This window comes from Lepisma saccharinum, chromosome 18 (assembly GCF_977018435.1).
Source record: "Lepisma saccharinum chromosome 18, izLepSacc3.1, whole genome shotgun sequence".
Classification (NCBI taxonomy): Eukaryota; Metazoa; Arthropoda; class Insecta; order Zygentoma; family Lepismatidae; genus Lepisma; species Lepisma saccharinum.
The window spans coordinates 12084352-12228530 of NC_139246.1; the positions used below are offsets into that span (position 1 = coordinate 12084352).

General features: G+C 38.2%; 4 protein-coding genes across 6 annotated transcripts in view; 1 reads left to right on the forward strand and 3 right to left on the reverse strand.

Moving 5' to 3' along the window:
* Window positions 1-4147: 4147 nt before the first annotated feature.
* LOC146002398 (uncharacterized) lies at window positions 4148-28593 on the reverse strand. Its single transcript, XM_083140155.1, has 7 exons — window positions 28347-28593; window positions 27886-27937; window positions 19600-19697; window positions 15737-15772; window positions 11713-11839; window positions 7795-7862; window positions 4148-4375 (listed from the first exon to the last, which is right to left on the reverse strand). Exons 1-7 carry the CDS (start codon window positions 28422-28424, stop codon window positions 4310-4312), a joined length of 525 nt encoding a protein of 174 aa, XP_082996281.1. The 5' UTR covers window positions 28425-28593; the 3' UTR covers window positions 4148-4309.
* Window positions 25763-78245, forward strand: LOC146002396 (uncharacterized). 2 transcript variants are annotated; one of them, XM_083140152.1, is made up of 3 exons: window positions 25763-25837; window positions 26881-26953; window positions 73338-78245. In XM_083140152.1, exons 2-3 carry the CDS (start codon window positions 26884-26886, stop codon window positions 74237-74239), a joined length of 972 nt encoding a protein of 323 aa, XP_082996278.1. In that variant the 5' UTR covers window positions 25763-25837; window positions 26881-26883; the 3' UTR covers window positions 74240-78245. The 2 variants fall into 2 exon arrangements, with proteins under 2 accessions (XP_082996278.1, XP_082996277.1); XM_083140151.1 differs by lacking the exons at window positions 25763-25837; window positions 26881-26953 and adding exons at window positions 29255-29605; window positions 59129-59563.
* On the reverse strand, window positions 32449-89995 carry LOC146002399 (uncharacterized). The gene is made up of 8 exons (XM_083140156.1): window positions 89842-89995; window positions 78326-78407; window positions 44189-44247; window positions 43230-43265; window positions 38199-38334; window positions 35412-35476; window positions 33222-33280; window positions 32449-32626 (listed from the first exon to the last, which is right to left on the reverse strand). Exons 1-7 carry the CDS (start codon window positions 89932-89934, stop codon window positions 33236-33238), a joined length of 516 nt encoding a protein of 171 aa, XP_082996282.1. The 5' UTR covers window positions 89935-89995; the 3' UTR covers window positions 32449-32626; window positions 33222-33235.
* A 7715-nt stretch (window positions 89996-97710) lies between these two features.
* The window catches only part of LOC146002397 (phospholipase A2-like), a 49609-nt gene continuing 3140 nt past the window's right edge, over window positions 97711-144179 (reverse strand). The window contains exons 2-6 of one of the 2 annotated variants that reach the window (XM_083140154.1): window positions 143282-143439; window positions 141883-142031; window positions 133920-134079; window positions 123658-123810; window positions 97711-99513 (exon numbers count right to left, since the gene is read on the reverse strand). In XM_083140154.1, the coding sequence (XP_082996280.1) occupies window positions 99417-99513; window positions 123658-123810; window positions 133920-134079; window positions 141883-142031; window positions 143282-143439 (717 nt within the window). In that variant the 3' untranslated portion in view covers window positions 97711-99416. Of the gene's footprint in view, window positions 99514-116056; window positions 116727-123657; window positions 123811-133919; window positions 134080-141882; window positions 142032-143281; window positions 143440-144179 lie in introns of those variants that run through there. The other variant, XM_083140153.1, reaches the window with a different exon arrangement.

The window sequence follows — 144179 nt, forward strand, 5'->3', positions numbered from 1 at the left end:
GCAGGTGGTGCGATCCAGATTGAAGTCTTAAGCACTCTACAGAAAGGAATTCCAAAATTCATTGTTGAAGAAGACTCGTGTCCCACTCGTAAGGGGCCCCGGAAAAAGTGTTATAAAAATCTTAATAAAAGAGGATATGAAACCAAATTTGTACATGGTTGAGAAATGAAGGTACATTACAAGAAGTGTTGGAAGTGACCTCCCCCACCTGTATGCACAGTTCAACACGGCGCTGCATGTTCGTGAATGTTCTCACGTAACTCGACGACGTGGCAGCTTTGTAAAGGTTGTCAGGATACGTGAACTCACAAAACACACGTTTATGGAGTAGTGACAACCAGCATGCAATCGTTGAGGAACCTCTTCATTCACAGAAGGTGGGCGTGTTCTGTGCATTATCACAGCGGCCCATCATCGGGCCAATTATTTTTACACTACCGTCAACAGTGATGTGTACCAGGCATTGTTTCATGAATTTGTGAACCAGTTGGATGACGAGGAACCAGTGATGTGCGTCTACGCGTAAACAACGATAGTCTACATTCTACACGTAGACTATTTTATACACGTAGATTACGTAATCTATGTAAACAACATGGCGAAAGGTGATAACTTAGCAAAGGGCGCCGTGGAAGTAAAACAAACTTGTACTGCGTATCAGTTGCTGATGTGTGAGGAGAACTTTTCATACTTTCTTCCAAATTCGAACAATTCCTCACCTAGGAAGAAACCTAATATAGGAAATATTCTAGTGTTTTATGGGAAAAAGACCACTCTTGCCTCACGACTGCCATCTGTTTTGTTTTTTTGCATACTATTTATCTTCTTCCATAGTTGATGATAGAAGAGAACAGAAATTTTGTTGTAAATAGGGTTCTTTTCATTTAGTCAGGAACGAATATAGTTGGAAATGTCACTTTCCTTTCATGAAACCATTGAAAATTAATTTTAATGCACTTTAGATTGTCTACGTAGTCTATGTAAACTACAACCCAATGTAATCTACGCGTAGATTACGTGTAGACAACGCATGTAGACGTAAACTTATAGTCTACGGCACATCACTGCGAGGAACTAACACTTGGCTGGTACCAGCAAGATGGGGGTCACATGCCACACGTCTGACGCGAGTATGGCTGCGGTGGAATCATTTTTCCCTGACCGAGTGATTTCGAAAGGATTATGACCCTCAAGGTCACCGGACTTGACCCCCTGACTTTTTTCTGTGTACAAGAACAAACCACGCACCATCGACGAGTTACGTGAGAACATCCGCCGTGAAATCCAGGCAGTCACGCCGAATACTCTGGCAGCAACATCCACTAACATGCAGCGCCGTGTTGAACTGTGTATACAGGTTGGGGGGGGGGGGGGGTAACTTCTAGCACATCTTGTAATGTACCTTCATTTCTCAACCATAAAGGTATGTCATGTACAGATTTGGTTTCATATCTTCTTTTATTAAGATTTTTATAACACTTTTTCCGTGGCTCCTTACGAGTGGGACACCCGTACTTCTGTAACTTGTGTTTCTGTGTTCACGAGGAATACGCTATTGTTAATATATTGCTTTTTTTTTTACAATGTAATTTTCAAATACATTTGTTCTTAATAACATGGCCGCATGTACAGATGACTGGAATTGGTACTTAAAAATACATCAAAGTACAAAAGACTTGTTTCACCATGGTAAACTTTAATTTACAGTAGTACTGTAATCTTCATTAGTATTTATGTGTACACTTTTGGAAATTGGTGCCTCCCCCGAAAACTGAATCCTGGATTCGCCCCTGCTGTAAACTCACCAAGTTCGCATCGTAACACACCATATGCCAGCACGGGTGGAGTGCCTGTACAAAATGGCGAGAAACAGAGAAAAGAGTTTTGTGTGTTGGAACATGCGAGATGTTCATCTGTTACTGCAGTGAATGATACATTGATGAACTTGGTGCTAAAAGAATCACAGAAAATCATGTCGTCCGGTGCGGTGCGACTTCTTCTGAATCATCAGGTCACCCATTGCCGAATTTGTTTCATACACACAAATGCATTAAAGAACCTATCAATTTTCCATAAATCCAAGCGAATATCTCGGTTTGTCGCCATTTTGTACAAGCACTGCATTCGTGCTGCCAACTGGTGTGTCACGATGCAAACTTGGTGAGTTTACAGTTATTTTCATGTATTGTTCATATCTGTATGCTCAATACTTTGGAATATACAGTGTTTTGAAATCGAATGGATCATTTATAGTAGCCCTGTATATGGACGACACAGGGGTGTAAGGGAAGACACTAAGATGTCAGCCTCATTTTCAAATAGTATAACCTTGACTCAATTATGCAGACTACCGAGGCTCTGGCGTAAGGACCATGGCCAGTGAAATGCTCTGTCTATGTGTGTTTGTCCCTTCATGTATTTCATTTTATCATCACTCATCATTGTAATTAGCCAAAAGTGGCAGAAACGCGAAATAAAATCAACTAAATTAATCAACAAACAAATGGCCTCCCGATGGCGTAGTAGTAACGTCATCGCCTTGTAATCAAGGGGTCCCCGGGTTCGATAGTCGGTGGAGGTACATGGCACAGTCGTTCGGATCCCACTTTAAACTGTAGGTCCAGTCCCGATTTGCCTTCCTGTGCATAAAGTGGACTTAAAACAACAAATCAATCAATCAACAAAAATGACGTCGTTAACCGCTTCATTATAAATTACTGTTCATACGCGTAGTTTTAAAACTACAAGGGTTGGATAGAAAGCAATGGCAACACTGCTGTCCCGTGAAAGGGGTGAGTCGCAGCGCCAAAAGCGTTTCGTGGCTGATAAAGTAATGTCAGACGAGGGAGTATAGTGAGTGGGAGCGGTTGTATGGTATTCAGTCAAAAACAGCAGTGCTCTGAAGCAGAGGACGAGAGTGCAAGCGCCCTAACAATATGTTTAGGAAAGAAGAACAACGTCTCTTAGGCAGACGGTCAACGCAGCTTACTACTGCACCTTCTTGCAACACCACCTTCGTCTCGCATTAAGAAGGAAGCGACGGCACGTTCTGGCACGGTGTCCCATCATCCTGCTTCACAATGCAAGGTGTCACAGTGCGAACACTGTGACGGCGCTCCTGCATCACTGGTAGTGGGAGGTACTGGAACATCCGCCGTATTCACCGGTATGAGACCGTGTGATTATGATCGTTTTGTCAAAGTGAAGGAACCACTGGGCGCGAAGCACTACGACACGCGCGAAGCCATCATACGTGCTATAGGGCGGTCACTGCGGGACATCGACAGAGATGGACGCGCTGACGGTGTACGACGCCTTCCATACGAGTGACAGAAGGTCGTAGAGATGGGGGCGATTACATTGAAGGAATGTAACACGTGCTCCTCTGCCAATACATTCAAGTAGCAATTATACCAGTGTTGCCATTACATTTTATCCAACCCTTGTAGACCATTGAATTTATCTTAATTTGGTTAAGTATGTAATGCCGTTAAGGTTTAACAACCGTCATGGTAATTTATACTGCAGTAGGATGGCAACGAATATAACATGCATGAATGGATTGTTTTCCAGTACTACAGGGTGTTCATAAAGTCTTGAACCAATGCCGTACGCTAGTGCAGGGAAGGAATGTTTGGAATGGACACCACGGTCACCAGATCTCAAGCTAATTGTATTTGCAATGTAGCATTGGGACAGGATAACCACCGCAATGGTTGCTCTGTAGCCTCACATTTTGAAGAGATTTAAGGAAACATGTTGAAACATGTTCAGACTGATGGTAGACATGTGGAACACGTTTGGCATAAGGGAGACATGGTGTTCATCACTGGCTGCAGACTTCATACAAGCCCCGTTCTATAAATGCAATGAACAAACCACATTAAGATGAATTATAATTATTCTCTTTGGTAATATTGTTAACTCTTTCGTGAATTTTAATATATAATTTTAGGGCGTCTCCGATGGCGTCGTCGCCTTGTAATCAAGGGGCCCCGGGTTCGATCCCCGGTGGAGGCACATGGCACAGTGGTTCGGGTCCCACTTTAAACCGTAGGTCCAGTCCCAATTAGCCTTACTGTGCATAAAGTGGACTTGAAACACCAACTCAATATATAATTTACTTTACAAGAACATACGTCTGGCATAGAAGAAATCACAGATTTTATTGCATTTATTACATATCGTTATACAAAAGGTTTATTATTGCAATTGGACGCATGAGTAACAAAGTAACCACAAACTTGCGTTACAATTTGAATGCTTTGTGCTGTATTAAAATCTAGAAGTGATGCTGAAGGATCTCTCTTTATCTTCTAGTCTTATTGGCTTGGTCCGTGTATACTTGCACAATGGCATTAAGCAGATACTGCTTCTGAAATATGGATAAAAAGAAAAGAACATTATTTCGTAAGCGTTAGCGGCGGCTATTCAGATGAAGTACATGCAGTGATACTTCATCACATATTAATGTACAAAGTGTTTTTATTAAATTATCATGATCACGTATATTAGTATTAAAGAAACGTATTTGTGCATTGTAAGCGCCAACTCCCTCGACAATAGCTTCTACCGTACTGATCCATCCGGAAGTGCAGAGCTCTAGCTATGGAAGCGACATCTATGCACACGGCCGCACCGTTCCATCCGGGGACTCATGCTACCTTCGTTGTCCGAATTGGCGGCAGGCATGGAGTCGGAGGGGAGAGACGAACGGCGCGACAGATGCACGCTCCAACTCGCTGTGGCCCTGCGCTTGGCAGCCATATTGCAACTTGCGCTTTGCGGAGACAACATTTACTGAATACACGATGTAAAACTCTGTGATTCTTGGACATTTTATCGATAAAACTGAAAGTAGAAAAATTGAAAATGAAGAAATAATAAGTCACATTTTTAATATTAATAATAAATAGGTGGAAATCATTGAAACGTGTAGTTGGCGTCTGACTTCTGCTTCCATCCCCTGTGCGCCTACGCCCTAGAGAGCGGTGGGCGACGTTAGGGACGACACCTGGCGGGAAAAGTGACAACCATACTGCAAGGGGACATGTAGATTCGCACGAAATCGACGGCAGACGAAAGCAACGGGAGAGAACGGGACGGAGCGCTTGCCAATCCGGACACGGCCAAAGGTAGCCGTGTTACGTTGGTATGCATGACAACCGTGACGTCACTGCTTGGGATGCGAGCTTTGTCATTACGCAGCTGCAGAGCTACGGGCAGACAAAGCAAGCTACTTCACTTACCTTCGAGGAGTTGAACTGAGTGTGTGTCATTTTCTATAATGAATCCGTGTGTTTTTGTTAGAAACCAAATTTTCTCGTCGCAAAGACGAAGATAAGAACCGAGAATTCCTTCAATTCATGGAATTATGCGTGAATTCTTGACTCCGGGAATCATGCGGCTTGATTTTTTTATCCAAATATTGCGGGAAGTTTTTCACAGTTTAGCATTTACAATATCGATGAAAGAAAGGAAAGAATCAGAATTCTCTCAATTCCTTTACTATGTTAGAGTCCATCCGTTGCAGAACAATCTATCTGACAGAAGAAAGATTATTGCAAGATAAGATATATTGAAGTTGATTAGGTAAATTTTGCAATTAACAATTTTTCGTAGATTACTATATCCCATTACATTTGTGATTTGTGTTTGTGGATGTATTTCTAGTCTGAGTATGTGAAATGACAAATGTATACTCCGCACCTTAAATTGAATATACATACCATTGAATTGAATAGGAATTTTCGGATAAATTGGATACATAAAGGCAGACCCTTTATATTGTTAATATATTTCAGTGGCGTCTCGTCCCTTGGGGCTTCCGGGGCTTAGCCCCTAAAGAAAAACGGACGTATTGACGTAATTATCAATCACCATAACGCATAACTATCACACAGTCTTTTAAAAGGCGATGTTTACCCCACGTAAATTCATCGTCTGCTGCAATGGACACGACAGCGCTCCTAGCGGCATTGATGTCAATTATCGGTCTCCGGGGCACGTCGCAAAGGAAGGCGTGGCCTACACCCACCTACGCTACAGTGAAGGTCACATGCTAGCAGAGAGAGGAGGGGAGAGTGCAATGGATTTGAGTTCTGATTCGGGGCTAGTTCCTTCGCGTCGCGTTCGATCTCGCGTGTTGTACTGTAGTGTTGTGGTGGCTTTCATTCGCTATGTTTGAGTGAGTTTGGCAGGGTTGATGTTCGAACACAAATTGATGAAGGACATAGGCTGTCAATTACAAGACACAAAGAATTTGTCCGGAAAAATAGGCATATATTAAATAGAATTATCGATTGCTTAAAATTCTGTGGTCGACATGAACTTGCTCTACGAGGACATAATGAAAGAGAACAATCTTTAAACAGAGGCATCTTCCCAGATTTATTATCCCTTCATAGAAGAGGGAAAACTAAAGAGGGAACTTCGTGTTCTTTATTGTAGTGAAGAGTTGAAAAACATAAAACTCTATCAGTAGATTGCATCCATTTTTTATTTAAAATTATTTACAGGGTACCTTTTCAGAAACAGTAAAAGTGACAAACATAGTTTTAATAACTCCAGTGGCAACAGCTGAATCTGAACGATGTTTCAGCACATTGAAGCGTATTAAAACCTGCTTAAGAAATGCAATGGGACAAGACAGACCAATGGCCTTGGCACTTGCTTTACAATAGAGAAAGAATACATTTCAAACATAGAGGACTTCAACGAAAAAGTAATAACAAAATTTACTGAGCAGAAGAACAGGAGTCAACGTTCATAGAAAGGTATGTTTCACAACAATACCTGTTTCTTTTGTAATCATATGAATTGTCATTATATTTTAAATTCTTTAAAAAATAAGCCCCGGCCAAATTTAAGGCCACGAGACGCCACTGATATATTTGTGTGTGGATGGTAAGAGGCGGTAATACGTAAGGTTGAAATAGAGAAAACATCTGCTTTTACCCTTGAATTTGAGGAAAGTTCGCCTTGAAAACCTGGAATTATATCTTAATTTTATCAGTCCTAGAGTGAGCACTCTGAAGAAGGATTTTTTACACTTTTTCCTACTTGCCTTCACCTAACTTCAGAGACACCAGCCGCCATTACACTCGTGTTAGGTTATAGTCTGGAGAAGTAAATTTTCTTACATCGAATAGCGTTTTCCATAACGTTTTGATAAAAATTAGTATTATTGGAATACAATAGTCAAAATTAATAGAAATATTGAAAGGTATGCTGTGAATTTGTTATTCCAGTATTTTTTTCCACAAACAATTCTCCAACACTCGTGTTTTGTTTTTCAAAATTTGAGCCTCGTTGGAAAAAAACCTGGGTGAACCCTGCTTAATTTGCAATTTATTTCATGTTTTAAGTCCACTTTATGCACAGATAGGCTAATTGGGACTGGTCGTACAGTTTAAAGTGGGATCCAAACCACTGTGCCATGTGTCTGTAAGGGCAATCGAACCATGGACCCCTTGATTAAAAGCTGACCACGTTACCACTACGCCATCGTGGCAACCCTCCATAAGCGCAACATTAGTGTAATAAATAAATAATAACAGTAAGTGTCACTGCGTGTAAGCTTAAATTAATGCATAAATAATATCGTTTTCCCTCTATGACACACCCATAGCACGCCTGATAGTAAAGTCCGCACCCCAAAAGCACCCGTAGGTTCCTGATACTAGATCCAACTCTAAAATTCCACTGCCACTACCAGGCAAGAAACTTAAGTAAGTAAATTGCATCCGCTAGAAATGTTCTGGATGTTTCAGAAAGATTTGCATGTAAACTTACCCCTATAACATTGTCTGATCCACAGAAGAGGTAATAGTTTGCTCTGTCACACTTATCCTTCAGGACACCTGTGAATAAATACATGCTGAAGTTAAATATACTGTAGTTCTATATATAAGCAAGTAATGACATTCTTAATTTTACATTTGCTTCTACATCAGGGATCGTCAAACAGCCAAACACGAGGTATCGGTGGTTTGCGTAGATATTGTCAGTGGCTCCTGATGGATTTGCTGCACAAAGCCTGTGCGGCAGGAGATTTTCCAATGGCCCGTGAAAATTGTTGGCCACATGCAGAAGATTCTCGCGAATATACTTCCAGTGACTCTTGAGTAGTTGGCTTCACCCTGCAGGTTTCCGCGGAGATATTTCTAGTCAATCGTGAATGGTTGGCGCCACACTGCTGGTTCTAGTGAAGATATTTTCTGTGGCTCGTGAGTGGTTGACCGCACATTGCAGGTGCTTGCGGAGATATTTCCAGTGGCTCGTGAATGGTTGGCTGTGTACTACAGGTGCTTGCGAAGATATTGTCAGTGTCTCGTGAATGGCTGGTTGTATACTGCAGGTGCTTGCGGAGATATTGTCAGTGGCTCATGAATGCTTGGCTAGACACTGGAAACTCTTGTGAAGATATTTCCATTGATTCGTGAATGGTTGGCTGCACACTGCAGGTTTTCGTGAAGATATTTTCTGTGGCTCGTGAGTGGTTGACCGCACATTGCAGGTGCTTGCGGAGATATTTCCAGTGGCTCGTGATTGGTTGGCTGTGTACTACAGGTGCTTGCGAAGATATTGCCAGTGTCTCGTGAATGGTTGGCTGTATACTGCAGGTGCTTGCGGAGATATTTCCAGTGGCTCGTGAATGCTTGGCTAGACACTGCAAGCTGTCGTGAAGATATTTCCAGTGGCATGTGAATTTGTGGCTATTATTTGGCCTCAGGTGACGCGTCTAGGAAGAGTGGACGAATCCAAACACCAAATTTAAAGTAGATAAGAAACACGCATAATCAGTAATTTACTTCTACAGTTGGGTTGTTTATTATCGCTCGATTTGTGTGTGTCATCTCTGATCCCTCTTACAACTCGTAACAAACCCTCTCGAAGTGGGATATTTTTGCATTGCACCTGACGCTATCACTCTTATTTTGTCAATGAACATTTAGGTCATGCTCACTTGAGTTGATGATAGCGTCAAACTGCACTTGCATGCTATCGTGGAAAGCTGAGAAAGGACCCTTATGCAACGGTCACATCTGTCTCAAGTACTGTTATCAGTGGACCAAAATTTACCTCTCTAGATCTGGTAAGTTTTTCTGCCCTGATAAAACCACTAAATAATAGCTCAAGATTAAATACGCGTTCGATAAAGGATCCGTTAGAGTAATTTGTATACATCTGATAAACTAGAGATATTTTGTAATGCTCTGTCCGTCTGTTTATACAACCTTAGTGACAATGAAGTTCGACCAGTCACAAATATAGGAGTGCGTTGTGAAAGAAGGAGAACACATGCATATGCTGAACATATTTTATTCAGCAGGCTACATGGAACAAAGGAAAACATAAATTTCCGCTGCAACGCAGCAATGTATGGTGTCCACACAAAATAAAACATTTTCGTCCATCTACACGTGACATTGAAGTTCGACCACTGTTAGAGGGGATCCTGTTTACCATGGTGTGACGCCGCCCCCCACGCTCAGCAGGCGTTTTCGACCGGGGGCCTTACCTGGCTCTGTAGTACCCGTATTTTGGTGGTGTTTGATGATGCAGTGGACGGTTGACTTGGGTAAGTTCAGTTGGCGCCCTATTTCCCGTTCACTGAGTTCATCCCGTTGCAACTCCACCACTCTTCTCCTCACGGTGTTGTCAATAGGTTTGTCCCTGGCCATGGTGATGATGCACTGCGGTTCCTCGGTGCACAGCACGCGCTTATATACGGCAGACTCCATTATCGTGTCCGTGACTTCATGCTTCCGTCGAATGCGCCACTATCTGGAATTTTCCATATGGGTCTGGTGCCTGGTCGAAGTTCAATGTCACGCGTATTGTTCCCCGTTTTCGTTCTTTACGTGACCTTGGGTGCAACATGCTGGGATCACGATTCTTGCCTGCTCACACGCCTCCTCTTACACACATGCGTCACTTCTGCGGGTCACCCATTCCACCGCCTATGCCTCTGTGCATTTCATCACGTATTCCTTTCTGGTCGAACTTCATTGTCACCAAGGTTGTAAATAAATCTGAATGAATAAAATGTTAGAATCTTTTTAAGTAAGAAATTATCATAAAATATTCAATCCACCCTTTGTAAACTTCCATATATTTTCAGATGTAGGAAGCTGCTCCATCTATGGGTGAGTTTGGTGATTTGTGTTCTGAACAATGAACGTATCTTCTATGAAATTCTATTGGTAATTCCAATGTCAGCTGTTTGAAGTTTGTTTTTAGTCCGCTTTATGCTCAGGCTAATCGGAACTTGACCTACTATGATATCCGAACCACTATGTGCCTCCACAGGGGATTTAATCCAAGCCCCTTGATTACAAGGCAATAACCTTACCACTACGCCATTGAGGAGACAAGCCAATGTTAGCTGTGTAGGAATCCTGAAGGTATGAATTCTGTGCATGTGGCAAAGCCATGCAACTCAAGGTAGTCGGTATAGCGAAGATGTGGAATCTACATTACGAGTTCTAGAGGTATGATTAATATATCCATGGGCGAAACAACACCGAAATTAACGCACAGGAAGCGTGTTTGTCGCAAGTCACGTGATTTTGTTCAACTTCGTCCTTGCGGTGGACGGAGATTAAGATTACCACCTGAGCACTAGTGTCGCCTCCAATATGGCCGCTCCATATAGGATAAATGTTTGTTTACATTCGGTACTAGTACGTAATAGCATGGTAATAGCAGCGTGTTGTCATTGCTGGTATGGCAGAAACGTTTAAATTACGCGATATTTTTAAATATTGCGAATGCTATGTGAATTCCAGGAACTACAACATAACGAAGGTGAAGTTGTGCTGAGAGCGAAGCATTTAATTATGATAGGCAAAAATAACACGGAAAATGCAGACGAAACTAATGTATACGCACTGGTTTTTCAAAGCGGTGCTGTTTCATCTGCACCTTGGATGCAACTGGGCCTCTCAGAAATGATTTCAAAATAAAGCAATTCACCTGTATTGCAAAGCTTGGGCAGGAGAAAGATATAACAATGCCGTTGCAATTCTTTTTCCAAAGAGGCAGGCTGGTTTAATAACAACACAGGATAATATTAATAATAATAATAACAACAATTTCATTGAGGCTATCTTCAGTCTTCACTGAAAATTAACTTACTGAATGAAACAGCAACATAAGCATGTCGATTTCCTTTTTCTGATATACCTTTACGATTACAGACATTAATTAATTCTCAAACTATTTTCATCTTCGAACTTAATCGACTTGCACCTGTTCCAAATTACATACGTAATACATTGTTTTCGAAAAAAAAAATATATTCGTAAAGAACAATTTAAAACTTACTTTCATGGTAATAAAATCATGTTTCGGAAAATAAATTGAACAGACTCGTGCATTCTTCGTAATTTCCTTACCACATTTCAGTTATCCCAATCAGTTGTTCTGTTTGCCCTGAATAATTTACAAATTTCATTTTGTTGATTCCACGGGATGGAAAACACATGTAAGCTTTTCACTTGTCCTGACCCACAAAACGATTTAGAGCAAAAAAACTAAACAGTAGACATTACTTTTTCGCATGTTCCCCATGCTTTGAACGGCTTCAACACAACGAAGTGTCTTACGTGGAGTGGTTCCTGGAAATCTCATCAGATGGCATATCGGATAATTTTAATCGCGAATAGTTTGAGTGAACCCAACAGTCAAGTGATGTTATTGGCTTACGTGCTCGCTTCCAGCATAGCTCGTACTGCGTGTATCCCTTTGTATACTTTTCAAACAGTTTCACGGCTTTGGACTCTGATGAAATGATGTCGAAAAGCCCTTCCATGGGAAAGCCATCTCCATCCAACTGCGAGACAAACAAAAGAGAAATTAATAAACGTATAAATAACTAAACTACGAGAGATTGCTTAACAGCACGGCCATAAAATTAGGCGGGTGGTAGAAGTTCGCGCTGTTGCCACGTCGGAGCAGAACGGCTTTTTGATCCATGTGATACAAACTGACAGTATTCGCTAGAAAGGTCAGGGATGACACAAAAATACCCCGGAGAGAGGTCGGTCTGACGCTCGAACTAGGCAACGCAGCCCGGTTGACGTTGCCACACAGTGCGCGGGAACCAGCGACTTTTGTCCCGCGCACGCTTTCCTTTTCCAATTATGTGGCACCAGCGCAATTCTGCCCAGCCGCCTATTTCCATGGCCATGTGTTTAGGTTTAAATCCATGGGCATGACGAGCAGTAAGATTCTCACTTGTGGAGGCTTCACATGGTCAACATTCTGCAGTGCCTTACTGGTTGGATAGAGTTACATTTTTTTTCTTGTCCCTTTCACCGTACCATGGGAAGTGTGGAAGTTGGGTTCCTCATATTCTCGTTCCTCGCCATAGTGTTGTGGTTATCATAATTCTTAGGGGCTTCCTCGGAAGAAATAGTGAAGCTAGGAAGACGAAGGGGGAAAGATATAAAAACGAGCGAGCGAGAGAGTAAAAGAAATAAGGAAGTCTGAAAGGGAGAGAAGAAGAGAGAAAGAAAAAACTAACTTTAATGAGAATAGAGAGAGAGAGAGAAAGCGCAATTAATGAGAAAAGAGAAATTTAGCAGAAAAAAGAGAGAGAGAAGGCATTTGTTTTCCCTTGCCCGGGAAAACAAATGCTACAACTACCTAGATAGGGGCGGCAAAATCTCCCTCGGACAAGTGAAATAGCGTTACGGTCCAGGTTAAGTTCGTGTGTAGGAACCGGTGACCAACAGTGCATAGTGATTAGCCATATCGAATAGAAAACAAAAACATATATACTTTCAAATTACCACCTCTTTACCTGTAGCCGGGAAGCGGCTAGCTGCATACCTGAAAATCACGGGTAGCGACATGCGTACGAAATGATATAGCCCAAAATTAACATGAAAATAAAAAGTATATTCTATTCATAACCTACAAAAATCAATTTACTACATCTCCCCTCTTTCACTCTCACTTTCACTCACAGAATCAATTCTTTAGGGGTCATCGACACAAAAAATGATACATGACATGTACAGGTTTTATGACAATAAGCCCTGATTATTGCGTTCGCTTTTAATTTTACCTTATTTTTTGTCTCATCAGGTCATTTGTGAATTTTTGCTCCAGTGCTACATCAACTCATTAGCCAGCCCTTACTTAAGTTCACCTTTAAAAACTAGGTCGGTGCGGTGACAATACATTATTTGTCCGGCGTAAACAAAGGCGTCTCAACAGCAATTACGCTCACGTGGGCGGACGTTTTCCTTTTACATGACCTCACGTGGTTTTAAACATAACAATAACCTCCGTTGAGTGACGCGAACATATACTCTCTAGCAGGCGGGACTTAAACACTTCGCCGCGACGAGCAATTCATATTACCAGGCAAATATTTTAACAAATAATCACATACGCGACCTGACGTAGCTAGCAGCGACACAGCGCTGACACATAAAAATGAACAAACCTCAAATAGATTAAACAATTAAGCGGGCGGCGCTTTACTCTATTAGTACGCACTTTAAACAAATACAAAAGGAGCACAAACAACAACGAATTTAAGATCATTAAAAATAAATCACAAGAAATAAGTAAAATTGACCTGAGACAAATAAATTACAAATGATAAGCGCAACGGGAGTTCGGTATGAAGTTCGAGTTGAGTGGGCGTTTTCAAAATGTTGACGAATTTCTAGGGCGTTCTCTAAATATCAATCGAGCCGGGACGTGTTGACATTCATACAGATGAATACATTACCAACTCTCAGGTTTCTCGGTGCATCCTGGCGTCTTCATGGGCGATTGAAATCACTTAATAGTCACACGAAAGGTTTTCCTATTCTTCCTCGGCGTCTCTTCCTCTCGGGGTCGGTGGACCTCTCCGCGGTGAGGCGCGATTCGGACGTCGCATCTGGGCGGTCGTTCTTGGCTCGTCGGCGTCTTCTCCATCACCGTCGGACGATCTCACGCGTCGGGACGTCAACATGGCAGCGTTCGACATATCTCTCTCTCTGTGGCGGCTGGTAGGCATCGTCGGCGCGTCGGGACGTCAACAGGGCAGCGTTCGACATCTCTCTCTCTCGGTGGCGGCTGGTAGGCATCAGGCGGCGTAGCTCGTCGTTTCTTGGCATGTTGTAGGCATGGGTCGTAGTCTTGTCTGACATCGGGCGAATCGAGGGTAACGCCCTGATCTCTCTTCTTCCTCTAGCCCGCCATAATTCTCGATGTTCCTCGTTTCACAAAAACTATAAACGGCGTAAGGTTATCACGGAAACGCAGTCTCGCTTCAACTTCCTCCAGCGGTTGAGGTAAGCGCACTCGTGTAGACGTACTGCCTATCACACACTGATGTTCGCGAAGCACAACAAAGTCCACTGTATACGGAGAGGTAACACGGAGGTGCTCTCGCTACAAGAATCGCGGCAAAACTGTTTATGGAGCGGTAGCACGGAGGTGCTCTCGTTACAAGGATCGCGGTAAGACTGTATGTCGAAAAACCATGTCCTTCGTTTTATTTGGATTTCGAAAAAGGACGCTCTGCGCTCGTTGAAGGGACGCTTCCGGAGAGGTCATTCCACTTCGCTCTATTGTCTCCCAACCCGGACGGGTCGTGCTCGAAGTTTGGTTTCTACGGATTAAGCTTCCGCCTTGCTGTCGCCCATAGCTCAACTGCAATCAGTGCCCACAAACTGATCAATTGCAACCAATTTGATCTGGCATCCGTAATTGTTGCTTGATCGCGACGAAACTCCACACATCCGTCCTTGCACACATGCTGCTGCGCTGGTAAAAGTTTCACTTAAATCTGACCGCTGGAAACCGAGATATTTAAATGGTTGTCATTACGGTCGAATTTCCTAAGCTTTAGACGCATAACGTGACCTTTCAGGTGCTCGCCCTTAAGACACGCGAACGTCTCCTTCCTCCCGTCGGCTTGGCAAATCAAATATATATTCTTACAAATTAAAACACTCAACAATTTGATTCAACACCTTATTTCACCTCTATGGATTTGAATAATAATAATAATAATGATAACGACAGTAAACCTGACTGTCACAACCGGAAGATCGATACAGAGAAAGAATAAAAAGAAACTGGCAGAAAATGGGAGGAAAACCTAGGAAAAAGAAACGGTCAAGAAGAGAGAAACTAAACACGAAGGAATAGGCACTAAAACACTGAGAAATTGTCAAAAGGTAGGAAGAAGATACAAGGAAAGAAAAAGACAAAAGACAGTTTGACACACACTCAATTATCACATAAGTCAATAATACGACAGTCACATATAAAATAATAAACTCAAATACATCTGAGAATTTAATATTTTGTTTTAAATGTATATGAACGTCCCCACTTGTAATCGTATTTTAATAAATTAAAATACAACTTGAAGTTTTTGGTTATCGTACTCTGTCTCGCCATTGAGTTAACATTTTAAGCTTTATTCCTTTTCCGGAATGTCTGGAGTAGCAACGCGCAGAGGCGAAAGCTTGTGGGCGGGGCCAGACTATGCTGCGCTCTCCTGAATCCAGAATTCCCACAGAACTACTGGACCGCGAATGACCAGTGGAGTCTCCCCCTCCCGCGCGACCCTTCTTCTCCGCGCGTTCATTGGACGAGGCACACACCGCAACATGCGCGCAGAACGCGTTCGCGTTCTCTTACTCCAGACATTCCGGAAAAGGAATATATGTCGCCATCTCTTTGTGAGGATATCCTAATATAAAGTGTCACTTACCACTCCGGTTTTCTCCAGGACACAAGCAGGGTAACACTACAAAGAAGAAGAGAATGTAAAGCATTAATTCCGTATACTCTGATTTATTTTTAATTCACAGAATGGCTGATTAGGGACAAGAAGGAAAAGCGTCTCTTGGTAACCATGCCTGGGACTATTATTGAAACTCGAGTCACAATTAGGCTACAGACCCGCCCACAACAAGATTTTACACGTTTCTTGTTCATTCCAAACATATTCTTGGAAAAGTGGTGTAATGGCTTTTCCGGAGACGCCAAAAAGTCAACTTTCCTTCCACGTAGTACAGGGGCGGCTTAAGGACGGGCGACGGCTCCGGGCGCCCTCCTTGAGTAGCGACAAAACCTTAATTTTGATTACATATAAGCGTGGCTATTTGTTTTAAAAAGAGTTGTTACAATCAAGATATTTCATATTGGAAACAATATGAACAAGTGATGAACAGAAAGGAGTTTCGAAAAGGAGGCATAGATGGCAACGCAACGTTAAAGAATATAAATAAATCGTTGGACTATAAGTATCAATGTAGTGAAAGTAAGAATATAATAGGAAGATGTAGAAAAGACGAAGGCAACGCAAAAAATGTCGATAATAGATAGAAAGGAACATTTAAATATTTTTTGTTATTCAACAAGTTCTAGCTTACAGCCAATTGTTAGGCACACATAAGAAAGTACTCAAGAAAGTAACAGTTTTTGGATTGGAGAAGGATAGTTCTAAGTTCTTTGATATATTTATTGAGTTTGAGTGTATTGAGATCTTTTTCACCCCGAAAGTACGCCTGAAGGACATTGGTGCATGTACATTATAAAATACAACATGTTGACATCGCACATAATATATATCTGTACATCAATTGGGCAGTATGTTTTTATAATAGTATAACATTTGTATAATGTAAAATCAAACAAGGACAAACTATATCTTTAAGTGGACTAGTGTTGTAAAAGTACCATACAATCTAATTTTTTTTATATAAAGTTATTTAATTCCTGAAATTCTGTAACTGAACATAATGTATATTCTAATAGCAATTTTTTCATCTTACCTTTAAAGACCGTGGTTCTTTGAAATTGTTTGTAACTGTTTGGTAACGTATTGTATATCCGAATGCCTGTGTAAAAAGGTCCTGTTTGGTATGCATTTAGCCGAACTTTGGGAATGTGGAAGTTATTTTTTGTCTGGTATTGTAATTGTGAGTGTGTATGTTCTTTGGATAGTTCGATTTTGTTTTGTGTATGAAAGTAAGTCTTTCAAGTATGTTCAAACTTGGAAGTGTTAATATGCGATTGCTTTTAAAACGAGGTTTATATGTATCAGTTTTGTGTGCGTTTGCCAAAATACGCAATGCTCTTTTTTGAATTTTAAAAGTCCTCTGAGATTGTGCCGAGTTCTCCCAAATTGGATACAATATCTCAAAATACTTTCGAAGTTTGAGAAGTAGATATTTAGCATACCGTATTGAAACTATTGAATAGAGTTCTTAATTGGTAACATACGGTGTTTATCCTATTTAGACTATTATTTTTCCTGTCTAAAACCGTAAATATGTAATACGGTCAAGGTTTTTATTGCGGGTGGAAAGTTAGGGATGGGAAGATGGAATGTAGGGGCGCCAAAAATTCACTTCGCCCGATGGAGAATTTCATCTTGAGACGTCCCTGACGCAGTGCACCCTGGACTGCATTTTGCAGACTATCGAGGCTCTGGCGTCTAAACGGCTAGTATATTCTCCGTGGGACTGGTGTTGTGTGCTGTCATAACATATGTTTGTGATTGTCCTTTCCTCGATATTATCTTATCATCCTTCATCATCATCTTCGCAATTAGTCAAAAGTGTCAGAAACGAGAAGTAAAATAAATCAATTCATTCATATTATTGGAAATAGTATCTCGTTCCTGGCATTCCTGGGTTCGATCGCTGATGGGAGTACATTTTAGTGTCTCGATTCCCATTTAAAGTTGTAAGTCCAGTCCCGCTTAACCTAACGGACTTCCAGCTCCATTAAGGTCTTCTTCCGATAACATATTGGTTGACGCTATCACATTGTAATCAATGGGTTTCGAATTCGATTCCATTTGGAGGGACGTTTCACAGCGATTCAGATCACACTTTAAACTGTAGGTTTTGTCCCGATCCACCCATCTGAGCATAAAACAAACAGTTTGAAATGTTGTCAACCACTTCGGAAGGTCCTCTGTCCTTGTAGTATGCCCTTGAACTAACGCAATTATTGTAAGCTATCGAGTCTCTGCCGCCTGGACTAATAGCCAAATCATCCATCGTTGGATCATGTGTCGTCCAGTGGTGTGTCCAGATGTGCGAGGAATGTCCCTTTACAGCCTCATGGCATGATATAGCCTTAACAAGGAACTTATCACCATCAGATTGCTTCCAGACACACTTTCTCTTAACCCTACAAACCTTTTAGAGTGTTGGTAATAAGTGGTTTGTCTCTGCTGCAATAATAACACGGAGGCGCAGAGTGGGGTGTGAAGGTAGCGCATCTCACATTGTCCGCTTCGGTCAAAATGAAGGTGGTATCAGGGTTGACTCAAAAAATCAAAGGAACCTTTTATTGTAGGCTGGGTGAGTACCAGAGGCGTTTCAGGAAGGGACATTGTCAGTAGTGCCCACCTGATACCACGCACCCTGGGAATCAAACCCGGGTTCCTCACACGGCAACAACTGATATGATGTGATGACTGAAAGTTGCCACAGGATTTACTGAATATATACAGGGTGACTGGTAATTAGATGTATTCCCTGAAAGGGGTTAAAGTAGAGACAATTTGCAATAAATTTGACCATATGATACCCCGTCCGAAAATTAGTAATTTTCGAGATAATCGAATTTCTGTTGTTTTTTAAAAAATGAAAATTTTCTACATAAAAAGATGAATTGAGAAAAAACTGCTCATTGTATGGCACATATTTAAACGTTTTCTGATAGTTAACAAATAAGTGGTTCGTTGAAAAAAAAAAGTTTTTCCCAAATAACAATCACATGTAAGTAACGGGTGGTGTCTAAACTTACAAGTGATGATAAAAAAAATGCACTCTTAGTTTACTTGGCAACGTATTTATAACAAAAATGGTATGATGCGAAGCGTACAAATTACTTAAATTACTTCCTTGTGTCATCTGCTATCCAACGAGGTACAAATGTTGCTAACATTCACATTTGTGTACAAGAAATAATACTTCATTCATCTTCATGTGAATGGAATCAATGAACAATACAATTAAAGAACATTACACGTCTTGCTCAAAGTGGGCATCTCCGTTACGAATGCAGGCATGCAGGGTTTTACGGACATTTGGTCTCTTAACTCGTGATGTGATGGTGTCCTTGATGTGTTGACCAGCTGTTAAGATCCTCTCCCTGAGGATCATACATACATACATACATACTATATATGTATTTATACACTATAAGCGAACGATTATCTGGCTTAGTAGTAACGTCGTCGCCTTGTAATGAAGATGTCCCATGTTCGATTCTCGTTGGAGGCACATAGTGGTTCGGATCCCACTTTAAACTGTAGGTCCAGTCCCGATTGGCTGTGCATAAAGTGGACTTAAAACACCAAACCGATCAACGGGTATCGAAATTTCAAGTTAAACCACGAGACAAGTACACTGACATAATCAAGGCAACTATAATAACAAAACTTCTCTGGCTAGACAGAACTGAGCTTGAAATTACCAGGGCGCTCTTTCTGATAGAAACGTCACGTAGTAGCTTTCAAGCTCATCAAGTGGTGTTTTTTGGTGTTTGTTTATGCTAAGTAACAGACAGTAACAGCAAATACACTACATTTGTGTCCGACACACAACTTACTTCAGCACCAGAGAATGCAAAATCTTTCATGGGTTCCTGAGAATTAGGCTTCTGTCTCATTCCGTTTGGAAAAGTTGCAAGCATCTTTCGCACATCCTCTGCAAGATAATTACCATTCAATTAAAGCATGATCTACACCTTGTGCTGCCAACAGAACATGTTTAAATAGTAAGTAGATTGTGATAGATGCTCTGTTTGTGGTAAATGATATTTGTTCCTTGTGAACGGTTATGAGTTAATGCGTCAAAGGTTAGTTTTATTTATTTTTCAATTTTTACTGTTCATGTTCTTCTATTTGTATTTTATTGCATATTGGCTTTCTTGTGTTGCTGTATTTTGATGTACATATGGCTCTTCCTGATTGGCGTACGGAGGATTTTTTTTCGGAATTGTAAAAGTGGACAGTACATAGCTTTGTTCTAGAGGGCTGGATAAACAATGACATATTTCGTATATTTTGAGCTTTTCACTATCAAAATTGTACTGTAAGACAAGAATGATAATCGAGAATCATTTTAAAAGGAGTTTGCATTTACATCCTTCCATTTTGTCGAGTTCTTAACGAATTTTAATTTGAAAATGAAATTTTCAAATTTCATTCACAATTTTTATTTTTCTCAAACCTTCTGGAGGGGCTGTAGTCCCATATGACTACGTACGCCAGTGAGTGCTCTACTGTCGTCGCCTTGTAATCAAGTGGTTTCGAGGTCTATACCCAGAGGAAGCAAATAATGTTTCAGGTCCCAATTTAAACTGTACGTTCAGTCCCGATTGTCCTTTTTGTGCCTAAAGTGAACTTAAACCAAAGTTCAAACTGTAATGGATAAATATTTGTTAAGTAGCATAATAATGAAAAATGTAATGAACTTGTAATTTTTTCGGTTTTATAGTTGACTAGTTGTATCCTTGCGGGTGACCTTGGCTACTCCTCACACAATGAGAGAGATGTAAATTCCTGTAGTTGTCACCAAGTCGCCTTTTGGTTGGTCGACAGTAAGGGCAGAATGCAAAGAGGATGACGGGCAGTGTTGGCATATGACATCACAGAAAATCACAGAGGAGAAATGCAACACTGAAAGCTTATTACATATGCATTATTATGTTATAAACGAACGAATTAAATATTTTATACTGATCATACTACGTACAATAAAAGGAAGGTAGTCATTACTGCCACAACCATTTTAAGGAATCAGATTGGCTGACGTGACGTCATTTGTGTGAGGTTAGGTTAGATAGAAGAAGAAGAAGAAACAGTGTTGTACAAATTCAAACCTAAAAAGAAATAGTACTCAATACGAGAAAGAATAAAAAACGGTGAAACGAGAGAAAAGAAAAGGAACATTAAAATATATTCTGTGATTAGATTAACACATGACTTGGCACCCTTGTTGATTACATATCCTGATCAAGACTTTGGAACAGTCTACATAATGTATAAAATAAAAGTCATAAACGTCAGTAATACAAAGGCGGCATATGTTTACTATTTAAAATAAATTGATCACTCGTCATTAATGGTGCACGTCCTCCGGCTAAAAAATGTAACTACGGCTTCTGCAGTAAAGCTTAATAAGCAACATAATTATAAGTGCATGGTTACAAGAGGATAAATTAACGAACCAAGTTCATTCACACTTTGTTATCTTGCAAATACTGCTCAACACTGTCCTGCATAGAGTATAATGCATAACATAAATGTGTAGATCAGGTAATAAAAAATCTCTAAATTGTAAATACTGAATGGAATATTAGCAGTGAAGTAAACATGCTGCCATCTTTTTATAGTTTTCTTTAAAAAAATTGACTAACGTATTATTAGGCAATCATGTCTTTGTTGGGTTACAAATGTATCCATACTTTTGTCTTTGATCTGACGGACGATATTTTATTATCAATTTCGTGTACATTATGGTTAACTTCTATGTATGTACAGTGGGAGCCATGAGTATTACGGTGCAAATTGTCCATGGCTATTTTCATTAATTTTTCGGTAGCCTACTACTTTACTATAGGGGTGACACCTATAAATCATTTATTTCGCACTTTTTTAAATTGCTGACGTACTATTCTGGAATGCGGAACATTTCTTTAGGTGAAATAATGAATTTCTAACGAAAATAATGTATATTTCTTACATTTACGAGTACTTACTGTTACTCGTTATTTCGATTCCGTAACACACATTATGGTGAAAGCGTACTGGTTCTTCGCGCGTTGTGAGAGGGTTTTGTCGATTTATGCAGTGTTGCAACCTTGTTCACCGGAAAATACCTACTTTCGTGCACGGATTTGAAATTATGCTAATACCTCGCAAACCATTGACATTAGCCCCACAAACCATTCACGTTAGCCCCACAAACCATTCACGTTAGCCCCACAAACCATTCACGTTATCCCAAAAACCATTCACGTTAGCCCCACAAACCATTTTGCGTAAGGTTAGGTTAGGTTAGGTTAGGTTTGGCAAGCATAGTTAAAAAAAAATAAAAAATAATAATACTCGACACGTCATGTTCTAGTGAAAACACGGCGAGTTTGAAACACTGACTACGGGGTTTACGTTATCCAACACACGGAACCTTGTGCTCTCGTGCAGAAAGCAAATGGCGGCAGCAGCAACAGCGTGTCGGACAGAGATTTTCGCAGAAAACAACATGTATTCGCATTAAAATGGATCAAAACTACATTCACGAACTTCCACAACGCTACAGAAAATGATTTGCGTAAGTACTTTCTCCTGTAAAAAGTAAGGAATCCGTCACCCCTATAGTAAAGTGTTACCAATTTTTCTCTTACATCCCATGTGTTTCTTAAGCGATGGATTTTTATGTATGCTGGTGCAGAAGTTGAGTTTTATTTTAATTCTTGAAGCTCTTATTGGGTCATATAAAGTGCAAGAACATAGTGATGGGCACTTTGCAGGGTAATACTCATGGATCCCACTGCACAGTCGCCAGCAATAAAAATGAGACATCCAGATCCTGAAATGTTCGCTTCCCTGGAAGTTGTTGCCTAAATCTACGGCGATCAGTGGATTTTAATAGAAAACTTTCAATGGAATCTTCTATCAACGCCGTAGAGTTAGGCAACACACACAACGCCTTGTAGGGAAGCGAACATTTCAGGATCTAGGTGTCCCATTTTTATTGCCGCTGACTGTACAAATTTATATACCCTTGAATTCGTTACATTTGTTAGTTCTGATTTAGCATAATTGATTCATTCTTTTGGTTTATTTTAGTTCGCTGTTCTGCCACTTTTGGCTAATCGCGAAGACTAAGATGAGCGATATTATGAAATCAAGATGAAGGGACACTCACAAAGAACACAATTCTCTGAAGGACCCCGACTGTGCTAACCACTTCCCCACGAAGGTCTGCTCAATTTAGTATTAAAAATAGTCATAGGGCCTGAATAAAATGGATTTTTTTAGTAAAAATAACATATTTTTTGCACTTTTAAATTGAAGAAAAGAATATTACATACATGTAATTAACAAATATTGCTTGAATGATGAGCAAGTTTGCATTTGGGAAATCCAATAGAATAGAATAGAATAGAATGGTCTTTATTTAAGCAGGCGTGTTTCGGCCTCATGGGCCGTTCTTACAACCAACCCTTGTCAAAGATACAATAAATGAATAAAAACAAAAAGAAAGAAAAAAAACACATAATGATCATGATAATACAATAAAGATAATATAAAGATTATACAATGATAAAATAATACATTGAATAGATTAGTATATATACTGTTGAGTAAAGATAAGTAATAAGTCTTCGGTAGTTCAATGTGTGTGCGGGGGGGGGGGGGGTAGGTTAGGTATGCATTATATGATGTATAAGTGCAGGTGCAATTGTTAACATATGAAGGTTAATGAAGTTGTTGGGACAATAGTAAGTTCTTCAGATTTTTCTTAAAACTTTGATGGCAAATAATGTTAGTCAATGGTGCAGGCAGTTTGTTCCATTCCCTGATCCCTGTAACAATGAAGGACTTGTTATATGTGGCGGTTTTATGTTTGGGGATTTTTAGATTATGCTTCTTGCGAATATTATGTTCGGCTGATGTTCTACGAGAACAGATCTTATCGGATAAGTATTTTGGGGAGCCACTCTTAAGTATTTTGTGCATCAAGGTGAGTGTTAAGTATTTTCTTCTATTGTTAATGTTTAGCCAAGAAAGTTTCTTTAAATAGGGGGATACATGTTCCTTTCTGTTTAGGTTAAATATGAAACGTATACAACAATTCTGAATTTTTTGAAGTTTATAGTTTAGGCCCTGGGATATATTACTGTACACTGGAGCGCAATAGTCTAATGTGGATAGGACGAGTGCTTGCATAAGACGATCTTTAACATTAGCGTCCAGAGTATGTTTTAAATGATACAAAGATTTAAGTTTCCCCATACAGTTTTTCACAATAAATTCAACTTGTGGCTCCCAATTTAAGTGTCTATCGAACACAATTCCCAAGTTTTTGCTTGTATCCACTTCGCTTAGCGGTATACTGCCAAGAGTTGGAGGAGAAGGTGCGTTTTTGTGAAGTTTCTTAAGGGTACCATGAGTTCCTATGGTCATGAAGCAAGATTTTGATGGATTTAATTGAAGAGAGTTTCTCCGTGACCAATTTGTTATAGCATCAAGGTCGAATTGAAGTTTGGTCATCGCATTATCGTAGTTTTCTGTATTACACTGAATATAGATTTGCGAATCGTCAGCATACTGATGGTAGTGGCAATATTGGACAGCGCGGTCGAAATCAGCTACGTAAATCATGTATAGTAGTGGACCCAATATACTTCTTTGAGGGACGCCTTGTTGAACAACTAACCAATTAGAGTATGTGACTTCCGGTTCCCGATATTTCACACGTTGTTTCCTGTTGCCGAGATATGATCGAAACCAATTTAACGCGTTTCCGGTAACGCCATAGTAATACAGTTTGGCCAATAGAAATTCATGATTGATCGAGTCGAACGCTCTTGAATAGTCCAACAAAACTAAAAGTGTAACTTCATTTTCATCTATTCCTTTACTTACATTGTCTACGATATCTACCAGCGCAGTGCAAGTACTATGCATTTTTCTGAAACCAGATTGAAAGTGTGGTGTATATATATAGCCTCAATCCCACCACTGACTCACTGACATAAATGTTCTCCATGAAGGAAGCCCAGGAGGCGAAAAACGCCCGATTACGACCCCCCATGAAATTGTCCCAAATGACCGAGAAAATTTAAAAATCGCTCAATTAGCCCTTCTTTAAGGGTGAAAATGCCCTTTTTTCACGTCCCTAGCAACCGTTTCCAAGGCTTTTCTTTTTTGCTCACATTGTTTCCTTCAATTCTTAATTGTCTAGCTACATTATATTTGTCACAGATCACACACAGATGAATCAACACCTGGTTCAAAAAGGTGCCTTAAACAAGGGTGACATCTACATAAGGAGTTTCAGCCCAGACACAATTACTTACGTATATATTGGTAAACTCAATGCGAAAATATTATCTACATCGTGGTTGTTTTAACTAAATGTTTAGAGGTGTAATAACAACCAATTATTTAGAGTTTTTGCCGTGCTTGTTGTTGTCCATGGAAACGGACGTTGCTAGGGAACTTAAAGAACGTTTACTTTCACCCCGAAAACTACTGTAAGGGAATTATGTTAGACTTTTCGTATTTCAAAACATGAGCGTCAGAATTTATTACGGAGGAGAGGTAGGAATTTGATGGGAACGACGGAAAACAATTATTTTTCTATTACGTTTACAAATGTGAAAATGTCAAAAGACGTAAATATTGTTTTCTCAATTTAATGTCGCTCTTGAATTCGTTTATACAAGAAATCTAACTAACTATCTTGAAACAGTTATTGCTTACTCACTTTATTATTAAGAAAATAGACAATTCTGAATATTTTGTATATTTGTACCATATTAGAGCCCGTACACACACAGAGTTACGTTCAAAACTTTCCAAATAAGCGAGACGTATATATTGGTAAACTCAATGCGAAGATATTTACATCGTGGTTGTTTTAATTAAATGTTTAGAGGTATAATAACAAACAATTATTTAGAGAGTTTGCCGTGCTTGTTGTTCACCATGGAAACGGACGTTGCTAGGGAACTTACAGAAAGTTTATTTTCACCCCAAGAACTACTGTAAGGGAATTATGCTAGACCTTTCGAATTTCAAAATACGAGCGTCAGAATTTATTACAGAGGCAAGGTAGGAATTCGAGAAGAATGACAGAAAGATTGCATTTCCAATTTAGTGTCGCTATTGAATTCGTTTATGCAAAATATGCAACTAATTATCTTGAAACTGTTATTACTTACTCAGTTTATCATTAGGAAAATAGACAATAACATTTTGACTATTTGTACCTTATTAGAGCCCATACAGACATAACGTTACTTTCTAAACTTTTCAAATTAGCGAACTTATACACTTGTTTGGCTTCATCCAATAAAACATGCAGACATTTTAACCCATCTATAACATGATTACGCCCACAACGTGGCCGAAGATCACGCATGCGAGCGTACAAGACGTGGCCAAAGGCCACGTCGAAAGTACGCGAGTCTATATATATAAAAATGAAAGTATGTGTGTATATATGTGTGTTTGTTCCGGCATAACTCTCGAACGCCTGGAGCGATTTCAACCAAACTTGGTACACGTAACACTTGCAATCTCGAAAGAAATAATGTGGGGTAAGACACCCCTGGCACCCCTAGGGGTGGGGGTGGGAAGGGGTAACATGTAAAAATAATCGATAACGACCGATATTAGTGTGGAATCCATAGTTTTCGGGGTCGCTAAGATGAATAGTGACAGACCGAATGCCGCTCAACTCCAGGACACCCCTGTCACCCCTAAGGGTGAGGGTGAGAAGGGGTGACATGTAAAACGACCGATATTGGTGTGGAATCCAATCCATAGTTTTCGGAGTCGCTAAGATGATTAGTGACACTCCCAATGCCGTTAAACTCCAAGACACCCCTGGCACCACGAGGGGTGGGGTGGGAAGGGGGTGACATGTTAAACAACCGATATTAGTGTGTAATCCATAGTTTTCGGGGTCGCTAAGATGAATAGTGACACTCACAATGCCATCAACTCCAAGTTCATTTTACACTCTTGTTAGAATTCATTATATTCCTGTCTAATACAAGATTGGATAAATACATACCCGGCAATCAGCTAATATTTCATAAAAGTGACTACTTGAGTGTTTCTTAATGGATGAAAATTTCCCTCTGTTGCAGAATATGTGGATCTATTGGGGAGGATTGATTCCTGGAACCTCCCTCTCCCTGCCGCACGGCTCTCACCTGTGCAGTAAGTACCCATTGGCGGATTTAGAGGGAGGGACACGGGGGTAGCAAAAGAGATGACTGAGCATTATAAAAATGTTAATAACATTATGTTACAACGGTCAATCTTTTTCCAGATAGTAAAAATAAAACTAAGTGTAGCACGAATATATTTATCGGAATTATATTTAGCCTACTAGACAAATAAGTCGATACCGAACATCGAATCCGGAATCACGTTAACTGGGTCATAAAGCGAGGTCCAATATTCCCGATGTTTGTGACAATAATTTCCGAATAAACGAATTTCAAGTGTATCCCTTTCTTTCTGTAATCATTGGTAATATAAACTATACAACGATATACAACTACTTCTATTACACAAAAAAATACTAATGCTGTCACCTTATAATCAAAGGGCCCTTGGTTCGTTTCCTGGTAGAAGTACATTGAAGTGTAGTTCGGATTTTGCTTTGAAGGTCCAGTCCCGATTAGTTTATCTGACCACAAATTGGACCTAAAGTGAATCCTTGTAAATGTCGTGATATGAATATGGTATGTGGGTGTGTGTATGCAACTATATATTTGAGGCTGTGCTTAATACCTAGAAAAATGTGCATATTATATTTCCAATGTTACATATTTTATGCTTACAACATTTTCTGTGCCCCGCCCAGAAAAATCTAGTTCCGTCTATGTGGCGGCGGTTAGGGGGGCGAGGGGCAGTTACCCCCTCACTTTTCGACACTTTTGATCACACTGTGCTAAACCTTATCTACAAAGGAAAATATACTGTGATAAGCACCACGCTCCAGCTGAGAATTATTGAGGATATTGATGATGTCATAAAGCATATGTAATTTTAGGGTACGTTTTAGAAATTTTAGCCCACATTTTGGTTGTTTTAATGCATATCTGCATACATATTTTAGTCCTAATTCACACACTTTTACTTACCGTATGAGGTAATTTCTAGCTGTGTCAAACAAGCAGTATGAAAATCTCTTGCCTGAAATTAAACAACATACTTGTACTTGATTATGACAAATAGATGACCATCATACACTCATATTTTCTGCACTCATAATTTCGTAACTAATTTATAAGGTTGTTTAAAACAGAAAAAATACTGTTTTATTAAAAATTGCTTTTTACTAGTTATATTACATTAGGAGTTAATTTGAACTAGACCTACAGCTCGGATTTGCTATAATTACTATAATTAAGAGGAAATTTGGAAGTGCACAAAAGCAATTGTACAACCCTCTGGTGCCACTTATGATATGTGTAATACAGAACATTATCGTTTGTTATGATCTGTCCTGGCATCTATTGGGAATATCGCTTAAAGAGAGTACAAAATAGCTTATACAAAGTTGATTTCATCTTTTAAAAGAATGTACAGTATGTTGACTTACCTTTTGATAGTATTCGAGTTTGTTAACACCATAAACCTGAAGGAACAATGACCAGACGATGCACAAAACAACAAACATTTTGAACAAAGAACTTGAATCATTCTTTATGCAGGGTATGTTTCAAAAACACCACACAAAGCGTAAATAATTGTTATCAACACATGAAGTCGTACCGCATTTTCCTAGAAATAAAGTCTGGTCCCGTTTTCTCACATGCAAAATGTTCGCATCAAAACGTTCTGCCTAACGTCAATTTTTTACGAGTGAAGAGAATCCTCAATGCAAACTGAACGTCCCCGTTAAATTAGATTGTGAGATCAAGCGTGCCAGGTCCTCACAGCGAAAAAACACTATTGTATCAAGCAATAAACACCAGAATAGAAAAGAAATGCAAGCGTTAGTCAATTTTTTATGGGCTCCAATAAAAGGAACATAGTACTGATCAGCCCTGGCCCATATCCATGGTAACGGTTGAAGTTTTTGCGTGCGATGACGTGTAACCGGCCAAGTGAATGCATCACTTCAATGTGAAGTCACATGAAATGACAGAACGACAGTGTGCAGTATGCAGATATTAAACACCAGAACAAGAACAATGTCTAGATGAGGATGTGTAGCTACTACAGGCTGTGGAAAGGGAGATACGATAGCCACTAACGCCGTCAAACGGGTGGGCGGGAACTTTACGTCACATATCATGAAGAAGTACTCTCTCTGTCCCATAATTTTTGTCCGGTACACCTTTGTTTGTTGTCTCATAATAATTGCCCGATATTCAAACTGTGACATTGGTGTATACAGAAGAAGAACATGAAACAAGGGAATGAGTCATACAACGTTACTACTCAAGGATAAGTACAAATTGTGCTTTCCATCTGCCTCTTCGTCTGTCATTCCTGTACTACCATTTTGGCATACCGGACTATAATTATCGGACAGAGGGAGTAATAGGATCTGAGCTGATTGTGTCCTTTTGCGATTAGTCCACTCAGAATTAGTTCACTTCATCAAATGATTTACTAAATCTCATCAATTTACATTGTCGAGTTCGTTATTTGTATTCTTTTTGGTTTAGGTTCAACATCTTCTCCGAAGAGAAAATTATGCTCATTTCTTTGTTTTCCTTGTCCCTGTACATCCAGGGTCAAGGAAGTCAGTAATAAGGTGTGTTATATACAGTGTACGTACAACTATAGATTGAATTGTATCTTCTCCAAATATGATGTATAAAGAAACAAACTGCCGGCGAACTAAGTGAGGTGAGTGTACATTTTTATATTAATATTATAGTGGAACCACAAGCAAAGAAACCTTTGCAGACTCGCGACTCCTGTGCACCGTACTCCAGTGTGGAGGGGAGGGGGAGAGTGGAGCATGCTCTCTTATACCCCGAGTTGAACGGAAGAGGAGGAAGGTGCGCGGGAACTTTTCGACGAAGGTTCTTTTTCTTGTGGTCGGTCTTATAAGTAAGGGGAACTGTGATTGGTCATTCATCTATTTTATCACTTCTTCATCATCTGAATTGACTTAAATGGCCGAAAGAGCAAAGTAAATTTATCAAATATAAATGCAAACACGTACAGTTTAATAAATAACCAAAATAGAATGAAAAATTAGCAGTTTGTATTTTTATTGCTTTATGTGAATATGTAGAGCAAAACGAGAGAGAATTGTACACCAATGGCAAATGAAATGGTAGGCGAATTGCCCATCACCATTTTCCTCCAGTCTGTTTTCCCCAATCTGGTGATCACAAATTGAAATAAGCAGAGGACAACATCTGCTTTCCATTATTTAAAACAGCACAGGATGTAGAACAAAAAGAAATGAAAATAACGATGGACAATTTGCCTACTATTATCTATCTCTTCAAGAATAAAAATGCATCTAAATTTAGAACCACACTAAAGAGCTTGCTAATGTAACATTTGTTTTATAGAAGATTATTTGGGTCACATTTTCCATTAATGGACATTAACTTTAAAACGTTTTCTTATTATTACAAAATACACTACATTACTTCTTAACTTTCTTAAAGTATTATTGTTTTTACTAATTTAATCCCGACTTCAGCAAATTACTTCCCTACTTTTCTGGATCCCGAGCAGTCGGGAAATACCGAATGGTCATTTTAAAACGGTATTAATTCTTGACGTTTTCTACATTGAAAGTGTCTGGAACTTATCGGAAATTGTTAGTTTTCATTCCAGAAATGCAAGGACAATCACTTAAGGTGAAAATGACGTGTAGAATTTGAGATTTCCAGAGCCTCGGGAAATGTCGGGATTTAAAAAAAATACCGTTCCGATCAATAATATTCTGTCCCACATAACAATAAGTACCCATCGATATTTATTTTCAATTTGTCTGAAGCCACAAAATGTAAATGAGTGGAAATGCTCATTTGTGTACTCGATTTCGTGTGTTCAGTTTCTGGCATGGTTTCCTATCTGCATAGGGTAACACTAGCGCATAGATTTGGAATTCATTTCATGGATAAATTCACCTCTTACCTTCGTTTCGTCATCACGAGTAAACAACGGATTGGCCCAACCTATACTTGTAATAACCTTGGTACTGATGATGTTTGTTTGATATTCTCGAAACTATTGCACATAATCACCCTTGGCATTATCTGTTGGTAGTTACTCTGTGAATAACAACAAAGGCATTCTTCAGTTGTGAAACTTTTTTCATTTGAATCTCAATAATGACAGGAACTATGATTATATGGTGATGTTCTGTAAATATTTGAATGGAAGGGGTAAACGTGCATGCTATTGACGAATTAGAAATGGTCTTTTTTTTTTCAAGTTTATTTACCAATAAGCAGCGATATCGTATGAAGTGTAATGATATAAAATTGAAAAATATTTTTGATAACTTTCTCCATGCTTGCTTTAGTAATTTTGCATATATTTCTAGGACATTTAATGCTTCTTTACACTAATAATATTTATGCCTCAGGGATAAGTCCTCCATGTACGTGAAAAATTATACTTATTTGAGTTCTAAGTTTGTCGAATACAACCATGGACACTTCTGGGTTGTAATGATCCCACTGAGAGTCAATGTATTCCTTACAACTAAGTAATGTTCCTGACTGTACAATTCCTCTCCCCACGCATACACGCGGGCTATACGTTCCAAAATTTACCATATGCAGTAGTGAACCCGGTGTGCGTGTGTCTACACATGTAAAATTGTTTTCCGTTTACATACATACTACCTTTGATAAAGTTCAATTGATAAATTACGCACAGTAAGACAGTTGTCAAGTTATTTCATCAATAACAAGCGTTCTGGTGGGGGGCATTGTTAACCAAAATTAAAGGATATTTTTATAACAATGTGATAAAGCAGCAACAAATGCGAATGACCAGACAGCCGGTAACTAAAAACACCAAACTAAATGAACTTGTAAAGGGGAAAGGGGGATACTGTAATATTATACTCCAAACTCCGAGATACAGAGTGTTTAAAAAATATGTAACTGAGCATGGTTTGAGTGCAGAGTTTAAGTTACCTTTTTTAAAACATCCTGTACTTAAAGTAAAAACAGTTTGCATCCACTTCAGCAGGATTTATATAATATTAACATTATATTTTTTATATAATCATCGTTAGTAAAATGATGTATTACTATTCTCAAACGCAACATCACATAAACAGGCAAGGATTACTTCATTTTAAAACACTACTATCACAATACATCTCACCAAAACACATTGTGTATTTCACAGGTTTTGGGAGATGTGAATCCTTTGTTGAATATATGCACCCATGCTGCACAGATCCAAATTGTCACTTTCATGTAATTTTCTGTCTGAAATTGACATTTTATAGTAGCTATACTACGGGTGTTTCTTTGTGAAGGTCTAATCAATTTTATCTAATCATCATCCAACTTCATCGCTGCGAATAGCCAAATGTAACAGAAAAGTGACACAAAATTAAGAAAGTACAGAAAGTTTACATCTATCTGGATCGGTTTACATCTATTGCAACTTTAAATGTTTAGAGTAAAAGTATTTTTCGATGTCCCTTTAAGGCATTTTGAAACCCTAATCTGTTTGTTATTAAATAAGAACTAAACTTATATTTAGTATAAGTGTTTTATTTGAAAAATTACTTACAAATCAATGACAGTACGTGATACAAGTTCATTTTCTATAAATACCAACTATTTTCTGAAAAATATATGTTTACCGTAACCACTAAGTCGGTGTAGTATAAATCTCTGCAACTCGTATCATCTCGTGGTTAAGGTTGTAATGCATCTGTTGAAAAATGAAAATATGATGTTTTTATCTGGGGTTTTCACTAATTTCAAATTCAATTTTCATATTGTGTTATATGAAAAGACCTCTTTCAGACAGATGCCACCATGACAGAAGAGCATAACAAAAAAAGCAAAATATTGTGGAAAATGAGTGATACAAAAAAATCGATCATCTTTAACTTAGCCCAGACCCCGCCAACTCGATGTATTTCTGGAAGAGCTCATTCGTATGCACGTGTGGTGTTGTAACGTTGCGAGAGTCGGAGATGTTGGAGCAAATAGAGCAGGAAGCAATGGGAAACGTCTCAGTCATCTGATTCATGAGTAGCAGCACAGTGGTGCATTATAATCAGGCAATGGTCACCTAGCATTTTCCATCCTCTTGCACAAATATGGAAGGTTAACAGGGTCTGCTGTGTGCATGTACACTAGTGTGGAGGATTTGAACTACATAAGGAAATTAACATTTTATCCTCCCATATGCTTTTACTTTTCTTTCCATCTTGGGCCCACGTATTTTATTAAAACTTCTCATAAAGTCACAAATATATTTATTGTTCTAAAGTCTATTGTTCAATATACCACATACTCACATAATGCTGTCTATCTACAACGTCCAATATGGGAGAGCAATTAAGAAGTCATCAGCTTCCTGCAAAATAAAAATATTGTGAATAAGGGACTAGTACGACAACCAAGACAAGTATTGACTGACAACATTAAATGCAGGCTGGATAAAAATCATGATTTTCATTAAAAAAATAATTGTTGAATTTTTTGAATTTACATTTGATTTTTGTATTTAAATCTGATTTCTTTTATTTAAATCGATTTTTTTATTTAAAAAAACACTTAAATTGCTTGTATATTTTTTGGCACCATACATATAGATGAATGTTTTTTATCATATAGAAAGGCTTTTTCTGGTAAATTGCCCTGTAAAATATTTGAACAGTTTGATTAAAGCAAATAACAAAAATGTAAACATACATTTTTCTGTTTCGTATTAAGTAAACAACCCTGTAATATAATGAAACTATAATAATTTCAGTAACTTTTCTTCCAGTGAAAAGAAAACATTCTTGGATGTACTATACAATTGTAACTTAAAATATATTTTATTCAAATTCAAATTCTTTATTTGCGTGGGCGAGGTTCAGCCTGAGGCTGTTCTGCCACCTAACCCGTGTCATCGATTACATTTAAATTTACATTTCTTATGTTATTACAATATTAATACAGTGTACAATAAACTGTATGATTTAGTTACAAAATCTATTGATAAAGTAATTGTAATAAATGTATGAATAAAATGATACAAAAATTGCGAAAAGACAACATAAAAATAAAATAAAATGAATAAAAAATAAATTTAAAAAAAGATGTAGACAAAATACATAACATAAACATACAAGTTACATCATAGTATTTGAACACAATCTCTGCTCTGCGAAAAGAAAATTCTTTCTTCATTTCGAAAAGATTCTATTTTAGATATGCTCGACATGGTCTTAGGTAGGGCACTCCATATTTTTGCAGCAAAATAGGAAAACGACGACTCATATGCCTGTGTGTTGCAGAGTGGAAGGTTCCATTTGAAATTGTTTCTTGTATGCTGGCTGTGAATACTGGTGCGAGGGATCAACATGTCTGCTAGGTACGACGGCTTGCCAGATGTAATAATAAAGTCTTTGTAGCTGAATTTTGGTAATTTTTAATGATAGTTTGCAAAACATCAGCTGCCATGTTTATTTACAGTTTAATGATAATGTGACCAGTACGGTTTAATATGGTTAGTATTTTGTATATTTTTCTACACAAAATGTTTACTATTTTTGCCTATGAAAATTATTGGATTTTAAATCAAGAGAAAATTAAGTGTGTTTACACTTTACATTTCCTTTCGTATGAGCTTCGCCTCATCAGAACATATACTTGTATTCAGTGGCGGCGATTGGGTTCCCAAACCGGGGGCAAGGTTTAAAACTGGGGGGCAAAGGCAGTATATTTCCCTATGTATATATGATTTAGCATAGCGCGGGGGCAAAAGTGGGGAGAAGTGGGGGACAACTGCCTCCCTCGCCCCCCTAATCGCCGCCACTGCAGTTGTATTTTGTTTCCTTTCTTACATTCTAATAAACATCATTAAACGATTACGAGAATAAGTACTTTCATCAAAAGTGTTTCTGGTATCTACAAAATCATTATATACATTATTCTATAAATTATTTATTTAAAGTGATTTAAATGAGTGATTTGTTTTAAATAAAATAACCTGATTTAGGTCGCAATTTAAATCAACCTGATTTAAATCAATCCACCTTGATGAAATGGATCTGTAGGAAATTAAGGGTGGTCCTGATATTGATTTGATCTTGACAAGGTTAGACACAGGTACGTAACGAGTAGCAACGAACCTTTGGGCTTAGTAATTTCAACGATTTCATGCTTATACCTTTAGCTAGGATTTACATTCGGTGTACACACATCGTGGCTATATTTATATATTCACGCACACACGTTTGCTTATGAACGATGCGAAAGGGGCGACCTTTTAAAAAGGCACCCAAAAGTTAATCACACTTCCGCAACGGCCAGTGTAAATCCTCTGTGGGACTTGCGTTGTGTGCCTCTTATGGGTTTGTGAATGTCCTTTTTGTCCAGTTCATCTTATTACAATTCATCTCCATCGTCGCGATCAGTCAAAATTGGAAGAAACGCGACGTTAAGTAAACTTAATCATTCAAGCACGTATCTTAATGTACTTATAATCAATATCATACCTTGACGCTGGAATATTTTGAGATGCACGACAGAAATTGATACGATTGCTCACATTCGTCAGCTTCTGCAAGAAAAAAATATTACAATAATAAGCTTCCTTCCTATTTGCACTCCCGACATATGTATGTATGGATATATGTCCATAAATTATATTTACAACTTTAGACTTGAATAACTTGAAAACTATACTAGATAATGACAAACGGTTTTCAACATGTGACAAGAAAACTCATAAAGTTTTCTTTATTTTGCAGGTGACGCAGATTTGACGAAAAATATGGACGCCACAGGAAAAAGCTCAGTGTGTAGCCTGGTTTATAGAGACGAAGTCCGATACCCAAGTGCAACGAAACTTTCGGACACAGTATTAAAGGGAACCACCATTCGGCCTTGGCATACGTCATTCATGGAAACGGGCAGTGTTCTCCATAAACAGGGGACGGGTCAGTCATCTGTGTCAGACACCAACGTCGACAGGGTGCGGCAGGCGTTTGCAAGGAGTCCGACAAAATCAGTGCGTTCGGCGGCCAGAGACTTGGCAATGCCACGAGGAATAGTGCACATAGTCTTGCATAAGAGATTACGTCTGTATGCTTACAAGGTGCAGCTGCTTCAGGCACTTGGGTATCGGACTTCGTCTCTATAAACCAGGCTACACACTAAGCTTTTTCCTGTGGCGTCCATATTTTTCGTCAAATCTGCGTCACCTGCAAAATAAAAAAAAACGTTATGAGTTTTCTTGTCACATGTTGATAACCGTTTGCCATTATCTAGTATAGTTTTCTAGTTATTCAAGTCTAAAGTTGTAAATATAATTTATGGACACTCTGTATATCTATATAGTAGTATATATACAGTCACCGGCAATAAAAATGGGACACCAAGATCCTGAAATACCCGGTCCCCTGCAATGTGTTATGTGTGTTGCCTACCTCTGAGTTTTATTAATTGAATTATTTCGTGTCTAATTGGAGTTAGAATTTTAAAAAAAAGTCCACTGAACGATGCTTGCCACGGCTTAAATTGAAGACATGTGGTTTTTTTTTTTAAAAAAATGTAATCGATGTGTCCAAGTTGCATTGAGTTTTATTTACATTGTCTATTCAGTAAACGTTGCTTCTGCAAAGTGAAAGTGGCAATATGGCTGCCAAGGGCAGGGCTACAGCGAGTTGAAGCGTGAACATGTGGCACCTTCCACCTCTCCTTTCCACTCCACCTATGGCGCGGATTCGGACGATACCGGTAGGTGGTGGAACGGCGCTCTAGCTGCGGATTCGGACACGGGCAGAATTCCACATGTCCTCCCGCCTCACGACAGTCTGGAGATAGCATAAAAAACGTGCGTTCGTTCCAGTGGCGTGGCGTGACTTTTTCAAAAGTGTTACCGGCTATCAGTACGACAATTATGCCTACTAGACGTTATCACCCCCTCCCGGTAAAGAAAACATGTCTTCGAGCTAGATATTTGTTCATTTCGTTCTTGATTTGCAATCAGCACAGTGATTTAACCACACACACTCCTAGAAAGAACTACCACTCATGAGACAGTTACCAGGAAAATCCAATGAATAGTGGTCGACCCTTGTCAATTCTTCATCTGTTTCTGTTTCTTTGCAATGAGGTGCGAAGGGGAAGAAGAAGAACCGCACTTTCCTCTGGTCAGTTTGACGTTTGTGTGGTGAGCACTGAGCAAACGACAGAACTCCGCTCCTTTGTGGAAGGGAAGCCCAGCTGTACGTCCTACTGTTGACAACTTAGTATTTTGGAGCAAGGTTTGTCCAAATCACGAATCACACCAAGGAACTATATTTTCGTCTATTACCTAACTGGTCTCAGTTGTAGTTAAATCCAGCCTTGGCTCTGCAGTCTTCCTCTAGTTGCTTCACAGAAATGGTATTCCTATTTTAGGCGGGATTTAGCTCTTTTCTGCCAATCCGATGTGACAACACTGGCTGCTCCGGTGGGTCTGAACGGCAACAGGGACCCTCAACAGGCATATGAATAACCCCATAAACTCCTTCCCCGCTCTTTCCTTTCACTGGCGCCCTCTTCTCCCTTGTTGCCTCTTCAGGGTAGTGGAACAGCCTCCTCTTTGCTTCTGTCGGCTGCAGAAAAAATATCCTAGGCAATATCTACTCGACGGCAACGGTGTTCATTAACGTGCTTAACAATGTTGTCATTTTATTGAAACAACTTTTTAATTCTTTACATATTGCTGTTACCTGCGGTAACACCGGCTACATGCACGCCACGCCTCTGGTTCGTTCCCATAACTTACTTATGACGTTAAGTATGATAGGCTAATCACGACTTGACTTGACATAGTGGTTCAGGTCTCACTTTAAACTCTAGGTCCAGTCCCGATTAGCTTATCTGTACATAAAGTTCAATTATTTTGTTAATAAGTAGCTTAATTTTGTTATTATTAGGAATAACATTTTTAATTAGGGATGTTACAATATTTATTGAATGGAGTGTTGTTAATTTGAATAGTTGTAGTATTATTATAACAATATTATTTGATTGAATATCTTTATAGGATTAGTTATATACACTTCTTCAACGGTTATTAATTATAGTGGTTCTTGCAATTTTTAGTGCAATTCGAACCACTCTACTGTAACTTACCAACAACACAAATTTGGTTACAAGGTTACGAAGTTAGCCACTACGCTATTCGATTCATTTAATGATTAATTGATTACATGATTTCTAAGGAATCATGTCTCGCTAACATTAGGACCACGAATGATTTCTGAAAGGCTAAAACAAACCAAAAGACTTACCGTTTGCAGCTTTACACATTCGAATAGCATCTGCCAAACGATCAAAGCTTCTCTTGGATTGTATGTTGGCTTTGTTTCCTTGGTTCTTTATTTTCCACATAATTCCTTCAATCTTAATGTTTCCATTGTTATCTATCTGCAATATGTTTGAATTGAATTGAAAAGTCTTTTTATTTACTACAGAGCGAGGAGATTCAGCATTGGGCTGCTCTACCACCTAACTCTGGTGAATGAAAGTTACAATACATATATTTATAATATTGACATCAAATATATAACATAACATGAATGAATTTGACATAAATGAAAAATAATAAAATTATAAGAGAATACAATGAAAGATACATTATCACACACACACAGACACACACATACACAGGTGTACATACGCAATTTCCAAATCGATACCAAAATAGCTTGCACACAGGTTGAAATATCCGTTGTGTCAGATAAGTGTTTGCAAAATACATGGTTTCACTTTACTTGATTCCTGTTGCTTAGCCGTACGAGCTAATGCTCAATTGTTGTCTTTGCAATAAAAATAATACGACTTGTTCTTTGAAGTTTTTGGGTGTTGCAGCAAAAGAAACATAATCGGGAAGAGCATTCCAAACCTTTGCAGACCAGAGGGTGAAGGAGCCTTCGAAACTGACAGCAGAGTGGCGGGGAATGTCGATTTTTCGCCGACCTCTAGTATTGTATGGATGTATGGAATTTCTAAATGTCAGTTTCTCGTGTAGATAACTAGGTGTTTGCAACTTTAATATCTTATATATTGTAGAACAGCAGAAGACGTCGCCTAGACATGTTAAGGATTTTGTATGTATTGAGCAAAGGTAGGATGTGTTGATTTCTCCTGAACGAGAGAACGTATCGAATGCAAGAATTCTGTATACAAATTCTGTATTTTTCTATTCTGTTCGATATTTTACGTTGTAAATTCGAGCTGTAGACCACATCACAGTAATCAAAAATAGGATATATTAGAGTTTCGATGGGATATCCAGTGCTCAAAAAAAGTTTTGCATATTATGATTGCATGCGGTTTGAATCGCGATATCCCCAAAAGGTATACAATGTTCATTATGTGAGCAATGCCCGAAATAGAAACTGACATAATGTTCCAAGTGAGTTTGATATTCAGCAGATAGAGGGCAGTGGTTGCCACATGATCCCTGAGCAGATTTGAAAGCAGCCCTATAGTAGGCATTGTCCATGTCTAATCCGCACTTGTGAGTTGGAAACTGAACAGAGAGTGGGTGGAAAACGAAGGGCAACATGCCTCGAGCAACCATTTCTGCTACGGACCGCATTCGAATTGTAACGCTGCTGCAAGAGGGATATCGCCAAATGGGCGTCGCTGCCCGTGTTGGAGTGAGCCAAAGTCATGTCTCTCGAGTGTGGAAAAAATTCAGGGAGACACAATCAGTTGCTGATCGACCAAGGACGTAAAACAACATGCAGGGAAGATCGGTACATGGTGATTTCGGCACGTCGTAGACCCACTGCAACTGCTACCAGTTTGTGCCAGGATCTGCAGAGGACCTCAGGAGCGAATGTTTCCAATCAGACAGTGCGGAATCGACTTCATTAGGAAGGATTGACGTCAAGAAGACCCATAACCAAGGTTCCTCTGAAACCATACCATAAGAGAGACCGTGTAAGGTGGGCAACAATGCACAGCAACTGGAGTCAGGAACAGTGGGAGCACACGCTCTTTACAAACGAGGTCACCATCAGTTTGCACCCGTTAAGCAAAAGCATAAGGGTTTGGAGACGATCAGATGAGAGATTGAACAAGTCCTTCATCCAGGAACGTCACGAGCAGCAAGGGGGCTCCACCATGTTTTGGGTTGGAATCATGTTTGGTTGACGTACGCCCCTAATTCCTCTCCAGGGTCACATGACTGGTCTGATGTACAGATATGCTATTCTCGAACCCGTGGTAGCAGGTTTCTCAACAACTGTGGGGGATGCCTTCACGCTGATGGATGATAACGCTCGACCACATCAAGCCAGAGTGGTTCAAGAGTTCCTTAATATGCATGGCATTCGACGCATGGTGAGGCTGGCGTATTCTCCAGACTGGAACTGTGTGGAACATTCATGGGGACACCTGAAGCAAGCAATTGTCAGCCGCGAAAATCCTCCTGTGAACAAGGTGCAATTGCGGGAGGCTGCTATTCAAGAGTGGGGCAGTCTTCCCCAGGAAATGTTGAATGCTCTTATCATTAGCATGCCCCGTCGTGTTCAAGCATGCCTTCGGGCTCGAGATGGGTATACACGGTACTGAACTCCCAACTGTTGATCCCAAGCATGCCTGCGAGCCGTAGGTACACGGTATTGCACTGCCTTTCTTTTGTATTTTGCATCCCACATTTTGAATCTTGTGCTTCTGGTGTGATTTTGTTTCTTCTTCATGGCTGCACTGTTTTCTTTCTGTTTGTATGTCTCCCCTGTACTCTTGAATGTGATTCCATGTATCTAGTACAATAAAATGATCACAAACCCTGAATATGCAAAACTTATTTTGAGCACTGTAATTTCGTTTCTCTAGTTTCAAAGGAGTTACATAATGTTAGATGTAATAATATGATCATCAAAGAAACTAGGTAGCAGTGAAAAGTTATAAAATCACCGCCACTGAAGTGGACTTAAAAACATCAAATCACACAATATATAGTACAGTTTTTCAAGTGATCGAAGTTAGGATTGTACGACTTTTGAAACACACTATACTTTACATTGAAATTTACTAACGTCTCGAACGAGACAAGAATATTGGACATCAAGGTTCTCGTTTAAAATCTTATCTCGGTATTATCCTTATTTCGAGGGATTTGTCAAGCCATTATCTCACGATGTATAGTTTAGCTTAAGTTCACTTTATGAACGGGGGAGACTAACCGGGACTACACCTAAAGTTTAAATTGGAATCCGAACCATTGTGCCTTCACGAGTATCAAACTGACAAGCGCTTGATTGCAAGGCGACAGTGTTGGCACTACACCATCGGGAAGACCCTATACTATTGCATACATAACATGTGTTATGTAAGCTATAAAACCAGGAAGAACTTTCGGGTGCATAGTTAAGTTAGGCCAGGCGCCAAGATGCGACGCGACGAGTCATTTTTGTTGCAAACCTACTCTGGGAAGGTTTACTATGAGCCTCTTATGGGCGGCCGCACACCGGTCTAAACATTTGACTTGAGTCACGTTGCGACGGTTTGCGACAAAAAAAAACGAAGGTCTGAAGAATTTGGTACAGCAAGGAGCAGCTTGCGACAAAACAATCTGAATCCATTCAATTCAGCCACAGACCGGAAATGGGGGAAACTTCAGGACAATATTTCCGAACGGGGGGACAGTATCACAATATATAATTGCAAATTATTGCTGGCCTTATTAATCCCAGTAAATAATCGAAGCTATTTATACTTAAAATCGTGAAATTAAATAACTTGTATTCATCTTATTTCCTTCCTTCGTTTATTGAAAGTCCAGCAACTGCGGGAGGTTCTATTGTCACAACACATCAAATAATATGCACATACTGCAATTGCAGTGCCCATGTTCACTGAGAACACGAGAAGCCTACTTTCATTTGTTTCGTTTTGTCCGAACATATTTCTAGGAAGTAATTGTTTGAAAAACATTATATCTTGGTACGTGTAAGCAATGCCTTAAGTTAATATAAACTGACTCGATTCACAACATACCGGGTGGTCCAAAAGTCCCGGAACGGTCACATGTGGTGAGAAATACATATCGAATCGGAAAACGAAAAAATACGTGTTTAATAAGTGAAAAAAAGCTATTGAATGATATAACACTTGATGCCCCACCCCCGCCCCCTGGGGGTGGGGCGGGGGCTACTGTGACATTTTAAATGGAAACCCCTATTTTGTATTGTAGAATCGGAAAGAGGACTTCATTCCGAGTCCAACGAGCTATCAACCATCCTCCTAGCTCAATTAGGAACGGAGATATGGCGATTTTAAATTTTCGCAAAATTTTCGAAGGGACATATCTCTCTGCCCCTAATTGAGCTAGAGTGAAAGCTATTGCAGATTTGGAATCTGCATGTGATCGTAGGCCCGCCCCCTTTCCATATACTCTATTGAAAGGTCTTGAGGTGCAGATTCCGAATCTACAATCGCTTTCATTCTAGCTCAATTAGGGGAAGAGATACGTCCCTTTGATTATTATTATTATTATTATTATTATTTTTCCGAAAATTTCAAATCGCCCTATCTCCGTTTCTAATTGAGCTAGGAGGATGGTAGATAGCTCGTTGGACTCGGAATGAAGTCCTCTTTCCGATTCTACAATACAAAATGAGGGTTTCCATTTAAAATTTCACACTTGGGGAATCAAGTGTGATATCATTGAATTCGATGTGTATTTCTCACGATATTTGAAGGTTCCGGGACTTTTGGACCATCCGGTATAAAATCATACATTAATTCTACGTATACATCGATGCATTGATTCTGCTGTAAACTATTATTATGTATCGTTAACTCGCTTCCCAAATTATAAAAGACAGACCTAGATCTATTACGTACATGAACGAAATCTGCTATCAGTTGTGTCGCGTCGTGTCAGATAATCACCTTCTCAATCTCTAAGATGGTCTTTGTCGGACGCGGTGTGCGGCTGGCCTTAATGTGACATTTATAATCAGAAATATCAATTTTGTAACCCTAAAATGTATCCCCCCTCCCCCCCGGTCGTTTGGGCAACAGACGATTTTCACGGAACTGGTTCCCTTATCCGTTCCACTTGTAGCCCTTACCCCTATTGTACCACTGGACTCATCCACTAAGCGCATGCGCACTGGCGCCAAGTAGTCGCACTTAATGTACGCGAACAGCATGTTAATACCGATCTGCAATATAGATGAGAACTTATTAAATGTTTTGAAAATTTCGACATTGTATTAAGAATATGATTATACGGGCGAAAATCTACTGACATACTATAGTGAATTTATAATAATATTACTTGTTTAATTGTATATACTCACGTCAGATGTCTGTCTGAAAATACAAGCCGTAAGGCACTGAAAAGATGCAAAGAATTAATCATTAGTTGAAGTGTGACAAACACGAAAATTAACAATTATTCTTTCATCCCAAACTAAACACATCAACCATATTACTTCTTAGGTTTAAAGTTTAATTTTGGTTTAATTCTGAAATTTGTGAAGGCAATAATAAGAATTTTTAATTTTATCTTTAAGAAAAATCAAGATTCTTAAAGAAATCCGGCAACAAATATTTCTACCTCCCACGACAGATTATTTAAAAAAAAATGTAGAACGATTTATTTTCTTATCTAAGGCATGATACTTTTTAACTTTTTGGTAGCTTTTGAGTTTGACGTCATCAAAATGGCGGAAGTTCATTTATAAAATTTGAGATAAAATATTTCGACTTACTTCTTTCAACTTCAGATGGCAAACCTTCATAAACTTTACACAATAAGGTTTATGAAGGTATCATAAAATTGTCGCTATTGCACAGGCAAATTGCTGTTGCTTATATGGTGATAGGGAATTATTATGTTCTGCAGAGATGTGAGAGAAGCGGCATTACACACTAGGACTTCTAACTACCGCAGGGGTGTGTGATTCTGGTGAGGAAGCCTGGAAAAACTTTTCCTTCAGGAACTTCCACTACAAAAAATGACAGGGATTGAGGTCTGGACTTGCAGGGGGCCATGTCATGTCACAAGGGAAAAGTGTGGGGTACCAGTTTGACATGACTCTCCCAGGAAAGTGCTGGTGTCCCATTACCCACTCACTGAAAGAAAAGGGTGCGAAGAGAACGAAACGTCTCCAGTGCATGTGGTACCATCTGCAAACAAAGGTTTACACTTTACTATTAACAACTATGATCCCTTCTCCTCTCAAATATTGCTTAAATTATAGCAGCTTGAAATCGTGGCGCCAGTACTGAAACACCGTACAATTCTAAGACTCACCTTCAGTTTCCTAAACTTCTCGTCAGAAACATCTGTGCCATTGTAAAGTATTCTCAGATCTGCAAATACAAAATGCATTTATGTAATAGGCTTGTAGCTCATTGCATTTTTCATACAGGTCATTCAAATATAAATCGGAATTTGGCTCTAACCTTTTACTGCATGAAAATCTTGCAAGAATGCAAATTGCTCGTTTTGATGAACACATTACTCTACAATCAAGGCACCTTTGCAGCCGGATTGGCAAGGGGATTTGCCACTAAGCTATCCTAGGCTATATCCTAAGAGCCACAAGTTCAGGGGTTTCAGAGTTAGAATCTTGGCCTTGGCATTTTTTGTGAGTTTCCTTTCATCATATCAGCAATCATTCTCAGCGTCGCGATTAGTCAAAATAGGCAGAAAAGCGACGCTGAATAACATAAATACACATACAGAGGGGCTTCCCCGATGGCGCAGTGGTAACGTCGTCGCCTTGTAACAAGGTGTCCCGGGTTCGATACCCGGTAGAGGCATATAGTGGTTCGGATTCCACTTTAAAAGCCAGTCCCGTGGCGGAGTAGTTATCTCATCGCATTACGGGTTCCGGGTTCGAATCCCGGCCTGGGCATGGATGTTCGCGAGTGTCCGTCCATTCATCAATTTCATCATATCATCACTCATCTCCATCTTCGCAAATTGGCCAAAAGTGGCACAAAAGCGACGTAAAATAAAGCAAATCAATCAATCAATCTCCTTTAAACTGTAGTACCAGTCCCAATTAGCCCTTCTGTGCATAAAATGGATTTGAAAACAAACTCAAACAAATAAAGAGTTAGGATAAACTACGAAAAATGAAAAACCTCACACCAACAGGCAAAATATATATTCACTGTTACTGTCATTGTCTATAATGGCAGAAATTTTGCGCATGGAGATCCACGTTCAAGGCGTACGGATATATTCGTGTTAGTAAGCCCGTCTGCACTTTTTGACTCTCTTTGCACTTACTTGTCTAGTTGGTTACGAAGTGCAACACTGACTTGTCTATATCGTTGATTTGGTGTTACGTGGTGTATTTGGTGCCTGCACCGTTTACATTACGTCCTAGAGCGGCGTGCACAGCGCTGCACTACAGTGTTGAACACAATTTCCTTGCACCAGCCCGACACTGTACTACACATGTCTGTTGATTTTTTATTTAAATCGATTTTTTTAAATTATAAAACATGCTTAAAATTGCTTGCTTGGTTTTTGGCACCATGCGCATAGATATATGTTTTTTTTATAGAAACGCTTTCTCTAGTAAATGTCCCTGTAAAATATTCGAACAGTTTGATTAAAGCAAATGAAAAATATACGTAAACATATTTTTTTTTATTTCTGATACTGTAACTACTATGGAAATGTTCGTTGAGTTTGTTAATGAAACTAATAATTATTTCAGTAACTTCCCTTCCAGTGAAAATAAAACATTCTGGATGTACTCTATAATTGTAACTTACAATAACTAACTAACTAACTCTCTAGCCTTCTTAAACCGGAAGGTTCATGGCTGCAGCAATACAGGCCTTCCATCTTTCCCTATCTTGAGCAAGATCTATATACTCTTTCCATCCCTACCGATTTCCCTTAGGTCCATCTCGACGTTGTCCCTCCATCTTCGTCTTGGCCTTCCTACAGGTCTCTTACCATCAGGTTTCCCAACAAGAATCCTGTAAACTCCTCTTTCCTCTCCCATTCGTGCCACATGGCCTGCCCACCTAAGTCTTCTTGATTTAATTATTCTAATAATATCTGGACATGAATACAAATTATGTAGTTCTAAATTATGTAACCTTCTCCACTCACCTGTCTCCTCATCCCTTTTTGGTCCAAAGATTTTCCTAAGGATCTTATTTTCAATTACTCTCAATTTATGTTCCTCTTTCAGTGTAAGGGACCAACTTTCACATCCATATTATACTACAGGCAAAATTGCTGTTTTGTATATTTTAACTTTTAGTTTCTTAGATATTAAACGAGAAGACAAAAGTTTATGAAGAGAGAAGTAACATGCATTTCCTGAATTAAGCCTACTTTTTATTTCCTCTTTAATATAATTTTCATTTGTTAATATTACTCCTAAGTATTTGAATTTGGAAACTGGTTCAAACGAGTTGTTATCAATAATTAGATTTTGATTATTACCTAACACTTGGTTTCGGCCTGTAAGCATATATTTAGTTTTCTCTTTGTTAACTTCCAAACCTATCTCTTTAGCAGTTTTGAAAAATATTTTAGCATTAGTCTTAATTGTATTTATATCATCCCCTAATAAGTCTACATCATCTGGATATGCTAACTTCTGAGTCACACCATTTAATTTTAGTCCTTCTTTAGTTTCTTTTACCTTCCTAACAGCATATTCTAAGGCAAAATTAAAATATCAGTTGCCATGTTTATTTACAGTTTAATAATATTGACATTATTTATGGTTTAACATTATTAGTATTTTGTATATTTTTCTACACAAAATGTTTGCTATTTTTGCCCATAAAATTATTGAATTTTAAGTCAAGATAAATCCTTACATTTTCTTTTGTATGAGCTTCACACCATCAGTACATATATTTTATTTCCTTTATTTTCTTATCCTATCTTATTTATTAAATGATTACCAGAATAATGTATTTTCATCAAAAGTGATTCTGATATCTACAAAATCCTTATGTACATTATTCTATAAATTATTTGTTTAGAGTGATTTGAATCAACCTAATTTAAATCAATACACCATGACTACAACTAGTGTTAAAAAAACTGCAAGGAACTAGAAAGGACTGTTGTCGATGTTCCAGGATCGAATCCCGGCCAGCTGCTCTGTTGCTCCGTCTCATCCCATGAGTTATATTTATTTACTGAATAAATAGAGCAAGTCTGCACTGCATTATTTTCATTATAAGTGGGGCTAGAATTTTCATGAGTTACGTAGCATATTTATTTTGGTAAGAGTGATGTTTTCCTCAAACATATAGAAATTTATATTATGAAGAAACTAATGAAGTTAAGGCACTTTTTAAGGGCATATTTTGGCATATTTGGCCATTTTTGCGCGTGATATAGCATATTTTGATATCGATAATATTCAGCATATTTTTGCATTTTCAAGAAATATACAGTCATTTTCGAAGTTGATTCGTTTTTACACCCATGTCTACTCGAGTTTTTTTTTTTTTTTGGACTGTAGCAAAATCTTTTTTATTTTTATTTGAAAATTTAGAGAAAGTATTCATTGTGGATTGCAACTCAGGGCCCATAAAGTGAACTAAAAAAAGTACATATGTGAAAATATCTCAGCATTTAGATATTAATGTTTGAAACAGTCCAGTTATAATGGCATTTTTTTTTCAAATTATAGTGCATATTTTGTAAAATTTTAGGTCATATTTTATTTTGCATATTTTTGTGATTTTTAGGTCATAAAAATTATAACCCTAGTTATAAGAAAGCCGCGTTCGATCTCCCAACAGAGTTTCCGGGTTCGAGTCCCTTCCTGGACGTGGCTGTTCTTTCTTAGTTTCCTTTTATCATTATCATCACTCATCCTCGATATTAGCCAAAAGCGGTGGAAAGTAACAAAAATACCAAAACAAATGAAATATGAAAGCATTACCTACACGTAATTGATTTGATTGATTTGGTGTTTTAAGTCCACTTTATGCACAGTAAGGCTAATCGGGACTGGACCTACAGTTTCAAATGGAATCCGAACCACTAAGCTAGAGGAATAAAAACATATAAATATTCCTATATAACATTTACAAGATATGCATTTACCGGTCTCCGTGACGGAGTGGTGAGCACAGCGCCTCACGATACCACGGGTTCGAATCCCGACCTGGACATGGGTGTTATTTGTCCCTTCATAAATTTCATCATACCATCACTCATCCTCATCTTCGCGATTAGCCAAAAGTGGCAGAAAAGCTAAGTAAAATAAACCAAATCAGAAGGTATTCATTTATTCCTTTACACGTAGGATGTTCTGTTATGAAAGCTTCGATGTGAATAATATCTAACTTTGGAAGCTTTTCAGAGATACGATTCACACGTCTTACTGATAGGTGATTACTAGAGCCCGGATTTTAAAGTAATATCAAAGTACAAAATATGAACATAAATATGTAACAATAATTGATAAAATCTGTACCTAAATATGTATTATCAAAAGGATATGTAGTTTCAAAGAATATGCATTATTAATAATAATCGAGTATCCAAGCAATTTTAAGAATTCTGCTAGATATTTATTTTATTTGAACATATTCAACGTAATTTTAAAGACATAAGTTGCTCAAATTAAAATTTGTATTACATTTATAAACTCAAAAAAGCACAGCAACGTGCACATATTTAAGAAACCAATTTTGTGAAGTATTAATTACTTTTCACATCGCAAATTATTGTAGATTATGTAAATATGTACGAGAGCTCTTCGTAACTTCGAGAAAAATATAAAAAAGCATCTATAGAAAGAACAATTGAATCTACTTTTGTACTTCTTTATACAAAGGAACATATTATGTAACTCGCTACGTACAGGAAAGTAGCTTTCTTGTCCACCGATGCTAAGTTTATAGGTTCTTTGCCTAAACCTAAAAGCGAACAGCTGCAGGATTGGTCGGTAATTTTACCGATAAACCGAATACCTACATTCGGCCAATACCGATAGAGTACCGATTAATCTGTCATATCCTTAATTTTAAATAAGTTGTACAATATGCATGCAGTTAGTGTGCGTATTAACGGGGGATGCCGGAGATTATCCCCACAAAGAATTTTATCCCCCCTTAGTTTATTTTACTGGCCGGTAACATATATAAATTTCCACCCCTCTCAAGAAATTTACCCTCTGAAGTGAAATCGCAAGTACGCCAGAGTGGCATGTCCCCCTCCCCCCAAAGCAAAAAGCTTAATTCGCACAGTGCATTGTTATAAACAGTATTTGTTGTTGTGTGTTTTGTGTATAATGATGAGAAATTAATTAAGTGTATTTTTTACTTCATAATTGCGTTAATGAGCGTGCGTGTGTGTGATCATTCCTAGCTGAATTGTTCTCTCTTTAAACCAGTAGCGCGACCACTGGGGGCAGGAAGAGCATTGCCCTCCCCCCCCTACCTTGGTCGGAAATGAGTTCTAAGGGGGGGGGCAAACATTGACAGCCAAGTGTACCTGCAAGGTACAATTACCGCCCAGAACTTCAAATTTTTATGCTAATGGAAATACTTTCCGTAAAATTTTCTTGCTTGCTTCCCTGGGAATACCTGCTTTTCTTAGTCTTATCAAGTCGGCCCTGGGCGCCGAACGATCTAAATGAAAATAAGTTGTAAATTTTAGTGATTGATTTGTGTTTTTGTAAAGTCTACTTTATGCACAGAAAGGCTAATTGAGACTGGACCTATAGCTTAAAGTGAGTTCCGAACCACTATGTGCCTCCACCGGGTATCAAACCCGGGACCCCTTGATCACAAGGCGACGATGTTACCACTACACCATCAGGGAGGCACAAAAGTTGTAAATGATATCATGCCATGGAGTTCCGTGAAATTTATTGCGCCCTATTATATTAATATTGATTTCAGCCTGCAAAATAATTGAATCCAAAAAAAAATCTTGCTCGCTTCGCTCGTAATTTATCTTTGTTCGCTGTAATGCATTGTAAATGACCAGATAGAGAAATAACACTTGTCTTAATTGATTTTGTTTTAAATGCATGAACAATTGTTTGGGAGAAAGGGAGCGTGCACATTTCAGAGACAATTTATTTAATTTTTGCTATTGTGAATTGGATGAATTGGTTCTGTAATGCTGGATATAATATTTATTATAGAAACTTTGAATACGTACACAATTTAGTGTCCACGGCTTGGACATGGATGTTTGCGAGTATGCATTCATCATTTTCACCACGCCATCACTCATTCCCATCTTCGAAAATTAGCCAAAAGTGACACAAGAAGCGAAGTAAAATAAAGCAAATCAATAATAACAATAATAATAGTAATGTTATAACAACATTATTAGTAACATTATTATTATTATTAACATTATTATTATTAAAATTATTATTATTATTGGTACGTTTATTCTGGTACTTGGCCCCCCAAGACAAAAATTAGTGGTTGCGCCTCTGCTTTAAACAGCTTTCAAAATTAACTTATCAAGAATTTAATTTGTACGTGTTTTTTGTAAAACTGCTGTATATGAGAAGTACATAACTCCAGCTAGTTCTCCAGAGGTATATCGACCTCTGACGTGATCAGGGATAACGGGTTCGAATCCCAGTTCTTGGTGACTGTTTCTTCATCAATTTCATTCTATCACTCATCTTAAACGTCGCGATTAGCCAAAAAAGGCAGAAATGTGGCGCTAAGTAACAGAAATTAAATCAAATCTTTCCACATGTGACATTTTCTTCCTCAAGCACGTATATTTTCCTCGCATCCTTTCTTGTACTGGGCCACTGCTCTCTAGCGATAACGAATCGGATGCTTTTCTCGGGACAAAGCACGAACTTCCTCAGAACGGACTATAAATGCCAAGTAATTATGGAAAGACCAGCTATTCTGTATAGATTACTCACTGTTTCTTGCTTTTCCTTCATCCCATTACACTGCTTTTACCAACCACAATGGTCCTTACGGAAACCAACGGAAAGCAGGGAAGTATTTTCATCACTCATTGTATCCCCAAGAACCTGCCCCTATAAATGTTTAACGGTCCCTGGAACGTGATGAACTAGCAAAATTCTCACCTCCATCTCGCCTAAGGCATCCGCCAACATGAACATATGCTCCATATTACGTACGCATTCGCCTGAACTATGATTGGCAGTCGTTGGCCGTAAAGCGTATGAGCCATTGTTTCCTAGGCGAGTGCCAGCGTGTTTAAAAAAAGGACCTTTGTAAGTCGACCCTCGGCAAGTGTTGCCATCTCTTTCGGTAGCAAAATCCCTAAGAATTTTGGGCGAATTAAAACAAAAACATTTCATTTCATTTGGTTTATATTTACTTCGTTTTTCTGCCACTTTTGGCCAATCGCGAAGATGAAGATGAGAGATGATGAAATTGATGAAGAGGCACTCGCAAAAGATTGCAACCCAGGACTGCTGGCGTCGTAGCGTGCTGTGTTAACCACTACAGCACGCAGGCCGGAGCAGAATATTATCAATAGCAACTGTACGGTAGTCAATTTAGAGGTCTCGGGTTCGAATCCCGGCCTGGGAATGGGTGTTCTTCGTCAATTTCATCATATCATCACTCATCATCTTCGCTATTAACCAAAACTGGCATAAATGCAAAGTAAAATAAACAAGATCAATTAATAGTGAATTTACAAATTGCATAACTTACAAATTTCACTCATAGATGGCAGGTAGTTATGACATTTGTATCTACCAAAAATAACGGAAATTAGAGTATTACTAAAGATTATTTTCTGTTGATTTATGCACATACTGATATTGTAATTAAAAATTGAGCAAAGTGGAACTTGAACTTTATTAAACAACTGAAATTTCCAAAATAAATTCCAAATATTGTATTCCAGCAATTAGTATGTAAATTATAAGAAGATAGTGCCGAGAAAGGGAACCGTTTTCTTGAAATAAATGAACTAAATGCATGTTTATTTTTAGCTGGGCTTATGTCGTACATTGTACCAAATTGAGCCTATAAGTAGGGTTTAAAATCATCATTAAAATTATTTTAAATGAGTTTTCTTTAACGTACATGCAATTTTTTTTAACCTAACAAGGTATCCAAATATACGGTAATGCATTCAACGCGTCTCCCCTTCACATACAAACTCGCGACTGCAGCTACCAGTCGTTTGCAGCAGCACACTGCTTTGCTCCGCCCACTCGCTCTCTCCCCTTCTATACCGTTACGCGCGATCTTGCAGAGGAGGGCCACAGGGGGCACTTGTCCTACTGAGCTATCTTGAATTGTGAAATTTGTTACGATAGCGATATTTTACTACAAATAATATTGTCATCTCCAACAAAATATATCCCGATATTCGGGACTGAAAATATTCGCCTTTTCCGGACCACATCGGGATATTTTCGGGACATGAAATTTTCGAAACTTCTTAATGCCGCGAAAATCACTGCTATCGGATTAACAATTATAGATACTCGAATTTGGACGCCAATTACAAATTAACCAGTAGACCTACGTATAAACGAGTTACATCAAAATTTAGCTTATTCAATTCTGCGTTAATCCATGCTAATCAATTGTTTATCGAGTATGCCTTCAATTTTTTATCGTCACGAGAACAAAAAAGGGCCGGCTTTTTTTATTTTGGCAAACGATCGCAGTCTTTGAAATTCTGTAAATCAAAAATGGGTTGTCCGATCGTTATGAAATTTTAGAAGGGTCCAGGCAGAAAGGTTTTAAACACAAATATTAATTTTCAGGTTTTCAAAATTTCTCAAAAAACCGTAATTTTCAATTTTGCCAATAACGTTTTCTTTGTATTGGGAAGTGCTACAAATACAATATTTGTCTTGTTTTGAAGCTCTTTGCATCTGTTTTAAAAATGCATTTTCATTGTCAATTCACATTGCGAAACCGATTTTATACAGATTTTTATTGAGCGGAGTAAAGCTGTACGTGGAACATGGCAACAACGCAAGCGTTGACTCGCAGCGCCCGCTGGCAGGTTCCGCTATTCAACTATATGTGGGTTTCATGTGACGTCAGAATTCACACCGCCGCCATGTTTGCAGCCGAGTTATTTGTCGTCTGCAAGGAAATGGCCACCACGTAGGAGAATGGGATCTATTCTCTTTGCACGTAGCGTTCGTTACACCTGCGTCAACTGTACGTTTGTTGTTAGTACTGTGTAAAATTTCGGTGACATTGCATACAATTATTGACAATGTTGTGCCATCTGCAAATAGCTGTAATTTTTTGTGTCCAAGCTCTTTGCGCAATCGACACAAAAAGATATGGAGAAAAGGCGAAGTTTTGCCGTGTAGGTAGATCCATATGAACTGGACGATAACGAAATGAAAAGGGGCCTAAACCTTTGGCCAACTCTGGTTCACGTGTGTTTAATTACTTGACCCAGCTACCTGAAATCAATTCGTTTTCGTATTTATTATTGGTTCGGATTCTGCTTGAAATATTTCATTCAGTACAGATTTACTAATATTTTCAAGGCTCTGCTTTATCGTCTCTGTTTCCCTTTTAGGGTTGTTCAAGGTTGTAACTTAAATAACGAAATATAAACAATCAAGTACAAACGTAAAATTATCAATATGATTGATATAGTTTATTTTACCGCGTTTTGTGCCTTTTGGCTAATTTGCGAAGATGGGGATGAGTAATGAAATGATGAAATTGATGAATGGACATTCACAAACAACCAAGCCCGAGCGGGATTCGAACCCGAGACCCTTGACGTCGCAGCGCGATGTGCTAACCACTCGGCCACAGGGTTCGGCAATTATCAATATGAATTTAACGTTGAATGTTATCATTTTTATCGTCAAACTTGTCGGAAGTATCAGCACCTTTCTACCAAAAAAAAAACAAGGAAACACTATTGCAAGTATGATTAAGCACACCAGTGCGATCCATATGTACTAAAAGTCACAGACAAAGGTGGCATATGAACTTGCCTCAGAGGAAATGTTCACTGCACACACTGTAATGTTTGCTTTGTTGATTAATGTTGGCACGATTTATTCCCGCCAACCAGACGACGCGGTATCTTCTGATCAACAATTATCGAGTCTTGTGCCGTGAAGCGCACCTTCTTTTCTTTCTCTTAAAATTCGAGGATATGCCTGAGTTTCTGTTAAACAACCGAATACTGCACAATGTACCATCGTAAACAAGGTCGAAATCTCCCTCCCGCCAGCTTGAATTCGGTATGTTTACAAGAACCGTCCTCAATCATGGCTGCTCGATCCCACAATGCAACAGTTTCTGACGTAGGTGAAACATACCTATACTGCATGAGGCCTTAACAAGATCGCTTCGTCGGCTTGCAGCAGACGACAATATGGGTGTGTGTCTGCGAGAACCAATCAGGTCCGCGAATGAGCGAGCCCGGTTGCCACAACTAGCTCGCTGCACCCTTCTGGAAGGGTGAGTGAGCTCCGCCTGTTTGTTCGGCTGAGATGCAGACGACACGAGAGTATCGGCAACAGTGTGCGAGCGACGTCTGCGAGCGACGCGAAGCGCTCTTTCTAAGGGCTCCTGCTTTCTTTTGTCTCTGACTACTACAGCTACGAAATTAACTACAGTCGGGCAGAATTAACTTGAGAGAAATGGCCGCTCTGTGAGTGATGCAACTGCGCTCGAATTGGCTAGAGCTGGGGACTTCCCGCTGTAACGGGGCAAATGGAAACGCTAATGCTCGGGCGCGCCAAATGTTACCAACTGTTGAAGGACTCACGTGCAGTGACTGGTGAAGCAAGCGAAGTGGCAGTGTTTCCAAATTACGGATTTGTAAGATAGAATACTTATAATGCTTATAATTTTCTTAGCATGCCCTCTTAATACAGTGATATGTCCGATACACAATGTAATTATTTTTCAAATCTCTCGTTGTCAGCTTATTGGCCGTGATTTGCGTGAGAGTCAAGCGTTCGCTGTAGGTTGGTACTCCTGCAGCGGCGCCGGCAGATATTTGTCTCAAGTTAATTCTGCTGGACTGTAGTGAACTGACGCGCTGTATTACAATTAATAACACTGATTAACAAAAAAATAATTTCGGCGGATATCTTGGTATCCAACACGCGTTCTAAGACAATTGAAACATGCTGATTCACAATATGCAAACCATTTGTCTGTAACACCCACCATTCTTGAGATATACGACATCGACCATTTATATATGTTTAACATTGTATCAAAGCAAACAACTCACAGATATAGGTTTCACTAGAGCACTTTTTGCTACATAGAGTACTATTGAACATGGCTTTAGCTAAGAAAATAATGCAAATGCATCACATGACACATATATTATATAGTAACATCTAGTTGAAGGTATAATACACATATAAAATGCATACATATAGAAAATACTTCCTTAATTTAAGGTGTTTGGTTTGAATTTCTTGGCTGTAGAGATGCGTTTGTGCTGAGCATTTGGCATGTCGCGCTGAAGCGTCCAACACTAATCAGCCTACATTGCTGCACTCCATCGACACTGATAGCGTGATTCCATCACTGAGATGTCCTGATGAAAACGTTCACCATGTTCGTCGCTGACTGAACCTAGGTTCTCGGGGAAGAAGTCAAGATGTGAGTCGAGGAGATGAATTTTGAGGGACATTTTGCAACCAAGCTGTCTGTACGCACTAATGCACTTCTGCACAACATTCACATAGTCAGCAGATTTATAATTTTCAAGGAAATTGGCTACGACTGACTTGAATGCCACCCATGCATCTCTTTCAGTGCCACCCAGTAAGTCCTGGAAGTGGCTGTCAGCAATGATCTTCCTTATTTGTGGACCTATGAACACACCTTCTTTCACTTTCGCATAACTTCGGAAACTTGTTGCACAGGTACCGAAAAGCCTCTGATTCGTTGTCTATTGCCTTCACGAAATTCTTCATGAGTCCCAGCTTCAAATGAAGCGGTGGCATGATAACTTTTTCACTCTCAACCAACGGCACACGAAGGACATTTTTACTTCATGGCTGCATGCTATCTCTGATCAGCCAATTCTTCTTTATGTAGTGGGGTGTAAGGGGTGCTCCATCCACATAGTAAACCCAATAGTCAACCTCACTTCCACGTAGTACACCCTCGACTGCAGACTAACGAGACTCTGGCGACTGGCCCCATGGCCAGTATAATTTTGTTTGTGTTGTCCTTATTTGTGCTGAGTGCTCCTTTACAGCCTCAGCTTTTAACGAAAGTCAGATGATTTTAATATTTTATATTTCATGCTTTTAGTTATGCAACGTTAGAGTTATTATTTGTAACGATAAGGGGCTGGACCTCGAATAATGTGACGGGTGCAAAATAGCCTTAGTGCTGACGCACCTAAAATTTTAAATTCAAATTCAATTATTTATGTAGTGGTGCTTCCAATCTCTGCTATCCCACTTGCAGATGAAGCAGCAGTACTTCTTCGCATTCCTTATCCAACCGCGCAAGTTGCGTGCACATGTCAAACATATGAACTGTGGTGCCCACGACTTACCACTATTTACCTTCGAATCAAAATATAGTTCATATGCTTTCTTAAGGAACTGTGGGAAAGTCTTCCGATGGGATTTCTGTTAGATAGCCGCACACGTAGCAAAACAGATCTGGTGAATTTATGCAACCTTTGGACGCCATAATCTACTGTCACTCAAAATAAAAAAGAAACAAATGAAAGTATAGTAATGCGATCTCGAAAATATTTCGACGTATTAAATGAAGTATAACTGTGTTCACAAACGACGAAAAAAAATTCGGTGTTGCACGAAAAAACTAAAAACGACGATTTTTTGAGGAACTGTATTCCATGAAAAATAAAATTTTGTCGATATCTTCAAAACCTGACGTGATAGTACAAAACGGTTTTCAGATTTGAAATCAGCATGAAAAACTGCATTAGAAAATGTCAACATCATGTCAGATATCTACAGCTTGTTTAACAGTGTAATAGTTAATATTCAAATATTTACACAAATATCAAGTAATATAATATGTTGAGTTGGTGTTTTAAGTCCACTTTATGCACGGTGTTAAATTGAGAGATCTGGGTGGTTATTTGACACTTCTTACATTGCTCAATAGAAGCATTGCTCACCTCTGCCACGGGGGGACACAAATGCCTAGCACCTGGTGGACTGTGATGGAACTAAGAACAACAGAATGACTACACACGCTCGTACACACACTCAATGTACATATTGCAGCTTCAAATACAAAAAGTCCAGTCAAGTTATCTCGTAGTTTATCTGTTATTTACATTCAAAGAGCTAAAACGCCATTTTGGACACACTGTATATCTGTTCAGCTTAAGAGAAATTACCATAAAAAGGGAATCTAAATTTGTTAAAGATCTTGTGCAGGAGGATATCTCTCTCAGAATCGAATCCACAAGACACGACAAATAATAACAATTAACACTTAAATAGTAAAAGGAAAACCGCAAGGAACAGAAGATGAAGGCAAGATAAACACCGTCATACTCTGCTAGAGTGGACGAGTTGTATCTTTGCGGGTGAACCTTTACCATGACTGGCTGCGCAGTAGCGAAGGGAGGAGCTACCGGCTGCCTTAGCCAATGGGTGTCATTCTCCTCTAACTTTGTAAGAGCTGTCGACCACTCAACGGCGAGTAGGTAGCATCTACGGACATGTATCTGCGCGAATTAGTCAAGGTCACCCGCAGAGATACAGATCGTCAACTCTAAGTCCCATCGCAGCAACAACGCATCTCCACGTACAGGGGAAGCATATTTAAATGCTACACTATGCACTACCAAAGAGTATTAACAATTTCCCTCACACTGAAAAGAAGAACCGGAACGGTCCATTGCCATTTCTGACGAGACGGAACGGAAAGATTCCAGATATTCACGAACCGGAACACCTTTCCGGTCCGCTCCGGTCCATTTCGAGCCCTGCTGTTCATTTCAAGAACGTTAAGACACATGTAGTATAGAAAATACCAATATTTAACCGCTTTTTAAATGATTTGGAACTTTTCGACTGTTCGGGATCCCGAAAAGTCATGAAATCATTTCCTGATGCGGGAACTGACCTTGACATTTCAGTCGCCGTATTTTGTTTTTCTACAGTACCCTTCGGTGTGTAGACACATGTATCAGAAGTAACATGAATTTGAGAGGAATAAGTTTTCTCTGTTTGAAATCTGTGCATCGTGAAAGAGCACAGGAGGACAAAACAAGCAAAGCGAATCCAGTTTCTATTTAAATAGTGGACTCAAGTCCACTCAAGTTAAACAAAGAATGGAAGAAGGTGTTAGAAAGAGTGGAAAGGGCAAGAGAGAAAGAGGAGAGAAGAAGGAAGAAGAATGAAGGAAAAAGAGCGTGAGATAAAGAGTCCAACCACATTCTAGATGGAAGTAAATATTTTTAGCTTTTTAGGTTAAAAATACAGTTGACAAGGGAAAGCCACCTGCTAGAATGTTCCAGAACAACTTTCTAATAGTCTGGAGTTGAGTAATGTTTGTGTATATATAACGTCCTATTCTTGTATCTTGTTACATTTGTACTTGGTACAGAGTCTGAAGAAGACCTTTCTAGAAGGTTGAAACGTTACGTTTAGTTTATGTTTGATAATAAAATAAATTACTGCCTTGGTCAGCATATTGAGTTTTTCGTATCATGGAAACAAGGCTTACTGGTGTTATGTTCATTGTTGATAATTTCAGGGTAAAACGCCAACCTGTGCTGTATCTGGAATTTTCTCAATAAATAAATAATAACAACAATAATAAGGGTAAATTTTAAGTTTCTAAGACCGAAGGGCAATATATGAAATCATTGTCTGCCCCCCACCCTGAGGAAAGAATCCAGCGAGTGCCCTTGACAACGTCGCTATTTACATTCTGTGCCGATGTCACATTGTTGAGAAAGTAAAGAATAGGATAAGTAACAATTTTCTTCTTCTTTTACATGATATAATTAACAAAGAAAACTTTTGATGTGCATTACCTTACTTGCAGGCTGTCTACAAAGAATAAGCTGCGTTTAGAGCAGGTTTTGTAGGTTCTGTGGTAGGGATGACCAAAAATCCGGATAACGGAATAGCTATTTTTGATGTTTGAAAACGATTTCTATGTATGTAGTACTTCGTTTAGAACATGATTTCAACGTTTTTGGATTTTCTAAAACATGTCAAAATCAGGAAAAATCAGATTAGTTAATTAGAAGCACCAGCGTCTTATAACTCACAATAAACCGCTCACAAACATTTTTGTTTGTCAGTCGCAAGACCCTATTGAAGCTTGGGCTCTCGTGCGGCTGGCTCTGGATGTATACCTACACTTACTACTGGGGTTGGCAACACTGCGCTCCACAACTGCTCTGAATTTTATTACTTCGCAACCGAGTTGCGGTGCCTGGTGCAAAGGCATGATCCCGAACGCACTTGCAATTGTTAGTCATAAGCCTTGTTCCAGGATCGCTGGAAGGAACACTTGGGTCACTTCGCTTGCACGCTTTTCCAGTCCACAATGGCGCTGGTTAGTGACGAAACAACTGAACGTCTCATCGAAGAGGTTCGAAAACGTCCGGCTCTTTACAGTAAGCATTTGAAGGAATATGGAAACGCAAATGTAAAGAAGAAACTGTGGGAGGAAGTTTGCAGCGCACTCGTTCAGAATTGGGACGAGAAAACCAATGAGGAAAAGATTTCATCAGGTATGTTGGAATTGCAACGATGTTTAGTCCTTGCGGATAAGATCATCTTCACATGAAAACTCTGAGTGATAACATTTGGTAGATCCTCTGATTGGATCCTCTGATCTTACTAGGTTAAACTTCTTTGTCGCTAAGTGGAGCTTCTCTGTTCCTAAGTTGAACTTCTCTCACCAATGGCAGCGTGTACCAACGCCGATTATTTCGAAGTTCAGATGAACGAGATCAATTTTAATCCATTCTAAATGAACTTGGTTTAAAGATTTGCATTGCACCAACGAAAAACGACGTTCACAAAATTCCGTTCAGCTGATCCAAAATTAATTTGTAAGGCTATACCTGATTGGTTGGCTGAAACAAATTACGATCAAGAACCGCATTGAGTAGTGTGATGTGTTAAAGTATCAACATGTAGGAGAAGAAAGTAATTCGGGCTGCAAACTTCTCGTAATTTGAGAGATGTACTAATCAACCTTGTCGACGAGTACAAGGATGTAGTAGAGTGTAAAAAAATAATAATATTAGAAAAGAACTGGCGGCACAACACAAAAGGAGAAGGCGAAAGCATAGAACCTTCTTCTACGGGACTTTAATGCCTTACGAAATACATTCGATCTTGATGCAATGTACTAATGATGTCTCTGGTATTTGAATTTTTCATTTCCTAATTCCTATATATTTATATTGTCGTGTCGTGTAAGTAGCCAGTAACATGCATTCTCGTAAATTTATACAATCATATTTCCAACACCATGTAACAATATCGTAATATTGTTCTGTTCTAATTTACCTTGCACTTGCACGTAATATATGACATCTACATATTATGTTTTGTGTTGTGGGGTAGAAAGTATTTATGAACATTACGACTTTGCACCACAGAAACACAAATTATTAATTCTTCTTATTATTATATTGGCTGTTTTTACACAGTTCTCGAATTGTCACGATTGTACTTCCAACATCTGTAGCATTTGCACGCCCTCTATATCTCTTTCCACTCTGTTTCTATTCAAAAACAACTGCCTGCAGTCGAAGCGTCAGTATCGTGAACGAGGATCAGACAGCAAAACTGTGGCGAATGGCCGATCAGAAGATAAACTCGTTTTGATGTTCCTAGATCGCAATCAAGTGTTGAACCGTCTTCGTGCAATGGAATTTTCCAGTGATCCTTTCCCGATCCGAGTTTAAATTTTGACCTTCGTTGGTGCACTCGACCATAAGTGGAGCTTCTCTGTTTGCTTAGTTAAACTTCTCTCACGAAGTGGAGCTTCCATGTTGCTAAGTTAAACTTCTCTGTTGCTAAACTAAACTTCTATGTTGCTAAGTTAAACTTCTTTGTCGCTAAGTGGAGCTTGCCTGTTTCTAAGTTAAACTTACCTCACTAAGTGGAGCTTTTCTGTTGCTTAGTTAAACTTCTCTCGCAAAGTGGAGCTTCTATGTTTCTAAATTAAACTTCTGTGTTGCTAAGTTGAACTTCTATGTTGCAAAGTTCAACTTCTCTTTTGCTAAGTTAAACTTCTCTCACTAAGTGTAGCTTCACTGTTGCTAAGTCAATCTTCTCTCTCGCTAAGTGGAGCTTCTCTGTTGCTAAGGTAAACTTCACCATCACTAAATGAAATTTCTCTGCTGCTAAGTTCAATTTTCTGTCGCCAAATAGAGCTTCTCTGCTGCCAAGATATTTTTTTTCTGCTTATGCTTCGCGGAGTTTCCCTGCCGTCAAGTTCAAGTTAAATATATCTGTTACCAAGCTGAGTGTGGCTTCTTTGTCGCGAAGTTGACCTTCTCTGTTACTAAATTAAACTTCTCTGTCAATAAGTAGAATTTATCTGCGCAAAGTGGAGTTTCTGTGTCGCCATGTGGAGCCTCACTACTTATAAGTGAAATTCCGAGCTTCTGTTTCTCTTTCGCTAAGTGGAGCTTCTCTCTCTGCTTCTAAGTTATACTTCTCTGTTTCCAATGCAAAACATATCTGCTCTGCTGCTCTCTCGCGAAGTAGTTTCCTTGCTGCAAAGTTAAATATATCTGTTACCAAGTGACGTGCTGCTTCTGTGTCGCTACTTCGTGCTTCTTTGGTGCTAAATTGAACTAAGTGACTTCTGAGGGCCTCCCCGATAGCGCAGTGGTAGCGTCATCGCCTTGTAATGAAGGAGTCCCGGGTTCGATTCCCGGTGGAGGCACATAGTGATTCGGATACCAATTTAAGACTGTAGGTCCAGTCCCAATTAGCCTTACTGTGCATAAATTGGACTTAAAACACCAAATCAATTATAAGTGGCTTCTGCTAAGTTCAAGTTCTGTCTCACTAAGTGGAGCTTTTCTGCTGCTAAGTTAAATTCCACAGTCGCCAAGTAACCTTCTCTATTTCTTTCCCTCAAGTCAATTGGTACCTGGGGGTAAAGGCGGCCGGAGCGTGGTACTGATCACCACCTCCAAAATGGCCGAGATCGAGAATGTGTGGGGCCCTACCCCAACATCCCCTAAATGTGCCTTCATGGCACGGTGCTACATGCACGGGGAACTTTAGCATTTTATACACAGTGACTCAGTTTCTTATATTATTATATATTGATTTCTCATCTTTTATAAGTATATAGGGCAATATTAAGTATATAGGGTAATATATAGGTACATTGCTCTACACACATTAAAATAACATTTTCAATATTGAGCATTACTTCAGTATAAACATTCTTCTAGTCCTCGTAACTAGAATTGCGAAAATTGAATGGATGTTTTTCCTATAAAAAGCCGGCTTTTTGTTTAAAAACAGGAAATTGTTTGTGTTTTTTGGTTTGCCAATTGCGAATATCCTATTTCATTTGCACTTTTAGTTGAGTTGGGGTGTTTGTAATGCTATATTTTGCAACTAGCTAAAATAATTGTACATGATGTAGCAGTCTAAAGGCTGACTACTGCCTCTACGTAGTTACTAATATGTTCTTGCCTCAGGTTTGTTAATCGTACAGGAACCCAGGGTTCCGTAACAGGACCGGAACCTTTTTGCTCGCAAAATTAAAATTCGGTCCAAGTTGCGTATTGTTTAATTGAAAAAAAGGTTCCCGGACCGAATTTAAATTAATAAAAGAAGGTCGCTGGACCGTAATTTAAATTGATCCAGAAAAATTTTCCTGGAGCGTATATAAATTCAGCCGAAAAAAAAGGTCCCTGGACCGTATTTAAAATGATCCTGGAAAAAAAATGTTCCTGGACCGAATTTGAATTAATCCGGAAAGAAGGTTTCCTGGATCGTATTTAAATTGAACCGGGTAAAATGTTCCTGGACCGAATTTAAATTGATCCGGAAAAAAAGGTTCCTGGACCGAATTGAAACACTTTACAGATAGAAAGCTTATTTACAGTCCAGAACCCATTTGCGCTTGCTGATTTTCTCTCCTGGACCGGAATTCAATTTATTTATAGTTTCTGGACCTATAACAACCCTGGTACAGAACCATTTACGCTTGCTGATTTTCTTTTCTGAACCGAATTTATTTTAAATTCCTGTACATTTAACAACCCTGTATTTAAGATTTATCATCTCCTTAGAGTTAGGCAACCCACATAACGTATTGCAATGAACCGGGTATTTCAAGATATACGTAAGTGTCCTACTATTATTGCGGCTGACTGTACAAGATCAACATGAAAATTACAAGTAGTGGAGACAACGTTAGCTAAACACAACAAGTACATTGCAAGTCAATGGAATCGTTACAGTACAGAAGTGTCGGTGAACCGTACAATATACGACAGAAATGTCTTCTCAAACAGCACAGCCTGGGTTCATTCTCCGATGACACCACATCTCAAAGTGGTCCGGCTCCCACTTTAAACTGTAGGACCAGTACCGATTAGCCTATCTGAACTTAAAATATACTGATACAATTTTTTTTGCCCTCATCTGGCGTTCTAAGGATCCGCGGTGGTCTTGTCGGTAGGGTGTCTGACTGCAACGCGGTGACCAGAGTTCGATTCCCGGGTGGGTGCTCAAAGGTCGGAAGTTTTTATTCACCCATCCTCAAATCAATGAGTACCTGGGGGCAACCCTGGGATATAAAGGCGGCCGGAGCGTGTTGCAGATCACATCACCTCCAAAATGGCCGCGATCGAGAATGTGTGGGGCCCTACCCCCACATCCCCTAAATGTGCCTTCATGGCACGGTGCTACATGCACGGAGAACTATCCCTTTATCATTTTTCTTTCAACCCTAGAATCCACTACTCTTGTTTGCTAGGAGTTACGCATTTCTATTCATTGGGACAACATAGGAATTTTGAATTCCAACCAAGAGATCGAACCCGGGACGTTTGCTTCAAAGTGAGGTGAACTAGGCGACACTAAAACATACGCACTCGCCAGTGGCTGCGATTAGGGAGGGGGCGAGGGGGTTCACTTGACCCCCCCCCCCCCACTTTTCGAGACTTTTGCTCCTGCACTATGCTAAACCTTATCTACAAATGGAAATATACTGTCTTTACCCCCCAGTTTTGACACCTTACCCCCAGTTTTGACACCTTGCCCCCCGGTTTTGGAACCCAATCGCCGCCACTGGCTCTCGTGTTTGCCAATACGCATGGAGAGGCAGGGGCGCCAACTTTTGAAATAAAACATTTGGTGAGCTCAAACACTTAAGATATAAGTTTTTAAAAAATCATAAATCCCTTCCCTCGTACTAATCGACACCAAATCGTGATAACAAATACTTATTAATATTATTATAAATATTACCGGAAAATTATTGGATGGGCTCGACCCCATGGACTCATATAAGTTGGCACCACTGTTGAGAGGGGAGATGGAGATCATGTGATAGACCTATCTAGTTCAAAGTTTGTATTTTTGTATTAAGTTGCCTCTGAACGATCATAGATGGCAGTGAAGTACAGATATATATAGCACTGTGTAAATGTGCAATTTTTCACCTTTATCTTATTAGTACACCACCAGATAGTTAATCTGTAATTCGTAAACCAAAATAAAATTATTTCTATTCACGTTCCTTGTTCTATTGATTAAATAATAGGACATATTAGACAAGTGTTATTAGAATTCGATTTAAAAATGTATAAATTAATACGTATTTTTTAGCATTCTAAGAATTTTAAGGACTAGTATTAGAACTTTTAAAATCAGGCTACAAGGCTCCCTAAAGTTAATAATTCATATTTTATTATTATTTATTAATATTTTAACCACATCACAAATATCACGTTTATATAATTTTCTCCACAGTAAGAGGGTCACTGGGAACGTTTTCTGAGCATAACAGTTAACATTTCCTCAAGTAATCGCAACGATATTCTATGCACTTTTTCATTTTTGTGAACCGTGAAAACACGTTTTTTTTACTCATTTTCGTCGAGTGCTGTAAGTTCACATTCATAGGCGTGAACAGCTTCTTCAGGGCTGGAGAACCTTCTTCCGTACGTTCGATTTTGTACTGTAGGGAACAGGAAATTATCGCATGGGCCAGATCAGGACTGTAAGGTGGATGAGTTATAAGTTTAACCTATGGGGACTCCATGAACTGAATGGGGATGTTGGCTCTGTGGGCAGACGCATTGTCATGGTGCCAGACAGCCCTGTCCTTGGTCGCCGTTCTCGAAGCTTGTCGAAAACGTTCTGTAGGCAAACTGTAGTGTACCACTGAGCAGTAACAGTCTTTTCATCCTCCAAAGGAATATATATGACATCACCGCTTTTAGAGAAGAAAGTTGAAACCATTTTCTTTCCGGACCCTTCCAGGCCGCTTCACTTTTGTTGGCGTAATGTCATCGGGAAAAGTCCACAATGTCGACTGCCGCTTATTCTCTGGATCAAACTGTGAATCCATGTCACATCACCAGTAATGATGTTAAAAACGCCTCTAGAATTTGCTCCGTCGAATCTGGCCAGCATTTCTTCGCACACGAACACGCTTTTGCTCGTCTGTCAACGTGTGAGGCACACATCTGGTAACCCTATGCGAATAGATTAGGCAGGTGAGGTTTGGTTTTGTTAACGTAATCTCCAAGACGTTTCAGCTGCCGCTAGCTTCTTGTTCTGTTAGTTGCAGCTCAATACAGTGCCGGGTCAATGCACTCTGCCTTGGGAATCTGTGGAGCAAAGCAGTGTGTGCTGCTGCAAACGGCTGGTAGCCACGTTTTCTCCTCCATGCACTTACATCCTCTATCACGCGTTCATTGCTCGAGCCTTCTCGAGTCACAGCTTGCGCAGAGACTTGTTTCCGGTATCTTGCACCAGCGATTCCCGGAAAAGATGTTAAATATCTGAGTGCCCACACCTTCAAGTAAAACTGTATCTCATTGTTATTACTTCATCGGAACAAGGATTTATTATTCAGTGATAGGAAATGTAAATCTTGGAGTATAAAAAATGTATACGTTCAAATATTTCACTGAAAATGTGTTAAATTTTACATAAATACTATTTTATGTATTCGTGTGTACTACAGTCTGTCCCTGGTATCTGTTGAGCAAGCGCACAGAAACAAACACACTGCGCAGGTAGCACTCGAGACCATAGGACCAATGAACGAGTGAGAGGGGAACTGAGCGCATGGAGGGGAAAAGGCAGCCGCAGCTACCAATCTTTTGCAGAAGCGCGGACTGTTTTGATCAGCCCACTAGCTTTCTCCCCTTCTATACCGTTATTCAGGACGTTGCTACACAGGCTCCTTGAACGTGGTATGGCTGGCATTGTGATCGCAATTAGTGTTAATTTGCAATGTTCGTGGAAAGCCTAACGATAAAGTTCCAGCCGAGTCAACAATTTTCTTCTCCATATCCATGTAATAAGTTCAGAAAATTACCTTTTTGGCAGGGTGGGCAAGCCTTATTTTGGGTGCGCCATGGCTCATTCAGGGCCCTCTCTCGTCGCCGCCTATGGAAAAATGTATTGCGAGTTTATTATCTTAATATGTGCTTTGCACCACTGCTTTGGGGGAGACCTCTAGGCTTTGAAAATATTATCTTTGAATTTGTCAATATTTTCCATCCCCGAGATACGTCCATGGGTTCAAAACATCTCATACATCCCTCGGTTTATTGGTTACAGCTGCCTTAACGATCTACTAGTGAGGACAATTAATAGAATAATTAGCTAGGATAGGAATATAATTTCATCATTATTAAATTTCATCTTTGTATCAATTATACTCGTAGTTTCCTAAAAAAAAGTCAAATGGAGCAGATTTATCAAATTATAATCTGATCGGCATTTTACCATACCTCATCGAAAATGCATGCATGGGAGGGGGGGGGGGCAAACTCCATATCTCGACCAACTCTATGAATTGATGGTATGATGGAATACTTACTGAAAGGCTTTACATTTGAAAAAAAATAATAGTAAAATATTCTGGCAGTACACTCATGGACACTTCTGGGTTGTACCGGCCACATTTACTTACTATGCGAGTCCAGCAGTGTCCGCGAGTGTACATGCAGTATTATTCAATAAATAAATATATTTTTTGCTGTGTATGCCTAATTAGGTTTGACATAAAAAGAAACAGGGGAGCAGAATTTTAAACAGGTAAAAAGAAACTTTTTTCAACTTCCTTTCGTCAAGTTCTATCACTTAATATCACATCCACTCAAGGGTGTATTCCGAAAATATGGAGGGTATCCTCTACACATACTCGATTCCTTTCTGTTATGCTGCCAATTCCCCCCACCTCCTCTGCGCGCAGACACCCACCCACACACAACCAGAGAGAGAGAATTAAGGTGATTCAAAATTACGGCTCCATAGAACAACCCCGTTATCAGCCCGATAGTGACAGTGGAAAGAGGGGAAAGTTGTGGAAATATCAGTCTAATGTGCCTGAATTTTCAACGTAGAATGGACCAAGAAAACGAATGTTTCTCTTTGTTGAGAAAATTCAAACCCATTAGATTGAAGTATCACCTATTTCCAACAACTTTATCCATTTTTCATTTTTCGCCGTCAGCACTAAGATAACCATATTTATATTGTGTCTCACTTTTGAATCACCCTGTATATACGCGTTCATTTATACTGGGTGAGTCTGTTAAAAGAGGCTCCGTGGAAAATGTGCTCCTTGCATGTAGGCAGCCCTGGTACACCGAAGAGAAGAGCGGGGTAGAGAACAGTCCAGGATATCCGTGTCAAGCAGTTTAGACAACTTGACATAAACGTAAATGAATGAAACCTCTTCTGTAAGTACAGTACAGTGTGGCAACAACCTGCATAGAGGATCCGTTGACCCCGAGGCACGTGTGCAGACGATACCACATGTTCTCAAAAGCACGGGCGGGGTCATCCTGCGGGATGGCCTGGATAGCTGTGATAATGTTGTTCTGGAGTTCTTAGAGTGTGAGAGGGTTATTGCTATACACCTGTCCGTTTAGAGCTTCCCACAAGAAGAAATCACAAGGTGATAAATCTGGAGAACGAGGTGGCCAAGGTTGGTTCGTGCCACGTCTGATGACGTGATCAGGCGGGAACACTAACTCAATGCGCGCGATCGTTGCACATGCTGTATGCGCCGTAGCTCCATCCTGCTGAAAGTAAGCGTTCCTTCGCTCATCCTCAGTCAGTTGTTCAACAAACACGCTGAATATGTTACTGATGTAACGAGCCGAGTTTACAATCTCATGTAAGAACACTGGGATGATGCGGCGTGACGACACGGCACACCAGACACCGAATTTCTGTGCGTGCAGTGGAACCTTCATGAACACGTGTGGATTGTCACCTGACCAGTGTCGCGTGTTCTGGGAGTTTATGTAGCCTGACAGATGGAACCATCGGAGATGAACAAGTATCCATCCTGCAGCACCTCTGGAGCAATATTGGACAAAAACCACTCACAAAACAGCACGCGAGCTGCCTTGTCCACATCCCGCACCTGATGCATCACGGTAACTTTGATTGCGTGCCAGTTCAAGTCCTGCTTCAGGATCCGCATAGCGGTTGACTGGGACACCTGCGACTGTTGTGCCAAACGCTGAGATGATTTTCGTGGACTGCGTATCATTAGCTGCGCTGCGTCGCCCACCTTTGCCTCAGTGCGGTCTTGGACGCACTTTTGCAATTAGTTTTTGCATTACTGATTTGGTTGGGGCCTTCGCTGGAACTCCATTCACTGGGAACTCCGTCGTAAACAAATCTGCACACTGTTTTCAAGAACCGAGGCGTGCATATGTCTCGACAACAAAGATACACTGCTGCACCGTTAACATCATGCTGACCCACCGAACCACACTCACAACTTTCCTCGCAGCTCAACTGCACTCAACTGACCTGCACGCTGTCTGCCTCAAGGTCACTACTGGACACTTTCTTTTCAATCCCCCTCTATGTCAAGTTGTCGAAACTGCTTGGCACCGATATCCTGGAATGTTCTTTACTCCGCTCTTCTCTTCGGTGTACCAGGGTTGCCTACATGCAAGGAGCACATTTTCGACAGGCCCTCTTTTAACAGACTCACCCAGTAGAACACTTGCATTGCTTTTACAAACTAAGTTGTTTGGTTTGAGTTGCTGTTTTAAGTCCACTTTATGCACAGTAAGGCTAATCGGGACTGGACCTGCAGTTTAAAGTGGGATCCGAACCACTTGTGCCTCCACCGGGTATCGAACCCGGGACCCCTTGATTACAAGGCAAAGACACTACCACTGCGCCATGGGGGAGGCCCTCAAACTAAGTTGTATATCAACTCGTGCAATATCATGTTTAAAAATTCAAATACGCTTGATGTGTTTGCAAAATATTTTGAAGGAATATTCGAATTCCCAGTATTCTCTCTTGCTTCTACCGCAGTCTACATCCTGTATGCCAGTCGATTACCAGACACGTAGCCAGGAGAAGGCTCGGGAGCCGAAGCCCCACCCACCGAAATCTTAGAAATTTCTAATTTAAATAGTGTAGTGGTGATTAATTTTACTTTAGTAGCAGGATTAAAAATCTTGTATAATAAGTTGTAACATACTGAGAAATTGATCTTCAGGGCTTCTACCCACACTTTTTCGCCTTTTGATTTTGGTTGCTGATAAGGGATGAGCCCCCTCCGAAATAAAATTCTGACTACGGGCCCGATAATTACATAATTTTCTACGTACGTGCATTCTAATGACTTATTATCATGTGTCTTTGAATGGTCAGTAGTTCTCTCTGTACTTTTTCCAATCAGGTGACCAGTAAAAACCGCAAACTAAAGTGTAAATCACCAACCCTGAGACCTTCTGTAAACAAACGGTCTCACCGATTCGATGTATCACTCCGCGTCAGTTGATTCATGACCGCAATCATCTGCTGTTACACTCATAGTTCGCCGCACCTATTCATTTTATATAAGAGCCAAAATGGATGTCTAACAGAAATGTTGTTGAATTAAAAATTCTCAAATCTTATTTTCTACTGTTTTATAATAACCTGTCCCATTGTATATTTACTAACAAAAATATAGTACGCTAAATTTTCCTTTGTTATCAGTGACAAAGCAAAGATAATCGTAAGCATATTTAAACTATATTTTATTTCTTAGGCTGCGGTGGCTCAGTCGAGTCGACCTCCGTCGCGGAGTGGTTAGCAGAGCGCGCTACAACGCTAGGGGTTCCGGGTTCGAGTCCCGGGTAAGGCATGGGTATTTGTGTTTGTCCAGATGATAAGAAACTGAGAAACTGTAAGAATTGAAAAGTGTAAAAGTGAGAAAAAGTGTGAATGGTGGGGTATACCTCCGTGTAGGGGGTATTTCCTTTAAAAAAAAAAAGTCGGTAACGCGTCTGACTACCATGCTAAAGGTCCCGGGTTTGATCCCCGGCCGGTTCAAATCCGGGAACTTTTCTAACGATGGAAGCGGCCCCGGCGCCCACCCAGCGTCGAATAATATGGGTACCTGGGGGAAACCCTGGGGGGTAAAGGCGGTCAGGGGCGTGATGCTGATCACATCACCCCCACTCACGACCGGATCAAGAAAGTGTGGGTCGTTACCCCCACACCTTCTATACGCCTTCATGGCGTGGTGCTATGCACAGGGGACCACTTTACTTTTTTTTTTTACCTTTTTATTTTATTTCAGTATTTCACTCACACCAAAACATTTCTCTATATTGTTGACGTGTATTCTGGTGGCAGAACGAAAAGATCGCCACTTTTTCAATCAGACTAAAATCGAAGGCATGCCGAGAAAAATGAAACGTTCATTCTTCCTCTTCACTTTACATTTCATAAGTCACGACAATACCCAAACTGTTGAGACAGGGGGAAAATATGTATTTTTAATTCAATGGAAGGTGTTCACTTACTGCCAAATCTTCGTCTCAGCTGTCTTCGGATTCACTTTCCCTGTCGCTGACTTGGATAACAAATCGTTCAAAATTCAAGTTCTCAGTTAAATTGTCCACATTTCACAGTTTTCTCTGTTCTTTTTCAATAACGTGTCGAACTGCATCTGCCCAGTTGATAGCTGAAATTTGAGCAATGCCACTCTTTGTCAGTATCTTTACTTCTTCAAGCTTGAATGTTTTGTTGTTCCTGGGAACGTACCTTTTGACTTGAGCCCATATCAGTTCAATGGGATTGAGGTTACAGTGGTAAGGGGGCAAGCGCAACACAGTGCGCCCCGCTCTCCTTGCCATTTCGTCTATCACGAAACTATCGTAGCTTGGCTTCAAGTGGGAAACTTGATCCAAATGTTCCAACTTTAATGAATCAGCTGAAAGTACGCCACCTTTGCCACGTAGCCATTCTAAAATATCACCTTTCCTCCAAGCAGTGGTCGGTGATTTTTCGCATTTCACGCTATGATAGGGAGCATTGTCGAGCACAATAACACTGTCCGCATTAAGTTTAGGAAGGACAGACGAAAACCACTCTTTAAAAACATCACCTTTCATGTCTCCATGGTAATCGTCAGTCGTCTTGTACACAAAAATAAATTCCGCACTTTCAACAAAGCCATTTTCACTTCCAATGTAAGTGATAATGAGTCTTTTGCCTTTTCCTGATGGTTGTTTAAGTCCAGTTGATAGTCCTTCGAGGAAAGCTTGCTTCTTTGAGGTTATAGTGCTATCATGCCACACCTTGCTTACAGTGCGCCCCGCATTCAACCACGTTTCATCCAAGTAATAGATTTTCTTACCTTGGTTTCGTAGTTCCCGAATGGATCGGAGGTATTTTCGCCGCCAAACAACAATATCATTCCTATCAACGAGTGCTTCTTGTCGGTTCCTCTTTCCAAAAACAAACCCAACATCCAGCAAGAAGCGGTTTAACGTAGACACACTGAAACTTGGAAGATCTTCATCATTATTGACTTCAGTTAATACCTTTTTCAAAGTAGGTAGTTCTTGGTTTAAAAAGAAAGAATGCACTTTGCGCCTTATTGCACTTATTTCGAAATCGTCATACTTATTAACATGAGACACAACTTTGTGTTTTCTTTTGGGAGACACAACTTTCCCGGTCATTTTTCTCTATTTCAAAACCCTTAAAACTGCAGACACTGACACACCACTGCACTGGGATACCAACTTAACCACTCACTTCTTTTACTGGTTTCTCAGGATACCGCTGACAGAACGTTACGTTTCTCGCCCCTTTTCAAAGGCTGCCCTTGTTGGTGCTTTGAAAACAAGCTCGGAGAACACGGAGACCTTCCCGCACGCATAGAACTTGCCATGTTGAAAGTGGCACTACTTCCATGCTGTTCACATTATTATTTTTAGAAAATAACCAATGTTATAAAATATCATTATGTACACAAATCTCTAAGCTCATTGAAAGTTACAATGCATATTCCTACACAATGTTCACACTTATCTTGCCTTGCCATGTCACCAAGTTATTTTACGAAGTGCACTATATTTGGCGGAACAAAAATCGTTATTAGGATGCTTGTCAAAGTTTCCAACCGCAATAAATTTACGAACTTTCTTTGTTTTGTTTTGATCATCATCATCAATATATTTATTGGACTTACAACATTGCATATGGCTGTTTATGCCCATTATATATTTTATTTACATAAGATACAATTTACATAATGTCTACAAACAAATTTCAAATACACTCCTATCTATATCAAACCTTAGAAATATACATTACCATGTTATATCATTTTGCTTAAAAAATGCAAGTAAAATATATTAAATTCGCATGCAAGAAAGAAGCCAAACTTATGGGAAATGACTACTGGTGCAAAGAGTTAACCATAAAGGTGAAGCAATAAGTACAAAAGAAAGAGCATTGGGTTTAAAGTGAGACGTCATTTGTTACAGTGTATCCCATTCTACAAATTGGCCGTTGTTTTATCTTACGTAATGAATCCTGTAACAACACTGGATTTTCGTGTGGATTATTTTACTTCTATTAGTTTGCAATGCTTTCTGCATGCACGTGATTTTGTTTACAGAAGGTCTCAGGGTTGGTGATTTGAACTTTAGCTTTGAACGAAAACAATTTGTGTATTTTAAGTGTAATTTTGATCCAAAATATAAATAGTGTTAAAACAGTAAAACATATTCGTCAAATAATTCAGAACAAACTTCATGTTTCTACCACTCTTACATCCGATCTGATGTTAAGCTCTGTAAATTCTCCTTTGACGAAAATTTCATTACTGTGAACTATTTTGAGCTTTTGGGACTGTAGTGTGATATCCGAAGCTACCCACAGAACACATTTACGAAATTTCCTCTTGTTACCAATTTTTTCTCACTCCGGCGAAATCTTGCATGTGCATTATTGTTCCTGTATTTGTGAACGATACGAAAAGTTTCTGGATAATAGTCTTGATATTTCTAGGGCGTGAACTACAAGCTCACTGGCTCAATTTGGAGACCACTTTTGCCAAAGAAATGAAAGCGAGAAATGACACAAAATCAGGTCAGGCACCAACGAAACGTCGAAAGTACATTTACTTCGACAAACTCCTCTTCCTGGCAAGAAACGCTGACCAGATGCAGACAACTAACAAGGTGAAGGTCGAAGATGAGAGTGACGAAGACGAACAAGTAGCCGGACATTCATCACCAATACTGATCCATGGTGTTGAGCATAACAACATGGCGGTCGGAGCTAATCATGATGTCCAGCAGTCACACCAACAAGCACCAAAGGAGGAGGATATGGATTTTGCACTGTCCCTTGTACCCATGCTTAAGGGACTGCCTAAGGGACAGAAGATCGACGCCAGGATTGAGATTCTGCAGGTGTTTCGCAGACTCGAGCACATGAATCGATGCAATACCACACCTTTTACATATTGCAACTTGTACCAGGCAAGTCCATATTGGCACATGCAGTCAGCTCTCTCTATGATTCCAATCTCTTCACCATTTTTCCTTCATCCTGTTCATGGTACTTCCTCGCATTTACATCAGCTTCAGAATTCACTTCAGTATCGACAGTATTCTCACCACCATCAGCAGAATTCTCAGTACCATCAGCATTCTCAGTACCATCAGCAGAATTCTCATAATCAGCAGCAGAATTCTCATCATCAGCAGCAAAATTCTCACCACCAGCAGCAGAATTCACGTCAGCAGCTGAATTCTCAGCACCATCAGCAGAATTCTCACCATCAGCCACAATCAACTTCAACCAAACCACACGAACCTCAATCTAATGTTTCATTCTCATGCATGATACCAGATCACACAGAGTGTATTGTTATTGATACATTGCCTTTGCCACCACAACCATAAGAAAGTGGAAATTGTAAGAAATCACATGTATTTGCACTTTTGACCATTAATGTGCAGTTAAGTGTAGAAATTGGACTCATTAATTAACAGTGCTTAATTATGTCAGAATATAATATCAGTAAAAATTACCATAATTTTACCGATAAATCATTTCTTATACTTGTAGAATATCATTTTGTCATAGTTTTATGATACAGAAGCATAAATTAATGTGCAAAAATGCTCAAAATGATGACTTAAGAAAAAAAGAAAGAAAACTTATGAAGAATGAATCGTATGGATAAATCAACCAGAAAACTGTTGTAAAACAATACCAAGCACTATGTGACACATGACTTATTTACATAGCTGCCTGCTTTTTTTAAAAATACCTTCTGTTATTGCTTGACACTTTTAGGACTTTCAATGGTAGTTCCTTACCCGTAATAATAATGTACTTGTCACATAATAAATAATTAATGCACTTTTAGTATGATTATCGATACATTTTCAGTTGGTATGTATCGCTACCAGTTAAGATTTAATGTAGACACATCTCTGATCAAAATAATTATTATCTGTAGTTGTTTTTTTTTGTATGGAATAGTTTGAACACTTATACTACGATTATAGTTCATAATATATTATGCTATTCCATTGCTTATGATTATGAAGAAGGAGTATAAACATTTCACCTATTAAATGTAAGTAACTAACAAATGCAAAGTAATAAACATGTTAACACTATTAAGCAATTTTCAGTTTTGTCAGCGGTTCGGCACTCTCTGCATGTCTTTCCCAAGTTTCACAAGCAAAACAAAAATGTCTTTCACCAAGGTAATAACTATTTTTGATTGAATAATGAAATTGTTAACAGTAATGACATTTTGACTGGTTCAAAAACTTAAATTATTGGATTCATATTCGTATTTCACTCTTACTTGGATTGCAGAAAACAAAAAATTAACTTAAATTCTTTCATAAGTATTGTTTACTGTTCAGTTGTAAAAGTTAATAACTTTTCACTTAAATTTGTCACACGTACATTCTTGTAAAAGGATCGATGTAATAAGTTTTCTATTCTCATTTTATGTAGTCGCTTGAAATTTTTTGTACATTTTTGTCTTTAATCATGTGTTTATCCTTGAGAACATAGCCACCAATTACAGTCTGAGATCTGCCTTGCATCATATCATCCAAATGTCACGGTATTATTTTCATTGTCACTGTGTTTTCATTACCTTCAACTTGGTCTGTCCTATGTATTATTTGTCATCTCCCACATTCGATTTCGTGGCTACTCAGAGCTTTATTAAAACCTGTTTGTGCTGCTTAACATATGATTTCAAGGTTAGATGTTGTTCATGTGCAGAGTAAAAAAAAATATATCCTCCTGATTTCTCAGCAGAAACACAGCATGCGAAGTGCGTCGGAACATTGAGAAAACAGCATTGTTTAACATAGTTTAAGATTTAGCTATACTAGAAATATGCGAATAGATTACCACCTTCATGTGCGTAGTTACTGTAATTCATATGGAGCTCATTATAATTAGTGATTGTACTCAGACGAGACGAAGTCTCGGTTTCGTTCAACCGAGATAACCATTTATAAAAATCGACACGAGCACGAGACTAGACACTACGACAACTGACAATACACTGACTTATTCACGTTTACAAAGCAGATGTCTATCTGATAATCCATTAATAGAAACTCTTCTTCTTCTTTTTTATGGCTCACACCGCGTTTGCAGTTTCTAGCCAAAGTTGCTGAGTTCAGGTTCTATTGTTAATATCTATGTTCCAAACTGTTGTTGAATATCATTCACTTTCTTGGAAACACTGTCTTACTGTTCTTATGGTATAACAGTTTTGTGAGGTTATTAATTTAAATTGTAGTGTGAATCATCGTGGTTGTTTAAATAGTAAACCTATGTTTAGAAACCATTAATAGAAACTGCCAAGTGTGCTTACAGTGGAAAATGCACTTCTTGAAAGGTTCGTACTAGAGTAATGCATGGGACTACTTTATCTCGCTTGTGTTCGTTCAAGTCTCCCATCCACTTCTAATAACCTTGTCCCATCCCACCCTCGGACGTATACAATTGAATTTCATTTTAATGTGACAATAATCTTGGATATATAATGTAAAATATCCGCCTTGGTAGTTTCAGCCCACAATCATCTATTTCATTTTCATGTACCACTGCGAATTGTGGTAACATAGACTAACTACATTTTAACATGGATTATGACTATGTTCACTTAAGTTTCAATTTCACTGCGTCTATCACTTCACGATCCATATTTGAGGGTATTTGAGGCAAATTACGATTATGCATGTACCAGTGGACAACTTCGAGTGTATACTGCTTGTTTTGCCTGTTCGAGCGTTATTCGCTCGAGCGTAGAAGCTCTCGATTCCGTACGCTTTCTAGCGTCATCCGTGTGAACTATTTGGCTCTCGAGAGAAATCTTCTTCTTACACCACTCTAGTTGCTACAGTCAACGACAAATTGTCCATAGTTATTTTCGTTCTTTTTTATTCTACATAAGGAATGAAAATCTGTTCATGAGAATCAGATGTTGACGTCTGCTTAATGACAATTTTATTTCAAGTCACATCATGTAAAACACACTGAATGAAAATGGCGATGGACAATTCACCTGCTGTTACTTTTGCCGTTGACTGTACCATTGAAACGAGAAAAACGCTATTAAAATATTTTTACCTCAAGGATATTTATGCGCTACAAATGTATATTGATGAGCTTTGTTGATGATACTATGAATCTCGGAACTAAAGACGAAACCGAGACGAGGGCGTGACTTGCTATTCGATTGATTGAGTGATTGAATTGGTGTTTTTCAAGTCCACTTTATGCACAGTAAGGCTAATCGGGACTGGATCTAATGTTTAAATGGGGATCCGAACCACTATGACCCTCCATCGGGTATCGAACCCGGGACCCCTTCATTACACTTACTATTCGAGACCGAGACGAGAGCGAGACAAGTATTTATAAATCTGGAAAATAACGAGACTGATATATCTGCGTTTCTTTTCGTCTTGTTCCGATCTCGTACCTACTTCAATTATATTTTTAATATTTTATTTCGCTTCGTTGTAGCTATTTCGTTTTATACAGTGGCGCAGAATTGGGGCGAGGGGGGCAGTTGCCCCTACTTTCTGCAACTTCTGCACTATGCTAAACCTTATCTACCAAGAGAAAGTAAACTGCCCTTGACCCCTCCTCCCCCAGTTTTGGAATCCAATCGCCGCAACTGGCTTTTTATATATGTAATCACAATAACCTGTAGCTATCTGTGTTGATTGAAAGTATATTGTTGTTTTATTGCTTAATTGCATATCATTTAATCGAATGTGGTTATATTCACTTTGTATAACCTTTTTCATGAATAGAGCAATGCGTTCTGTGTTCAGATTATGATCAAAATGGAATTCATACAGTTGGGTCTGTACCCAATATTGAATACGTGGTTTCTGAGTAATAATAATATTATAATGTTAATACCTTTAAGCACTAGGTTTTTCAATCATACACTAACTAACGCTGAATTATAGTTGACTTACATGTAAGGAAGGATTGTTTTGTGCTAATTTGTAATGGTGTCCAATGTGACACGTCAAGATCCTGAACATACAAAATATGTGACGGACTCGTTCGTCTCTATGAATTTCACTTTTGTACTATGTAATATCTTAGTTTATATTGTACAGTGGGATACATAAGTATTACCGTGCAAATTGTCCATCACCATGCTCGTGCACTTTATTTGACCCAATAAGAGTTTCAAGAATTAAAAGAAAACTCAAAACAAGCTGTTGACAACTTCTGCACCAGCATACATAAAAATCCATCGCTTAAAAACACATAGTATGTAAGATAAAAATTAATGAAAATAGACATGGACAATTTTCACGGTAATACTCATGGATACAACTGTATCAAGAACTCTTTGAATAATGTATCAATGTTTAGTGTGTGGCAGTAGCCATATGCTTGTCTTATCCAATGTTTTAACCAAGGAACTAAATTAAATTGATATTTTCAATATGTAAATTGTTGGTAATTTAACTTGCCTTCTACTTTGGTTACATCATTATCCTCCAAGCATCCATTCAGCAGTCTTAAGGAATCTAGTAACTTGTAAGGGGTCTCATCCTGAAACGATATAAATGAATTTCTGAACATAATCCACTTCACAATTTTGCTAATTCCTTTTTGTAACAGTAGCAGCCATACTCGTACCCAAAATTTGGAAGAGGAGGTGCAGATCGAAGTATGTGAAAAAAAAGTAAAAGACCCGCAATGACGTTGGGGCATTAGATATGACCACCAACGCTATGATAGTCTCGCAAGTAGACACACAATTGTAGAATTGTAATACTAAATATTGTAACCTGCCGAATTATGGAACCTGCCTCTCATTCATGCAGTATCAAAATCGAAATTCATGCAAAATCTGAAAAATATCCAATGTTATTCTTCGTATGTTTTTATGGGTGTCTATTGCTTAAAATATTCCATGGTTTCTTGGCCCCCTCCCCTTCCCATACACACATGGATACGGGCCTGGTGCTAATAATTTACTGATTAATGAAAATGTAACGAAAAGGGAAGCTGGGAAATTCCTTCTTTGTTACTTCGATACGTATTTAATTACTGATCCAACTTGATTCATTAACAGACATAAAACCTGTTTCTTTTTAAATTGTTTGTTACAATATTTCAGAAACGTTATGAGCCAGCGCCAGTGTACTGTAAAATAACAGAAAATTTGAGAGTAAAAGAAGAATGGAAGATGCAACAAAAAATAAATAAAAACAAATGACTCAATGACTTAATCACAATTGGATAGAATATTAAACAATCGAGCAGCGCACACTGTATTTTCTGTAAAATAATATTTTTTCATTCATATTACTGTACATGTTATACTTATGTATTATTTTATCTAGACATTTAAAGTAGTTTATAATAGAATTGGCAAATTATGGTGTCAAAAACCTTGAGACTGTACAATCAATCAAAATAAGGAGCACCTGTTTAGTTACACAAAAATAACACACTGGCAGTGGTTTTATAATAATAATAATAATAATTATGTATTTATATCTCCCTTTATAATATATGAATGGAGACAAAGATAAAAAATGAGGAAAACTAAAGATAATAATAGCAATTGTGGACATCGCGCTGCGACGCCAAGGGTCCCGGGTTCGAATCCCGCTCGGGCTTGGTTGTTTGTGAATGTCCATTCATCAATTTCATCACTCAGCCCCATCTTCGCAAATTACCCAAGAGGCACAAAACTCGAAGTAAAATAAACTAAATTAATCAATCAATCAATAATAGCAATTGTAATATAATACTAAATATAATTTCTAAGTTACAGTAATAAGAAAATGTCAGTAGAGAGAAATTTAATGTTGAAACACATACTATGGAAGTTGATACAAGAATACTTTTAATTAAAATAATAATAAACTAATAAAATTATAAAATATAATTATAAATAATACAAATATAATTATGTAAAATATGTACGTTCTTTGTTGGGGTGCACTTTTGTTTCTATGTGCCAACGGCTGATGTTCTTGTCGAAGGAATTCTTTCAATTTAATTTCAAATTATTGTTATATTGCACAATTATTATGGGCTGGTAGTGTTCAATGCTTTCGGAACAGATATACAGTAAAACCTCGTTGATCCGGACTAATGGGGGCGATACGTTACCGGTTTAACGAAAGTCCGAATTAACTGAAATAACCTAAAAGAACAGTAGAAAGTGCATTAAAACTCCATTCATAGCAACAAAACACGTTTATTATGGTGTATTTAAAGGGCATAGGTCTAAATACACTATACAGTACAGTACAAAGTCTGCGGGAAATAGAATTTCATCAGTGGTTGACTGCCTTTTCTTTGGGAAGTTCTCTTGTTGACTTCTAGCCACATTTAAAACCTTGCATTCTGCTTTTTCTTCTTCTATTTTTTTTTTTTTTACCTTTTGCCTGTCCGGATTAAGCGAAATCCGGCTTATCGGGGTCCGGATTAACGAGGTTTTACTGTAGAAAAATCTCCTTGCTCTTGATGTCTTACAAATACTGCTAGAAACAGAAAGGCTTCTTCGCAGTTTGGTATGAGCCAATTAAAATCAATCTATAGGTTCATTACTTAGCTTTAATTGGCTCTGTGCTAAATCATTACTTGCGTCGACATTGATATATTTGCTTGAAATACCGATAAGTAATTGTGAGACAAAGATATACTAGAAAATATTACAGTTTGAAATTTAACATTTGTTGTTCTGACGCCAGAAATAGTAACTTACGATCTGTCGATCTGGGAATCGCTGCTGCAGCTAAGAGTCGTTTGCAAACAAGCTCTGCCGCCCCCCATACCGTTTATCAAGAATGAAAGAAAATCATTATTTTTCTGTATTACTATTTTTACTATTAATGGCATGCAGTATTAATTAAATGATAGTTACATACAAAAAATGTAACAAAGCGATATGACATAAATTACATAAATTACATTTTAACATTTACCTTGTTTTTCAGAGAAGACTTATTTTTACTTCATTTAAGTGATAGGACACACTGGGCTCATCAACGTCACTTTCCTCACTTTTTTCCTGATTACATTTCTGTGTAAAAAAAGAACTGATTTTCGAAACCTTCATCAGAAATGCTTCCTGCTTTTCATCTTTCTCCGCTTTTCTCTTTTGGTATTGTAACCCACTGAGTCTTACTCTTTGAACTCATAATGAGCGTAATGACGTTTTAAACTTACCCCAACTAACTCACGTAGGACACTAACTCACGTAGGACACTGACACACGCGAGACGCGACACACCACTTAGTTCTTGAATAATATTCTCGAGCAACTAACAGTAGAATAGTACAACACGAAACCCCTTTAATAATGCTTGCGCCGACAGTTTTATTCTAAAAAATTCAACGCGAATCTCATGCTTTTGATATGCGGCCAATGCCGGCAGTAACAAGGAACGACGTTCCTGGAACGCAGCCAAACCGGTGTTGTATTTCAAAAACAAGGACAGGCTCCACGTTCTTGCCGCAATCGCCGACCCAGCTCAGCACAATACTGTACATTCGAAACAACAACGTCGGTAATTAAAACAACAAATTAGTAAACTAGTTCTGAGCCTGCTAGCCTATCTCTCTTAAGAAATATTCTTCGTTAACTTGTATTTACAATACAAGTACATTAAGTCACTCCATTCGTGTGTCCGGATAAAAAAAAGAGGCAATCCGAGAATTAGGTATTCCTTATAAATTTAAAACAAATAATCGTGCCGCCCCTACCAAAGTGCCGCTCTAGGAACGGGCCTATGAGGCCTATTGAGAAATCCGGGCCTGCCTTCTCCACAGATTCCCCAGATGGTAGTCTACATATGTTGCCTTCACGAAAAACTACATGTACATTGAGGTTATTTTTTACAAAATTTATGTGAAAAGTACAGAAAATGGTGACTGGCACCCATGGTCCTTCTGCCTTTTAATCAACATCCACAGTTCATATAATACGCCAATGACTCTCACAAGGGAAATTTGGCAGGTGTATAGAGGGGTACAAAGGAATAAATAATTGTTTTTTTTGTTTCAGCTAAAAAACGGTGTTGGGGGCAACCCCGCCCCCCTCAAATGTCAAGATGAGGACAAATTGACGTGGGTATCTGTGTCCCCAATGCCGTTCAACTCCCAAGTTCATTTTACACTATAGTTAGAATTCATTACATTCCTGTCTGATAGAAGATTGGGATAAATAAATACCCTCATCTTGATATTTGAGGGGGGTTTTTGCCCCCTAAAACCTTTTTTTTAGCCGAAAAATCACGTATTTCTTCCTTTGAACCCCTCTATACACCTGCCAAGTTTCATGGCAATCGGAGGGGAACACTTACATAACGTCCCTTGTCAGTACAATTACAAACAGGTAAAAGGTAAATCTACTCTGTATATGGCAAGATGCCATGTTCGGCCATTTTTGGAGATGATGTGATCAGCATCACACTCCGGCTGCCTCTACGCCGCAGGGTTACCCTAGAGCAGCTCCTTGGAAGGACTGAGATCACCCGCCTTGGGTCTCCCAGTGGGAGTCAGATCCTCTGCCACAGCGGCTCTTATAAACACAATGCTAGGAAGAAGTCAGCCCTGGGCAACCCGCCATATTTGTGGAAGAGCGCTGTCGTATGTACATGTGAACAGCAGAGCGAGTTTTTATTTAAAATCACTGATTTAAATCAATTTAAAGAAATAATTTATAGAATAATGTACATAAGGATTTTGTAGATATCAGAATAACTTTTTGTGAAAGTACATTAATATTGTAATAATTTAATGGTGCTTATTAGACTCTAAGAAAGAAAAAGAAAAGAAACAAAATATATGTACTGATGGTGTGCTCATGCGAAAGGAAATATAAACTGTAAACACATTTACATTCTTCTTCGATTTAAACTTCAATAATTGTTATCGGCAAAACTATCGAACATTTTGTGTATAAAAATGTACGAAATACTAATCATCTTAAACCGTGAATAGTGTAATTATAAATAAACTGTAAATAAACATGGCAACTGATATGTTGCAAACTATCATTAAAGAAATTGCCAAAATTTAGCTACAAAGACTACAAAATATTTTAAGTTACAATTATAGAGCCCGGAATGTTTTATTTTCACTGGAAGAAATGTTACTGAAATTATTATAGTTTCATTAACAAACTCAGTAAACATTTCCATAGTACGTTCGTATACAGTATCAGAAACAGATGTAAATATATGTATATTTACATATATACATATATTTTTTATTTGCTTTCGTCAAACTGTTGACACATTTTACAGGACCAGCTTTTCTGTAAAAAAAAACCTGTATGTATGGTGGCAAAAACCATACAAGCAATTTTAAGCATGGTTTTAAAAAACACAAAATAAATCCGATTTAAATCAAAACAATAATCAAAAACTATTTTTTACATAAAAATCATGATTTGTAGCCACCCTGCATAGTGCTAAGTTATATAAATGTGCCTTTTCTCGAAACTGTCTTGAATTTAGTTTCACAACTAGTGCTCTGAACCTCTCATGTATATATCTATGTATACATTTGACAAACATCTGTGATATTGATTAAAATAACATTTTTAATATTTTGCATTTTGAATTTTACAACTCTGTGTAAGTAGTTTAACAAATAGTAAAATTAGAGCAACAAAAATTACTCTATGATCAGATCGGGGCAGGTTTTAAGTAAGATGGGTACTTAAGTGTGTGATATGCCTCCATCGGGGATCAAACTCCGAGCCAATTAGTTGCAAGGTAACAAGGTTCCCAGTACGCCAACTGGAGGCTCATAGTAATGTGACGTCTTGTTCAAATTCGATGTTGTTTGGGACAATCCGTCACAACCCATTTTTTATTATTTTTTAAGTACTTTTTTTTTCCTGGCTATCTCCCTGTGATAGAAATAAATAACACACACTCCACAAAAGAAAATACTTACTATATATGTATATGTATATATTAAGTTTCTCAATCACGGGTGGCTGCGGTGCTGTAGGGAGAAAACCAAAAGGATCTGACAATCGAAATGGGCACAAGTCAAAACTACTAATCCCAGTTTTATTTTTTTTGGTATTAAACAGTGCGTCGCTCCAAGATCTCGCATATAGAGCCAGCTGGTCCTGAGTTTTATAGCGGGCTCGTCTAGTCCCCCCTCCCGACGAACTGACGTGTATATGAGCAACAAAAAAATACAACTCCCCTTTTTTTGTGGCCCTTGACAAAAAAATAATAATAATAATAAATCTGCTACCCAAGAAATTATACTGGAAGGGGGGAACTTATCTTAAAGAGCGCCCAGCGCTTTGCGTAATTACATGAATAGTAAGATTAGGTATTTTCTCAAAATGCTTTTTATTTGCTTAACAAGTGCAGAGTATTTAATTTCTTACAACAGTATTAACAACGTGTTCTCATTAAATAAGTCGTTTCTTACCAGAAAAAACAGTTACCAATTACCCCCTTCTTGACAGATTTTCACAAAAACATTTTTTACAATGACGATCCACGTCATCGATTCATTTTTACTTTGGATTCCCACTATCTCTTGCATCACTTATGCTACCAAAACTAAGTCCATGATCATTCCTTCTTTTGACTACATATATATACTTTGGAGGAATTAGACCCCGGCGATAGGAAATTATTATCGCAAAAAAAAAAATGAAGTTACGATGTTTTCCCCAAAAAAATTTAAGTAAAAAAAAAAGGAGATGAAAGATTAAAAAAAATGTCTATTAAGGTAACGCGATGAACTAAACCATTTTTGTAATAATACTTAACTCCATATCCGCAAGCTTCCCACGTTCTAGTCAAGGCTCACAGGTGTACCGGAAGATAAGAGCTGAGTCACGCCACTTTGACTCAGCCAGCTATCACGCCGTGGAACATCGTTGCTGGAGTTGCTGTTATCGGAATCGGCCCGGGGAGAACACTGGTTTACCCAACAAGGAAAATACTTCTACCCCGAGAAGCTCGCTAGGTGGCAGTCTCGTCGCCCCCCATGCGAGTTTCTTGGGAAAACAAACTAAGTTTCTCCGCGAACTGACAATCCCACGCATCGGTCTAATTCCTCTATACAGGGTGGGTCGAAGAATGTGGCGAAACAGGATAAACAAGTCCCGATTCACCACAGTAACAAAAGTAGCTGAGCAAAGAAATATGGAACATTTCTCTTAATAAATTGAATTTATTAGAGAATAATACATCTAGTGTGTAATTTGTACTGATATTTAGTATGAACAGGATATCAAATGTGAAAGTGTTTCAAATTTGATGAATTGTGCTTAGGAATTAAACATTAACATACAGGTTTAAGTTTTCTCTCTTTCTTCTATCAAAAACATCGGTGTTTCGCTAGGAATGATATCTTGCAGAATGGATCTTGATTCTGCTTCTTTCTCTACAACTTCCACAGTAATATATTGAAGAGTAATGGGTTGTTTCTGCTGAGCACACTTCAACATTTCACTAAACAGTACAAGGCTTCCAATTATAGATAATGCACCACCAGCCACAAACGAAACCGTGTAAGTTTTCTCGCTGTCGTAAATTGCACCAGCAATGAAACTCCCCAAAAATGCAAAAATAGACGAAACACCCAAGATGGACCCTACAGCTTGCGTTGTACCTCGTTCTCCACATATTTCAGTGCTGATAGGACCTACGAGTGAAATAAACATCCCGTCGCCCAAGCCCCATGTGGTACAGAACACAGCAAGCCATTGAAAGGTTGGAGAGTTTGGCATGCATATCATGGCTGCACCCATGATTGCAAATGCAAATTGTTGAAGATACATGCGGCTGAATTTGGAAATATCGCCCAGAAAACCAGCAAGAATTCTTCCCACAAAAGAAGCAGCATTCAAACATACTATCAGATAGTCAGAGTCTCCTTCACGGTCAGGGAACATAGATTTGGAGAAGTTCTTTATATGGTTAAAAGGTATCGAGTACCCGAAGATACATACCGATAAACCAAGTACCCATAATCTAAACTTTGTCCTTCCCCACACTTCATTATTGATGCACTCGCTCAAGCATCTACACCTGCCTGAACCGGTGTCAACGTCCCGCTTGATATCTGGATGTATCAGCGGCTTAAACACGAAGGCACACACAATCGTTAACGAGTTCAAGCACATTACAAAAATGAAGCCCAACCTTAAACCAGCAATTCGTGTTACCTCCCTGAACGCGAACGGGAAAGCTGAGCTGAATGTTGCACTTCCAAGACAGGTCACTCCATTTGCAATCCCCAAATACCGTCCGAAGTAATGCGAAAGGATACCGATTGATGGCACGTACGCTAGTGAGCATCCAATCGCAAACAATACACCATGGCTAACCAGGAAAACCTTGAATCTAGTGTGAAAAAATGCGGTTAGGCAAAGTGAGATCATAATTAGAACACCTCCAAGAAACACGGTAGGTCGAATACCCAGTTTATCAGAAACCATTCCGGACGGAAGACAGAACAAGAAAAACAATCCAAAAGTTAACGAACCAACACTTGAAATCTCAGTGTCCGCGTCTTCTTGTTTCTCCTCCTTGTAAATAGCTACTATATACTGATAGAAAACAGTGAAGTTGTTTAAGACACACATCAGAACCCCGTTACACAGGAAAGCGAAGAAAAGCACACGCCATGCTGCAAAACCACCATCGGGGGGTACAAAAATCACAATCGAATCGCAACTAATAATTGGATGGACTTTCTCCTCAGTAGGTGGATTAACATCATCTGTGTGTTTTGATTCATCTGCATCCATAGTGAGAATTTCTGCTTAAACCATTCCTTCAAATGCTGTTGTAACATGTACACATGGCATGTGTATTTACGCCAACTGTAGTTGTGAATATAGACTCAACAACAAATGTGTGTATTCAACATTTTCACTGTTTCGTGGGATTTTCGGTTTTACCACTTGACCTACACCGTACAACACACAATAGAAAAGCTGTTGATACTTCCTTTTCCCAGTAGACTTAGTTTCACCGAGCACAATTTCACATAAAAATCTAAATAATACATTATGTAAGCTAAATTGCGACAACGCGTTACAATTATATCTACACGAAATGCGATACAAAAAAGCCTTGTGATTTCCATAAGCACACTGACAGTTTCAGCCCATCACCAAGTTTTTCAAGTTTCCATTCTCTCAAATATTTGCATTGAAATATATACTTTAAGAGAAAAATGCATTAAATGTATAATATATTATTGTAATAGTAAATAATAATACTTGCAGTAACTGTATAATGTGATTCAGTTCAGATTAAAACAGGTGTCAACGGAGGTTAATTTTTTGTGTACATTTGATACATTGCTTAAAGATACATAACATGATCATGGATGTTTCTCAGTAGTACGCCAATTCGCTTCTTTACACAACATTTTTGTCTGATGTAGGTCGAATTGTGCCTTGCGAATTGCTACACTATTGAATGAGGCGGATGTACAGTGGGATCCACGAGTATTACCGTGAAAATTGTCCATCACTATGTTCATGCTCTTTATTTGACCCAATAAGAGCTTTAAGAATTAAAATAAAACTCAAAACATGCTCTTGACTACTTTTGCACCAGCATACCTAGGTACATAAAAATCCATCGCTTAAAGACACATGGGATGTTAAAAGAAAAATTAATGAAAATAGTCATGCACAATTTGCTGAGCAATACTAGTGGATCCCAGTGTATTGTTGGAATAACTACGGTCAATATCAAAGATACTAGTTTCGGAAATAGAAAAAATATATTCACAGATCATTACATAAAGTTCAATGTAATAAATTAATTAATAGAGGATTGCGCATGTGCACTAATCTCTTATACATCCAAAAATTGACATTCGATTTGGAATTTGTGCAGATGAGTCGGTTCGGAATTCGGTGAACAAGGTTGGATAAAATTGTGACTTAAAAAAGCACTTGACCTTCCGAGGAATATATTTTTTTATAATTTTAACAGCAGTTTGATGCAATAATATTCTACATATGCGTTGTTAATTCAGGTTGAATTGCATTTGGGAAGTCTTGAAAGTGTCCGCCGAGCACACCTCTATGTATTCACACTTTGATTGATGCTGTGAAGAACTCAGGTAGAAATAAATGTTAACATTTATGTTAGGTATGCTTTCAAGACATACATTCATGTACACTTAACAAGTGTAGTGCATTATTATTCCTCTATTTATCTAGGGTAGAATGGCATGAAGCGCAATTTCCGAGTCAATTTACTGCCTTGCAGTGTGTTTAATTTGTGTTGAAATCTGGCCATCCAGTCCTCTTGGTGAATGTGTGAAGTCACGCTAACAATCTAGAAATTCCATTCCATTGGATTTGCTAGTGCCGACACAATATTTATTTAAATTGGAGCCGGGCAGTGCCTTGCGTAATCGAGAGGTCCAGGGTTCTATTCCCCGATCGTGGCAGTGGTCGAATCCTAATTTAAACAGTAATTCCAGTCTGAGTATAAAGTGGACTTAAATTTTTTGAGAAAATAGGCGGCATAGTTCATCACCACTTTTGTGTGAGATTTTAACCAACTCATGTTTAGCATTACCAAATAATTTAGATAAAATCAGCACGTATAATACGGGTTACCATACATTTTAATTCATGATTTCCTAGAACGTTGCAGAAGTATTTGTTTAATCCTAAGAAACAATTCCTTTGTATAGGTATAATAATAATAAAATGATAATAATAATAATTCCTTTATTTAACCTTGCGCAGTGGTAGCGTCGTCGCCTTGTAATCAAGGGGTCCCGGGTTCGATACCTGGTGGAGGCAAATAGTGGTTCGCATCCCACTTTAAACTGTAGGTGCAGTCCCGATTAGCCTTGCTGTGCATAAAGTGGACTTAAAACATCAATTCAATCAATCAATCAATTTATTTAACCCTTGTCATGAGCTACGTAAGAAAATATAAGTATATATAATGAAATGCACATGAATACAGATAAAAAGATTGTTTAAACTAAAGGTAAAGGTAAAGTGCTTCCCTGTGCATAGCACTACGCCATGAAGGCGTATAGGGGGTGTGGGGGTAACGCCCCACACTTTCTTGATCTGGTCGTGAGTGGGTGTGATGTGATCAGCATCACGCCCCTGACCGCCTTTACCCCCCAGGGTTTCCCCCAGGTACCCATGTTATTCGACGCTGGGTGGGCGCCGGGGCCGCTTCCATCGTTAGAAAAGTTTAAACTAAAGAGAAGTAAATAATTTCAAATATACCTACAATTACGAATAGACTCATTACAGTAATATTAGTCATAAGATAATATAAATATGAAAGAACAAAAAACATTAAAAATACAAATGTGTGTGTATATATATAAGTAGAGAAATACTGAGGAAAAATACAAATGTGAATGTTAACATGAGGTTGCCATGAAGTAAATAATAATAATAATAATTTCAAGATATAAAATTCCAATAGTTACAGTTATAGAATATAAGTGTTTTGTCGTTTCTTGAGTTTAATGATTAATCAGCAGAAAATGGATCTTAGGAATAAATCTGAGCATATTCTCGTACTTCTCGATTTTTTTGGACCACGTAATTACTCCATTTCGTGTGAATAAAAAGACTGAGAACCTCCACACACATGGAGCACTTGATTTCTAAGTGAGTACCTGTTCCAGTAGTAAGCACGTAATAACTTTTGATATGATTAAAAACGGAGCAGAAATTTCCAGCAGAAAGTAACTGTAAAAGAAACTTAGAGGTACTTTTCAAGTACTGAGTTACTTTTTAAAATGATTAACTATTTCTAGGTTACTTTTTAACTAACTAACTGTAACTATAACTCGGTTACTTTTTAAAATTAGTAAGTGTAACGCACTTACTTTTTGAGCCAAGCAACTCTGTTACTCAGTTTAAAAAAGTAACTTTACAAACACTTGTAATAACTCAATAATTGAATGGGACCAATTAACATTGCCCTTTCCAGATATATATTACAAATAAGAATAGTGTGTTTATACATACAGTAGCGCTGAACACAATCACAGGTAGTAGGCACAGTGCAGCAACTATCTTAGTTCCCATTGTTTGACGTGTCTTGTGTGGGTATGTCAACATCGTGGATCTCGGTACAAACAGGCATTGTTGTGATAATTCTGTCGGAAAAATGAAACGTTAGGATGCATACAACCATATGCTTATTGTTGATTTAGTCATTCGAAGATGCGCAGCGTGTTTTATGGTATTTCTAGCGATAAGATACAATTGTGTCTACATAGGAGAATAAGTTCCAGACTTCTCGGTTTGATGCGCATTTGTTATACTAAGCTAAATGGGCCTCATAAATTGCTCCAAAGCAACAATGCTGTTTACCAAAAGATGGTGTTTCTGTAAAGATTTGTGTAATGCTCGATTTGTAGTTCAGAACACCTCTTAAATCCAAGCTATATGCCTTTTGAATGAGCGTTTGAAAACGGAATATTACACAGACTCGTGATTTTTAACTGTGCATGTCGCCATACTATCCTATCAATATGGTATGCATTCGTTGACTCTGGATTCCATATGATGTTGCTAAGGGTGTGCGGAATCCCGCAAAGTCGGTACTTGGATTGGGAAAATCATTTCCAGTCCCAATCTCGACTTCTGGAAATGACTTTTCGTCCCGATCCCGACTTAGGGAAATGGCTTCCCGAACAGTCGGGAAATTCCAAATAGTCATGTTTAAAAGTGGATGATTTCTAGATGTTTTCGATATTTTAACTTCTCGTAAATTGTTTGTTTTTATTCCAGAAATGCAAAACAGTCACTCTATGGGAAAATGGCACGTAGAATTTGAGATTTTCACATTGTTGGAAAATTTCGAACATTTTCCGTCCAGAAGGGCGGGATTAACAAAATGTCCCCGACCAAAAAAATTGTCCCGCACACTATTAGATCTTGCACCCGAGAATTTGCTACATGACTGCATCTAATTGGAAACAGCAAATATAAAGAAAACACTGCACCTGATATACTAATATCTCATATAGTGGATCACATTCAACATATTATCATTTCGCTTATTAAACCTAGTACTAAGTTGGTATTTTGGGTGCAAGGGCGCCGACTTTCCAAAATTTCTGTGGGTGCATATCAATGGCGGTTAGATCTGTAATTATCAAGTATTGTATACTTTAAACAACTTACATGCACAATGATTGCAAGAGGCAATGTTATTATCAACACTTTACTACGTTACTAAAAGAAAATACCACATTCATACAAATTAAAATGAAAAAATCTTCATAAATGCAAATAATTTTAATTGTATTGCAGAAAGAACTATGCAAGGATTTTGTTGTGAACAGAAACTATAAAATGACTAACTTCATGTACCAAATAATAATAATAATAATAATCATGACAGGTTAACTTTCAATATAAAACACATTCCTTCTTACGTCATTTGCACTTATGAATTTCTTTATGAACATGCAAAATTGCCAAATCATTCAATCTTTTTTGGGTCATTGTTGACCGCAAAAACGTTTTCATTTCGAACAAATGCATTACACGAATCCCTGTCTGCAGAAGTAACAGTTGCCGACGGAAGCACTATACTGGAATCAAAAGCGTTTTTACACACACAACAGAACACTTTGTCCAATTCTTTGTCGTAATAAATCCAAGGAAATGTATTTTTCCATCCTTCATGGTATGACCTGCCTGACGATTTCTTGACACTTGTTGCTAATGTACTACAGGAACTGGCAGAAGACACATTCTCGGGTTCCTTATTTTTTGACTGAACACGCTTTTCACTATGTTCAGTGTCAGTAATATCCGACCTGTGATGACGACGACAAACGTATGACGAATTTATCCACAGCGACTAGCAAACCTACTGTTCGAATTCGAAAGTATGTAAAGAAGCAATACTCAATATTGTGTTTCAGCTTTCCACACGCCTCCCGTGCCACGTTTGGAAATTGCGAAAATTTTTGCCCGGCGAAGTAGAAATTTTAACTTCCATCTCAATGTTTTAATTGCTTATTATTTTTTGATAATGGCAAGTGAGAAATATTTATTTTATTTTGTTTTTATCAAACTAAAAATCTTGTGGGTGCGGCGCACCCACACGATTATTTATGTGGGTGCTCGAGCCCCGAGGCACCCACGTAGTCGGCGCGCATGTTTGGGTGTATTTCGGTACATTATATAAGAATTGTGTCACTATTGCATTGTATGAATCATAGAGACTTTACGTGCGCAAAGTACATGGTAACAGTTTCCTTGATTTATTGTATAAGGATTGCAAACCATGTAACTTCCATGTCCACAGCATTTTGGAAAAAAAACAAAGAAAAGTCTCCAAGTTTTCAAGGTATGCTGAGAGGTAATCTACTGCCCTCGAAATACCTTCGAAATAGTTGTATTAAAATGAATCACATTACACGAATAAATTAGTTTTTATTGTTCATTACTTTTATTTAAATTTACGTGGTTTTAGTTCAATTTATTTAAATGGAAATCCTTGCAATTTTTTGCCTACAGATGGAGTAGAATTGTTACTTGCTTGTTTTAGTTTGCTTTTAAGTTTATGCACAGAAAGGCTAATTGATACGGACCTAGCGTTACTCTTTGTAGTGTAAAATTAAAACATAGTACACACAATAATGAATATTCTTTAAAATATCTGTGTTGTGTTAATGACATGGAGATATTGGATGCTGAATAATACTTAAAAAAAAAATGAAATTACAGTTTCGTTTCTGAATTGATATTTCATCAAGAGTCAATGATGTAATTTGTCAGTAAATAGTCAGTAGGCCTCTTTGGTGATTTTATTTTGGTACGTTCAGTCAGTAATTTTCATCCTTTGATTAGTTCCCACAAGTGATTTGCGTCTACGCGTAAACAACGATAGTCTACATTCTACGCGTAGACTATTTTATACACGTAGATGACGTAATCTATGTAAACAACATGGCGAAAGGTGATAACTTAGCAAAGGGCGCCGTGGAACTAAAACAAAATTATACTACGTATCAGTTGCTGATGTGTGAGGAGAACTTTTCATACGCTTCCTTCCAAATTCGAACAATTCCTCACCTAGGAAAAAACCTAACATAGGAAAATTCTAGTGTTTTATGGGAAAAAGACCACTCTTGCCTCACGACTGCCATCTGTTGTTTTTCTTGCATACTATTTATCTTCTTCCTTAGTTGATAATAGAAGAGAAGAGAAATTTTGTTGTAAATAGGATTCTTTTAAGTTCGTTAGTTAACCAATATAGTTGAAAATGTCACTTTCTTTTCATGAAACCCTTGAAAATTAATTTTAATGCAGTTTAGATTGTCTACGTAGTCTATGTAAACTACAACCCAATGTAATCTACGCGCAGATTACGTGTAGACAACGCATGTAGACGTAAACTTATAGTCTACGGCACATAACTGGTTCCCACCCCTGAATCTTAAAAGTTGTCTAGATACAATTTCTAGAAGGGAAAATGCAAGGAAACACGAAATAACATGACATCATTATACTAAACGAAAGTAGAAAAGGAAGTGTCTAAAGTAATGGTTCTCAAACTGTGGTACGGGTACCCTCAGGGGTACATGAACTACTTTAAGGGGGCACGCGATCAGCTCGGAAGAGAATACCCACACGATAACATTTTTGCTGCAGGTGTGTAGAACAGACTTCATACCTTTAACACTCAACAAGAAAATAAGGCTGATTTTGTCACTGACACTCTTATCTTTATTCATATGTTTTGAAATAAAATACTCGTTCGAAATCTATAATAGACTAAATTTGGACCCGAATCTTCGCCTGAAAGTTTCAAGTGCACAACCAGACATGAAGAAACTGTGTCAGGCTATGCAGGCATATCCTTCTCACCAGAAACTCTGAGGATTTACAATAAAAACTCCTCGATTGTGCTTGACACTTTGTTTACGAACTTATGTTGGTTCTTTACTTTTTTTCAATAACTCTGGAAAAATACATGAAAATAAAAGTTTTTTTATCTACTTCTTAGCATACATGTGTTTCGTATTTTTATTCGTGTAATTAATCATAACGATCGTAAACGTAGGAACGCGCAATAAAAGAATAAACGTAGGATTATATTGTTTATTTGTTTACCATGTTTCCACATATAGCCCGAATGTAATTTTTCTCTATTGCATATATACGCATCCAACATATAAAAAAAAAAAAAACAGTCAACACAATTCCCCAAAACCCACTACCCAAACCTATGGTGGCGGTGGGGGTGCATTGGACGTTTAGTTACGACTGAAGGATACAAAGAAAATTTTCAGAACCACTGGGCTAAACTAATAAAAACACAGAACATTATATTTCAATACATATCTATATTTTCCATGTAATAATTGTGCGTTATAACGATCAAGCTCTTCCACAAAAATACATACACATCTGACCTACAAATATTTCATTACTAATTAATCTATAGATTAAGAACATTGAATTCATACAATATATGCAAACATAATATATGAAACGGTAACATGTCTTGGATAGGTTTTTCACTAAACATTACAAAATATAATTTGTTTTCTCTTTGATATGCGTAACAGTGGTAAATACATATTGCACATCAAGTAACTATGACGTAACATTAATCACAGTGTTTTATCCCCTAAGTTTCTTACAATCATTTGATATTTATTATTCTATGCTATTTGCTACCTGTGATATAGTTTTTCAGTAATGGGCAATTCTACTGTACATGTAGCAAAGAGCACGGGTGTGAACTATTTAAATTGTTGCACCTTTCCTGGACATATAGTCCTTTAAACCATAACAAAATTATAAATAATAAATCTTAAGACTTTGGAAGCGAAATGAATATATTTTATACATAGGAGTACCCAGATTTTTTCCAGGGGAAGTCAAAATAATTTCTTTTCCAGTGAGGGCAAGGAATATGTACTTCGAAATTGTGGCAATACTTTATTATGAATTCTTTGAAAAGGTAATAACATTTATTTTAATTCTCAATGTAAAAAGCACAATGAACCAAACTACATTTTTCAGCCCTCTTTTTCCAAGGAAGGTAAGTGCTCCCTTGCTCCTCACTGGATATACCCATGAATGTAAATATCAAATTATCTATATTCGTTTGCACACAAAGGTGCAGTCTGCAAGGCCAATCGCCAATGTTGCCGGTTTTGTACACAAATGATGCAAAGTTTTCATCTGGAATCAATGGAAACTAGATTGCTTAGTAGAATGCCCTCGCACTGTTCAGATTTATTACTTATTTATTTTAGTTTTATAACATTAGATGCAAACATAGTCAATTTACATTGCAAACATATTATGGTATACATATTTATAAATTTTAAAAGGAAGATTGTATTAACTATTAAATATTATATTAACCATATTTTTATCTGCACAAATCTTTACAATGATGCACATACAACGCCATTATGTTTTACACGGATTTGATATTCAGTGTAACTGACTCTCAATATATCAGCTTAAATTACATTATTTTGTTAATGATATGTAATATGTACAATATCAGTAATATAAAAGGTAAACATTTCTTTAAATTTACTCCCCAGAAATTTGAAAAAAATACAAAAATTATATGTAAATGCAACAAAATGTTAACTGGATTGTACAAAATTTTAGTTAATCTTTGATATGTACGATTACAATATGTATATATAATGAAAATTATCAATGCAGATATGTACGTATCTTTCCTTTCCTAAACCTGATTGAAGTTGATATAGGCCTACCTCATTGAATATTTTTTTTCGATCACAGTTATACCAAGGTTACAATCAAGAATATTATGTCTGTTAATAACTGCCTATGATTGCATGTTGGAACTTATAAAAGAGCCATTACATAATATAATATACATATATATGCCTATGTGATTGAAGGTTTCTTCAAATGAAACACAATAATTATTTTCAAATTATAATGTGGTTGAGGTATAAATGTAGATTATGACGTCGGCACTGATATAAAAAGTATTTGTAAATCCGTCTATATAATTTGAATTTACTGCAAGTTAAAATCACATATATAATTACATAATTGTTTTAAGTATTATGATATAGTTTTATTGTCGAATCAATAGTTTTATACCACTTCACACAAATCTCGTTACTGCAAATTTATCTCCCTCTCTTTCCTATACACAACATAATTACAATTTAGCTTCACTCTCGGCCTATAAATTTATATACAGAGATATATAAAAATAAATTTGCTGCAGAAAAATACATATTATTTGATAAACAAATTGCACAGAAGATTTTTGATATGTTATAGCACTATGCTTATGTGATATAAAGTAGTATTTTTTTACAAAAAAATACACTAAAATTTTCTTTAGTATTTATATGTATCTTCATTAATGAATATAATAGTCAAACAACAGATTCTTGTCGAGAAAATTAAAAAATATATAGTAAAATTACTTTTTCTGTAAAGGAAATTCGTGTAGCATTGTAAGAAAGTTTCTTGATATTTGCAATAGACGTTGAACATTACAAATTTTTAAGTTGTGGTGATCTTTCTATTACTATTATACACATCTTGGAGTGACAACAATCTGATTATCTTGATATGAAGATTGTACCCTCAAATTATTATGTGAAATAATGTTTACAAAATGTATTAATGCAAGAAAACACAAGCATTATCAACTTGAATTTGCAAATGAGATCCTGTGTTTTAGTTTTACAGCGTCTGTGCTCTATAAAGATCTCTTTGTAGCATTTATTCATTCCAGCCTGAAATAATAATAAGGGCTAAATTACGCCAGTTAGTAAAATTCTGTCTCTCTACTGCTGACTACATTTAGAAAATTCCAGTAGAACTTAGAAAAATACTGCATTAATATAAAGCTGTTCAAAAAGTTACATGATTGAGAATGTTTGATTGAAAATTGTCATGATAAATGAGAAAGCATTCGCCTGTATATATACAGAGATACATAAAAATAAATTTGCTGCAGAAAAATACATATAATTTGATAAACAAATTGCACAGAAGATTTTTAATATGTTATAGCACTATGCTGATGTGATATAAAGTACTTTTTTTTTTACAAAATAATACACTATTTTTTTTAGTATTCATATGTAACTAAAATCATACACTGAAGTTATTATTTGGCGGACATAAATTTTTATGCGAGTACGATATCATTCAACTGAATTTTTACACGTGCTCTTTGTTTGCGTTCCATGTAATATGTCAAAATTATTTTGTTAAAATTATAACAAAATAATTTCTACAACACTAAGTTTGCAATTGATTTCGTTGTAAGAAATAGTAGGCGAATTTTTGTTCGTTGCTCTAGCTCAGAAAATGCCCATTTATTGAAGCAAATTCTAACATGGATAATTTTGAACTGAGATCGCATTTATTTTTTAAAATTCAATTATCACAATTGAATTGTGCATGATTTAAATTAAATATATTTTTCCATGTCATAAGAGAAAGTAAATATTTTCTGGAATAGTGTTAGAACTGGAGTAAAAATAAAATTATAAAATATAGATTCTTAGATTGTACTATTCCTCAGTTATCTAGGTCGAAACTAGGAAGCTGTTGACAAGTAATTAGCAAAATAACTTTGCCCCAAAGCATCATTTCTTCAATGTTTGTTGAACAATCTTATTTTTTCAGAGTATTTTACAAACTCAGAATCGGTTTAGGAATATATTGTACACACAATTAACCGTTTAAATATATGTTTTATAAGTAGGCAACTATCTTCTGTAAAACTTTTTCATACACAAATAATTGATTTCAATAAAAGATACAAGCAAACAATTACTTTATATACGTATATATATATATATATATATATATATATATATATATATATATTAAATAACCAACTGCGTTAAAAAATGCCAATGCCATTTATTTCTATATTCTATAGAGTGGCATCGCCCGTATATTATCATATATCTATAGTTAAGTCTGCCAGTGATATATATTTTTATATTTGACAATTGCTGTTAACTTGGTAGATTTTGAGCATTGCAGACTTAGAAAGTGTTCATGTATTCATGCTCAAAATACAGGTTATCAAAAGTTGCTGTCAATGTAGGCTTATCTCAATATATAATTTTATATTAAAACTAACTTCATATTTTTTAAATTAACAAATGAAAATTCTCTTTTTATATAGTTGTTTTTTATAATATACAACTGTAAATACATTGTCCTTTCCTTGGTTATTTCTTTGTGTGATCGTAATTGTAAATTAGTGATTTGTTATACATTAGTTCGTGTGCTCTTATATAAATTAATGATAGGATATTTCTAATAGCTTTAATGCGTATCAATGATACGAATGATCAAAGCCATTTTCACATTGTAGTGAATCAAAGTTGAAAACGTTTTATAATTTGAATCTAGTAGTTATATCACCCTTTGCACATATTTTATTTTAGAAAGAAATAAGCATTGATATGTGCAATGTTTTTGTATATTTTGGCGAAATGGGTCTTCTAAATTTCTATTTCCCCCTTGTTTTCATGTAGATCAACTAACAAATCAAGGGTTTTCAGATGTTTTTTTTTCTCAAGTAGGAAAATACTATATCATTGTTATAATAGCGGGGATAGTGAGATTTTATTTCACCCAGTCGTACTAGTGCTTGCTCTGTTCTCAATTTGATAGTTTTCTTACAAAATAGACCATACCCTTAATCTATGTGATGGTAAGATCTATCTATGCAAATACTTAATTTTGTAGCGTGATATCTTTTGGTGTACTCAAACCTTTTCTTTTTTTTAAATTTGAAAAGTCCAGTGAAGAATGGTGGAAGATAGTGTGATAGGCACGTGTGCTATTCATCCTGCTTACAACGTTTTCATGCCTAATACTGTATTAAGAGCAATGTATTATTTGTAAAATTAAATGCGTGCGCCTTGAAACTCTGGGTTTGTTAGCTTCAACTGCATAAGGACAGGATAAAATTGGTATTTTTTTTTTTCGTCTTGTTATTTTGTACACATTGTTAATATATGTATTGATATGTGAAGCTGACATCTTCGTTACGAAATGTGCACCCGGCTTTCGAAATTGCATCAGTCAATAAATTCCACCAGATAGGGCCTACGTGCTACATAAATTCAGTACATCCTGTCATTTTAGATGCAAGAAACAGAATTAAGCAACTCAAATTTGAATTTCATGTTAATAAAGTTACTAAATGAGAATAAAATAATATAATACTGAGCTTTTTGCTTCATGTTGAGCGATTGAGCTTTTCACTACGAGCTAGCTAGAACATCACGTGACACGGAATTGTGGGTAATTGTTCTTCACAGGAACTAACTGGAAATCAGTCTATGACGTACTATAAACCTCGAGTTTTGGAACAGTCCAATTGTGTAAGCATAAGCGGACAATGTGTTGTCAGTACAATACTTAAGTCTATTAATATTAAGCATACTAACTGAGATACCACTGTTTGATTACCATTTCTTTTCTATAATACTATACAAGGTCACGGATACAATATTGTTCTTGTTGTCTAAGGAGGTTCCTTTGTTCGAAATGTTGATTTCTTGGTACCAAAAGATATGCAAGGTTTACTCATTGAGTGTTTTGTATTCTCCGCTGTACACGAAGGCCCATTCTTTGGCTCTGGATGTGTCCAGTTTGTATTCATGGCAAGTGTCTCCATCCCTGAATATAAAGAGCAGAAATAGGCATTAATTCTAAACTTACCAAATAACGTCTCACAATGTTCGAAATTAGTGTTAGTTCTCAGTTTGGCGTCCATGTTATGTCGCCAATTTTGGCGATGGCGCAATATTCCTAGAACATGCCAGTTTTGTGCTGTCCCGTAGCTACATATTTTGGCGTCCTAGGCAGCATTTGGTTTGGCGTCCCTACACTACCAAGCACTGACATATTATGTCTTTAGATATCTTCTTGCAATTCCATGGTTTGTGATATTTACATCCTACAAATTTTTAATGAGGAAACAAAGAAAAGTCATTAAAAATAATACAGGGTTGGGGCAAAAAAATGTTACCACCGAAAGGGAAGCATACACATTTAACCTTTAACCTGTGAACCAGAAATGTGAATACATTTGAGCATAGGCGTAGCTAGAACTTTATATTTGGGTGTGCACAAAGAAAAAAAATGTGGTTTTGTACCCTTTTAATAGCATATTTTGCAACACAATCACTTGGCTCTTTAACTGCACTGATGTTAGTAAAGGAATATAAATTCACTAAATGACAGTGTTGAAAATTTCTGAATATATGTAGTAGAAAAAAATCAAATTGCATAGAAATTACACACACACAAAATGTTCATAAATGTTACAAACAAATACATCAAAATACACGTCATCTATAACAAGAGACGTCTGTCAAAAGGTACAATGTTCTTAAACTCATCACTAACTTCATTTATATCAATAGATGAAGCTTTTTCCTGTTCCACAAATAGCAAGAGCAGGGCTTCCAATCTATCCTGCTTCTGAGTTGCTCTTAATTTAGTTTTAACTTTGGTAAGCTTGGAGAAAGCTCTCTCACACGTGCAGCTTGTGACAGGTATTGAAGAAAAGCGCTGTAGTACAGAGTAGAATGCAGTAAATATCTTCTTTCTCCAATGACATCAAAAAATCGAAAAACTACAGACACTCGTTTCATCAGCAATAATGCACGCGTTTGTACCAAGTAATGACATTTTCAACTTCTTACAAAATGTTGCTTATTTTCTCTCTTATTGAAATATCTGTCTTTAATTCTCTTTGATAAAGCAGCTCATTAGGGTGTGCCTAGGCACACCCGGCACACCCCGTAGCTACGCCTCTGCATTTGAGCATTCTGTCAACCATTGAGTTCATGGCCCTTGAACACATGTCTTGCGGTATAGAGCGCATCACTGTAGAACTTCTTTGTTTAAGGTCTTGTATGTCCCGCGGTTTTGTTGCGTAAACACGCTCCTTTACCATCCACCATAACCAGAAATCGCACGGGCTGAGGTCTGGTGATCTTGCCGCCCATGGTAGTGGACCACGCCGACGAATCCATCGTTGCCCCACCGCAACACCATATAAGTGGTAACATTATTTTGCCCCACCGAAACCTTATATTAGTGGTAACATTATTTTGCACCACCCTGTATAGGTTATATTTAAAGATTTCTGATTTTTTTTAAAAAGTGTAGCGTATTTCACAATATTTCACTTGTCTTAGAGTCTGAACAACATCATTAAACACAAACTATTACCACTACTTTGGGAAACAGAAAATTCCAGCAGTGTTGCCATAATATAAGCTTAGTCTGTAAGTTCGTATCAAGCTCATAAACAGAAAATAATTTGTGATACATATCTATTTGTGACGCAGTCGAAGAGGGAACATCATGTCGACATATATTTTTAAGTTGTGACTCCCCAAAGGAAGTATCTAGAGGCCACTTCATCATTTGGAAATCTTCAATGGGAACAAGGGTCGAGTAAAACCTTGTATTTCTTCCGTCTCCCCTTACTTCTGCCTAGTGCAAGTTCTTCAGTCGTATATTCTGACTTAGTGTTTCTTTTTCAAGAAAAAAAGTGACGCCCTCTGTGCATGGTGCTGCTCCAGGCTTCAGCCCTCTAGCCTATCCCTCGCTACTGACCTGGTTTTGTGTGATGTAAAAGTAGCATGTTCTCTTTAAGTTTTGTAAGTCAGGAGTATGGCCTCTTATATATATATATATATACACACACACACACAGAGCATTCCCTGACATTCGCTACGAGACTCGGCGGCAAGCGGCCCGGCGTCAGAGCTTGTCTTTCCCGGTGAACGGGGTCCGCGACAGTCGCACGCTACAGTCTGTTTTTTTCGCTCTCCCTGCCTTCGCTCTCTTTCCCTTTCTGTTGACGTTGCAGACTAATGCCAGTATAATCCTCCCTCGGAAGTTGTGTTGTGTCGTGTCCGTGTGTTGAAGATTGTGGCTTAATATGGCACCACAAAAGTTTACATTACAGCAAAGGATTTATCTTGTCGAGTGTTACTTCGGAAAGAGGAATTGTGGAGAAGTGCTACGACGTTTTGCAATGATATTTCCTGTTCCCGTTCCACATAGGACCACTATATTAAACCTCGTAAAAAGTTTAGAGTAATAGGGTCAGTTCTGAATAAAAGTGGAAAGAAAAACCCACGTGTACTTACTGAGGAAAAACGCGATGAGATAGAACAAAGTTTAGAACTGTCTCCTCGGAAATCTATCCGCCGCCTCTCACAAGAAACGGGTGTTTAAAAAACCCTCTATGTCCCCCGATTTGTCAGCCTACGTTTTGTATTTATGGGGAAATCTAAAAAATAAAGTATACAAAGACAATCCGCACACCATCCGTAAGTTAAAAGAGAGCATTGTACGAGAAATCGGGAGAATTACAGTAGACGAACTTTCACGTGTAAATGCTAATTTCCTTCCGAGATATCAGGAATGTGTTGCAGCAGAGGGGCATCATTTTCAACACCTTCTGTAGTCAAGGTTAGTACACAATATGAAAACTGTAATTTTAATAGCCGACTCTAGCGACTGTCGCCGTTGGTAAAATGCCAAGACTGTGTGGGTACAAGCTGTCACTGACTTGAGTGTTTGTAAACGTCGTCCTAATTGGTAGAATACCAGCATTACGGAAATGTTCTGTTTTGTAAACAAAGAGCAAACCCCGGACCGCGCAAGGAGTAAAGCACTCGGTGTTTACAAAATGCAATCAATGACGGCTTGCAACCACACATTCGCACACATTATTAGCATTTTACCAACCAGGACGACGTTTACAAACAATGAAGTCATTGGCGGCTTGTAATCACACATTCGCGATTATCTCGAAAACGGCCCGTTTGCAGACCCATGTTGACTTAGACTATTTTTGCTTCTATTATATCGTGTACTTTCACCTGTGTCAGTTTGCGCTATTACTTATAAGACACCCTGTATATATCTGTATGTGTGTGTGTTCCTACCTCCGTGGTGGAGTGGTCAGCCAAGCGCTCTACTGGGGAAAGTTGAAAACAAAAGTTTACGAGAAAAATCCACGAACTTGAAACTTGAAATGGAACATTGGGAACACCTCTGTGGGCATGTTCAAGATTATCGAAGTCTGCCTTCGAGTCGACGGTCGTCACTCTCAAACTTCCTGTAAACGTGAGTGAGTAAACCCCTGTTCCTGAGTTCTCTGATTCGGTCCTCTTTTTAAATTGAACGCCCTGTATGTGTTTGTGTTTATGGCGAACAAAACATTACTGTGGATTCTAAGTATAGGTCTTTTCAAAGGAAAAAAAAAAAACATTGTGTACTCATTTCTTCATTTGGCATCTCCTGCCTCCTGCCCTATTCTAATCACACTATCTTCTGTGAATAACTTTACTAAGATTATCTATTAAATGAGTAGGAGATTTAGAGAATAGCTTAACAAAGTTTGTGACATAAACTGCATTTCTCAGTACATTCAAAGTAAAAAAAAATGCAAGGCTAAATATCAAGGTGGAATGATTAAAATCAGGTTGATTTAAATCAAGAATTAAATCAGGTGATTATTTTTTTGAAAAATTATTGATTTTAATCAATTTTAGTAAGTATTTTATAGAATAATGCACATATGGATTTTGTAGATATCTGACTCACTTTTAGCGAAAGTACGTTATTCTCGTAAACATTTAATGGTATTTATTACGCTCTAAGAAAGGAAACAAAATATATGTACTGATGAGGTGAAACTTATACGAAAGGAAATGGAATATGTAAACTATAAACACACTAAAATTTCTTGAAATTTAATATTCAATAATTTTATAGGCATGTAGAATTGTATACAAAATACTAATCATGTTAAACCTTAAACAGTGTCAATATCATTAAACTGTAAATAAACATGGCAGCTGAGATTTTGCAAACTAACATTATTTTTTAAAAAATGCCAAAGTTCAGGTTCAAAGACTATAGGCTAAAGATATTAAAGTCCATTCAGAATGTTTAATTTTCACTGGAAGAAAAGTTACTGAAATTTTTATAGTTCTATTAACACACTCAACAAACATTTCTATAGAAGATTCATATATAGTACAGTATCAGAAACAGAAAAATGTATATTTGTATACTATTTTTTATTTGGTTTAATCAAACTGTTCAAATATTTTACAGAAACGTTTACTAGAAAAAGCCGTGTATGGTGCCAAAAGCCATACAAGCAATTTAAGCGTCTTTTTTAAACAAATCAAAAAAATCGATTTATACCAAAAAAATCATCAATAATGATTTTTTAAAAATAAAAGTCATGATTTTTATCCACCCTGCTAAATATTGAGGCAAAAACGTACTCCCCCCCATGGAGGTACTTTTGAGGAAACCGTAAGTGTACTGAATCGACACAGTCGGTGCCTTTGCTCCGGTAGACCGTATTGTAGGTATTATAGAAGGCTTGATGGACGGACAAGCAAGCTCTGACATGCGTGTGGTGCTTTCGTTAGGCCTACCTTGGGTGAGGAATCGACACAGGCGCATACGTGCTGTCCAATTGGAGAAACAATGCAAAATATTAAGTTTTGTCCGAAGATAGACGAAACTACGCCACTGAAACCTAACAATTACTGCAAACATGATTTGGAATTTCCCCTTAAACTTGACCAGTTCCAGTGATGTCTTCGGAATTATGCAATCTTATTGGTGCAACAGTTCTGGGCTGCTTTACAGGTAGCAATGCTTCCTCACTCACCGTACTCGCCTGACCTGTCCGTCTGACTCTTTCTGTTTATCCGAACGCGGAAAGAAGATATTTTGGCAACGGTGACACTATCAAACTGGATGTCCAGCAACAACTTACTCCCAGTCAGGAAGAGAAGTCACGGAGCTGCTTTGAAGACTTTCATCGTCGTCGAAACCGATTCATATCTGCGTAAGGAGACTCTTTTCAAGGCACAACCTAATAAGTTTCATTATATTTCAGAGGAAGAAAGCAGTCCGGGAACTTTTAGAACAAACGTAGCAGTTATTGGACAATGTCTCATTCATTGAATAATGCCATCTTCGGCCAGCCAATGGACATTATACTTCCCTAACTTAACGCCACTATCAGTGTATATAATTACGAAGAAAACTATATATGACAGCAGACAACTAGCTTCGCAAGGCCAATCAATTTGTAACCCTTTCGTGGTAAAATGTCTTGGACAGGTTTTCGAATAATAATGCTCACCAGAAGATTTCAGTCTAAAATTAACGTGTGAACGCAAATATAAAGCAATACTTTAAACAAATTATGATTCAATTCATTTTATTCCCTGTTGTGTGATTTTGAAGAGCCTAAAGTTGTAGATTTCTCTTATACGCTAGGCCTGCCATCTGACGTTTTGATATTGAAACGAAGTTTGGGACTAAGTTGTCAGTTTGGCGCCTATCTTAAGTATTAGTCTCGTGTGTCCTAAATATCAAAGTCTGGTTTAAAAAACTGGTCTGAAGCATTATCAGTTCTTTTTCTTTTCGGGCATAATATTTTTTAATCAACAAGATCTAGCGAGTAGAGTGGATGTTCTACGACGATACATGAGAGAAAGAGTTTGATTTCTGAAAATACTAGGGAAAGTAAAGAATTATTCGCACCTTCACCATAACTTTCTGTAGGTTGGCCACACTGCTTTCAGCGCGCTCGTGCTGAAAAGTAGTACTCTTGTGGTTACGTTGCCGAGGATTCATAATATATCCATTTGTCTTTCTTTTGTAACCGAGTAAACATGGCCGCGCTGCTGGCAGTGTGCACCAAGGGAAAACGGAGATCAGTGATCTGAAGCTTGTCGTGGGTGATTTCGCACACAGGAAAATGACTAACAATGGCGTGCCCAGAATTTTCGAAAGAGGACTGTGTTACGTACACTTTTTTTTAGTAGTCTGTCCTCATTCTGCCATCATATACTGCCTTCGACGTTCTTCTTATTTAGGAATACCGGGCCAAACGGGGAGAGGTTATTTCCCCTACCAACCCCCCCTCCTCTCGGGCACGCCACTGATGATTAATTGCGAACAGTCCTAATTGCGAACATTTGCTGCCTGAACAGGAATATACTCGAAGGACTATGTCCTAATTGCGAACACATTTTTCTGCCTTGGGACATACAACTTTCTCTCACACTTCCAGAGTCTATTTAAAGATTTTTATTTTGTAAAGGGACTCAGTTCCAGACTTGAGACTGGTCAGTGTTTTGTTATCATAGAAAATTCGACATGATTAAAGTAGTCGACAAAGTAGATATAATTTAATAATAAAAGTGTGGCCTATTTTTTTACAGTACGTACTGCACACTTCTTAACTGAAAAGAGCTTCGTCAATATTAACTTTACCTAAATTTCAAATTCAAATTACAAAACATATGACACTGTTCTTAAAAATTTAGGAATACGACCAATATCCTTATAGTTGTTAGTGCTCCTAGCAAAAAAAATATATATATCTTCCAGGCTCATTTCCATCCTAAGACTCGTGCCATTAAACTTTTCTGCCTCAGCCTCAGTCGGAAGTGGACTACCTAAGCCCCGCGACAAGTTAAGTTTGCAACAACTTTTCGCCCATGTAGACCCAAACGTGCGCGCAGAATATAGTTCCGCTGCAGTACTGCCGATTTTCTCAATGTCTGTGATATGAACAGCTCGGCGGTCGAGGCAAGACTCGCACGGGAGATGCTGAGCGCCGTTCTCGCGCGGTTTAATACATAAAACCTGCTGCAAACTTAACCTCTCGCGGGGTATAGTTCACTGTTGATTTTCCTGTTCCATCCCTCCACTACATTACTTGTCCGGTGCTTCCTGTTGAAGCAGTTTCACATCACTTAAGGACACCAAGGGGTTTTCGAGTCATTAACGCACGAATGGTAAGTCAGATTACAGCGACAGACTGAAAGGGTGAAATGACCTTGGAGGGATTTACAAAGCAATTACCATGATTCAATCAGGTTGGCTATTGTTGTTAGTCAAACCAGCTGTCTCTCTGGATCACTGCCCTTGTCTTTGAAAACGGGTTTGTGGGTTTCATGTGTTCGCAATTACGACATGGAATCATTTGTCACTTTTGTGTGTTCGCAATTAGGACACAACCCTCCCGTCAGTTTGTCAGAATCATCTCTCGAGCTTGTTGAATCTTCCCGTCGTCAGTGGAGGTTGATGGACGTTCTGCTTCGTGCTTCCCGCTTGTCCAGTCATTTTTAAACCTCTCCATCCACTCATACACACTTCTACACGGCAGAGCACTCTCCCCGTATTGTACTGAAAGCCTGTGGTGTATGTACAGTCATGTACCAAAACTGGGGTGACAAGGACAGTTTACTCTACCGTAGTAGATATGGTTTAGCACAGTACGGGGGCAACAACCCCACGCCCCTCTAATTGTGACCACTGACCGTAATACAAAATACGAGTATTGAAGAAGATTCGTGTATTGAAAGAAATGCTAGAGATGGTGAATTTACTCTTCAAACGAAGAGATTACTTTAGACCCATCCTCAAGATATCCCGAAAAAAGTGTTGTAATCTTAGAAATGATAGTTCATTATTTCTATTGACACTTAGTTTAATCACATATCAGAAGCAAGGGGTAATTTTAAAATATTAGTATTGTTTTATTTGTATTATAATTTGATACCTATGACACCCCCCCGTGAAGTTTTATCCCCCCACTTAGGAAATGTATGACCGATGTACCAATTTCCATTTACCATTACCATCTGTCTTTCTCCGCACCTCCCCCAAGATCTCATTTCTCTGCTCTGAGGAAAGGACAGCCGTCTCAAACGAACTAGCATTCTTTCCCATGAAGCCTTGCATATATATATTTGATTACCACATCTACTTCAAGACAAAGTATCCAGTGTGTTCCCGCAATAAACTTTGATATCCATCCAGTCCACATTCAGCTCACGTCACAATCAATTCACGTTCGGGTTGATGGTTGAAATTTAGAGAAGTAGGGGGCCAACTGTGAGATGCAGCTAATCACGGAACTTCAGGCATTTTAAAATTTAAAACCCCCCAACTAGACTCTCGCTCTCGTCCTGAACAAGGACCCTCTGTTCTCGAGGGAGTAAGCAGTTTCCCAGGCCCGGAATCAAAACAATAGTTCTGCACATAACAGACTGAAACAGAGGGCATACTCTATTTTAACTGCAATGGTATACATTAGATGAAAACTATGTTAGTACGATAGTCAGTTTGTCACGTCCAGTTCTAAGAAATGTACCTCATATAGGTTGAATGCTTTCACAAATTTACTCAAAAATGACACTTTTTCAATGTATTTTTTCAATTAAAACTTTACAAGGATAATTCAATTTAATGTAGCGTATTAATAGAGACTTAGCTGCATCAAACTAAATGTATAATAGTGCTATTCTTTCAGAATCTCAAAATCCGTTATGTGCTGCCATCTGTTGGTGGGCATGACATGTGATCTAAGGGTTACTTTTGTGTTTATATTAAATATCCATTATGGAGCATATGTAGCATAACAATTTTCTATGCGTATGTTAAAAAAGCCAAAGATTTAAAAGGGAACAACATTGAGGCAAGCACGGAACAGGGCAGAACCTCATTTGCCTGCAAAAACTGCGAGAAGCTAACATTTCAGAGTGGTAAATATGAGGGGTGTCCACAGGGAGGTTTCATGACGCGCCTGCGTCATGGGATCGTATCGTTTATTGACTTATTGATAAGAACGGGTCATTGTTGAGTTGCTGGAGATAAGTGTTAGTTTCATCAATCACCGTTGCATTGCTATCTGAGGGTGCATTTGGGTTAACAAAAAACTCGTTTACTGCATCAGGTTGAAATGTATCTGTCTAATATGGAGTATGTTATATGGTGATCTGTAATTCCAGGTAACTCGCTCTGCCCAATTTGCTTTACAATTAAATCTTGTGAACAAACGATTAAATCGATTAATGACTTTGACGTCGCTGTCACTCTAGTTGGTTTGGTAATTAATTGTTTCCCGTGAACTTCCTTGATTATACTCTGAAGGAGTCCAGTGCTGCTTTCGTTATTTCTTAACATGTTGATATTCCAGTCGCCTAACGCAATGAAGTAATCGTAATTTAAGTATAGGTGTTGGAGGATATTCGCTACGTGGCTGATGTGTGTATAGGGGTTTAAGACATTAGGGGGTTTATATGCTACCAAAATTCCAATCTTTTTCCTATCGATAGTTAATTCGATTACAAGGGACTCTACTCCGATATCATTATTAGCAAACCCGTCTAAAAATTTCCATTTAAGCGATTTGGATATGTATAGGCAGACACCACCTCTAGATTTGTTTAATCTATTTTGTCGAACTAATGTGTAATTTTCGATGTCTATCATATTATTACTAATGTTCGGTTTTAACCAGCTTTCTGTAATGGCTATCAGGTGAAAGTTTAAGTCCGTTATTATTTGTTTAAATTCGTCTATGGAGTTTAGTAAACCTTGAATATTTAGATGACATAATTTATAGCCATTTTCAGATTTATTTATTTCAGCTTCGAGCTGTTTCTTTATGTTGTAATTACTGTGGCGGATAATAATGGGCGACTCCTCAAAGTAACTGGAGTGAATTCTGATTGGGAGTGGCGTTACTGCACCATTGACTACATTGGAAGGGTCATTTATATTTATCGTTTCCTCCACTGTTGGTCATGGAGTATATATACTGTCCCGAGTGTGAATTACATAAGGCAATAGCAATGGAAATGTGCATACGCATAACACTTAATTTTTAAAAAAAAAACAGGTGATTGTTTTCATAGCGACTTATTACCTACAATAAAAGATTTTAAAATATCAAAAATAAAATGTAAAGAAAAGTAAAAAAGTTTAAAATAAAAAAAATATTTTTTTTAAAAAAAAAAAGTATAAAATGAGAGTACTAGCACAAAATAAAAAAAATAATGAAAGTATTTGTTGATAACTAAAAATGGGAAAACTAAAATAGAGAAGAAGGACAATTCCTCCCCGGAGCAAGGCACTCGGGGAATCAAGGGTGAAGGACGAACTTCAACAGACTCTCGCATCAGCACCTTTACATATCGGAGAGGAAAATATTTCCTCCTCACTTGACAAAGTTTGGACTCTTAGCAGTAAACTCAGTTTTCAATCAGACTTTTAACTTAAGAAATGGTGCGTACGTAAAGACTAGTGTTTGTGTGCAACGCTGGCCATCAGCCGCCTCCGCTGCTAACTTGTTTTGACCCAGTGTCCTATGGGTATTGTATTTTGTCTGCAAGGCGTGTGGAGAAGGGAGGCGAGGCGTTGTAAGTATTTCAACTGCAGCCCATTAAATACTATCTCATAACATGTTTCAGTGTTCTGATTTCTTCTTGCCATAATAATTTTGGCTTGTGATCGAAGACCAACGTATTAGGAACTTATGCGTCCTTCTTCGTTGGCCGAGCTCTGGGCCGTTAACACAACCAACCTCCCCATGTCTTAAATATTTTGGTACAGTTATTTCTAGGGTTTTCTCAATGTAATTAAACATTCATGCCTAATGCTAAATAGACCCCAACACAACCTTCCCATTATAAATTGACTGGTTTCAGCACTGTTCTCAAGGTTCTTGTAAATTGTTTCTATCCTCTGCCATGCTTTCTATAAGTCCCGTGCACAGAAGTCTTATTGGTTTAATTATTCAAACTATATCAGGAGATGTATATAAATTATTTATTTCTGTATTGTGTAACCCAGCGGCGTACCGAGAAGAAACAGGGTAACAGTTACCATAAACAGTGTGTGTGTGTTTGTTTCTAACATCCACTTTATGCACACAAAGACTAATCGTAAATGGACCTACATATCTATCTGAAAAATATCAGGATAATGTCGAGATTAGGTTCAAGTTTAGTTCAGAATATATCCTTATTAATAATTAAATAAAAACATCCAGATAACGTCCCGTTCACGTGGACCAAGTCGCACTAATGTCCGAAAAATATCCAAAAGCGATCCGTAGAATATCCAAAAACATGTCCGAAAATTATCCACAAAATGTCCAAAATGTATAAAAAAATACCCAGACAATATCTAAATCATGTAATTCCTGGATATCCATGGGATATCCAATGGATGTCTACAGAATATCCCTCAGAACTTCGACACGAATATCCATAAGATGTCTTCTTGATATTTGTGTGCTGAATGGGTGGATATCCAGGTCGGGACATTTATATCAAGGATGGGATGTCCTCTGAATATCCAGATCGGGCTCTCTAGGACATTCCTTGGACGTCCTAATGGATATCCATAATATCCATGGATCTGATCTGGAGATTTGTGGATATCCTATGGATTGGAGATTTGTGCAGTATGGGAAGTCGGATACGAACCACTATGTGCTTCCACCAGATATCTGAACAGCTTTCTAAATATTTTATTTCCAAACGCTGTTTAAAGCGCCCTGGTCACTGTCAGAACAGTCATTCTATTGTCTGTATTTACCAGGGGTGCCCATCCCCACAAGGCTCATGACGCGCTCCCCCAAAAGGTAGATCAATCCCCCCCCGTTTATAAGAAATTAATTACTCAAATTATTTTTGTCAGACAAAATTTGCGGAAAAATATAATACCAGAGGTACAACCACGATTTTTTTGGGGGGGGTGGCAAGTACCAGGATAAACGTACTAATAATAATAATCATGACATCATTATTATTAGTAGTAGTATTACTAGTGGTAGTGGTTATTATCCTCAAAATTACGCAAAAAGGGAGTAGAAGTCAGTGCTAAAGCATTTGTTTGGAACAAACGATTTGAAATAATTTTTCAAAACCGTCAATTTCACATTAGCTAATAATGGAAACCAAGCACACAAACTGTATTTTTGAATGGCAGAAAATAAATGATAAATGCATTCCGAAGATACATGAGCAACTTTTATGTACAACATATGTTTTACACATATGCAACATGGAGCGAAATAAAATAAGAAAATACATATGCAACAAGCTAACACTAAATTGTGTACGTATTTAAAGCTTATTCAATACAAATATACAAAATACAACAGATATTATTTAAATACCTGACATTACAGAAAACAAGTAGATTGCAAGCGAAGCGAGCAAGAAAATTTTTAGATCCAATTTTTGCAATTGAAAACAATATTGATTTAATAGGGCGCAAATAATTTCACTGGACGCCATGTCATTCTCTCTTTTACAACATTTTTCTTTAGATCATTCGGCGCCCATGGCCGACTCCCGCCGCCCCTAGCTCTGAACTTGACGAAAACGAGAAATGCAGATAATGCGAGCAAAGCAAGCAAGAAAATTTTACAAAAGGTATTTTTATTTGCATAAAATTTGAAATCGAAGGGGCAATTGCTCCTCTGTGACCCCCTGCAGGTGCCCTTGGCCGTCAATGTGTGTCCCCCCTCCCTCCTGGAGTTGACTTCCGTCAAAGGTTGGGGGGGGGGGGCAATGACCCACCTGCCCCCGCCTGTGGTTGCGTCACTGTATAATACAGCATATTTAAGCAATATATGTTTACTTTAGATACTTTAGGCTCACTGCCATTGTTAGTCAACCTTTTCTGCACAGTTTGTCTGCTCCACTAACCTTGTATTAATGCGAATACCACGCCCCCCTCCATCCAAACCGATTCTAAAGGCATAAGAGGTGGTGTTTCATTTCAACCCTATCGCCGCGATCACCCCCAGGTAGGTAGAAAAACTATACATAATTACCAAAATAAAAATCAATAAACGATACGATCCCATGACGCAGGCGCGTCATGAAACCCTCCTGTGGACACACCTGATATTTACCACTCTGAAATGTTAGCTTCTCGCAGTTTTTGCAGGCAAATGAGGTTCTGCCCTGTTCCGTGCTTGCCTCAATGTTGTTCCCTTTTAAATCTTTGACTTTTTTTAACATACGCGTAGAAAATTATTATGCTACAAATGCTCCATAATGGATATTTTATATAAACACAAAAGTAACCCTTAGATCACATGTCATGCCCACCAACAGATGGCAGCACATAACGGATTTTGAGATTCTGAAAGAATAACACTATTATACATTTAGTTTATTGCAGCTAACTCCCTATTAATACGCTACATTAAATTGAATTATCCTTGTAAAGTTTTAATTAAAAAACTACATTGGAAAAGTGTCAGTTTTGAGTAAATTTGTGAAAGCATTCAACCTATATGAGGTACATTTCTGAGAACTGGACGTGACAAACTGACTATCGTACCAACATAGTTTTTGTCGTATGTATACCATTGGAGTTAAAATAGACATGTTTGGAGGTCAACCTGGATATTAAAAAAAAATCAAACTAAACCTTCTGGAATATGAATATTACTTTGTCGCAAAGAGTCCCAACAACTTACAGAATAAAGTATATTACATGCACTCAAAAGGTTTTCTGAAAAATATTAACAAAAACTGATTTAATGTAGTGGTTGTTTGCTACCTGGCATTGGTGCGGTTGAAACATAAGGAAAAGTGGTAGATTTTTTTACTTCTGGCGGAGAACATGCACTTTTGGAAAGGGTATACTACAGGGTGGCTCAATAAGTCACTTAACACCCTCAGTACAAGGCCACTGCGGCATGGAATGTGAAAATGGCGATGACCAATCATTGCCTGGCCAAGGGGGAACCACATTGACGCCACCCACACGGTCGGCGGCCATCTTGAATTCAACTTCAGAATTTTAAATGGGAAGGGGGTCGTGCGACATATCAAAATGGGCTAGAATTTCACGAGAAATGCAATGGTGAAGGGTTTTTTGACGTATCTTCAACCAGTAAAAAGTTATGACTGAATTCTTGTACCAATTTGCTCCTTTTCGAGGTGTTAGAAAAATGCCTTAAAATTTGTTTAGCGCATCGGTAATGCATCGAGATCAAAGTGACGTCTATGGAGAGAAGTTCGCATGCCATTGCACACGATTTTAATCGGATACATCCATGAAGAGCTGCGCATTATAAATGGTTGTCGCGAACAATTTACAGTGTGACGCTTCCATTGAATTAAAAGTCCTTTACAGTGACAAGGCTAATGTTTATGTTCAGAAGGAAGTTCATAAACAGAATATGCGACCCTTGTCATCTGATAACTAACTTTGGACAAAAACAGGTTCATAACGTTCCCATAAGTGTTCTGGTGTTCTTCCCTATTGAAAGAACTCTGTAAAAAGTACCTTCTTCCATAAGCAAGGATGAAAAAAACTGTTTATTTAACAAATCCAAGTAGCCCTAAGCATTTAAGGTTCCGTTGATGGAAAATTGACTAACCAATCGTGTTCCACACAGCACGCCACACCATTAACTTACCAACACTAACCATTCAGCTTTGATCTGTCGAAAATGGGTTATCAGATAAAAAGCATCGAATATTCTGTTTATAAACTTCCTTCTGAACATAAACATTAGCCTTGTCACTGTGAAGGACTTTTAATTCAATGGAAGCGTCACACTGTAAATTGTTCGCGACAACCATTTATAATGCGCAGCTCTTCATAGATGTATCCGATTAAAATCGTGTGCAATGGCATGCGAATTTCTCTCCCTAGACGTCACTTTGATCTCGATGCATTACCGATGCGCTAAACAAATTTTAAGGCATTTTTCTAACACCTCGAAAAGGAACAAATTGGTACAAGAATTCAGTCATAACTTTTTACTGGTTAAAGATACGTAAAAAAAACCTTCACCATTGCATTTCTCGTGAAATTCTAGCCCATTTTGATATGTCGCACGACCCCCTTCCCATTTAAAATTCTGAAGTTGAATTCAAGATGGCCGCCAACCGTGTGGGTGGCGTCAATGTGGTTCCCCCTTGGCCAGGCAATGATTGGTCATCGCCATTTTCACATTCCATGCCGCAGTGGCCTTGTACTGAGGGTGTTAAGTGACTTATTGAGCCACCCTGTATATTCATTCTTGAATGTAAAACGTCTCATACCCCAAGTTTCTAAGCTCTTATTCGTCGGTAATGACGTCATCAAAATATGGTGACCAACATGACATAGACTAAGTCTATGAAATAATTTTGGTTGTCTTTTGACAACCTCTACATGTACAGGGTGATTTAAAAGTCCGATATCACTATTATTCGAATTTGAGTTTGAATTAAAATATTTTGGGTGCGTCAGCACTAAGGCTATTTTGCACCCGTCACACTATACGGGGTCCAGCCCCTTATCATAACAAAAATAAAAGCGTGTCTGAAAACTAAAATTTCCTTACCTTGGTTAAAAGCTGAGGCTAAAAAGGGCGCTCAGCACAAATAAGGACAAAACACAGGACGACACAGAATTGTACTGGCCATGGAGCCAGTCGCCAGAGCCTCGTTAGTGGAAGTGAGGTTGACTATTGGGCGCCTACGTGCAAGGTCGCCACTTACACCCCGACATCACTAGTATTAGAGCTGACATAGAACAATGGAAAGCACCTTGTATTGCTGGTCAGGATTACAACCTAAGAGAACATGAGAGATAAAAACCCTTCCATTGGAAAATCTAGCATGAAAAATAGTGTTTCAATGTTCTAAGTTAAACAAAACGAAATCATTTTCTTGTTGCTAATTGCTTCTTATATTTGCTCGTGATTGTACAAGTAAACAAAATTAATATAATAAGGGCAAATAAAACGAAGCATAACATTTATAAACAAAAACATAAACATTTATTGCTAACAAAAACAAAACAGAAAATGATACAAAACGCTAAACAAAAAACACAGACAGAAAACAAAATTTTACAATTGTACGAAACACATGCAAAATTGAATACATACAAGGCAAACAAAAATACTAAGCATATAAGGAACATAATATAACATTATTTATATTTTTTTGTCGTAGGATTTATTTGGTGTAGTCCATAGGAATGTCCAAATAACTACTTTTACCACTATATGAATGAAAAAAATATGTTCTTTCCACTCTTTTATGGTATACTATGCATGTCAGGTAACAGGATTTATGAATATAATATTGCACGATAATTATTATTGCACTTTGTTCATTAATGTTCATTTTCTGGGAAGAATTGAGTTGGTTGACGTATTGATGTGACGAAGTTAAGTAATTCGTTTAACGATCACATAGTATTTCCTACTTATGCATTAAACCATTAATTCTATTATCAAATAGATATAATAAAGAGAGCATGAAAATCCATTTTAAAATATTGATTTTCATTATTTTCCCCTGTACCTTGTATTTAAGTCATAAATGCTCCAATATAAACAATTGGCTATTGAAATATTTTCACGTTCATCATACTTTAGCAATACGACACATGTACATAAATGTTTTCTGTACATAAGAAACTGAAATTATTATATTTAATGGCACATTAGTTCAATCATATCCCTAGATTGTTATTTTACTCAAGTGAATTACAATAGTATTTTAGCATGTATAACCACTAAAATTTCTCTATTTATAATTAGTTTGAGCGGATTTTCAGGAAATTTTTTGGTTGACAGAAATTGGTTTCAATCACTGACTATTCTCTATTTCAGTTTTTAAGTATCGATATATTTCATGCTTCTGTATCTATCGATTATCGAATTCGCCACATCTAGTGTTACTCAAAATACCTTCCCAAGATTTATAAAGCTTTGTTGCCTTATCACAGCCTTCATTGTTGTTTTGATTGTTGAAAAACAAATAATACTAAAATACAATTGTGGTTATTTTCGAATTATTCCAGTCGCTTGTACTGTATTTAAAAATGCACTGAATAATCGTTCTTTGACTGACTGTAGTGGGTTATTCACTGTAAAACTTCTTCTCCTTTGATTATCATACGCAGTCCTGGACTTGCGTGGTTCGGTGTACCTTGAAGGTGTAAATAGACGTAACGCCCTCGATCGCTTGCACCCGAACCAGTTACGCGCTCGTCTGCTGAAAGATAATAATTTCCTTAATAGAGCTATTATTGAGAGAGCTGTGAGTTTGATAAAATTATTTGTCTGGATATTCTCGACGCTTACTGAAAGAAACAATTATGAACAGTGACGGCGATGGGGGCGGGTGTGGAGTTGCCCCCCATATTTGCCACTTTTGCCTCCGACCTATGCTAAACTTATCTACTCCCCTCCCCCGGCCCAGTTTCGGAACCCAATCACCGCCACTAATCACAAACATTTTCATAAATTGAATTGTTTAGATTGGACCTACATACGTATTTTGAAATGTACGTAGCTATGAAGTTGTAAAATATATTTTATCATGGGCGTCCGGAAGGGGGGCAAGGGGTGGGGGCGTGCCCCCCCCCCTGGAAAATGAATGTTCACCTAAAAGGTATATATTTCACACATAATTTCATTTCAGTCACAGTAATTTATGTTAATTATGATAAGGCCTTTCAGATGATAATTTCAGACTGAAGCAGCGGTTTTGAGGGGGCGTCACTATTAGGGGGGGAAACTAGGCCTCCTTTGCTCCCCTGGACAAAATTACCTTCCTTAGCCCTCACTGGAAAAAAAATCCTGCGGACGTCCATGATTTTCATCTGCATTCCTTATGATCAAGAACATTATCGATATAGAATGTCGATGGAGACATACAGAAATTCCAAGAAGTTCGACATAAATAATATTTTAGATTGTAATGATGATGTGACTAGGCTACCACTGTTCTTGGAGGCAGTGGCCCACCCTACCTCATCAATATATTCGGGGATAAGCTCCTTATCAACAATTAGCTATATGAACCAATTGAATCAATATCAACCGTCAATATATACGGGGATAAGCCCCTTATCAATCATTATATGATAGTTAGGACTAGGATATTCATGACTTAGTATATCTTTTTTTGTAAGGGTGACATGTTCCCTAAATATATAGAAATTCATATTGTGAAGAAACTAATTGAATTAAGGTGCTTTTTAAGGGCATATTTTGGTATATTTGGCCATTTCTACGTGATAGAGCATATTTTGATAGATTTACAGTCATATTCAGCATATTTTAGCTTTTCAAGGTATATATAACCATTTTAGAAGTAGATTTGTTCGTACTTCCATGTTCACTCAAGTTGTTGATTTCTTTTTACAAATATGCGTCCCAGTTTATTTCCTGAAAAATGATGAAATCCAGTCTCATTTTCTAATGGCATGAAATCAGAAAATGGACTTTGGCCCAAAATAATTCTGAGGAAATATTTGCTTATTGTTGAATTTCTTCGAAGTGTAAATCACTGTTTATTTTCTGCATAATTATGAGAACTACCTTCCTCCCCTATTACAATGGAGTGCAAAAAATGGAATTTACCTCAAAACCTCTGAGTGCAAGCACTTTCAATTGTTTCGCCACAAGCAGGTAGCTAGCTGTAGTAAAATCATTCACTGTGTTCGTCTGTTTATTGAATATTGTTGAATTTATTTGAAAATTTACAGACAGTATTCATTGTACATTGCTCATAAGTGAACTAAAAATAATATTGATGTTTGATACAGTTCAGTTGTAAGGGCATAATTTTCAAATTAGAGTGCATATTTTTTAAAATTTTTAGGTCATAAGAGCATATTTTATTTTGCATAATTTGGTGATTTTTATGTCATAAAAATCCTAGGGTTATTGTCAATATTTTCGGGGACAAGTCCATTATCAATAATTATGTGGATCAATAGCAACAGTGGATATATTATTATTGATAATCCGCTTAATAACAGTATCAATAGCAACCGTCAAGATATTCGGTGATAAGCACCTTTACAAAACTTCTTACTGAAAACTATTGATGTGAAGATAAGCTTCTTATAATGAATAAAAGCAATAGAATATCTGAGAACTAAATTTGCCATGCCTGTCGTCATAGTTGTTGAGGTTGTAATGGTACACTCAACACACAAATGGACACAGGAGGACAACAAAGTGTCCTACAGAGGATTATACTAACCTATTGAAGACGATTCGATTACAGAGAAAGAACAATGAAGGGCTCGAGTGTAAAACATGGTGACATTTTTGTAATTTTTTAGTTACAAGGTAAAATGTACCATCCTTCAATTTTCGAGTAAAATTGTTATGTCATACAGTTTCCATTGGACTCAGTGAAGCCATTTGAAATTAGTAAACACAACACGAAAACAATTTATCTACAGTATAGCTTTGTAATGAACCTGAGCGCTTAAGGTTTTATATTTGTAAGACATTAAGATTTTAAAATGGTTGTTACTTCAAATAATGTGCAAGTTGTCACAGACAACTATAGTTAGATTGATACAGTTGTGGTTTGAACTTGTGTATATGTTTAGAAATACGTCCTAATCTGTTCGTGTTGACGTCACTTTCTCATCTCAGCAGAGGAAGTGAATCCACCTGAATGTTTTTCACCTGACGACAGACTCAGTTAGAAAACAGGTGAAGGTGAGAAATCAACAGAATCGGGGTAACTGTTAATGGTATGCCCGAATAGTGTAATTGGTAATTATTCGTTTCATTCTGGCTATACTCGGAAATAATAATTAACTACAGAAACTTTCGTATATTTACGTTTGTCTTGTCCAACGTTAATTCTATATTCAAATGTGTTTAGTGACTGCGATGTGATTTAATATACTATAGAATTGTTCCTCTTCAGGCAGAAACGTAAGCAAATCTGTACCTTGCTTGTGAGTCCACATACGATAGGAAATATAAGTGATTATAAAACTGTGTTGTGTTTCTTTTCTACCCAGCAAGCCCTGATGATTTGCAAAGATTCTCATGTTCCCGACTAAAGGAGTAGCGGACTAACTTTCTGACGACTGGTGACAACTGGAGTACGTTGCAGCTTCTAATAACCATTTTTCTTAATGGACTGCACAGGAGAAAGCACAATGTGTGTGGTGGTATACTAACGGATCGCAGATGGAAGTGTTGTAATTGTAAATAAAACTTTGAGAGCTGCAAAACACGTTGCAAAAAACCGCATGTCTTTATCTCATATAGTTTAGGAGTTAAGTTTCATTGTAACGGTAGCAGGACGTTGTGGACACGCTGTAAATAATGTTTGTCCTTTTAGGAGATTTGGGGGGGGGGGGCAGAAAGTGCCATGCCTCCACGAAGTAGGCGCCTATAGTGTCCTGGGAATCTCTGGAGCAAAGGAAGAAAAACAAGTCTCTGCAGAAGTAGGCCTCCAGATGGCTCGACCAATGAGCGCTTGAGAGGAAAGGTGAGTTCATGGATCGCATTAGTGGAGACGTTACAGCAGACGACGGAGCATGTGTTGAGTCTAAACAAAGTTAAAACGTGTTTTTTTCCTATCCCAAGCCATTGAAATTTCCACCGGAAGGGGTAGCTTTAAGAGTTGTGACAGCAGTTATGAAGCAATATTGTGATGCGTATCGTACATAAATGTAAAGATGAGATTTCGGAGAATGCGTCTATATATAACACATACCTTACAGAGAATAAGATAGAGAATAACCGGAGTAAGAAAATCATGCATTTTTATACAACATCTAAACATTCCAGTTCCGAGTAGGGATGGCCAAACGGATCCGGATCCGAAAAATCCGGATCCGTACGGATCCGGATCCGGATCCGGGATCCAAAAGTTACGGATCTGGATCCGGATCCGACAATTCCGGATCTGGATCCGAAAGTTCCGGATCTGGATCCGGATTCGAGAGTTCCGGATCCGCGGATCCGGATCCGGATCTAAAAGTTTCGGATCTGGATCCGGATCCGAAAGTTCCGGATCCGCGGATCCGGATGGGTCTAAAAATTTCGGATCCGGATCCGGGTCCGAAAGTTTCGTATCTCAATCCCATTATAATATTACCACACCTAAAAGGTATTATGATCTTCGATTACAAATAAATTTTTCGTTAGTCCTACAAGAATTTTTTTCAAGTGTTGTTCCTAAAATACTTTGCTACGCATCGGCTAACACACTCGTGCACAAAAATAATATTACTTGTTTAACATAAAATGTCAGAGGTGATTTTGTAAATGACATTGAAACGAATATGCATTCATTCGAATGTATTGGAAATGAAAACACATAAATGTGAGACATTCCATTCCAGGATGAAACCTTTAACACATATAACAAGATAGAAATGTTATACAAAAATTATCCAATTGTTCTACAGTTACAGTTTTACAAATTAAAATAAAACATTATAATATATGCAGTGTTACATAATTACAAAGTGTAAGACTAACAATGGAGGTTATCTAAGTGTCCCCCTCCGATTTCCATGAAACTTGGCAGGCGTGTAGTGGGGCCCAAAGGAAGAATTCCGTGTTTTTTTATTTCAGCTCAAAAACGGTTTTAGCTCAAATGTCAAGATGAGGACAAATTGAAGCGAGGATCTGACCCCTGTGTCCCCCTCCGATTTCCATGATACTTGGCAGGTGTGTGTATAAACGGGCCCAAATGAAGAAATACGTGTTTTTTGTTTCAGCTCAAAAACGGTTTTAGGGGACAAAACCCCCTCAAATGTCAAGATAAGGACAAATTGAAGTGAGGATCTGACCCCTGTGTCCCCCTCCGATTTCCATGATACTTGGCAGGTGTGTGTATAAACGGGACCAAATGAAGAAATACGTGTTTGTTTTGTTTCGGCTAAAAGACTTTTAGGGGGCAACCCCCTCAAATGTGAATATGAGGACAAATTTAAGTGGGCATTTGACCTGTGTGTCCCCCTCCGATTTCCATGAAACTTGGCAGGTGTATAGCGGGGCCCAAAGGAAGAAATACGTGTTTTTTTGTTTCAGCTAAAAAACGGTTTTACAGGGCAAAACCCACTCGATTGTCAAGATGAGGACTAATTGAAGTGGGGATCTGACCCCTGTGTTCTAGTCCGATTTCCATTAAACTTGGCAGTTGTGTGTATAAACGGGCCCAAATGAAGAAATACGTGTTTTTTTGTTTCGGTTAAAAATCTGTTCTAGGGGGCAACCTCCCCTCAAATGTCAAGATGAGGACAAATTCAAGAGGGGATCTGACCCCTGTGTTCCTCTCCGATTTCCATGAAACGTGGCAGGTGTATAGAGGGGCCTAAAGGAAGAAATACGTGTTTTTTTGTTTCAACTAAAAACTGTTTTAGGGGGCAAAATCCCCTCAAATGTCAAGATGAGGACAAATTGAAGTAAGGATCTGACCCCTGTGTCCCCCTCCGATTTTCATGAAACTTCGTAGGTCCATAGAGGCGCCCAAAGGAAGAAATGCGTGGTTTTTTTTTGTTTCAGCTAAAAAACTGTTTTAGGGGGCAAAACCCACCTCAAATGTCAAGATGCGGACAAATTGACGTGGGGATCATCTGACCCCTGTGTACCCCTCCGATTCCCATGATTTTTGACAGGTGTATAGAGAGGCCCTATGCCCCCTGTTTCTTCCTATGCCATATTTACGTGGTTTCGGAGTCAGATCCCCGTTTCAATTTCTCCTCATCTTGACATTTGAGGGGGGGGGGGGCTCTATACTCCTGCCAAGTTTCATGGAAATCGGAGGGGGAGGCTTAGACCTCCCTTGTAAGTGTATTAATTAATTACAAATCGCGCACGCGCACACACACGCTATATATATATGTGTATGTATGTACATTATATATATATATGTATATTAGCAGGTAACAATATGTTATAAGCACATTCTTACTTTCCAAAGAAGCGCATGTGGGATGGCAAAACGGATCCGGATCCGAAAGTTTTGGTTCCGGATCCGAAAATTCCGGAAAAATTTTAGGATCCGGATCCGAAAAATTTTGGGATCCGGATCCCTAGGATCCGGAACCAACCGGATCCGGATTTCGGATCCGCCAGGATCCGGATCTGGCCATCCCTAGTTCCGAGCACAGCCGAAGCAGGCCCGAACCTCACCCGATTCAAGTCTGTCACGCTGCCGCTATGGATGATGGGAAACCAGGAGCCTCAGGCGATTGAACCGACGGCGCCCATTGGCTGAGATTTCTTTTGGAGCATTCGCTTTACTCCATTTTCTCTTTACATTCTCATCTGTAAGGTATGTGTTATATATAGACGTATTCTCCGAAATCTCATCTTCACATTGATGTACGATACGCTTCACAATATTGTTTCATAACTGCTGTCACAATCATTAAAGCCAACCCCTCCGGTGGAAATTTCAATGGCTTGGGATAGGAAAAAAACACGTGGTAGATTTGGTCACACTCAGTGATGTGCAGTAGACTATAAGTTTACGTCTACATACGTTGTCTACACGTAATCTACGCGTAGATTACATTGGGTTGTAGTTTACATAGACTACGTAGACAATCTAAAGTGTATTAAAATTAATTTTCAAGGGTTTCATGAAGGGAAAGTGACATATTCAACTATATTGGTTCCTAACGAATACAACAAAATTTCTCTTCTCTTCTATTATCAACTATGGAAGAAAAATAGTATGCAAAAAACAACAACAGATGGCAGTCGTGAGGCATGAATGGTCTTCTTCCTATAAAACACTAGAATATTTCCTATATTAGGTTTCTTACTAGGTGAAAAATTGTTCGAATTTGGAAGAAAGAGTATGAAAAGTTCTCTTCACACATCAGCAACTGTTGGGTAGTATAATTTTCTTTTAATTCCACGGCGCCCTTTGCTAAGTTATCACCTTTCGCCATACATAGATTACGTAAAATACGTGTAGAATGTAGACTATCGTTGTTTACGCGTAGGCGCACATCTCACACTAATACTGTCCATTGCAGGGAAAATGAGACTGCGGCTACCAGCAGTTTGCAGCAGCGCGGCCTTGTTCCACAGATTCCCGAGACAGAGTTTAGTGACGGGTACCATTATTGTTTTCATTATTAGCAGTAATATTCTGTGTGGAATGCATTGTGAATAGTGGCGTGTTTCTTGATACTTACGGGTTCCACCGCAGACATCCAATGATGGGGTGCTCCTCTCGAAAGCACGAGACGAGGGCGAGATTAAAGTAGAGCTTTCCTATGTTATTGGCCACCTCAGTGCTCAAGTACTGAAGGCACTGCTTAAACCTTTCGTCGCAGTCACAGTGAGATCTGAAATAGACAAGATCAACACATTAGATAGAAAACATAACTGCAAGTAATAACAATATATGCTGACAGGCATGACCCAAGTGCAAAGTAATTTTGTGAGTTCTTCTTAACGGATTCCGTTGTCCTATATTATGCATAGCAGGATTAGGAGCTGGTACCCTGCTGCTTACTGACCTTGAGGTACAGCGTACAAGAGTGAAGCTCGCACCGTACTGAATTATCTTTCATCTATATTGTTGCAACCTTTATGGTCATGCCTGGACTACAAGATACGCTAAATAATAATAATAATATAAATAATTTTGATGTATTAAATGAGGAATTAAATAGTTGTGTACACGGTACACAATATTGTGTCGCGTCTTTACTTTTACTTACGAGTCAAATATAGGGTTTGTGACGGTTGATATACTCTATATAAATATCATCCCGCCACAGTCACTCTCTTCTCCTAGCATACGAGAGTGAGATACGTCACGCGCCGAAACAAGTCATGGATCGTTACGTAATCTATAAAGTTACGCAGTTTTTCTCGACAGAGGCCGTTTGTTGCCTCGCCTCGTCAATCGCGCATGCGTAATCTAGACTTGTCGTTTGACCAGCGGTGGGAGCTGAGAGAACGAGTAGTCACAAAGAGAGACCTCTTGCACGCGTTACTCAGGACAGACCAGGATCCCTTGCCAGCCCGAGCGGAGAGAGACGACAGGTAAACTTAATATTTCGTGAAGAAGGTGCCCGACCTTTTACCTCTCCCTTTGTTGCGTATTTGGCATGGCTTTAAGCTAACGTTATACGTTTGAGCTGCCGTAAGGTCCAGTCATCAGGATCTTTGCCATGTTGCGTAACGGGGAAGGAGGAAGGTCAATACGGGCTTTTGTCAAATTCATTTTTTGCAGTTCGGTTACACAACTCGTTTAATAACAGATTATTCCTTCTAATTTGATGGTCCACTAGTACTGAATCGATTATTACGAAAGAAATCAAGTAGTGTTAAAAAATATATATATATATATATATATATATATATATATATTTTTTGTCTCTCCACTCCGTGACCGGCTGAAATATTCCGTGTATCCTTTTCTTATAAATCAACCTGATCAGTGACTTGTTTCCGCATCATCTCAAATATTCTTTCCATAATTGTTGAGACGTATTTCAAGACTGGGTGTAGGTATTTATATTTAAATGTTTTTAATAGTTGATGAAGATTTGGAAAGGGATTTAAAGTGCGCGTATTTATATATCAACTAAATTTTGGGGAGAAATCATTGTTGATTTATTGTACGTTGATTGAATGGGAACTATAAACAAAAAAGTAAGAGATAAATGAAGGTAAAAGAAGTACTTAGAGGTACGCTTGTTTCTAATTTGTAAATATTATAGACTCCGAGGATTTTCTTGAATTGTTACATTTTGCATAATTTATAACATTGAATCTATTGTACTAATCAAGTCACTGTTACTCCTTTTTACAAAAAAACCGATTTGTTTATGAATAAAAGTTTGTTTAAACGAAGTATAAATTTGATCAATCCAAGAATAGGCTAATTGATTATTCTTTTGCAGAGTGAGTGGAGGTAGCTTGTTCTAGCGGCTTAGAAAGAATTTACCTGGGTTGTTTAGGGGCGTACGTAATTTTCTTGGGAGGGGGAACTAGACGATTCCCCCACTTCTCAAGAAGTTTACGTTAACCCAGATTGCATACACTCGGCGGTTTAAGTTGTTTTGTGTCCTGGAGGAATTTCAGAAACAAATCGATCCACGAGATTCAGGGTCCTATTTTGGGCCGGGCGAATTAATAATATCACGGTAGCAGCTTCTTTAAACATAATACCTTTCAATATTGCATTTTGAGGATTTTTGGGCTATTGGGTAGCACTCTACATGCAAGATTGAAGGGTAACTAATTAAATAAATAGTATTCGCCACAGGTTGCGTCGACTTCTGTGGCGGAGTGGTTAGCATATCGAAGTCAGGGGCCCTGGGTTCGAATCTCGGCCTTAGCATAAGTGAGTGTACCCCTTCATTAATTTCATCACGTAATCACTCTTTCTCATCTTCGCCATTAACCAAAAGTGACAGAGACGCGAAGTAAAATAAAACAAAACAATAACATATAGCGTTGCAATGTTATTGTTGAACACTCAGGGATGAGAGAGCGCTCGTAGAATTGTACACTTACTCCCTGAAAAATTTCTAAGTCCAGAAATCGTTAATTTGGCAACATAGCTCTGGAGAACCAGCCGAGAGTAGCCAACTCTAAACTCTACTGCAGATCCCTCTACTAGGCGAGAAACCCTGTGTCAAACATTTACAGTCTTGTTTATAACGTTAAGTAAGAAACTATATTCGCCCAACATATTAATAGAGAACAAAACGGAAAACTCAAGTATGAGGAATAATTTAAGAGAATACTTGCGATTCGGCATGTTAAAATTGGGATCATAGAAACTATTGTGAGGTTTGAAACACTGCTCTACCTGGAGGAATTGCTATCAAGTTTGAACACAAAAGGGCATAATTACGAATAGTTTATATTATATTTTTATAGTGCAAATAAAATATAACAATACCCTTTCAAATACTGTGCAATGAGCGAAAGTAACAATTCTCGCAATTTCCAGTGAAAATGTGTTCGTCGGATAGAAAAGTGGTAGTTTGCGTAGTCATCAACACGTTTCAAGGGTAGACATTTTTTTCCTTGAAATTAAGGGTCGCGAGTTCAAATCCAGAACCTTCCATTCAAACACACATTTCAAACACAAAAAGCACACACTCTATGTTAACAATAATAGCATATGTATTACTTAATGAAAATTCTCATTTAAACTGTAACTCTATCCGACGATCCTTTAGTCTGAACACCTCAATCACGTCGTCGTAGAATCGGGAGTTTCTGGTCAATGTCTTTAGCAGCTCAATGGATACGCGTATCAGTCCCAAGTCAGAATCCTCTTTCCACCGACGAGCTTGAAGCAGGAACAGTGAGGAACAATTCTGTTAGTTTGTACACTTGTTCAACAGCTTCATTCAAATGGGTAGTACGCAAGTACTCATGAAGTTCAAACACACTCTTTACTCGATATTCGGCTTCAGAATAAATTACCTGTAGCTCAACTTTCAATTGGTAGCAATTGACAAATTTCGCATACAGCTTAGTTAAGGACACAAATTCTTCTTCTGGAAAGGTCATGTCATATTTTTATTCTTCTTCTTATTTTTCTTTCACTAAAAACACATTTGTGGGTAATGCGTAGGATACAATTTGCAAATGCATTCGAGAATATTACTCATTTTCATGATTACGATATTTGCGCACATTTTGAAAAGCATATCAAGCAACTTAGTGACAGGAAAAGATAAAACAAAATCTGTAATTCATAACGCTAAGTATTACGCGTATGCTTTTAACATTATGGGCAACTGGAATGCACGCGCCTAACTTTGCTGGCGATGCCGGATCTAGGATTGCCAGATATTTCTCTCTTATCTTTAACTTCGCTGCTTCTAACGAAGGTAATGTAATATCCAACATTAAACCATCTCTTTGTGAACTTAATAGTTAGTTTACACATTTAAAATGACACCCGTTGTGTTAGCTACACCTCCCGTCAAGCATTGTTGAAACAACACGGGAGTCGATTTTCTTGGTTCTCTTCCGACAGTGGCAAACAGACGCAACGGGGACAAAGATCTCGCCAGTTAGCACCCACTTGTAATGCGCCTTACAGTGCCTGAGAATCGGGGCGCCCTGTCATTGGTTGATAAGATACTACGTAAGCAAACACACCCGCCCGCACACCGGCGAGTCCAAATCATTTCTTCCATTCACCCACACGTAAGTCATCTCAAGAAGCCTTACAGAGAAACAACTCGAATCAAAACAAGTCCTCAATTGTTTCGTTAAAAGTTCTACTTGAAGTCTGATATTGCTATGTGTGTTCAAGCAATAAATACGGGAATGAAATACGTTTTCTTCAATAATTTCAACTTGTAAGGTGGACTTAGAAGCCTTACGTGGGCACTACGCCGCTAATATACGAGGGTTGGGGAGTAAGTCATGGCAACCCAGTAATAATTCGACAATCGAAGGTTGTATTCAAAATTTGTTATGTAAAACTGAAAGAGTATCCATTATGGATATTTTGTTGGTAGGAATCATGAAAGGTACCCAATCAACCCTGTGACATACACATGTATTAATGTACAAGTTACAACAATCTGTCTGCCCCTGTGACATACACAAGTGCACATGTTACAAAAACTTGTCTGATTATGACAAACCTTCGAAATAATCTCCCGCATTGCCCATTGCATTATCGTGGAGTATGATTGCTTTACGCAGTAGATCTGGACGCTTCTCCCTAACGGCACGTCGTAGATCACAAGAACTTCAGGCATGTTCAAGAGGATGGTGTTGCCGATGGTGTTCGACGTCTTCCACATCAATGGCAGCGTGCTGTGGACAATGCGGGAGATTATTTCGAAGGTTTGACATAATCAGACAAGTTTTTGTAACATATGCACATGTGTATGTCACAGGGTCAGACAGGTTTTTGTAACTTGTACATTAATACATGTGTATATCACAGTGTTTCTTGGGTTTCCTTTCATGATTCCTACCAACAAAATATCCATAATGGATAATCTTTCAGTTCTATATAACAAATTTTGAATACACCCTTCGATTGTCGAATTATTACTGGGTTGCCATGACTTACTCCCCAACCCTAGTATATATATATATATATATATATATATATATATATATATATATTTGCGTTTGTCGGCCCTTCTCTTGCTTTTAGGTCATTTTCAATATTTTTTCCTTTTTTGTTACATTTTTCTTAAGTTTAAAACTTATTTTTCTCCTTCCCTGTTGTTTCGTGAAGTTTAGATGCATTTGCTAGCAGATATAAATTTCCTGACATGGTCCTTTTAGCAAGTTTACCATTAAACGAATATATGGTCAATGGAAAAGCACAACTATTATTTTCAAGTGAAATATTTGGCAATGCATTAAATAATTAATTGTGGTAAATTTATTTTTTCCTGCAACAAACTTAAAATGCTTTGTGTGAAGCCTACCTTGAGATTTCCTTGCTAGCCTCTGCTTTGCTTTAATCTGTGCTTTAAAATAAAATTAGGCACAATATTAAAAAATATATATATAATGTTATGTTTGCCAAACACAAATGTATTTTCAGTTGCTGGCCGTCTACTGTATCGTGGAAGATCCCTTCTCAAAGGAGGTGAATGATTTATACAAAAAAGTTGCAGTGCATGTTATGTAAACTTGAAGTAGTCAGTAGTTTAAACCTCCAAACAGCGGGTTTTATCGAATTATTCAACGACTCTCTTTTAATTTATTAAAAAAAATCAAGCTTTCATTTTCAGAGCGAAAAATATTTTAGGCTATTTTGAAATCAATGTTAAGGTTATTCCGAGCCCTAGCGGTGATTAAGCTATGCTTCCTATGTGGTTTCTGCACCTGTCACGTGGTATCAGAGTGTCTGCTTCAATTTAGATAGCTGTCTGGAATTTAAGGTTTCCAAGTCTTTGAAGAAATCAATGAATGTGAAGAAATATTTCGTCAAATGCTTCTCGCCTTCTGAAAAATTATCCGCTGTGGTTGGGGATCGATCTTACTAACCCTTTCACACACGTCGAGCACGATACCACTACACCACAGGTGCCACTTTCTTCTTATGCCACTAGTACTTAACATGTAGTTTAAAAAATGACAGTCCACTATTTAAGTCCTTTAATTTAACATTTCGTATCCATATTTCTCAAATCACACAAAATTAAATTGTAAATACCCAGCTGGGATAGTAACGTGTCTTTCTCTCTCTCTCAATCAATATATGGACATAATTTCACTTTTTCCACTTCTGAGATAGAAAAGGCTTGTGCTTGGTCGTTCTTCTTTCTCCAACATTACTCAGGACTTCGAACTTCTGAACATATGAACGCAGTATTCGCACATGTATGAGTAATTCCCCGCACGTTTCACATAACTAATAGTCAATACGAATACGAGATTTTGTTAAACTAAAGGACCTAAATAGTGGACTGTCACTTTTTAAACTGCATGTTTAGTACTAGTGGCACATGTGGTGTAGCGGCATTGTGCTCGACGTGTGTGACGGGTCATAAAACTTTTCACATGTTGCAGACATTTCATTATGTAGCATGCCTAGATTGAGTGGAAAGTTAGTTCTTTGAAATAAATCTCATCTCTGGATTGTATACCTTACTGAAAAAAACAAACAAAAAAAAACATCGAGCTGCTGGAAATGTTGGTCAAATTCCAAACCGAATTACATTTTGCAAACATTCTGAAACTAAATTATTCAACTGAAAGTTACTATACTCCATACCAATGTATCTCAATGCCATACTTACAAAAAAAAAAAATTTGAAAAAATATGGACCCTTAATTTAAAGGAATAAAGTTATCTGAGACGGGAGTACTTTACCAATACTCTAAAACTTCGCTTGTAGCAAATGCCTTGAAACTTGTTGATGACTACGCTAACTACCATTTTTCTATCCGACGAACACATTTTCACTAGAAATTGCGAGAATTGTTACTTTTCGCTCATCGCACAGTATTTGCAAAGGTGTTGTTATATTTTATTTGCATAAACTATTCGTAATTTTGCCCTTTTGTGTTCAAACTTGACAGCAATTCCTCCAGTTGGAGCACGACCGAGTAGAGTGTTTCCAAGCTCACAACAGTTTCTCTGATCCCAATTTTAAGATGCCGAATCGCAAGTACGTATTCTCTTAAATTATTCGTCATACTTGACTTTTCCGTTACGTTCTCTATTAATATGTTGGGCGAATATATTTTCTGAGTTAATGTTATAAACAAGACCGTAAATCTTCGACACAGGGTTTCTCTCCTAGTAGAGGGATCTGCAGTAGAGTTGGCTACCATCTGCTGGTTCTCCAGAGCTATGTTGCCAAATTAACGATTTCTGGACTTAGAAATCTTTCAGGGCGGTCAAGTAACATTTGGAGACGTGTACAATGCAAATAATCTTCCAGAAAAGAGTATAGCAAATTTCATAACAATTGGCTTTTATTTCTGTATCGTATTTCCAATTATTACAACGAATGGGCGTGTACTCTGTTTCGCTCTGGCCCCTCAACCCCCCCCTTCTCTTCCGTTATGTGCGACCTTGCTCCAGAGATAAGTGAGACAGAGTAAAGCTATACTTCTGTTGAAAAAATAATCGCTTGGTCACAAAATAGAATTCTTTCTCACTATTTAAATGCACATCCCTGTGTCGTGTATCACAATAACGTGTCATTCTAAAGAATGAAGGGATCTGAACCAGTTGTTTATGCAATTAATTGCTAGGGTGATGTAAATTGGTCATCATTCATCCTTGATGAGACCACTCGTCATTAACATGGCGAGTTATCGCTTGGCAATGCGAAAGGTACAAAATTACTAAAGAACTAGACTACAGAGAAGACAATGGTCACTCGTTGGGTTTTATGAACCGTTGAACCTGAATCATGGCCGGGTGTAGGATACTTACCTGTCTATCTGAAGTCTTTAGCTGAATCAAAATAGCGAAGTCCTCTGTAAGCTTCTCTCCTATGCTGACCAAAGCGTCCTTCCTCAGCTTACCTACTGCCTTGCTGACCACCTTTTCCCTCTCAACTCAATCCCAAAAGTCCATCATCCCTCAGCTTGTCTCACCTCTATATTCCCAGGCCATCGAGCTCTTCCTCAATGCCGAATCGTGTTTATTATAATTGCTACCATGCAAACCGCCGACTCCATAACCAGAAGTATTACCTGTTTCCTGAATGCTCAGGAGGTTTGCATGGCACAACACAATGCATTGTAAACATGCCTAAGAGGCTTGCGACAGCTGAGAAAAACAAGTGAATGCCCTGGTCAACATGAAGCGTTCAGAGAGACTTAATAAAATAATGACACGATAATACAATAATTATTCTATCTATTTTTAGATTTGCACACTAGTCCATAGCGTACTGGTTAGAATAGCACAAATTTTGGAAATTGCTTATTTGTCTTCCTGCTGCGATAGCGTGTAAGAATACTAAGTAGTTTTTTAACACACCGTATAAGTTTTCAGTAAGTGAGGTGGACCTACCACGCATATTGTTGTAATTCCCTGGGTGAGTGATTTATCCAAATACACCTGCCCAAAAATTCCTCAACACTCCCATAAATATCTTCACAAATGCCCAATTTTATTATCATTTTGGCTCTGAAATTACCCTTAAGAATTTGGAATATGGGAAATTCTTAACAAACCACTACTCACACTGGGGCTACAGGCACTCCCATAGTTTTTTTTTTTAAAAAAAAATCAGCATTTTCAAATCAAAACAGGATTTTTATTTAATTTTCTTTATTTAGCATTGCTTTTCTGCCACCGTTGGCTAATCGCGACGAAGAGGATTATATGATGATATTGATACAGGGACAGTCGCAAAGGACACCCGTGACCAGGGGGTGGGAGTTCGAACCCGTGTGAAATCAGGAAGGAACTCAGGAACACCCAAAGTTATATGTAAACTGCCCTTAAAATGACACCCAATTACCATTTTTGTCTTTGAATAAGAAATGGGAATTGCGAAAAATTTTACAATGTATCCCCCTCCCCTACAAAGCAGCTATGCATATCCACCTTTACAATTCCACCCCACTACAAAAAAAAAAACAAAAAAAAAAAACATACTGCGTACGCCACTGGTTACTCGTGTGTATGGACATTCCTTCACCGTCCCTGCAGAGAGTAGGAGGGCCTCCACGATGGCGTGGTAGTAACGTAGTCGGCTTGTAATCAAGGGGTCCCGGATTCGATACTCGGAATATTGGACAGTGGTTCGGATGCCACTTTAAACTGTAGATCGAGTCCCGATTAGCCTATATGCGCATAAAGTGGATTTAACAGTTCAACAAACAAGCAGGGAGTAAGTACCAACTGCAGATTAGCCGGCCCCAGTTCCGGAGTGGTTATCACATCGCGCTACGACGCCAGAAGTCCCGGGTTCGAATCCCGGCTTGGGCATGGATGTTTGTGAGTGTCCATTCATCAATTTCATAATGTAAATTAGCCAAAAGTGGCACAAAAAGCGAAGTAAAATAAAGCAAATCAATCAATCAAGCAAAAAGGTCAAGTTGATCGGTTAGGTAGACAAATCAAGATCATAGGCGTAGCTACGGGGTGTGCCGGGTGTGCCTAGGCACACCCTAATGGGCTGCTTTATCAAAGAGAATTAAATACAGATATTTCAATAAGAGAGAAAATAAGCGGCAGTTTGTAAGAAGTTGAAAATGTCATTACTTGGTACAAACGTGTACATTATCGCTATCACAAGCTGCACGTGTGAGAGAGCTTTCTCCAAGCTTACCCAAGTTAAAACAAAATTATGAGCAACTCAGAAGCAGGATAGATTGGAAACCTTGCTCTTGCTATTTGTGGAACAGGAAAAAGCTTACTCTATTGATGTAAATGAAGTTATTGATGAGTTTAAGAACATTGTACCTTTTGACAGACGTCTCTTGTTATAGATGACTTGTATTTTGATGTATTTGTTTGTAACATTTATGAACATTTTGTGTGTGTGTGTGTAATTTCTATGCAATTTGATTTTTTTCTACTACATATATTCAGAAATTTTCAACACTGTCATTTAGTGAATTTATATTCCTTCACAAACATCAGTGCAGTTAAAGAGCCAAGTGATTGTGTTGCAAAATATGCTATTAAAAAGGTACAAGACCTCATGTTTTTTCTTTGTGCACACCCAAATATAAAGTTATAGCTACGCCTATGATCAAGATATGGCATTGGTACCGAATTAGAGGTAGCTACTAACTCTAAATAGTATGATTAAGAAGAAAATTAGTGTGTTATGAATGTAATTGATTTATCATTGGGGAATATATAGCAATCAAATCTAGTGAGAATCAGTCTTCTACCTACAAGCAACGATATTGTCAGATCGCATTCTTTTCTCGAGCTGCAATTAGTTCCGCAAAAGTCGCACAGGTGGTAGCACGAGTCAAATACCCATTACTTCGAACGCTCACCAAGAGATGGCAGTACCTGGTATATGGCGTGTCGTTGCATAAACCCAATTTGCATTCTCCTGATCGCAGAGCTTGAGGACAATGGTCGTGTTCTCTGCAACACAGATCTTCCCTCTTGTAGAATCCGAGATCGTTGTAGCCGGCAGCGATGTTTCCTGGACCACACCACTTTGTGCCTGCAATTTAATATAATAATAATCAGAGGCGCAACCACGAATTTTTGTTTGGGGGTGGCAAATACCAGGATAAACGTACCAATAATATTGCGCAACGGATTATTTATTATTTAATAATAATATAATAATAATTTTAATAATAGGCTAATGCTAATAATAATAATGTTAATAATAATAATATTATTATAACATTATTATTATTATTATTATTATTATTATTATAGATTTGCTTTATTTTACTTCGCTTCTTGTGCCACTTTTGGCTAATTTGCGAAGATGGGGATGAGTGATGATATGATGAAATTGATGAATGGAAACTCGCAAACATCCATGCCCAAGTCGGGATTTGAACCCGGTACCAACATTATTATTATTATTAGTAGTAGTAGTATCAAATACGTTTTTTCCCTCCTAAATTATGCAAAAAGGGATTAGAAGTTGGTGCTAAAGCATTTGTGTTCGAACAAACGATTTCAATTATTTTTTCAACACGTTCAATTTCACATTAATAATGAAAAATAAGCACACAAACTATTTTTGAAAGACAGAAAATGCTTGATAAATGCATTCCAAATGTAATTCTTTTTTACATTAACATGTATAACTTTCATGCACGATATGTGTTTTACATATATGCAACATGGAGCGGTGTGGATACTAAATTGTGTACGTATTCAAAGTTTCTTTAATACATATTATGTACAACATATATTATTTAAATACATTACACATCAAAATCATCCATCTCCAATAAGCCAACAGCATAAATTACATACAATGTCTCTCAAATGTGCACGTTCCCTTCCTTCAAAAAAATTGTTAATGGATTTAAAACAAGTCTTATTTCTCTGTCTGGAAATTTGCAATGCATTACAGAGAACAACGATACATTGCGAGCGAATCGAGCAAGGAAATTTTTGGATCCAATTTTTTTTGCAGGCTGTAATCAATATTTATTTAATAGGGCGCAAATAATTTCACGGGACACCAATGCATTCTCTCTTTTACAACTTTTGTGCCTCCCCGATGGTGTAGTGGTAACACCATCGCCTTGTGATCAAGGGGTCCCGGGTTCGATACCGGTGGAGGCACATGGCACAGTGCTTCAGATCCCACTTTAAACTTTAGGTCCAGTCCCGATTAGCCTTTCAGTGCATAAAGTGGATTTCAAACCATAATTAAATCAATCAATTTTACTTTTTCATTTAGATCGTTCTGCGCCCAAGGCCAACTCCCGCCGCCCCCTAGCTACGGTTCTGAACTTGATAACATTAAGAAAACGAGGTATTTTTACTTGCATAAAATTTCAAGTTGTGGGCGGTAATTGCCCCCTGCACCCCCTGCAGGTACACTTTGTCGTCAATGTTTGCCCCCTTGAACTCATTTCAGTCCAAGGTTGGATTTGGCAATGCCCCCCCCCCCCTGTGGTTGCGCCACTGATAATAATATATTATTGCGCATTTATTAGTTAAGAAAGCATGAGCAGCTCCTTTCACAATTAACTCTTGTGTCCAACGAACTACAGTTGAACCTGAGTTATACACATGTCAAGGTGAATATAAAATAATACATACAGGGTGTTTCCGGGCTGATGATGCAAACTTTCAGGGGTGATGGAGAAGGGCACATGTATCAATTTGAGATTAGGAACCATGGTCCGGAAACGACTTAGTAGAAAGCTATAAGCGAAAATCAGTGTATGAAGATGTAATACTTTTATTATCTGCACAAGTTCCACAAGCAGCTACATTCACAACAGTTGTTCAAAGCGGTGTCCCCCAGCTTCGCTGCAGACATGACATCATCGTCCCACAAAGTCCTGGTGTACCCGTTGGAACAACCCCGGGGTCGTTCGAACAATGTCACAGGCAGCGAGAATTCTTGCCAGGAGATCCTCTTCAGTCTCGACAGGTGTCTCGTACATAAGACTGTCTTGTCATGCCTGCAGCGAAGCTGGGGGAAGCTACTCAGAACAACTGTTGTGAATGTAGCAGTTTGTGGAACTTATGCAGGTAATAAAAGTATTACATCTTCATCCACCGATTTTCGCTTATAACTTTCGACTGAGTCGTTTCCGGACCAGGCTTTCTTATCTCAAATTGATACATGTGCCCTTCTCCTTTATCCCTGAAAGTTTGTATCATCAACCCGGAAACACCCTGTATAATACTGTATAACTGAGCATTACTTACAAATCACATTTAGATACCATGTCATATCAATATTAAATACTGTAATTATATCTATTTTTAGGAACAAGATATACGTAGTAAAGGTTGTTTCTGTTGTTTTTTATTTTTTTAAAAAAAATAGCACCCAGTCATTAGAAAAAGCATCTAAAATGGCATTTCTTTTACTAATGACTGTACAAAGGGTGGCATAAGCGATGCCGAAATCTGCAGCTATAGTGGAACCACAGGCGCGGACCGGGGATCCTGTGCACCGTACTCCCGCGTGAATGGGGAGGGCCTCTGGTAGCGGCAGAGTAGAGCATGCTTCCTTATGGCCCAAGTTGAATGGAAGAAGGGGGAAGTGCGTGGAGACTTCTCGCCGAGAGTTCTTTTGTTGTGGTCGCTCTATATTTTAGATTTTTGTGGATTAGCGTCCACTTCCTGTACAAAATTTACTTTCTGGTCGAGCGTGCAAACTTTTCCTCTTTCTGTTCTCCATAGCCGACCAGTAGCAACTGAAAACCGTCGCTTCTTGTGACATTGTTGTAGCGTGGTTACGTACAAATAAACTGCAGTTTTTTGAAAATTAGTACGTGTCACACCGAGTTACGTATAAATGCATTACGTACAATTAAGGTTTACTAAACACATTTTTAAATTATATTTTCTCGGGTCCTACAGTAATTTACGGATAAAACAAAATTACGGAGAAATGAGTTACGTATATACAGTCTCGACTGTATTACAATGTGCGTTGTAAGTCGCCCAAAGTGTGAATTTACGTGGAGGTGCCACAAAGAAGGGATACTTATAAGGAGCGTTGTTAAAGGTCCATAAATTATAATGGGTTCGGTAACGGACCGGAATCCCTCTTCTCACACAATTTAAATTCTGTCCAATTTGCGTAGTCCTTCACTCATCCTCATCTTCGCGATTAGCCAAAAGTGGCAGAAAAGCGAAGTAAAATCAATCAATCAATTTACAATTCATGAACCTTTAACGTTTCCTGCTCGCAATGAACGTACATATCCAGGCCGGGATTCGAATCCGGGAATTTCGGTGTCGAGGTCGAAAGGCCACCACTTGAAACGCACCCACTGTCACTCGTGAATCAGATGACAGGTTTTGCCACTGCGCGAACGCAACCGACGAAGCCCCCTGCCTCGCACCTTCCCTCCTTACTACGCTACAGCAGCGCTGCTCGCTCCGCTGTCCACACATTAATGCGAGAACGTTCTTTCGCAAGTACGACGGGTTGACCAGGCCTGACAAAATAAGTGGCCAGGTGTAGTGTCGGGCACATCAAAACGCTATTTAAATGGGACGAAATTCTAAATTACAGATGGCACCAGAAAGCATTTAAGAGATACAGTGCGTCCATTTCGATCTGCAGCCGAGAGATCGGGAGAAACGTGGCGGGCGGCGCTGACGGAGATGCCGACATTTGAGGCCTGTAATGCCCGCTTATTTTTGTGGACATCTTGCAAAACGAGCACTAACCTGTGTTATAACACACAAAAGTTCTTCTGTAATTCTTCCAAGTTCCACCCTTATATACACAAATAAATACGCTTTAGAAATTATATTAAGAGCCACAGATAATACTCTGTAAAACATTTTAATCATAGTTTTGACCAGTAACGTCCTGCTTAAGTTTATATCCTTGAAAGAGTTTTGTGTCGATGGGGATCGTTTGGAGGTTTCGAATGTGCAACACTGTATCAAGATTACGCTGCAGACGAACCGTTAAAAGCTAATGGTGTTCGTTAGCTTCCTTGCAATCCGAAATCTCCTAGCTCAAGTTTTTTGTTCCTTCGCGACTACAGAGCTGTGAATATAGTGGCAGGCAGATGTAAACCAAGAGCGTGTTAATTTCGTACTGTGCGTAAGAGTGTTATTCTTGGTTACTTGCCGTTACTTGTTTGTGTTATTGCAGTGTGTATGTGTGTTGTGTCAGTCAGACGATTGGAATGCCAGCCGCAAGGTTCACGTTAGAACAAAGAATTTTTATGTATGACACTTACGTGAAAACAGATTCGTGTCGAGACGTGTGCAGGCAATTTGTACAGAAATTCCCAGGCGTTTCACCTCCACATAGAGATACGGTTAGACGTCTTGTCCTTAAATTACGAGAAACTGGATCGTTAAATTTTAAAACACCTAAGCAAAAACGACGGATTCTAACCGAAGCAAAACTCGATGAAATTGGTGCAGCGTTAGAACGTTCTCCAAACAAACCTCTACGCCGTGTTTCACAGGAGATGGGCGTGTCAAAATCATCAGCACATACAGCCACTAAGCTACTAAAATTAAAACCGTACAGAGTTTCTATAGTGCAAGAATTACGGCCCCCTGACAACGTAAGTAGAGTAAATTTCTGTAATTGGGTTTTGCAGAATATTGTAGATGGTATTGTTGATCCACAGTTAATAATTTTTTCGGATGAGGCATGGTTTCACTTGCGTGGTCATGTTTGTTCACAGAACAATAGATACTGGAACACTGAAAATCCCCGAATAATACACGAAGTTCCGTTACACGATGAAAAAATTGGTGTGTGGTGTGCTGTAAGTACCAAAACAATAATAGGGCCTATATTTTTTGAAGACACAATAAATTCAGAGAGGTACCGCACACAAATACTCGCGCTGTTTTTTCAGTTGTTATCAGATAATGAGAGACAATATGGGTATTTTCAACAAGATTCGGCCACAGCCCATACCGCCGCTGATTCTTTGGACGCTATAAGGAAGGTGTTTGATGACAGAATAATTTCAAGAGGTTTATGGCCTTCACGTTCGCCAGATCTTACCGTATGTGACTATTATTTGTGGGGAACCTTGAAAAATAGAGTCTACCGAAATAACCCTCATAGCATCGACGAACTAAAAGACAATATAAGGGCAGAACTAGGAAGAATTACGGAAGAAGAACTTTTGCGTGTGAATCAAAATTTCATCAAACGATGCCAGGAATGTGTGAATGTAGGTGGACATCACTTTGAACAACTCTTATAACACAGGTTAGTGCTAGTTTTGCAATATTTATATAAATGTCTGCATATGTCCATAAAAATATGCGGGCATTACAGGCCGCAAATGTCGGCACCTCCGTCAGCGCCGCCCGCCACGTTTCTCCCGATCTCTCGGCTGCAGATCGAAATGGACGCACGGTATTTCTTACATTACTTGGGGTAACTAAACTCGTTAACACGAATCCAAATCGACCGAAAAATCAAGAGTTCGTGTTAAAAAAAAATCGGGTAAATATGCGATATAGCCCGAACGGATTTCTTCAAATTTACAGGAGAAACTACTTACTGAAATCAGTTTCTGTAGCATTATCGAAGTTCTTCGAGGTATTTTCTTTCGCGGTAACTGAAAACTTCACCATAGAATGCTGCAGAACAAGAAATAATCACTTGTTATGTAAGGAACATGCATTTTCTGTAAAGCGACATTTTGCCGTTGTTTCCATTATGTACCTGTAGATGGCGCGAGCGTCGAAAGTCACACTGTCTCACCAGTGTTTCCAAACGTGCCTTTTTCTTACGAGAATTTTTTTAAACTATGCTTACCTAACCTAACCCAACCTAACCTAACCTTGCCGGAAAATGGTCCGTGGGGCTATCGTGGTTTTTGTGGCTATCCGTCAATGGTTTGTGGGGCTATCGTGAATGGTTTTTTGGGGCTATCCGTCAATGGTTTGTGATGACATAATGAACATGAAAGTAGGTATTTTTCGGTTAAGAAGGTTGAAACACTGCATACCCACTCCAAATCGACAAAACACAAGCACGACACGCGATGATCCATGACGAGTGCACTCCAGATTGTCTGTTACCCAAGAGGAACATAGAAGACAAATAATCACTCGTAATATGAAAAGTTGACACTATTTTATGCAAAAAGGCATAACTTCACCTCAAAGAATCTTCCGCAATGCAGAATATGTAAGTATCAATGCTAAAATGAACGAAATAAACGAGTGAGACGTGTTCGGGCTATATCGAATAATTACCAAAATTCGTGCTAACCGGGGAATCAAATTTTATTTTTGTAATACAGTTCTTTCTACACATTAACCATTTACAATAATACATTAGAAAATCTTGTAAAAGAAATAGAAAGTGTTGAGATTTCAAATGTCATCATAGAAAACACTACTACAGTACTACAGTAATTAACTTTTAAAAGTACTTAGATCATTTTCTGGTGAAAAAATCCTGTATATTGCGCTGTCGCAGATGGGAACGCAAATGCCTGGTAACTTCACGGCCAACTGTACTCATAGCTTCCGTAAAACTAGCGGTCAATTCGTACTGGCTACGTTTTAAAGAATAGAAAAACACATCTGAACACACAACTGAATTTGTTGGTTAAATGCGTATAAGCTCATTGTTGATGCGATGATCGCGATTGTCGAGCAATTGCACCCAAGTTTTAATCTTGATGTTACTCGAACTGGCTATGTTTTAAAGAATAGAAAAACACATTTTAACACATTGTTGATCTGAATTTGTTGGTTACAATACTGTATAAGTTGATTGTTGACAAGATGATAGAGATCGTTGAGCAATTTCTTACATACCTAGCAGAGGAACGACAGAGGAACAACAGAAAAAATTATGAAAAACTTTGAAACTTCGTGTTAAATGAGATCTAATGACGCAACGGACTAAAAACAGTTCGTAATTCGTGGTAACCGAAATTCGCGTTAACCGACAAAACTTTCTATAAGATATAATACATCCCTGCCGGGACCAACATTTTGTTCATGTTAACAGTGTTCGTCTTAAGCGAGTTAGTGTTAACGAGGGTTTACTGTATATAAAGGTACCTTACTTAATGCATTTATGTAACTAATAATGGGGTGTATGTATACCAAATAAGTAATTTTTACATACATTTCTATTGGTAAAGTTCATAGCCTTGAAATTGAGTTTTACATGAGAGGAATTGTACAAAATTGTAAAATTGAAATGAAATGATATTGGAAATCAACTAAATGCGTGTTTGAGTGGTTTTCTGTTCGCGAAGGTTAATTCTAACGATGAAGAAAAATTTGAAACTTCAAAGCCTTACCGAGAATTCGATCCTTTAACCAATGACTTTATGCTTTATGATGGAACCTAAACACAGGAATGTTTGTCAGTGACTGCGTTTTTCAAATATGTACTTGGTTTGATCTATTTCAAGGATAACATTTTAAATGTAAATTGTATTAATTGAAAATGACGTCATTTTTTCAGAAAATTATTGCGTCATTCCACTGGGCTCAGCTCAAATATAGTAAGATCATCTGTGCATAAACTGGGCTTAAAGCAAAAACTTAAGACTCAAACTCAAATATAGTGCAGCGTTTAAATTCAACGGAATCGGTGGAGATATATTCCGGGAACTCTCGTGAACATCTAAAGAAAATCTCGCTGAGCCACCATTTTGAAATATAGCGTCGCCATGTTGAATTCTTGCCCCCTGCTTATAAATGTTGCTGTTGCGCGCGAACTATTTGTTCTAGAACGCTGCGGTTTCTTTTAACTTGTTCTTCTTGAGGTCTGCTTTCTTTTAAAATAAGTAGTGTAATTGTTTGTTTACTTATTAGAATAGGAAAAGTTAGTGCATGACTTTACCTGGATATATGAATCCGACTTGTCTTACTATATCGTTTGGCACAGTCCTCTTCCCTCTGCATTTGGAAATAAGGTTCACCATGTCATCGTCGTTAAGTTGCTTCACGAATTCAGGGTCGGTGTGAAAGAGCATTTGCTGCACAACATCACTGAAAAAGAGACAACAATGACTTCTGACTCGGAAAGTATGACATATTTACAGCTTGGCCAAGATAAGAATGTCCCCCTGTGGCGCGGTAGTCGCAGGGCTTATAGGTACGAGAGAAGAGGAAGCAAGAGGAAGAAACAAATGACTGTGCACTTTAGAACACGAGTTTCTTATCTTGGTGAAGCTGTATCTCCTATGACTAACTTTATATAAATAGAGTCCACTGCAAAAATTTGATAGAGAGCTACCTCCTCTTTGGCCTGCATACATTGGAATTGATGTTTTAAGTCCACTTTATGCACATAAGGCCTAATCGGGGCTGGACCTACAGTTTAAGGTTTTATCCGAACCACTGTGGAATGTGCCTCCACTAGGTATCGAACCCGGGCCCACTGACTAACTAGGTAAGTCTTACAATGAAAGTAACTGTATGGTTGGCGGGGACGATTCTGTTTAGCCTGTTCATGATCGAAATAGACGGAAAAGTAAAGTTTTCAATAAACTATAAATAATTTATTCATTTAGAGATTATCATGATAGTCCGTCCCAGGAATTTGTGGAGCATAACTGTAGAGAATGGGAGTTAGCCAGTGGTCAGAGTAAAAATTCAACATTTCGGAAGGGACCGTAGCCACATCAGCTCCCCCTCTGCGTACGCCAGTGCTCTGAGACGCCCCTTATTACTCACCAGTGATGTGCGTCTACGCGTAAACAACGATAGTCTACATTCTACACGTAGACTATTTTATGACGTAATCTATGTAAACAACATGGCGAAAGATGATAACTTAGCAAAGGGCGCCGTGGAATTAAAAGAAAATTATACTGCTTATCAGTTACTGATGTGTGAGGAGAACTTTTCAAACTCTTTCTTCCAAATTCGAACAATTTCTCGCCTAGGCAAAAAACCTAACGTAGGAAATATTCTACTGTTTTATGGGAAAAAGACTACTTTTGCCTCACGACTGCCATCTGTTGTCTTTCTTCTATACTATTTATCTTCTTTCATAGTTGATGAGAGAAGAGAAGAGAAATTTTGTTGTAAATAGGGTTCTTTTCATTTCGTTTGGAACCAATATAGTTAAAATGTCACTTTCCTTTCATGAAACTCTTGAAAATTAATTTAAATGCACATTAGATTGTCTACGTAGTCTATGTAAACTACAACCCAATGTAATCTACGCGTAGATTACGTGTAGACAACGCATGTAGACGTAAACTAATAGTCTACGGCACATCACCGGTACTCACCCTCCGGTGATCACTTCGCAGTCTTGGTCATCCTCCACTTTAACTAGGTTCTCCAAGTTTTCATCCACGTAGAGGTGGTAGGCTTGAGAGTGGACGTACTCGACGAGAGCGAACAGGAACAGTACCAGGATCACGTGACTCATTGTCAAGACACGATCCTGCAACAATAGGAACACAGAAAGCTTTACAAACACTTGTAATGCCTCATAATAAAATAAACATACTCTTTCTCAATTCTACAATCATAATGTGGAATTATGAATACACCATAAGAATACAGCATGTGGATAATTTCATGAGATCTTGATAAGATCGGATAAAGCTCTAAATGAACGTGTTCTTCAATGGACTTATTTTGAAATATTAGTTCTAAAGCCTTATTCTTGGAAATACATAGTGGTTCACATTTGTGCAAGCACTCGTTTAAAGCAAATACGAATGGAGAAACGCAGGATATCGAAAAGGGGAGAAATTGTTAGAAGTTACCAAAATGACGCCCATCTGGGATTTAACTTCATTTTCTTAAATGGAAATGTTGTCATGTGACATGAAAATGAACATCATCGTGTTTCTCGTGAAATTTTAGTTCATGTTGATATGTCACATGGCCACTTTTTCATTTTAGACAATTTAGTTCATTCCAAGATGGCGGACTTTAGGCTCACGGTCAATTAGGTAACATCACAATAAGTTCTCTGGAATTCGGTATGCTGTTTAAGAGTTCGTTCGTAACTAAAAACCACATATCTACGCACTTTAGGTAAACATTTTTTTATTAGATCGGTGAAGTCTGTAATTTTTTAAACTTTGCAGTAGCTTTTACAATATCCACTTGAGAATCTGGTGCACTGGATTTACTGGAGGTGACTTACCCCACAGCAAATGACATAATTGAGAC

Bases quoted from the DNA above. Each gene is read 5' to 3' on its own strand.
- LOC146002396 (XM_083140151.1), top strand. From the start codon at position 59,377: ATGGCGCTGGTTAGTGACGAAACAACTGAACGTCTCATCGAAGAGGTT. The intron at 59,564-73,337 runs GTATGTTGGAAT...TGATATTTCTAG, and splicing joins TGAGGAAAAGATTTCATCAG to GGCGTGAACTACAAGCTCAC.
- LOC146002398 (XM_083140155.1), bottom strand. From the start codon at position 28,424: ATGTTTGTTGTTTTGTGCATCGTCTGGTCATTGTTCCTTCAGGTTTAT. The intron at 7,863-11,712 runs GTAAGCCAATAA...ATTTATTCACAG, and splicing joins GCTATGCTGGAAGCGAGCAC to GTGTCCTGAAGGATAAGTGT. The intron at 4,376-7,794 runs GTAAGTTTACAT...TCCATATTTCAG, and splicing joins GATCAGACAATGTTATAGGG to AAGCAGTATCTGCTTAATGC.
- LOC146002399 (XM_083140156.1), bottom strand. From the start codon at position 89,934: ATGTTGACATACCCACACAAGACACGTCAAACAATGGGAACTAAGATA. The intron at 35,477-38,198 runs GTAAGTCTTTTG...TTTTTCTTGCAG, and splicing joins AATGTGTAAAGCTGCAAACG to AAGCTGACGAATGTGAGCAA. The intron at 33,281-35,411 runs GTATGATATTGA...TTTATTTTGCAG, and splicing joins CAAAATATTCCAGCGTCAAG to GAAGCTGATGACTTCTTAAT.